The sequence below is a fragment of the Melospiza georgiana genome, chromosome 15 (assembly GCF_028018845.1).
Source record: "Melospiza georgiana isolate bMelGeo1 chromosome 15, bMelGeo1.pri, whole genome shotgun sequence".
In the NCBI taxonomy this organism is placed as follows: Eukaryota; Metazoa; Chordata; class Aves; order Passeriformes; family Passerellidae; genus Melospiza; species Melospiza georgiana.
Window position 1 is genome coordinate 10,763,373 of NC_080444.1, and position 140,932 is coordinate 10,904,304.

The 140,932-nt window shown below is 46.7% G+C and overlaps 4 protein-coding genes across 5 annotated transcripts in view; 3 read left to right on the top strand and 1 right to left on the bottom strand.

Moving 5' to 3' along the window:
- The first annotated feature begins 7,862 nt into the window (after nt 1–7,862).
- Nucleotides 7,863–52,308, top strand: PDLIM4 (PDZ and LIM domain 4). Its single transcript, XM_058034702.1, has 7 exons — nt 7,863–8,015; nt 21,033–21,184; nt 29,499–29,583; nt 40,544–40,722; nt 44,742–44,899; nt 48,557–48,677; nt 49,548–52,308. Exons 1-7 carry the CDS (start codon nt 7,923–7,925, stop codon nt 49,750–49,752), a joined length of 993 nt encoding a protein of 330 aa, XP_057890685.1. The 5' UTR covers nt 7,863–7,922; the 3' UTR covers nt 49,753–52,308.
- A 6,448-nt stretch (nt 52,309–58,756) lies between these two features.
- SLC22A4 (solute carrier family 22 member 4) lies at nt 58,757–82,996 on the top strand. Of its 2 annotated transcripts, none has more exons than XM_058034552.1 (10): nt 58,757–59,173; nt 65,158–65,261; nt 66,835–66,989; nt 70,636–70,807; nt 72,649–72,775; nt 74,709–74,809; nt 75,785–75,999; nt 76,661–76,843; nt 79,315–79,450; nt 80,592–82,996. In XM_058034552.1, the coding sequence occupies exons 1-10, from the start codon at nt 58,781–58,783 to the stop codon at nt 80,665–80,667; spliced, it is 1,662 nt and encodes a 553-aa protein (XP_057890535.1). In that variant the 5' UTR covers nt 58,757–58,780; the 3' UTR covers nt 80,668–82,996. The 2 variants fall into 2 exon arrangements, with proteins under 2 accessions (XP_057890535.1, XP_057890536.1); XM_058034553.1 differs by having other exon boundaries at nt 70,684–70,807.
- A 1,437-nt stretch (nt 82,997–84,433) lies between these two features.
- Nucleotides 84,434–110,816, top strand: LOC131089698 (organic cation/carnitine transporter 2-like). Its single transcript, XM_058034550.1, has 10 exons — nt 84,434–84,850; nt 93,965–94,068; nt 97,187–97,341; nt 98,708–98,879; nt 99,798–99,924; nt 103,631–103,731; nt 106,581–106,795; nt 108,057–108,239; nt 108,686–108,821; nt 109,363–110,816. Exons 1-10 carry the CDS (start codon nt 84,458–84,460, stop codon nt 109,448–109,450), a joined length of 1,674 nt encoding a protein of 557 aa, XP_057890533.1. The 5' UTR covers nt 84,434–84,457; the 3' UTR covers nt 109,451–110,816.
- A 29,426-nt stretch (nt 110,817–140,242) lies between these two features.
- The window catches only part of IRF1 (interferon regulatory factor 1), a 6,811-nt gene continuing 6,121 nt past the window's right edge, over nt 140,243–140,932 (bottom strand). The window contains exon 10 of the mRNA XM_058034827.1: nt 140,243–140,932. This exon is cut by the window's right edge and continues 388 nt beyond it. The gene's annotated coding sequence lies outside the window, so the exon portion shown is untranslated.

Genomic DNA, 140,932 nt, shown 5'->3' on the forward strand with positions numbered 1-140,932 from the left:
CAGAGGAAAGATGTGCTTGAACTTCTCTGAACAGGGATGTTGATTCATGCTGTCCTCTGACTGCAGCCACCACGCTCCCAGTCTCAGCCTAGAGACCATTTAAGCATCATTTCAGTCCCCAGTGTGAATGCCCTGTGACAATATCTGCCAAATCTAACCTTGCTTGAGTGAACTCAGTTCATGCAACCAGCTGAGCAGGTACAGGAGGGTGCTGAGGAACCCGAGCAGTCCCTGCATTGCCCACACAGCCCCAGCTGCAAAGGGTGAGCATCTACACCCTGAAACAGCAAACATGGGGGAAATCCAGACAGCTCAGACCTGGGGAAACAGGTATGGAGCTGTGGGCGGGTGGCTGGAGGGCCTGACAGATGAAAGGAGCAGTGATGGATGGTGTTGTAGCAACAGTCACTGCAAAGGCAGAAAAGGAAACAAAAGAAACAGGATATGGCTGTTTAAGGAGGCTGATATGTTACATTCCTGCAAGCATTTATGAATTCCTACTTATATGCTAGAACATAAATATTGGCAATTACTTTGATTTTTTTTGTCTATTCAATAAAGTCACTGCCTGTGTTCAGGGTTTGGAATTTATGCTGTTGTATTTGTGAAATCTGGGTGCACAAGTGCAAACTTCAGGAATATTAAAAGAGAAGTAAGACAAGACATACTAATTCAGAAAACCAATCTTGAATTGTTATAGAAATATTTAAAATTCTATTGTCATGTTATTTGCCTGCTTTTAGTCTCAGCTGGTGCCCAAGAGATTCTCTCCCAGAAATGGCAGGATTTGGACACCAAAGCATCTTAATTCTGGCCTGCAAGCCCTAGTAATGAGATGAAGGCTTAGTGTATTTGTTTCTTTACAGTAACCAAAAAAAATAAGGAGTAAGCAAAAGCCTATGACATCAGGAAGGAGTTTTTTCATTGTGTATTATTCAGTTTCTTCATTTCTTGCTCATGGATGATGAATGCTTAATCTTCTGTCCAGTGTGAGCACCTCCTAGCATTTCACCTCAAAGTTCAAGCACAATATTTTTCAAAAGATTCTTGGAAATCCTCCTCTGATGAACCAATGAATTCAGGAAATTGGGAGAGTTCAAACTGTTAAACATACCTCTCTCCTCCAGGATAAACACCCCCAGTAATGCACTGCATTTTCCATGTCCTTCTGGGGGATGTTCCCTTCCCTTCCCTAAGATTTGATATAAACATGCATTAGTGAGTAGAACGTCGGTGTGAGGAGATGCCCTGGGCCTCTATAGACACTTCTGAAAAAGTGTTGGAAGTGATGAAGCACAGCCTGAGTGGAGGGAGAAAGGATCTGCTCCAGGAGCTGAGCTGTGTCCTGTTCTCACACCCTGAGCTATTCTACAGCACTGCTTTGCCCTTACCATGCAGTTTACACTTTGCAGAGCACAGCCTCTCACACTGATGAGAACTGATCCCTCTGGATCCTCCCCAGGGAGTGTATGGAACACCCTCAGCACAGCAGGAATGCTTTACATGGGGTGAGACAGCAGTGATGGACTGAGCTAAATGAATTCCAGCAGAACATACTGGGTTAAGATATCACAAAACTTGTTCCCTCTTTCTTAGCCTACTGTTTGTTCCTCTGTCCCTATCAGTTTAAGGCTGAAATGAATGGGGAAACTCCTGTGAAATCCATCTACAGGAATCTTTGTGATCACTGAATCTTAATGTTGGCATCTGTGGAACTCACCCTTTCAAAAAGAGTTAGTTTGCTGTACTTATCTCTGAAGGATAAAAGGCAAACTCTCCTTGACCTGCATAAATTTGGAACATTCAGCTTAATTCTCTCCAGTTGTCTGCATTCTGGAGCTGTACAACACCCAAAAAAGGATGCTTCAATGTAAACAGAGTCAAGAGAGAGGGTGATAAATGCTGAGATCCCCAGGAAAGGCTGGGGAGCTCTTCTGTGGATAGGTACAGTCACTTGGATTCTACTGTGTGAAAGAAAAATGTGCCAAATTTGTTTGAAGAATATAGCAACAGCTGACATCTGTCATGATTTCACAAGAGAAAAACCAACAAAGTCTCAGTGTTTAGCTGCTCAGTGAAGTGACTCACATTAGACCAGAGGTTTTGACTTTGTTCTTCCAGGCACCGTTTCTGATGGGAAATCAATCAGTTTAATCCCATAATGGGAACAATTATCCTTGCAGAAACAGCAAATCGCTTGTAATCTCATCTTCTGCTTGCAATATTGTGCCAGTATTTCTTTTGATTTTCTCAACTGCCATTCCCTGGTCACAGTGGCATGGCTGTGAAGAGGTTACAGCTCTGGCAGGGTGAGAGCCAGGGTTAATCCTGCCCTTGCTGTCAGCCGGGAGGAGGTCATGCCCCTTCCAAGCAAACACACCAGCTCCTTCCATCTGCTCCTGTATTACAGGCTTGCAGCTACACAGGTGAGGTGAAAAAGACCCAGGGATCTGCTTTGGTGTGGCAGCAGTGAGTGTGGCAGGGCAGCAGGACAGTCCCCTGCCTGCTCTGTGCTGCCTGGCGTGTCACAGCATTAGTCTCAGTCTGGGGATTAAGGTGAGAGAGGTCAGGTGTGACCTAACAGGCACTTGCTCATCTGTTTGCTCTGACTTCTGAGATGGAAAGTGAGACTGAGAATAGGGTGAACATGAAACCAATTCATTTTCCAGCAAAATTGGTAAGAAGGGAATATACATATATATGTATATATATATTTTTTAAGTGGTTTGTTTGCAACTTTTTGAACGTGTTGTGACCTTTCTTTGAGCCCTGATGTCAGCCTTGTCCTTGTCCACAGCCTTCTGCAGAGCTGCCATTATCAAGGACAGGCTGCTGTTGAGCTCTGATGTGAGCTGGCCACGCTGTGTCATTGCTTCCTGGTGCTCCCCTTGGGAAATCCATCACAGGCTCTTATCTTGTGTTTAGTCTGCATTGTTAGGGAGGTAGGGACTTGTCCTTGCTGCTTAGGGGGTCACAAAACCCCAGGACATGAAGTTCTGGTAGATGACTGGTAGCCTGATGAGCAAGACTTAGAATATTGACCCATGAACATTTGCCAGAATAGAAGAATAAACTGCATTTGGTGACAGGCCCTGCTGCATTTTACTCTCTGAACGCATATAACAAAGGAATTGCCTTTGTCCCTTTTGTGACTCTGCTCCTGCTGTACAGTGTTGCAAATCAAAGCTTAATCTGACCATGCACAGTGAAGGTTCTCAGTTTTTATAGACTCATAGAATGTTTTGGGTTGGAAAAGACCTTAAAGATCATCTTGATCCAACACCCTGCCATGGGCAGGGACACCTTCCACTAGACCAGGCTGCTACAATCCCTTAAATCTCCAAAGCCCTGGGAGGCAGCTGGCTTCTTCACCTGAACGTGATTACAGAGAAAAAACTCTACTGGAGGAATGAGATTTCTTTCATTACCCTAATGGTTTCTATCACAGCTGGGTTTTTCTCTGTGGGATGCTTAGATCTGTGAGACAAACTTCTTAGAAATGATTTAGACAAACAAATGAATTAAACAGAATTCAGAATGACAGTTCCAAACACTTGGGCATCTGCCAAGGAACTTTCAAAAGCCAAAATAATAACTCAGATCTGAGAGATCCTGCAAAGCCTATAAATTAAATAATCCTTTGGAAACCTGCAACTAAAGTTGCCATAGGGTTGAGATTTGCCTGTATTTAATCCAAGTAAGGAGTTTCAAATTTAATTGTTCACAGGATGTTGAGGCTTTGGATTTTTTTATTTTTTTTTTATCTATTAAGTAAAGGAATAAACTGGAACCCTTGAGAATCTGTTGTATGTGAATCCTCTTGGGACAGGAAGGCACCAGAAAGGACTCATTCAGGCAATGGAAATGGAAATCAAGACAAAAAAATCAAGGATTACTGATTAATGTAAGAAAGGAAAAGAGATTGTACTCTGAGAAGCACTGACTACTGGGAGGGCAAATTGCACAAATGCCATGAAACATTGCTTGGAGTTTTTTATTCCCACGAGGATTTTGAACTCATGTGATCAGCATCACTTTTAGGGACCTTTTCCAATCAAAAATATGAAGAGGAGTAACCAGCATTAAAAAATAAAAATAACCATTCACAACAAACGATTTCCAAACACAAACCATGTGCTTCTGACACACAATTTTAACAGAAGTGTGGCTGTTGGTAAGGCCAACCCACAGGCTAATGGCTAGTTTGGTGCTTAAAGCTACTTTTAAATAATAGAACCACAGAATGGTTTGGATTGGAAAGGATCTTAAAACTCATTCCAGTCCCCTGCCATGGGCAGAGGCACCTTCCAACAGACCAGGTTGCTCCAAGATCTTTCCCACCTGGCCCTGAATACTTGCAGGGATGGATAACTCATGACTAACTTCAGCCACTGAAATGGTCTAAGCAGAAACAACCAGAGCCCTGATGGCAATTGGTACAAGCAAGAAAATCTCCTGACCTGAAGAAGAGCTATGAAGCCATAATGATGCTTTAAATCACCCTCATATGGACAGATGTTCAAAAACAAAGCATTGAAGGGTCATATCAGGACTCTCAGATAAACACAGACCTCTGCTAAATATTGGGAGGGTGGTAGATGGAAAACCTGAATGTTCATTCAGAATGGGGCACAAAGATCCATAGTTTACCCAGTCAGTCTGTGATAACAAAGGAAGGAAACTGAGAGTGTCACCACTCTCAGTGGTGAAGTAGAGCCTGAATGGAATAGTCAAAAACAGAAACAAAGAGATGATAAGTCACTGGGATGGAAAACTACTGGAAACAAATATCAAGGAAAATATCGGGGAGGGGAAAGATAAAGTGAACAAAGTAATGAGATTGAATTCATGAACATGTTTGACCTCCCTTTGAATAATGTGTGGTCTTGGTTAGAGCTCGATGTCGGGTTTCAGCACTCAGCTGAAGAATGAACTCATTGGCAATTCTGTATTTCAGCTGGAAGCTGAGGCTTGCTCCCACAGCAAGGTTCAGCTGCTGTTGGTCCTGTTAATTTCTCTTAATTAGTTCCAATTAGATTTTAGAAATTACCTAAAATAGAACTGAAAAATTCCCTCTGAGCAACCTGTTTTAGAGGGATGTGGCCCTATCAGTGGGGGTTGGAGCAAGCTGATCTTTAAGGTCCCACCCAACCTAAGCCATTTTGTGATTCTATGATTCTCTCAAAGACAAAACCAGAAATTTATGAGTCCACCTTAGGTGGTTGAAGTGAAAGCTGATTGGGTCCTTTGTAGACTGCAGAGTCATGTTTGCTTTGCTCAAAGAAAGCACATATGAAAAGGTGTGTGAGCAGCTGAGAGAACACGGGGTACCTGTGAACCATGGACCTCTTTAGCTAATGCTCTCGTTCCCTGCATCCTGGGGAAAAACATCTATGGCAGAGTGGTGCAAAATTAGTTCCTGATACAGTTCTGAATCCTGAGAGCTGCTCTGCATGTGAACACTTTCAATCAGGAGCAATTCAAATGCATATAGTTTTCTTCATAGTAAAACTGCTTCACAGAGTGTAGTATATTCTGGAATATAGTCTCATTTGGAATAAACACACCCACAAATTTATACCAGTTTGGCTATTTTGTTCTACTTGGGTTAAGTCTTAGATGAGGCATCAGTTCCATAAGGAGTGATCCGGGCTGAGCGTTCAAAAAGCCTTGAAGAGAAAGTGCCTCGGAGCCAGCAGTTTCCTGTCTGCTTTTGAAATGAATACTCTAATGGAGGGGATTTCTGTGTTTTGATCATCTTTTGCCTCTGCCAGCGAATTACTTGGAACCCCTGAAGCTTTGCTGCACAGCAGAACTGCCCTTCCCAGCAGGGTGCAGTTCAGAACCCACCCAGGGAATGGAGCGAGTGGCAGTGGGAAATGTTTGACTCTACAGAACCGTGGGTTTCAGTTTTTCCTCTTTTTTTCCCATAGCTCTGGTTCATTGTTGCTACTTTCCAGTAAGCTTAGTGCCCTTCACTGCAAGAATTTTTTCTTTTCCCTCTTAAGAAGAAGGAGATGACATTGCTGGCACGCTGCATTTGTGCACATTTTTAGCTCTGTCCTTCAGAGAATCCTCTTCATCACTGAACAGCGAGAGCAGGAGAGGTGGGACACAACCAGTCCAGCTCTCTGTGAGAGGAATTTTGCTGTTTGGCTGGGTGGATTTTCTAACACAAGCAAGAAACCTCACACCAGCCTACTCCCAGGCTTCTGCAAGCTGGGTGATATCATGCAGGAATAAGGAGGTATGATTCATCACCCAGACAAAGTCAGCCTGTGTAGCCTCTGTTGGTGAAGGCAGACTCTTGTGAGGAACAAAGAGCAGGGAAAGCTCTGCTGGTATTGGCTGCAGCTGGACCTCCCCTCTGCAGGCACCTTTCTAGCAGAGCAAACCAAGAGTATTGTGTTTCAGGTTTGTGACACAGAATGCAGACTGTACTCATGCTGCTATACCCAAAGCTGCAGGACACCTCAGGGTCACAGCTGTGACCCCTGTCCCAGACCAAAGCCCAGAAAATGGGCACAGCAATGAGGCAGTCACACAAACCTTCCTGTGTCACGAGCAAAGAGCATTCACAGCAAATGGCACATAAATCAAACTTGCAGAAACCAGGCAGTGGGAAGGTGCTCAATGGAACTGGACTTTTTAAACAATGAATCCTTTGTTAGGTCTTTCTTTTTCAAGTGGTAAATTCTGGTCCAGCCCTTTCCAGGAAGAAAAGGAAATTTTACAGATATTTGGAGATTTTTTTTTTCTCAGCTTCTGGGGGACATGCTTTGCAGCTCTGCTGACCACCCACCCCACCTGCAACCCACCACTCTGTGCCTGCAAACCTCCCATTAAACACTCACGGGCAGCATGGACATCTCCATGGTGCTCCAAGAGTCACTGATCCAGCTGTACCACCAGGAAACTGAGATCCTCTGCAGGGCCAGGTGCTGCTCCAGAGACCCCTGCAAGGACACAGTAATGTTGGGGTACAATGGCCATGAAGATGCTCTGAGGGCTGGAGCATCTCTGCTGTGGGGACAGACAGAAACACCAGGGAGCATTCAGCCCGGAGAAGAAAAGGCTCTGGGGACAATGAGAGCCTCTTCCAGTGCCTAAAGGGGCTCCAGGAGAGCTGGAGAGACAGACCTGGAGAGAGACAGAACAAGGGGGAATGGCTTCAAACTGACAGAGGGCAGGGGTAGGTTGGATATTAGGAAGAAATTTCTCCCTGTGAGGGCGATGAAGCCCTGGCATCTGTGGCTGCCCCATCCCTGGAAGTGTCCAAGGCCAGGTTGGATGGGACTTGAAGCAACCTGGGATAGTGGAAGGTGTCCCTGCCCACAGCAGGGGGCTGGGTTGAGATGACATTTCAGGTCCATCCCAAAATGAAACCACTCTGTGATTCTGTGATTATTTTCCTGGAAGTTTATCTTTTGCCCAAGTGACGGCCATGAGAGATTCACAAAGCGCTTTAAACCAAATCTGATTGTTTCCTTGAACTTTTTTCTCATTCGGAAGACTTATTGTAATGAATAAAACAGTCACAACCAAACGTTTAGTGACCTATTGCATCATTTTCCTTGCACTGCAGAGGATGAAACTGCAGTGAGGGGGACTTTGACCAAAACCACACCAAACTTCACTTTTACATACCGGTAGTATGCAAAGTACTTTACTACTAGTAAAGGACTCCAACTTTACCAGGGCGAGTAAACGCTCCGAACCCCACTTATGAAAGCATCCAGGGGGAAATCCGCGCTGTAGCTCCCCCAGGGCCAGTCGGAGCGGGTCCATCCCTCCTCCCCGGCCCGCCTTGAGGGCGGGGTGTGCCGGAGGCGGGCTCGCTCCGTGCGGGCGCTGGGGCTCGCTCGGTGCCGGCGCTCGGAGTTGCCGCAGTCCGCGGGCAGGGAGCGCCCGCCGCCGCCGCTATGGCGCACTCGGTGGTCCTGCGTGGCCCTTCGCCGTGGGGCTTTCGTCTGGTGGGCGGCAAAGATTTCAGCGCCCCGCTGACCATCTCCAGGGTGAGCCCGCAGGGGGAGCGGGGCGGCCGCAGGTGATGGGAGCGGGCGGGTGGTACCCGGAGCCGGGCGGGTGGCAGCGCTTGGGCTCTTTGCAACTCCAAATTATTCTATATGCACTCAAATAAGTGCTCCCCTCTGAGCTTTGCGCTGTTTCGGCTGCTTTCCCCAGTGTTACAGCGTTCTCCGTGCTTTAGTTTTTTGGATGTTAATTCATAAGGATCTGCTTTCAAAGTTTTTAGTGTTCGCAGGGTTTGGATTCGTGCCCTGGACTGAGTTCACAGGCTGTTGGGGTTTTTAAAGAAGGCATGAGTTAAGTCAGCAAGAAGTTTCTCCATGCAGGCTGCAGTGTTCTGGGGTCTATGTGGGCTGGTAATAATTACTGTGTAAGTGTACTCACACTTGTGTTTGACCTCACAAATACGTATTCTGGAAAATTCTTCGCTAAGACGCCGCAGATAGTTTGAAATAGGCTTTGTGTGTAGATACATGTGCGAACAAAGCATCCCCCGTGCGGGAAGGCTGGCGGCGCGGCGGTGTGATGGCTGTGTGATGGATGAGGTGCTGGGTGTGAGCTGGGCACGCTCCTTGGGGCGCTGATGTGTCCGTGCCCTGCTCTGCCTGCCCGGCGTGTCGGGCTCTGCAGCACTGCCCAGCACCCCTGGGCAGCTGCTGCTGTTGCTGAATTTCTGGAACAAACACTGAGTGCATTTGAAAGGAGCTGTAACTTAAAAATACTGTTGTAATGCGCACAAGCTGTTTGCCGTCTTTTAATTCATCTGCCAAAGCTGTGACAGAAAAGCAAAAACACGAATCGTGAGTTTCAGAGAAATAATTATGGAAAAGAATGTGTTTTAAAGAGGTTTAGTTTGTCTTTGAGTTCAAACATGTCTATTGCATGGCTTTGTTTCTGTTTCTACTTTGGCCTGTCCCTTTCCCAGTGCTCCAGCGAGAGCTGTTTTGGGGAGAAGCAGGAGGAGAGGGAAGGTGGGGTGGTGCAGGTGGGGCTGGCTGTGCAGCCCGGGGGAGCTGTATTCCATACAGCTGGGGGAATGTGCTGTGAGAGGGGCACTCGGCTTTTGGGGTTCAGTCTGAACCTCCTGGACATGGAGAGTTCTATTTCTCCCCTGGTAACATGGCATGTATAAAAAATCTCTTCCTGGCAATTGTAGAAATGTTCTTGTTGTGGAAGTGAACATCTGAACTCAGTGGAGGTAGCCAGTTTTCCTGTTACTTAAAAAAAAAGCCAATTGGTTTAATATTAAACAAGAAAAACCTAAGTCTGTTTCTGCCTAGATAGGTAATTGGCCAGATTTCTTGTTTGATTCAGCAAACCTGGGAGGTGTCAGGAGGATGATTCTCCTCAGGCCAGTCTTGCTGTGGATCACCAGGAGTTGTAATGCAAGAAGCAGATGTAGGGTGTTATTCCATTTGGCAGCCTTTTAAATTGGATCCTTTTAAAATTCTGTTCCCCCTGAGGAGTGGGCTGATGCTCTGATGTGCTGTACTCTAACAGCTGCTCCCAGAGGGTGGGAAACAAATCACTAGGGCGTAAATCTAGATGTAGGGTGCTCTGCTTGGGCTCTAGTCTCTAAACACAAGAAAAGACCTTACTTGCTTTGCAAACAGTACCTGAAAATGTTAAAGCTGGGTAAGAATTATCTTCTGCTGCAGCTCCTGGCTATGGGGATGTAGGAAGGGGCTGCTGGAGGGCTCCTGGGGAGCCTGGGCTTTGCTTGGTGGTGGCTCTGTGCAACCCTGCTACTGTGCAGAGCACTGATCATGGCTGTTGTGGTGCCATATTCCCTTTTATTCTGTAATTGTCCAGGAAATCTGTTCTTTCTGGCTTTAAATCTTGGCAAGGATGCTGGGGGCTTCCCATCTCCAGGAATGAGAAGCCTCCATCCCCTTTGCCCAGCCTGGCTCACGGCAGGAGACTCTTGCTAATTGTGGAGGCTTTTGGCTGACTTCTGCTTCCCTTCAAAGTGCCTTTCTTCTTTAATTTCGGTTTTATTTGTTTTATACTAAAATGCCATTAAATTACAAACATCTTTGGAAAAGCAGAAACCCTGCTGGAAGGCAGGACCACACTCTGATTCCCACATCCAACTGTGGGCCCAGGATGCCAACATGTGCTGGGTGTGCTGGTCTGCCTGAGGGGTGTGGGACTGCTGTGTCCCATTGCTTGGCCAAAGGAGGCTGAGGATCAACCTGTCACAAGGTGTTTGGGCTGTACAGCTCTGCAAGCATCCTACCTGGTTATGTTGGGAAATCAGGTGCAGTTTGGGATTTCAGGCATCCAAGGCCACCCACATTCAGCTCTGGGTGCTGGAGGCTGGAAATAATGAAAGGAGCTGCCAGGGTGAGCTGAGAAAGAGGCACAGTAGTGTCAGGCAGGGGACAAAGCTGAAGGTGGTCCACAAAAGTGTCTTGTCAAGAGATAAAGGACAGTATAGGGGTTTGCTAGCATGGAACATGACAGTGACCCTGTCCTGCTTTGGGATGGAACTTGCCTCCCTCACAAGGGTTTACTTTGGCCTTTAGCCCCTGTGAGGTGGCAGTGGCTGTGCAGGTGCTGATGGTATTCAGTCTGTCCCTTGCAGCTGTCTCTAATAGGCTCAGGACATTAAGCAATGGTCTTTTTTCCTTGAAAGCAGGTCACTTCTCTCTGTGATTTGGTAAGTCTTAAGTGACAAGGGGTAAGGATCTGATTGCTCTGCTGAGCAGCTGATGCTGAACTCTGCCCTGGAGAGGCCAGGGCTCCAGGTGGGGTGTTGTGTTCCTTGGTATTAAAGATAAATGCAAATCCAGAAGGGCATGCTTAGGGCATCTCTCTCATACAGTCACATGAAGAGTTAGGTGTGCTATAGCCACCCTTTTATCCTGTTTCTTCTTGTATATTCAGGAGGGACCCATATTAGCAGGGCTGGATTTTGCTGGACTGGTTTGGGGGCATGCAGCCCTGAGGGTGAGACTGGTGTGTTGTCAGCACAGGGCACAGTTTGTTTTATAGCCACTGTTACAGTGAGCTAACACTAGGTGTAGGACATCACATCATTAATGGTTACTCCTCCTAATGATATTTATGGGGGTAGGAAATTATCCAAAAGATCTGCTTCGAGTTGACCTTAATGACTGCATAGAGAGTGGTTTTAAGATTTAATTAAATGTCTGGTAGCTGCTTTTCCTTGGTTGAGCAGGCTAATACAGGGTGCTGTGTTTGCCCTCTGTGGGAAAGGGGGTTCCCTGTGGCTCTGACTCCAGTGACAGCATTCCTTTTGACCAGCAGCCATGGCTCAGGAACAGGAATGGGATAACTCACTTGGCTGTTCTCAGTGTTGTGCTTGTAACCACATCAGTGAGTGCTGTGGTTCTGTGTGGGATCACAGTTGATCTACCCCCTTGCCTGGGATTAAAAGATAATCAGTCATTAGCGTAACTGGAGGAGCTGAATGCATTTAATCATTTGAACTTGCTTGTCCTGCTCCTGGAGCAGCTGATGTCATCATCTGCCCAGTTCTGCCAGTGTTAATCCACGCACTTGCTGTTTTTGAAATCATAGATAAATTACTTGGCTAAACAGATAATTCACAAATGAACCAATTCCAGTATTTTTAATGAGATTTTAACACAAGTTTTCCTTTATCTGCTGGCTTCAACATAAGTTTACCTGCTGGTCTCTAGAGGAGCAGCAAAAATGCAAGTTTCAGTTTTGGCTTGGAAATGTAACACAAGAAGGATGAGAAATAATTGGTCTGCAATCCATTATCCAGGTATTGTTTGAGTTAAGGTTGACTTTTAAACTTAAGCAGCTTTCACATTTGAGCAGAGACGTGTCCTGTTAAAGGTTAGGATACTCGAGAAAGAATTCTGCTGAGGAAGGAATTCCAGTAAAAGTGGTTTTGTTGACTCTGTCAGGGCAGCCAGCAAATGCCCAAGTCTGTGCTGTGATCCTGTGTGAATGCAGAGGGAACTCAGTGGTATAATACCTGGGAGGTTTGTTCTTGTGTGGGTGGGATGGCTGAGCAGAAGGGGCTCCCCAAGGCTGGCAGTAACAGGTTTGGTTACCTCAGGAACTCCACCTGTGTTGGTGTAGACGGCAAGGATCAGAGACAGCAGCAAAAGGAACAGGAATTTTGTCTCTGTTTAAGACAAGTTAGGAGGATTTCAATTTCCTTAAGGTGGGGGGTTTTGTTTCATATAGTTCTCATGTATTTGATAGTTTACTGGATGGAAATGATGCACTCTGTTCAGAGCTCCCAAATGGACTGAAGAAGCCTCTCTGTTTGCTGAATCCCAAAGCTATGCCCCCTCCTGATTTCTGCTGACTTTTGTTGGGTTTGCTGCCTGTGTGGAGCTGAGTGATGAAAGCTGTCCCTCACTTTGTTGCATAGTAAAATTGTTACAGTATTTCAAGTGGGATGATTATTTCAAGTGGAAGGAAATACTTTTGCGAGTCAGTTTTTGTTTTTCTCATCACTCCTATAAACTCAGGGCCGAGAGGTTTGGGTGTTTAAGTGTGAAGCTGTGCTGGTACAGAACACTTAATCTGAGCTACAGATAAGAACTAACAGAAATATGTCACAAATATATTTGCTGCTGAAGTGTTTCTATCGCTGAGGCTTTGTTTAATAACTGAAAGAGAAGAATAAATGCTTGTGCTGGTTCAGGAGACAGTAGTGGTGGAACATACTGGAATGAAAACCTAATACTAATTACTGTAATTAAGCACCCTGATAATCCTGAGTGGGAAAGCAGGTGGAAAGAATGATTCATGTAGATCCATGTAGGCAAGCTCTGACCTTGGGGCAAGTTAACAAAATAAACCCAGCACACCCGTGAAAACACCAGGCCTCTGCCAGGCTGGACAAAGCAGCATAGGGTCAGTGTCCCTGGGTATTTGGGATTAGGGATTTGGGGTTTTCTTCCTTCCCCCTTCTTTTTGTTTCAAATGGTGGTGATGTCAGCTTCCCTTGAAGATTGAAAGATTGCCTGTTGGGACAGGTATTCAAAATTATTTCATAGAAGTGTGCATTTAAATCCCACTTGATAAAGTGGGTAAAGGGGATAGTTAGATAACAGGCTTAGTAGAACAGCCCTGTTGGTGCAAGAGGTATACAGGGGGAATTATGTGCAATTATTCTTTTTTTTCCTAAACTTTTTTGCTATGTAACAAAACAGATGGTTATAATCCTGGTTCCCCTGAAATTTGGTAAGTCCCTTAATTTTTATACAAATATGTCATTATGAGCTGTGTAGAATTAATGCAGACCAATGCAATTTAATTTCATTTTTGATAGCTTGAGGATGAAATACCTGTCACAGGAAATCCTAGAAGGAGCAATATAGTATTTCTAACTGAATTTGTTTTCCAGTTTCTGAGCTCTCAAAATACCTTGATTTGTGATTCTCAGATCCCCAAACACTTAGTAAAAACATTTTTTATTTTTAAGTCATCTGTAACCACAGGTTCTCAAGTGTGAAAGAAAACAGTAGCTCTCTCAAGATCTAGCAGTGTTGATAGAAAAGGTTAAAACAAACAAGTTCACAAAAAAATACTCTGCTTGATTTGTTATCAGTGCCAGATGTGTGCCAGAGCAAACCCCGTATCTCACTGAGCTTGTTCGTGTAGTGGGTTTGTACACAGCCCCTAACACCCCACTTGCCCCAGGCCCTGCTAGATAAGGCTGTGTTTGGTTTCTACTTCAGAATTTACACAAAAACTTCAAGCAAACACAGGTTTCACTATGTTACTTGAGCAACAGCAAAGATGTCAGGCCAGTGTGGCTTTTGAGGAACTTTTCCAGCCAGGAGAAGCCTAAAACAAATTCTGATTTCTCCCCATAGAGAACACAGCTGTATTAAAAAAAAAAAAATGTTCTGTTCAACAGGATTTCAGCCAATGAGTTTTCCAAACACCATCAAGATGCCTCACAGCCACACTCAATCCTTCTTGACAACCAGAGAAACTTGCATTCACACCCATTAAGCCTTAAGTAGTTTTACATATTGTGTGGATTGATAGCAGATTATGTGGCAATGACATTTTACAGCCCAAGCTTCAGAAAACAAAATATACCAGAGTAAAGAAGATTATTTTAAGTTGATATTCTTAATTATTAGATATGGGCAGTGCACAGCTAAAAGAGAAGCTGTTTTGAGCAGTTGACTCCAGGACTGGTTGATAATAACAGAGAAGATTGTCAGAGGGGAGGTTTGCAGGATGCTGACCCTGCTCTGAATGCTGTTGTCTGCCATAAGCAACAAAACACTTCAAAAACCTTTAGCATATGCAAAGGTTCTGGTCCAAAAGACCAAACCCTGCAAACTACTTGACATTGACCAATAAAGCAGCTGTTTGGCAAAGGCACAAATCTCTTCACTCTGTGATTAACACCTGAGTGTGCTGCAAGAATGAAACTTCAGGTATGCTCACCAACTGGATGAAACTTTTTATCTTGAAGAATTTTTTTTTCTCTTTGGAGATCACTGTGTGTACGCTTTCCTTTTGATGGGAAGGAAAGTGTCAGCCTGTCTTCCTGGCCAAGAGGTTTGGAAGGCAAACTCTAAGCAATTCCTCTATGTCTTCTGTACAGTGCTTAAGGCTTGTTCCTGAGAGGGGCTCGAGAAGCCCTGCTGCTTGTTGAGGGGTGTCTGAGGGGCAAAACTTCACTGGGGAGCTGGCTCCTAAAGCCCTGAAGGAGATGAAGCAATTCTGGCCATAAACACTTTCTGTGATGCTGCTCAGTCTGGTCTGTGCAGAGGTGGGGTGCCTGAGGGACTGGGGTGGTGCTCCAAGCACACCCACACCAGGGGCTCACTGGTGTCCCCAGGGCAGCTCTCCCTCCCTGGCCTTGCTCCCTAACAAGGCAAAGTAAACACAGAGCAGATTTAAATGTAGTGGCAGCTGTATTGCTGAGTGGGGCTGTTCTGTGCAGTAAAGAAACACAGAATCTTTAACTTGTCTGTGGAGGAGGGGGCTCCTGGTGGCTGTGACCATGGGGAGTGCTCCCAGAGCTGTGCTGTGTGCCCTCGGGCTGAGCAAGACAGCTGGTGTCAAGATACACCAGGTGATCCTTGTGGAGCCCTTCCTTGTTTTTCTCAATCCATGTTCTGAGCTCTGCACATGGGTTAGTGGCTGGTGCTCTAAAACACATGTCCAGTTTCACTGATTCTCAGCCTCTTCTTTGTACAGAGACCTTGTACTTTGGGCTGGGTTAGGATCTGCCCTATGAAAGTATTTCTAAATTTGGATTTGGAGCCATTAGTACTTGGGTTCAAAAGGATTTTTGACTGTCTTGCCTTTTATAATACTTGATTCTTTCCCTTCTATTGTTTTAAACTTATTTTCTCCAGTAGTTAAATGAATTCAGATTCCATGAACAGTGATCTTCATGTACTGGGCTGTGAGCTTATCTAAATAATGCCTTGATACATCAGACTTTTATATAAGCAACTAGAAAAATGCAAATGAATTGGCAAGGAATTCAAGACAGGATGCTTTGAAAAGCTGAAGAGAATCCCTGGAAAGAATGTTTAAAGGGTTTAGAGAATTTATTTTCATTAGTTAATTATTTGACTCTTGGTTCATCTTGTTTTAAAAGATGTAGCTATGTAAGATCATTCCCTTCCCCATAGCATGGAACAGACAGGCTTTGTTTAAAAGCTGAGAATTTTGTCACACTGTCTTGAAAGTCTCTCGAAGACTTTAATTGGGTCCTTTTGATCACCGTTGCAGAACAGAGAATTCCCCCAGCCTTGCCTACAACAAACTACCACTGATTTAAGAGAAAAGTGCTGTGGTCTGTGTAGGCTTGTTTGGGATTGCACCTTTTAACCCATTAAATCCTGGCTTTGTTCACTGATGGGATGCATTAGAGTACACCTTTGATAAAGTGAAGATGTGGCAGAGATAAAGCTGCCTTCATTGTGTAGGTGGGAATGGCCTGAATAGGCACCTTTTGTTGATTTGGATAAAAAATTTCTGTGAGAATAAAGATTAACCTAATCTTTCCCATGGTTGTGCTGAGGTCTTGCAGGGAGTGAGGAGCTGCATCCCTCATCCTTCAGTCCTACACAGGTGACCTCAGATGCAGGTTTTTGGGGGAAAAAGTAGAAATGAAAAGGGATTAAGTTAATATTACAAATTAACCTTTTACTAAACTATTGATTGGTTCAACTTGTGGTGTTTGCCGAGTTCTGAAGTTGGCTTGAGCAAAGCTGTTTCTGAGTGGAGCCATCCTTGTGGTGGGCAGGGCTCCCATCCCTGTGAGGGCAGGGATGCAGGCATGGGGACTTCACCCTGGTTTGAATGCTCTCCCAGCCCTGGCTCCCTTCTGTGGCCAAGCTCCAGGGCACCTGGTAGAACACTCTGTTTCAAGAGCAAACTTCTCTTGGTGCAAATAATCTTGCTTGCTAAATTAGACTGCATGGCTCCAACACCAACCAATTTAGGTTAAGCACAAGGCAGTTGCCCCAATGTACTTTATTTTAATGTCCTGTCATTGTCAGATGCCAGCACTCAGAAAATCCTGGTGATGCTCCAGTGGTCAGATAAGAGAGCTGCTGCTGCCTTTGGGACTATCCCAATCTGTTTCATAGCATCAGAGTATGCACTTGGCTGGGGAAGGGGCTGCTGGAGGGTAACTGCCTGAGAGGAGAGGTGGGTGATAATCCTGAAAAAAGCAGTGAGGAGTATAGTGTAAAAAACTTAATAAACACAGCCAATTTTTAAAAATGAGATAGAGTTCTCTGGTGGATGATTTGGCAAAAGGCATGGTGTGGAGGTGATGCTTGCAGTGCTGTCACTGAACCTTCTGTGGTGGCTGAAGAGGCAGAGGGCAGTGAAAGAAGGGCTGTCCTCTGGGAGCTCTTTCTTTAAATTCATCTTTTTTTTTTCTTCCTGGAACAATAGAGGGGGTTGAGAGAGGCACCAGTATTGGACCTCTGGTATTTTTTGAAGCACAATGCTATGTGGAGAACATGGAAAGATGTCACAAATGAGACATATCCCAAGGGGATTAGGAAGAACAATATTTTTATTAGAAAAGAGGGGAAAAGTTCTGGCTCCCTAGGGGAACAAATCCCTGCAGGACACACCCTCCACAGGCATGCTGTGTGAGGAGGGGCTGCTCTCTGGGATCTGGAGAGCCTGGAGCTGCTTACCTGGGGCAAGTGCTCTGCAAACACCCCCTTGTGCTCTGCTCTACCATAGCATTGCTGGCCAAGTGGTTTGTTTCTTTAGTCTTTTCTGTTTATAAGCTTTCTGAAGCATCTTCATTTTTTGAGAGTGAGAAGCGAGGAAGCAGCTGCTGTTTATGTGGAGGGGTTAAACTCAGAGGGTTGTTCTTTATTTAATTTTGGGAGAGCAGTGAAGCTGGCAGGCGTGCGTTCTCAGAGCGGCGACCGTGCTGTGCGTGCGCAGCTGAGAACACCCCAGAGCTTCTTTGGGCATAAAAGGAGCTGGGAAAGCACTGGTGCCAGTGACCTCCCAGCACATGAACTGCTTCTGCACATAGTTCATGCTTGGTTCCTTCCTGCTGAAAATGGAGCAGTGCTAAGGTGGTGGGTAGCACTGGGATCTGCTTAACCATCTCACGAGGAGCTCACCCAGCCCTGTAATGGTCCCTGGTGACAGATCCACTGCACTGGACCTGTTCCTGTGAATTGCTTTGATTCACTCACAGAAAACTTGGGGATATGGCCTTAAGCTGAAGTAAGAAAGATTTAGATTAGATATGAGGAAGAAATTATTTCTGTGAGCATGGTGAGGCATTGGCATAGGTTGCCCGGAGAAGCTGTGGCTGCTCCATCCCTGGAAGTGCTCAAGACCAGGTGGGATGGGGCTTGGAGCAGCCTGGGATAGTGGAAGGTGTCCCTGCCCATGGCAGGGTGTTGGAGCAAGATGATCTTTAGGGTCCCTTCCACCCCAAACCATTCTGTGGTTCTGTAAAGCATTCAGCTCTTCTGGATTGCATCCCAGGCTGTGCCTCAGAACTGCTGAGCACCAGGGATGGCACACAGGCAGGGGCTGCATGGTACTCCTGGGGCAGGAAGATACAGAGAGATGGTGTTCTCCCCTTTCTGCAGGACTGGCATGTCTGTGTTGGGCAACTTCACCCCAAGTCTGCTGTATGTGGCTTTGGGTTTATGTTTGCCTTTCAAGAGCACACAGGGCTGCAGTGACTTGGTGCAGGTTTTCTTTGCACTGTTTTTCGCTTCATAGCCTGCCTGATTACTCTCAGATTCGTGTGTGCTTCCTTGAAGTCATACACTCTGTGGTTCTGGCTCAGGGCAGATCTGAGGGCTCTCTGGAGAGAGGCACAAATGATGCCTCTGATCCAAGCTCTGCGCACTGCCAGGCTCCAATGTCATACAATCACAGAGTCCTTTGTGGGACAAGATTTTTAGGACATTGAGTCCAGCTGTTAACCCAGGACTGCTGAGGTCACCACTAAGCCATGTCCAAAGCAGGTAGAACCTCTGCACTTGGATTCAGGCACAGCACTGACCCATAACCAGACCTGTCAGGCTTTCTGTGCAGTGTTTGGTCTCAATGGCTTTGCACAGCTGTGGGTCAGGAGAACTTAGTCTACAGTATTTTAAATATTATTCACTAAAATACAAACTTTGGGCCTGACAGACATTACAGTAATGATTCCCAAGCTGTTTAGTCACTGATGCTGTATCTCAGATGAATTCTTGGAGTGCAGCTCCATTTCAAGCCCTCAGTCATCTCCACAGCAAACATAAAATGCTAATATGAAGATACTGCCAAAACAATTTGAAATAAAGCAGAAGCTTAAATTAGGAAACAGCTAAAAGTCCCATTTGTGAACAGCTTATTCTTCAAGGAAGCTACAACGTGGTTAAGATCAGTACAGGGGGGAAAATCCATCAGACATTTAGACAGCACTGAATAGACAAGAACAAAATACAGCTGTCCTGGGTCAAGCTGAAGGTCTAAAAGCCTGCTGGCATCCAGAGCTGTGGGATGAACACTGGGGGAAGCAGATAACAGCAGGCAAGAGTATGGAGGTGCTTCCTTGGAGGTGCTGGTTGAGCTTTAGGTTGACTTTCTGATGAGTCTGGCAGCTTCTGTGGCTGTAATAGGACCCTAATGTCCTGTAAATGGATACAGGGGTCAGAAAGCCCCTAACAATGCCAGGGGAAAAATAATCCTGTCCTGGCTTGAAATGTCCTGTGTCAGAGCTAATGTGTGTGGAGCTGAGAGCCATCTCCTGTTGTTTGCTCTGAGCTGAGTCACAGGGCTGCCCCTGAGCAGTTGGTCTGGGCGGGTTTGGTGGAGCCAAACAGCCCAGCTGAAACTATTGGAGGGCAAATGGCAAATACTGATTTACTCTGACAATGCAACAAAAGCTGTAACTTGGGCTGCCAGTTCTGCTTAACTGTCAGAAGTGGTTTGGAGCTTGCCAAACACCTTCAGGTTTGTGTTTCTGTGGTGCAGGAGCTGTGCTCTTGCAGGGAGCAGTGCAGTGTTATACTGGGGCTGTTGTGGTAAGACTAAATCCTCTTCTAATTCCCTACAAAAACAGAACAAATTGTCCCGGGAAATGTTGAAAGCCAGGCTGGATGGGGCTTGGAGCAACCTGGGTGGAATGTGCTCTGTGTTGGAACAAGGTGATCTTTAATCCTGCAAGCCATTGCAGGGTTGTATGAAATCAAGATGAAAGCTGGGATGTACATGTGCATGCCCCCTTTCTGAAAAAACCATCTATTTAATGATGAGGTGTGGTTGGGGGCTTCTGGGCACTGGGGAACTGCCCCACTTGGTCTTACTGCCTGAATAACTACACCAGGTCTGCATGGTTGCTGTCGTGCACTGCTGCAAGCCAAGGGCAGGTGGTGGGTACAGCAGTGCTCCTGTTGTCTGGGTTTCTCAAGCAGGGTGGGGCAGAGACCCAGCACCTAAGACAGGGAATTCCATTTGTGTAAATCAAGAGTAAACAGAACCAAAGCACGAGCTCGCTTTAGTGCAGTGACACATGAAGAACCAAAAGTCAGGCATGCCGTAACTTCTCAGTTGATAAAATGTGTTTGGTTAGCAGATGCTGTGAATAAACTGAAGAGGAAATTAGGGGGAAAGCACATAGCATAGAGTTTAACCAGACATGTTTACCTGTTCTGAATATGCCTTGCGTCATTCTCTATTACTGCAAAATTAAAACCACATTTAGAATGATGTAAATGAAATGGTAATTTCTCAAGAACCTCTTTTATGGGCAATAGGATTGGTCTTGTTGCTGACCACAGACTGTACCTGGACCTGTCATTAGTTCCTCAGGAAAGAAGTTAGAAGTTTTATAAGGTTCTGGCACTCTGACAAAACCAGAAGGAAAGAATTGTGGAGGCTTAAAGAGCTGTGTGATATTTATAGAATAAAATCATGGAATCGTTTAGGATGGAAATGATCTTAAAGATCCTCAGTTCCAGCTGTTACCTCACCACTGCCAAGGCTACCACTAAACCATGTTCCCAAGTGCCATATCTGCTGAATCCCTCTGGGGCTGTGACCACGCAGGGCTAGAAAGAGAGAAGTCATTTGGATGTCAGTGCAGAAGAAGTGATGTCAAACATAACCTCTCCCCCAGCCAGGGGGATGGTGGTTAACCAGAGGAGGGTTTCATGTGCTGCTTAGGGACAGACTCTTGCAGCATCATGAAAGGCCTGCAAGCCAAAGGAGTGTGAAGCATCTCTCTGGAAAGAGCATATTGCATTTATTTCAAGCAGGAGACAAAATGTGAAGAGGGGACCTGGTCACACAGTGGCTGGAGTTGACTGAAATTCCTTATTTCAAAGAGTGTTGTTATAGGGCATGGCCCTTGGAGACCTGAGAGCTCTGACATCCAACCCCAGGTAGGTGCTGTTGGTGAAGAGAAAACACATAATCTCTAGAAATATCTTTCCCTTTACCTGCATCTTACTCCAAGAAACTGGACTTCTTTTAAAAAACCCCAGCATTCTTTTAAGTAACCTAGTAACCTTTTTTTTTTCCCCCAGATTAACCCTGGCAGTAAAGCAGCCATGGCAGACCTGTGCCCAGGAGACATTATTCTGGCAATTAACGGAGAGAACACAGACAACATGACACATCTAGAAGCTCAAAACAAGATCAAAGCCTGTGTGGACCAGCTGCTGCTCTCTGTGAACAGGTTGGTTCTCTCTGGTGTGCTCCTGTGTCAGTTTTGCTCAGAGGGCTTTTGGCTGGCCCTGGAGCAGAAGAACTCTCAGGCTGGGTTCTTGGAGCATCCCCATGGCCTGGGTAATTGTTCTGTGTTTTCAAAAACAGTAAAACAAAATTATTTATAATGGTTCAGTGGTAGAAAAAGTGGGTTCAGCTCATTTTTACATGTGGATTATCATTTGTACCTTGTAAGGCTTTTCCATGCTGTGGCCTGAGTTGAGTCTTTGTGGTTGTGTCAACTCAAGCAAGAGTAGCATGGGAATCAAAATGTCCTTTGGGCAAACCCTTCTGCTTCATTAACATTCACCCATCATTTTAAGCATCTGTTCAATAAAAAAACATTTGAAGGTCCTGCCAGATTTGCTTTTTAGGGTATTTCAAAGCAAAACGAAGGCATGAGTTTGGTATTGGGTTTTTGTTTTTGTTTTGTTTTTTTTTTTATAGTTGGGATGTTTTGTGTGTGTGTGTTGTAGGTTTTTGTTTGGTTGGTTTCATTTTCTTGGTCTTTTTTTGGATTTCTATTGGAATTAATTTTATAGCAAAATCACAAATTACCCAAGCAAAATGAGCACTCCTTATAAGGTTCACAAATGGCTAATAGTATCTGGCATAAGTTAAAATAAGTGAATATAGTTTTCCACTTCAGATTAAAGAGGCATTTCCTGATATAAAGAGCTATCATTTACTGTTTATACTTTTCTTGGAAAACCATGTAGCTCTGACTGGATGCCTGGGCAGTGGGGAAGGAGCGCTGCCATAAATGGAGCAAACCCTCAGTGATTCCTCATGGTTCCTCAGACAGGCATCTCTGAGCTGCCTGGCTAAAGCAGAGTCCCCTGAGCTCAGCTCATGGTGTACAGACGATGTGGCTTCAGTATTACAAAAGAAAGAAGATAAGAAAAGCAAGCAAAACCCCTTCAGACAGGTGGAGTTTCCCATAGCCAAGGAGGGCAGTAGTTCTGTTTTCTGTCTGGAGCAGTTTTAGGGAGACAGGTGATTTTCTACCCCCAGGAGGACCTGTGCCCAGGGCAGGACCAGAGTTCCCTTCCTGACTGCCTGCAGGCTACTGGAGCTCTCCTTGGATGAGGTGAAAATCCTTGTGTAGTGACAGGAGGTTTTGGTGAGCCACCACTGCTGTGGTGGTCTGGCAGCAGAGCAGCTTCACTGGGAGTTAGACCACATTTTCCTGAAAGCAGCTTTCACCTGCAGCATGGAGGTGTTTATTCTCACAGATGAGTGTTTCTGCTGTGTGAACTGATGGACTGAATTCCCACCTTTACATTTTAGCCCCTGATATCAACTGATGTTTGTTTTTTGGCTCGGACTGGACCCTTGAATATCTCTGTGTGGGTGCATCTCCTCTCCTGGGTGGTGATTCCTGCCCAGGGCAGAGGTTGTGGTCACAGAGGTCACAGCAGTGTTGGTGTGTGCCTTGCTGGGGTTAGGGATCATCTGTCTGCTTGCTTTCCCTTCCCATGCTCATTCATGACCTCAGGGTGACCTGGAAGATGCTGTGTGGAGGATCTGTGGCTTCAGGTTGTTTTTCCCAACTGCACCTAGCAAGGTGTGGATATTTTTAGCAGTGAGACCTTGTGGTGTGTCCAGAGGAGGTGAATTTTCTAGCAGATGTTGCTGGTGGTCGCCCACAGCCTTTCAGTGGTGCAGGGTTTGTGGGTGACATGATTGGCCTTTGCTAAGCAGTAGGATTGCAATGGTTTTGTCAGGCCTTAAAGTCTTTATAAGCACAGATTTTAAAGACTTTTGTGTCTCATAGGTTCTACAAGGCAGGAACAGATGGTGAAGTGAGAAGCTGTTCAGCTTGGGGTGGCTCCTCTTGGAGGTAACACTGCTTGGTGGCTTCTCCAAGGGCAGAACTCACCTTGGCTGTGCCCAGAGATGTCCATGAGAGTGGCATTTCTCTTGACAGGAAAAACTGAGTAGTTTGGTTTTTTTCTGCAGTAGGGACAGCAGCTCCAGTGGTGAGCTTTAGATCTATTTTTAGTTTGGCCCAAAGTGGGTGCACAGTGACTTGGTTCTGTTGCCCAGCTGTTAGTCATTGCTGGAAGCACATCTGGCATTCCCTCCTAGTGTGAGTAGATCCCTGCTCCAGGATCTGCCTCCTGGAACGTGGGGTGACCTGGTACTGCCCAGGGAGCCGTGTCCTGGGCCAATAATGAGGGGTTTTGTTGGTTTGTCTGCATGTCCAGCCACTGCTGTTTGTCACAGCTGTGGATCAACACCCTGGACCCTGCTCTGAGGCTGAGGTTCAACAAAGCTCTGCCTGTGGTGGTGTGGGTTAGTATCTTTTCCTTTGGGCTGAGGTTGCTCTTCAAACATCTTTTCTGTATGCTGCCTTCAACAAAATACAGTTTGCAAGCCAACACAAAAGATTTATTTTTAAATGTGTTTGTCTGAAATACATTTGCAATTAGAAGCCTGTTTGTTGCATGTCTTTAGTGAGGAGCTGTTTTGTCAAAGCAGGATTCCTCCAGCCAGGCATGAGGGAAGGGGAGGGCAGGGAGCTGTGCAGTTCTTCCATCCCCATGGTGCCCTCTGGACTGCTTTATTCCATGCCCTTTCTCCATCAACCCTTGACATTTTGTGTTACTGAGCCAGAGAACAAGATGGGTTTTGTTTTCAGTCTCTGGTCAGTAAATGCCCTTAGACATAGGAACTTCAGTAGGAAAACATAGGAACTTCAGTAGGAAAGTCAGAATGTGGGGAGAACAAGAAAGGGGAGTCACTGAGTGGCCTGACCAGACCAAGTGTCATGCATCAAATAAAGGCAGCCATAAAATGGGGTTGGAGCTGTGTTTTGCTGAAATCACTGCTTGAAAGTACCTTGGGTGTGGGATGGGAGACCTCATGGCATTGCTGTTCCTGCTGACACAGACTACCAGGAAACCCTTGGCAGCACTGTCCAGACCTGCCCATCTGTGCCAGAGGGCCAGGGCGAGCCCCACAGCTTTTTGTGAACCTTTTGTCATCTGCCAGGGAGGATGAAGGCTTGTGCTGCAGCTTTCCTGAAGAAACTGGCCCTGTGCCCACACTGGGAAAACTGCTGGCAAGGGGGTGTCACAGGTTTTTGAGCATGCTGGGCTCCATGGCTCTCCTGTGCCCCTGGAGCCCACAGTCAGTGTTGGTGTCTGTGAAGCTGCCCCTGCTCTCAGGCTGGACTAGCAGATATTTCCTTTTTTCAAAATCTTTGTCATTTGTCAAGGACAAATCTCTTGAGGGGGTTTTGCTTCCTTCTTCATACCCTCCATTTTCTGCCTCCTTTTCTTGGCCAGAGCCCTGACGTCCCTGAAGTCAGTGGGTGTTTTGTCCCTGGATCTTTTGGATCCTGCTTTTCCCCAACATGTTCAAGTCTGTCTTTGGGCAGTGAAAGGCAAAGCAGCACAGTGGCCTTACTGTTCTGAAACAAAGTGGTTGAAAATCCTCATTGGTTTACGAAAGGAGTTGATTTATGTAACTGATGCCTATGTGGGCACTGATGTAAGATGTGAGGAATTACTTGGTGTGGGCACTCCTGGAACAAGGGCTGGATGTTCAGGCTGTGGTTAATGGCTCCAGAATGGGAGGCTAGGAGTTCACATGGTGAGGCTGTGGGGAAGGCAGTGATGGTGCTGATAAAGATTCAGCAGGATGGTTCAGGCTGCTCTGGTGATAAATTAGGCAGCTGTTCCATCATCTTCTTCCCAGCTGTTGAATCTCAAGCCAAGGTAGCACGAGCTGTACTTTGCCTGCCTTAGTGCAGGAAGGGTCAGGCCAGTTACGTGGCAGCTGGTTGGAGAAAGATCCGGGGTGTTGAGCAGCACCATGAAGTATTACTCACAAACACCTGGTATAAAACTTGTTCTTTTTACTCACTGTGAAGTTGCTTCCAAGTTACACAACAAATTCCTTAAGAGGCAAGTTAGTGTGTTGTGCCAGGGGAGGTTTCAATTGGCTGTTAGGGAAAATTTCTTTGCTGAAAGGATTTTCAAGCCCAGGAACCTCATATCCCTGGAGTGATTTAAAAGACATGTGCATGTGGCACTTGGGGACATGGTTTCGTGGTGGGCTTGGCAATGCTCAGGTAGCAGTGGGGCTTGATGGTCTAAGAGGCTTTTTCAACTTTCACACTTTTATGATTTCCAGTCCAATTCCAGCCCTTTGGTTTGGTGACAGCCCTGGGGCTATTGTGCACAGGGCCAGGTGGGTGCTGGACAACTGGGAGCATCTGCTTGGCCCCAGGTGCAGCCAAGAACCCCAGGGTAGTTGAGATGAATTTATTTCCTGACTGTGGTGTCAAAGAATAAATCCTTAAAGATTCAGCTTTGATTCCTTCTATCGAAACTAAATCCTGGAAGCAGTTTGTTCCCCCTTGGTTTGGTGTGTATGCCACTGCTGAGTCTGCTTGGAGAATTGACTAAGATTATCTGTTCCTGCTCTGTGTAAAAAGAAGGAGTTTCTCTGACAGTTTCTGTGTAAGACAGCCCAGTAATGAATCTGCTGGACATGTAGCCCCAAAAGGACTTGGAACCTCACGTAGTTGATGTTCCTCCCATCTCCCCCAGTTGCTGGGGATTTTATTGGGGTCTGTTAGCTGTAAGCAGCACAGGCAAGCTGCTGGAAGATGGGAAGGATGACAATGTATGTTCTCAAGTTTCCAGTAAAAGTACAACTGAAAAAGTGAATCACAGCTTCCCCTCTGGAGCTCCTTGAAGACTATTAGAGAGGAAACCCGGCAGCTTTCCAGAGCAATACACAATGGTTTCAGCTGAGAGGAATGAAGGAGGAGAAATCCTGCAGCTCCTTCACAATGACTGAAGGAGTTGTGTCCTTTGGGGTGCTGAGCAGAGCTCAGCTCCTGTGCTGCTCAGCTGCCCTGCAGAGGATGGATCCAACACCCCACAGTTATTGGGGGAGGTTCACAAGCCTGGGAAGTTTGAGGCATCAGCTGTAGCTGCTTCTAGACTGAGTTCAGCTTCTGGAAGGCTGATGGCCATATCAGTGGTAACAATCAGCTGTGAGCACAGTGATGTGCCATAGTGGGAGGTGAAGAGCAGTCAGGAGGTGGGCAGGACCCTGGAGCCACCCCCAAAGAAAGGGGATGAAAATAGCAATGTGATTATTCTGGTGTTTTGTGGCTGCATGGTGACAGCAGTGACCTGGATCCAGGTTGGCACTTCCCCAGGTGATAAATGTTAGTTTTTAGGGGATGGAGAAATGAGAAATTTGGTAAGACACAGGAATTCTTGCAACTTAAAAGCAGCTTGACAAACTTGAGAGTGAGGCTTGCAGATCACTACCAGGTGAAAAAACATTCTAGTAAAATATGTGAGCATATGCAAGTAATCTTTTGAGAATGACTGAGACTCTTAGAAAGCAAATGGTGGGATAAAAGGTGTCTGCAACTTTGGTTTTTTTTTAGTGATGTCCTGTTTATGGGTCCATTTCCTACCAAGCCCTGTGTGGAAGGCCTTGCACGAACCTAGGTCAAGTTATTTTTCTTGGGATTGTCCTGGATGCCATTAAGAGAGCAGAGTGGTGTAAGTGCAGGGTAATGATTTCCACATAACTGCCTTTAATCCCTTATAGCACATCTGAGAACACTTTTCCTGTCCTTGAACTGTAAATTAAACAACTTGGAACATTTGAGTGATGCCTGATCTGTTGCCTGTGACGTATGAGAAATGTGTTGGGATTTTGCTGTTGCCTAAACACAAAGCTCTGACTGTTGGTAGGGTGAACCTGCTCCTGGGGTGGGGATCTCTGCTGGCCCCCAAGTCCCCACTGCTCTGGGGCTTGTTCTGGGGGTACAGGGGACCCCCCTACTGCTGGTCCTGTGAGCATGGAATGGATGTTCCTGGCAGCTGGGGTTGGGGTGTGAGCTCCAAGCATCAGCCCCTCCTGCAGTAGCTGTCTGTAGCGTTGTTCTCTCAGGCAGAGTAATCTCTTAATTATTTGGATTATTTCAGATTACTTGGTATTTTGCTGTTCCCAGGGAAAAGAGGGAGGTCTCTCTGTGTAAGCATAAATGCTCATTAAATTTCCAACTTGACTTTCTTTTTGGTGAGGCTGGTGGTTCTCCCATTCGCCTTAGCTTTGCCTTTCAAAGTGCCAGGTGGAGCCCAGATTGTGCTGTATCAGCTTGTTTCAGTGTAGCTCAGGTGGAAGCTGGGGCTGATGTGAGCCTGGCTTTGTTCACACTGTTGCTGGAAGCTGTCAGAGCTGGTCTCAGTTATACCAAGAACTTGTCACTCTGCAGAACTGATAGTGAAACCTTGAGTTTAATCATTAAAGCATTAACCATGAATGGGCTTCTCCATGTAAACCGAAGTCTGTCATGTCTGTCAGTAAGTGTAAACATACCCATCATGCCTTTTGGAAAGCACAGGTTTATTTGTTTTCTGCTCAGACAGTGTGATCTCTGTCAGGGATATGGGGAGCTGGGTGTACTGGCAGTGCTGGTGACCAAATGCCATAACTCCACACAGAATGAATTTACTGCTATTGCTCTTATCTTCTGCAATCAGAATCACTTGCTGAAGCTGTGTTCTTATTTACTGGCAGGTTGAAGTCTTTGGGGATGCTTTAAGCTGTGCTTGGCATGTGGGCTCCAGAGCTGAGAGGGGGAAGTCGTCATGGACCCTCCTCAGGGCACCGTGAGCTCCCCTCAGGCTTGCTCAGTGCAGGGGAAAGCACAGAAATAATAATGGTGATCCCTGCCAATGCAATTAGGCATCTCCATTGTTCTGGGCCTCCAAATTTGATTTTCAATGTGGAAGCAATGTACACAGCACCAGATCATGGCAAACAGCAAGTGGGGATTGCTGGGAATGCTGATGTTCCTGGGAGAAACAGTTTCCTTTGTCCCAGTTGGACAGACTAATTTATAAGTGAATTGTCCCAGCCTAAAATCAAATAATAACACTAAAGATAAATTACCAGAACAAGATACCTAGCCATGAGAGTAATCACTCCCTGTTGAAAAAGCTGTAATAGCAGTAGTGAGGAAAAAAAGCTGAAATCCTCAGGGGCTGGATCCAAAGTGTGTTCAAGTCAGTGGGAGTCCCTGCATTTGGTAGGTTTTGGGTAGATTTGTAAAGGCAGCTTTGTATGTTGACCTGTGTAGCTGCAAAATACCAAAGGTAAAAATCTCCTCGAGAATTCCTGGGTTAAAATCATGCTCCTTATTTTTCAAACTTGGACTCTGCAGATAATTTAACTGAAAGCAAACATGGTATGTGGCAGGGGTGAGAGTCCACAAAGGATGCTTGGATGCATCTGTGCCCATGGAACAACAGCTATTTTTGTGAAGTGGTGCATGTACAGAGTGTGATGGTAAATAGAACAGTTTCCATGTTGAAAGCTTTATCTTGAACTTACTCAAGTTTCCATCTTCCAGCTTAACCTTCTTGCATCCTGAGAAGTCTGGATGTACCTGCTGGACCTTGCCCAGGCCCCTGGGACTCCCTCATACCCTCAGTGCTGGAGATCACATTCCAGCTGTGTCCCCAGATGCCTTTGTGGGGAAAAAATGATCAGGCACATGGAAAATCTTTGGACAGTGACAGTATTCTGCTCTGCCTTGGCAGGACTGAAGATGCATTTGGGAATGGAAACTGTATTTTTAGGGCTTTTTCTGTCTGGCAACTGTTGAAAGGGTCAGGATGATTCATACAGGGTGGTGAAAGCCTTCTCCCTGAAAGGTGTTTATGGAATTCCTGATGTGGTCTAGTACACAGGCCTGCCAGGGGTTGCATGTATATATGTGTATATATATATATATATCTATACACATGTGTAATCAGAATATTTTCTGGATTCAGGGCCAGAATAAAGGGACAAAGCCAGGAATGTGCAAAACAGGAGCCACCAAGAGCCTGTGTTCTGATTTCTTCAACCAAAATAAGTTTGTCTCTTTAACCTCAAACTAAGACAGAACCTTGTAGTTCAAGGATGGTTTTGAGCTTTAATAGAATGAAACTCATCTTCTCTATTTATCATTGTAATGTTTCTGAGGATAATTTTGCACAATTGCAAATATAATATAAACCTGCCAAGGAATTAATAGATGATTATATATATATATATATATATATATTTGGCTTTTTCTTTTATTGGCTCATTGTTTTGTTTTTTTTTTAATTTGTTTAATTGCTTTTTTGTTTTGTTTAAGGAGCCTGTTTCTTTCTTTGGGATTTTCATGGGTTTTGTTTGTTTGAGGGGGAGCACTTTGATTTGGGCTTTCTCAAAAGCAATTCAAGTAGAGTTTACCTTATTTCCCACTGCAGATCTGAAGGGAAGACCTGGTCCCCCCCTGTCCTGGAAGATGGCAAGGCTCAAGCATACCGGATCAACATCGAGCCAGACCCACAGGTATGGCAGCTGCAGCCCTGCCCCACTCTGCTGCTCTCCCAGCTTGCTTTGGGGGAGAGGACATCCATGTCTAGAGGCTGGAAAGCCCTGTGCTCTGCCTGTGCTCCTTCCAGAAGTGAAGGAGTTTCCATGTGTGATGTTGAAGTTCTCTACAGGTCTGTCTGTGCTTTTCTTGGGCTGGTTCCATGGTGAGCCAGATCCTGAGCAGATCTGGCACAATCCCATCTGTGTCATTGCCTTCCAGCCAGGCCAGGCTTTGCTGGATCAGCCTGCTGGGGACACAGGATGGCTGGGCAGCACGTGGAGGGTGGCATCCAGCACTGACCCTGTGAGGCTGTGACCAAGCTCAGAGTCAGTGTTGTTTTGGATGGAGCTCTTGGGAGTCCTCTGACTGTCCAGTGCCTGCCCTTCCCAGGGTACAGCATGTCCAGGGTCTGTCTGCATCTGCCTCAGCTGGTGTGCCTCTACCTTGGCTGCTTCCAACATCTGCTGCGCCCTCCCAATCCCGTGACAGTGATTCACCTCCCATGATGGTGGCTTTGTTTTTTTTTTTTTGTTTTTTTTGTTTTTTTTTTTTTTTTGGAATGTTCTCATCTTTTGTGTTGTTTTGGGTTTTTTCTCTCACTCCTTCTCTCTGTTTTGCAGCTTCTCTCTTTCCTCTGTCCTCAGCTCTGTTCTCTGGAGCCTTCTACCTGTATCCTGCCCTGCCTTACTACCCTGTCTCCTGCAGCAGCCAAGTGGTGGATGGAGCTGAGCAGGTCTTCCCATCTTTTCTGCCCATTTCTGATGGCTTGTTAGCAAGGTCAGAGGTGACTCTCATTCTTCTCCTTTGGCTTCTTGATAGAAAGAGGAATGGGGTTTCTCTTCTCCCTCTCTTCTTATAAGGTACCAGATTGTCAATTTTTGCACGTGCTGGTCCATGTTGTGGAGATATCTGGGGAACAAGGAGGAGACCAGGAGGATAGATGGGCAGAGGGCAGCTCCTGCTGTCTGGTTCCCCTTGAATGTGTGCTGGGCTGGTGCACATGCTGCCAGCCTTCCCAGGGCACTGAGGTCATGGATGGCAGGGCAGGAGCCCACTGAGGCTTCTCACTGCTGTAGGTTGGCCACCCCTCCCAGGGCAGGGCAGAGGCCCTGCAGCCTTCAGAACATCAGAGTCTGTCAGTTCAGGATGACAGAATCCCTTGTGCTTGCCCCCAAAGCATGTGAGCTCCCTTTGGCTGATGCTGAGTGTTCAAATACTGCTCAGATGGCTGTCTCCTCCACAGAGGTGGTTTATGTCATATGCTTTTCCATGCTTTTTCTCCAGCCCTTATAAAATGCCTGTGTGCAGGGTCTGCTGGTTTAGCTCAGCTTTCCAGAGAGGCTTTTAGAGTGTCCTGATAAGGGCTCCAGGGTGCCCCCTCAGCCCTCCCTTGGCTCACTTCAGAAGAGCTACAAGGGTGGAAGAGAGGGAATGATGCTATAAGGAGCGAAGTCTCCTTCAGTGAGGAATGGGGAGAAAGTCCTGGCAGCAGAGAGCTCACTGAGTGATCAGGATGAGGGTGAGATCCCCCAAACCCCATAAGAAATGGACCAGAGTGTGAGGCTATTGGGTCTGTTGGCCATTCCAGCGATGAAGAGTTTGTAGATATTCTGCATTTCTGCCCAGGACAGCGGCACAGCACACCAGCAGCAATGGCAGAGCTGCCTGGTACCACACACCAGCAGCACACGGGGCTGTTTGTCTTTCCTTCCCTGACTCACAGCACTGGCTGATGTGTGAGCTTGGGCCCTGCATTCTGGCCATGTTTGCTTCATTTATCAATTACAGCCATCTTTTCTGACAGATACTTTTTCTTACTAGGCTCTTTACCTATGAATAATATTAAATGAGGAACAAATGTGCAGCAGTTCCACTGCCAGATACAACTTCCTGAGGTTTAATGCAGATTGGATTTGAATCTGACTATTAATATATGTTACATATGGATCTTTTTAAAAATTAGACACTTTTATAGAATATAATGAAGGGGATAGGGATGGACTATTCTGAATCCAGACCTACACTGAATATATATAAATCTGGGGAGTAGGTGTGCAAGGCAGATGTGTTTGTGGTAGGGCACTGAGAGAGGTGTGTGAACAAGGGTACACAACTACAGGCAGCAGATTCCTGCTCTTGCTCTTTTTTTTTTTTTTTTTTGCCTATATCCATGTGTTGTCTTCCTTAGTGGCTTTTTGGGTTTCCCAGAGAGGAGGTGAAGGTGGTTCCCTGCACACCTCCACGTTGCTGTGCTTGCAGCCAAGGTGTGTTGGTTGACTCTTCCCCCCAAACTGCCTCCAGTGTGGTTCATGCTGGCAGCCTGGAGCACATGCCAGCAGCTGTGCACATCTTATCAGTGTTATCACTGATGTCCTCTGACCTGTGTGAGGCTGAGGGTCACCATCAGCCCCCAAAGAGAGCCAATCTTTGCTGCAGGTGCCAATCCCCTGGGAGCAGAGCTCACAGGCAGGGCTGGGGTCCCTGTGGAGCAGTGCCAGGTGACCCAGGGCTGTCCTGTGCTGTGTTCATTCAGCCCCTCTGGCAAAGGCACGTACGAGATTGTGAGAAGGAAAAATCTCATTGTAAAGTAATAACTTGGCTCAGTATGTGCAACCTTTAGGTGCACTTCCTTGCATCTGGAAAAAAGCAATATGCTTTGAAACACAGGGAAAAATTTATACTGGAATTCTGCCCTCAAATCACAAAAAGAGTTTGGGGGTTTGTCCCTGAAAAAGGTTTTGAGATTTTTACCCCAAGTGGCCTTTGCAGTAATAGGGAGCACATATCCTTTCTTCTTCCAGGTTTTGCTCTGTATGCTTTTTCATCATACTGGACAAAGATCTGTTGAAAATCTTGACTTATGACTACAGTAACTCTTGACTGAAACATGTGAGCATAAGCAGAATGCCTCAGTCTGAATGATTTGTAGGAAAATCTGTATTTCTGTTATTACAATTTAGGTTTTTAGGTGTAATCTTTGTCTTGAAGGCAGTGAAATTTGTAGTTACCTTCTGTGCAAGAGAACTTGGAAGGTGTGGAGTAGCTGGTGAGTTTTCCTCTCCCCTTTTTCTAAATCTGTTGTGGTTTCTCAGTTGAGCTTTCTGGTAAACCCCTACTCAGAGTCCAAGAATGTGATCAATCCTCCTTATTAAAACTTTGGTTATTGCCATGACTGTGGGAAATAGCTGCCCTCAAACTGTAGAAGCAGGAACTGGAGAGCTGCTTTTTCACAATTAGCAGGAACAGCACTGAACAAGATGAGTGAGTCACTTTGGGGAAATATTATTTTTAAAAGCAGACTTTGGTTATCAGTTGGTTTTGCTAGATGAGTCTGTCCTTAGCAGGAAGGACCTACAGAGGAGGCCACAAATGCAGTGATGCTCAGACTTGCAACCTAAAGAAGGGCTTGCCTGTCTGTTGGACCCAGAGATGGGTGGAGGTGGGACCTACAGGGATGCTGGGCACAGCTCAGAGCTTTCCATTTTCAAGATTTCCATCACTCAGACATGACATCACTGCTGACACGTTGGGATCCCCAGTCTCACTTGGCCTGGTGTTGGTGTCCCTGTGGGCACTGGTCCCAGCCACTCCTCCCCAGCAGACAGGGGGAGTGGTGGCACCCATCCATCAGTTTCTGGAGATCCCATTGTTATTGGCTTCCTGTAGCATGGGCTTGCTAGTCAAAATATTGCCATGCAGTGCTAATAAAAAGAGAGGATGTTTATTTTGTTGTACATTCCCAAACTCCAGAATTGGCAGCTCTTTGGCCCAGGGGGGCTGGAAATGTGGGCTCTGGGCTTTGGGGACTCTGTCAGTGCTAATTGACAATAGATCAAGTGTGTGGGTGGGAGAATAATTGCAGCAGAAATTAAATTGGCAGCACGTAGCCAGAGCTGGAATAGGATGCAAGTCCTCCCAAACCTGGATGCTTGGCTGAAATCACTCCATGGGATGAAAGGCTGGGTTTCCTCTGGCAGTGCAGACAGCAGAGGCACTTCCCACAGTTATCCAGGGGAGCAGCCTCCTGGTGCTACTGAGCTAGCAGAGCAGCCCCATGTCATTCTCAGGGGATAGATGAGGGAGGTGCAGCAGCACTCTTGCTCCTCTCTTGTGCTCTGTCCTGAGCTTTCCCATCCTGACCCCCTGACAGGGAGGGTGAGCTCTGGGCAGTGAAGAAGAGCCACAGCCCCAGGGGAGCTGCACAGGAACAATGAGGAGGCTGTTTCTGCTCATCATTTACCAGTTATTTTTCCTATGTGTTACTCTGTTCTTGACACCAAGGTCTCAGTCCACAGAAATTTGTTGTTAGTTTGCTCTGACTAAAATCAGGTGCAAGGTGTGTGGCTTGCTGTGTGAAAATGCCAGCCAGAATGGGATGAAGAGGAATTGGGATAAATTTTTGCATCTATTGTAACTGTTTGAGCTGCCTAATCCAGGCAGTGCTGGGTGTGAGCTAGGCCAGTGGAAATGTGAACACACCTTTGTTTGCTCTTGTCAGAGGGGCTCAGGTGTGTGTGGTTGCAAGGCTGAGGACCTGCCACCTCTCATTGCACATGGCATCCACGCAGCATGGGCTCTGCAGCATCATTCCTGGGAGCTTTTCATACTTGCCCTGACTTCACAAATAGTATCACTGCTGATCCTGCTTGCTCCTAACTACATAAATGAAATCACATGTGGGCTTCAGGGCAGTCTGAGCCTCTGGTGCCCCAGCTCTGGGCACCCAGGGACAGCAGTGGTGTCTCATGGTAGAGCAGGGAGGGTAGTTGGCTGCTATCCTGTACCTTAGAACTGATTTTAACACCTTTAAAATGTATTAAATATGCTCATATTTACTTTTTTCTAGATTATATATAATTTATTTTTTTACTAGATGTGAATGTCTCCTTATTTAATTAACTGAGTAATAGATTTAAGTTAACTTTAATTAGATGGAGTGTTGTTTTAAGTTTTCTGTGGGTTGCTGCCAAGCAGGAAACTTCTATGTACTTCTTTGCAAAAGCCTGGCATGAGCCATGCTGAGTTCTGTGAGCTGGGGGTTAAAGCCTCCTGGCTGGAGAGATGGAATTTCCTTTCTCAGGCAGACTGACCATCCTTCCTCCCCTGCTCTTGGGGCAGGATGGGCCATGCTTGCTTCTGGGAAAGCTCCTGCTGTGACCCCCAGTCCCAGCCAGCAGGGACACCAACCAGCACTCTCCTGAGGAAGGAGGGAAAATGTCTGCTTTGGGGAAAACAAAGGATGAGCTCATGCCCTGGCACAAACCCGGCTCCCTTCCATGGGAACTTGCAGCTCGTTGTTTGAGGACTGATTCAATAGCAGAAACATGCTGAATGCTGACAGCCACTGTGGGTGCATCAGCTCTGGGTGCTCAGGCAGCATTTCACACCCAGATATTGGGGTTTTACACTACAAAAAACACTAATCTAATTTACTGGGTGAAAAGGTTACACACACATAGCATGTGCACTTGTGTTTTCTTTTGGCTGTTTTATAATATTGCATCATTTGAAAGCAAAGGAGTTTTCTGAGTACCATTGTAACATCTTGAAGCTGTAACCTTTTATGTGAAATTCTCTGTGTGTGTCATAGGTAAATTAGCATCTTTAAGTGAGTTTTGATAGTCCTGATATATGAAAGAGGCAAAAACAATATTAGGATAAAGGAGGGAAAAAATGGGAATGGAAACTTCAAAATAGTGTTTTCTTCTGTCCAGGTAACTTGAATAATTTGTTCTCATCGAAGGTACATAGGAATTATCCTGAAATGATAACAGTGAGGGTTGGTTTGGGACAAAACAAAATGCTGTTGGATTAAGTGCTAACACAGACATATACTGTGTTATTTACTTGATAACATCAGTTTCAGTGATGACTGCATTAACACAGCTAAGGAAACTGCTGTTGTGTACTCAGAAGTGCCAGGTGTTTGGAAGCACAGGTGTAGCTCAGTGGTTCTGTTCTTGTCCATCAGGAAAAACAGCTTATCCCCTTTCACTTTTCATTCTGTCTCACTAAAGAGGAATTAACTGCTCTTGGAGGCCACTTGAGTGGAGAGAGCCATCCCCAGTGGCACAAAGAGGGATGCTCACTGTGGTCCCTCAGGGTGATCAGGCTGAAGCAGCTGCTTCCATCCCCTAAAGCAGCTCATGCCACAGAGGGCTGGGAAAGGCTGAGACATGTTTTTGAATCTACCTGAATTTATATTTTATATTAATGAGGAAAAACAAAAGGGTGGGACAATCCAAAATGAAACAATATATCATCCTGTTGCTTTTGCTGTGTTTTCTGGTGTACCTTATCCTGGCTTTTACAGAAGGAAGTGTTCAGATAAGCCATGCTGGTGAAGTAGGCACCTTTTGGTTTTAAGCATGTAATATTTTTGTAGCCTGAAGCTTAGCTTGTTGCCAGTGAAATTTTTAGTTTCAATTAGCTGCTGATAATGATTATGGAAAGAAAATCATAGCGTGTGATATGGTAACACCTGAAAATGCAACAATTCCCCAACTCAGAGAGAGGAGAGTGACAGTAAGCTGGAAAACATATCAGGGCATAGTCCGTCAGTGTTAAGCTCACCAGGTTTGTCCTGTAAGGCAAACACCAGATTGTGAGTAAAGTGATTCAATGGAAACACAGACTGAAATGGGAGCAGCAGCATCTTCCCTGGGAGAAAGGAGGCAGACAGGAGGGCGGTGGACACTTGCTGTGATGGTTCCAGGGTTTTTTTCCATCTGTAGTGGATATTATTTTCTGTCAGTGGGGAAGTTAATCTGGGCATCAGTCCAACACCTGCACTGAGCAATGCCCTCCTGTTCCTGAGCTTGGAAGGTGACCCTGAGCACCTGGATCTAGGACAGTCCTCTCTAGGGTTTAGGCTGTTGTTCAGCCTAGCTCTAGTGAGGTGGTCACCTGGCAGGAGCTTGCTGCTGCTGGGCAAAGGAGGAAATTTCAAGGCTCTTCTACCAAGACATTCATACAGAGTTCTCCTCTGTCTGCTGGGTAAATGCCCCTCACACACTTGATGTTAGAAATGTGCTCTCTGCACTGTGCGGGCAAAATAAATGCAAACACATTTTAATCTTGGCAGTCTTAGGTAACTTTTTTCCATTGCTGAGGATTTTTAAGAGACTGCTGGGGAGCCAGGTAGGTTAAAGCCCTGGCATTACAGCTCGAGTCTCTCCTGAGCTCTTTAATTTGCACGAGGGTGCAGCTTCTCCCTGGAGCTGTGGGAGGAAACATCAATAGGAGCCTTGCTGATGGCCATCCATCCACATGGCTGCTCCAAGGTGGAGAAATGTTACTGCTCTGTGTGTGAGAGATTTGTCCCTGGGTTAAATGTGGGCTATGCCTTGTGCTATGCAGAATCACAGAATGGTTTGGGTTGAAAGGGGCCTTAAAGCTCATCTAGTTCCACACCCCTTCCATGCCCAGGGACACCTTCCCCTATCCCAGGTTGCTCCAAGCCCCATCCAATCTGGCCTTGAACACTTCCAGGGATGAGGCAGCCACAGCTTCCCTGGGCAGCCTGTGCCAGGGCCTCACCACCCTCACAGGGAAGAATTTCTCCCTAAAATCCCCTCTAAACCTGCCCTCTGTCAGTGTGAAACCATTCCCCCTTGTCCTGTCACTACATGCCCTTGTGCAGTACAGCCTGTCCTGGGAATATGGGCAGGCTGGGGCTCCAGCTTGAGTTGTGTTTCATGTGAACATTGTCTGCAGCCTTTTTTCAAAAAGAACGTCTGATTTTAAGAATTTGGTCTCTTAATTAGAGAGATCTGAAAAACTAATTTGGTATTTAGGTGACAGCTGTGAAAGGAGTGTAGTGAGAAGGATGTGATGGATAAGGCTTTCCTTCAGACTGTGGTATACATTTGTTAGGATCCAGTTTAAACCCAGAAAAGTGAGGAAAGCTGAGTCTCTGTGTATAAACCACAAAGAACTTTGAAGGTTCAAAATATACCCAAAAACTAGATTAAAACCAAATGAGGCACCATATTGGTGCCAAAAAATGGATGTATTTTTTATTTAATAGTAAAAGAGGCAAAGAGAAAGAAAGAGAAAAGAAAGAGAGAAAAAGAAGGGGGGGGGGGGGGAGAGAGAGAGAGAGAGAGAGAGACAGGGGTTAGGTGGAACCATCACCCATCCAACAATGGGGTCCCAACAATGTCTTGTCTCATTTTGTCTGGTCTGTGGTGGTGTGGGTCCCACATCACACTGCTGCACGCTAAAGAGTGCAGGATTCCATGGATAAATAGGACATTTTGCAATATGCATTACAAAAACAGACAAGCATGAAAAAACAAATTGGGAGTTTCTGGTTTGTAAGCTGAAAGATTTCTCCTTGAGAGTTCACAGGCCAGCTCTTAAGAAGAGTTTGCAAGCACAGTTTAAGAAAGGCCATAAAAAGCAGGAAGAAAATCCAGCAAAAAAAGCAAATTAGGCCTCAAAAGGGGGAAATCTGAACTGATCTTGAATTTGACAACTGGAAAGAAATCCATCTGGTTCTGGGTTTCTGAGGGTGAATGTGTGAATGTTTTGCACTCAGACCTTGCAGAGGTCTCACTGCCTTTGAGAGGAAGAGGAGACTGAGCTCTGGCCTGGGAGCAGCATTTTGTGGTGCAGGAGGAGCCTCTTGATCCCTTTGGATGCTGCTGGGTCACCTGTGGCTTTATACCATGGCTGAGCAAAGGTGAGCTGCCACCACCATGAGCATCCTCCTCCCACAGGGACAGGGAGCTGGTGGCACTGCCAGGCAGTGCAGGAAGGCTCTGTTTCCTCCCCTCCATCAAGGGCCTCCTTTTGGAGAGTGCCCAAGCAATAAGTTTTAGCTTTATAGCAACATTTGGTCCTGATGTACAAATTGCTGAGCTTAACAGGGACGAAGGGGCAACGCTTTACAAACTGCTCTGGATTTAAGCAAGTCCATGGAGATGATGGTCTGGAGGAGGTTTCCATTCTGGAAACAGCTGCCAGTTCCATGGTCTGGATGGCACCAGTGTACATGTGAGGTCAGAGGAGAGGACCCAGCCCTCTCCTGCAGCCACCCTGGACTGAGTGTGAATCTGGCCCAGATAATTAAAGGTGATGGCTTTCTCAAAGCATTGCTGTCAGTGCTTCCACCCATATGGGCCATTGCTTTTATCCCAAAAAAATGTTTATGATCCTTCTTTTCCTCTCTGCAGCATAGTTGAGTGTTTTCTTTATTTCCCTTGAAATAATAATCAAAATCTGGGAATTGGGAACACATAGCCTGCTTGTGTGTGTATATATATGGTTGGGTTTTTTCAAGACTATAAATTGGGGAACAGTTAAAATTATATTATTCCTGGCAGCAAAATTCCTTTTTTTAATAGACAATTTGAAGTTATTATGTTGGAAGCAGTTTTCCCCACGTGTTTGTGCATGTGTGGTGTGGAGGGAACTGTGCCAAGAGGGCTCCAGGCAGCTTCTGAGGCAGGGGGAGTTGCTGGGAGCTTGCTGAAGGCTGCAGGCTTTCAGCTGATGGTAGGAAAAAAACCTCGAAGACACCATCTTGCAGTTCTTAAGTAAGCTTGGTTGTATCAATGGACATTTTGCCTTAGGAAGAACTGAAGAATTGGACTTTCAAGCTCCTTTTCTAGCGGGATCTGGTTATTACTTCTCTTAGCTGTTGGTTTTTACAAGGTTTGTGAGTGCCAGTGTGTTCTCCTGTGCACTAGGGATAGACAGTTGTTTCTAATTCGTATTTATTGGATTATTTTAGTCAAAAATAAGCTTTGTATCAGAGCCTCACGATATACACTTCATTATTTGCTCACAGGATGGTGTTTTATTTCCCTGCTTGGCTTTTTATCAGCTTCAATCTACTGAAAAGCTGGTGGAAGGCAGCTGTGTTGGGGAGCTGCCCTAGAACAAATTAAACCAGGTTAAATAGATTCCTGCCTCTTACACATCATCTATGTCTTTCATCAGCCCAGGCATGTTTGTGACTCAGATGGCTGGAAATAGCAGCCAACGTGTGTCCATGGGCTGTGTCCAGCTTCCTGCTGCTTTTCCCAGTTGCTGGGGTTAGCTCCTCTCCCCATAGTGAGTTTTTGCAGGCAAAGCCTGGCTCAGGTGACATTAGCAGTAGGTATTGCTTGGTTTATGGGTGTGGATGGGACTGACTAATAGCACACCCGTGTATGTGGAATTCCATGTGTGTGGAATAACACATAGGTAATGTTTGACATCGGTAAAATGGTAAAATAATGTGGAAAATTTGTCATTTAATGGCATCTGAGTTCCTGACTTGAGGTCATATGACAAAAATATTTCCACAGTTTACCTTGGGACTTAAAAAGCAAATGGAAATATGAATATCAAGCTAAACCCTTGACTGATGTGTTTCTCACACTGTAAATGACTAATCTTATTTGGGGAGAAAACCTTCCTAAATGAACGTGGATCTGTGTGGACAAGGGTGGCTGCAAGTGAAAATCCCAGGACTGATCCCTTGGCCTCGGGGGTTGCCCATCCTGCCTGTGGAGCTGCCTAGCCTGGGTTTATCCTGTTTGGCTGATAGAAATGGAAGAGATGGCCCTGAAGTCAGGAGCACAGCAGGTGTGCTCAGAGTGATGGAACGTGGAATAAGAAGTAGACTCACAGCCTTTCTTTTAAAGAAACAGCACATATGCTTTTACATATATAATAAATGCAGGAGAAATAAATGCAGAATATTTGGCAGTGGCTCACCATGGAGAAACAGCAAATTCATTTGGTTGGGGACCAAGGGGAGCTGTGTAGATTCAGCACAATTTAACTGCAGGTCAAGGCTGAATTTTCCTTTTCCTGCTGCACATCTCTGTTTTCCACAGCACGCACAAAATGTTATTACTGCAAACTGCATGTCCAAACACAGCCCCTCCATGTGTATCACACACTATAAATCTCATGTTTTCTGCTTTCTTTCTCTTCCAGGACAGTGGCCCTGCCCAGAGCAGGAGGTCCATGTCCCATGGAGCTGGGGGCAGCCCTGTGGACAGCAAGCAGATGCTGAACATGCAGCATCACCAACCAACCCGGCTGTACACGAACAACAGCTCTGAGTCAGCCCTTCCAGGCCAGCTGAGTGGACTCCACATCACTCCTGCACACAGGTAGGAGCAGGGCAGGGCTTGGCTCTGCATCTGCTGCTGCTCCTGCTAACTAAGGTTCAGGGAGTGCACAGAAGCTGCTGTGCTCCTGAGGTCATGGAATCCTAGACTCACTTCAGTTGGAAACACCTTCAAGATCATCCTCTCTAACCATTGACTTAACTCTGCCAAGTCCATCAGGATGCTGGGCTGGTCAAATGTAGGTGGGAGGAGAAAAGAAACTAGCCAAATAAACAAAACAAAGCAAAAATAAAAAGGCTTGGAGATGGCAATTTCTGAACAAAATAGCCACATTTACATAGGTAGCAACTGCAACATTAAATTGAAGCTTGTGAAGCAATGCTCAGGTTTGCATCTTGGTGAAGGTGCTCACTCTCCAGATCTCTGTTAAGATCCTTCTTTTGCTGATGTGAGTAGGCAGATTAGTGTCCCCTAGGTACAGTCCCCCAGCTGGGATTAATGCCAAGGAAGACAAGAGGAGGACAGGTTTAAATTGGATATTAGCAAAAATTTCTTCACCAACAAGGTTGTCAAGCCTTGGCACAGGCTGCCTGGGGCAATGGTGGAGTCACCATACTTGGAGGGACTTAACAGACATGTGGGTGTTTCTCCTGGGGACATGGTTTAGTAGTGGCCTTGGTAGTACTGGGGGAATGGTTTGGCTTGATGATCTTAGAGGACTTTTCTTACCTAAACAATTCCATGGCTCTGTGAGTGTCACAGACAATAATATTTTGTTTATACTTTGTTTTTTCAAAGTGTATCTCCAAGGCAGGATGGAGGGTGCTGTGCTCCTAGGAGTGGGGATCACCTTGCCACAGACCTAGGAGCCAATACTTGCCCTGGAAGCTGGAGATACTGGCTGAAAGGATGAACTCCAGTAACTGGGATGTTTATAAGTGTAGGATCTGCTCAGTGCAGCTGTCCGGGAGGCTGAGAAATAAATAATGCTCCTAGGAAAGAAAAGGCTTTTGTGTAGCCAAGAATGGTTTGGGTGAATAACTCAGACTTTGAGACAAGCCAGGTTGTGGACTGAGATGCTTTCACATGGCTTATGAGGATCTGATTTATGTTCTTCCAAACTGGCAAAATATCCTGCAAGAAAGTAATGTCTGTATCGCAAAAAGAGTTTCTTTTCAGCTTGGGAACTCTGTGTCTGCATGAATCTGCATTTCAGTGATGCAGCAAGCCAGCTCATTCCCTGTGCTGCTCTGGGAGAGTTATTGAAGTTGGAAAGAGGAGAACTGCACAAAAAATAGAGGACAAAATCTGGTATTTTCTTCAAATGAGCCTAAAGCAAGGACATTCACTTGGGTCTTTGAGTAGAATTGGGGCAGGAGTGCATTTTCTTTGTATTGCAGTACATTTTCTTTGATGAGGCTGGGCTGGTGTCATGATTTGACCCTGGCCAAATGCCAGGCACCACTAAAATCACTTGCTTACCCTCTCTTGCTTTCAGCTGGGTAGAGGAGAGGGAAAAAGAAATAACAAACGGCTCATGAGTTGAGATGAGGACTGGGAGAAAACACTCTAAGGGCAAAACAGGTTCAAATTTATAGGTAAGAAGTAAATTGATTATTAACAGAGTAAAAGGAGGCTAATGAGAAGTAAAATAAGCCTTTAAAACACCTATTCCCCGGCCCCAGCCCTCCTTTCCCAGTGACAGCACAGGACAAAACAGGGTGTGGGGGTTTTGGCCAGCTCATCACCTGAGATTTTTCTGTTCTCTCAGGGAGAGAAGTCTGTTCTCTGCTATGCTGCGAGTCCTTCCCATGGGGCAAACAAGTGTTCCCAAAACTGTAGTGGCCTGGGTCACTCATCCACAGGGTGCAGTCCTAAGGATAGGCTGCTCTAGTTTGGCAGCGAGGCCCCTCTCTGTGTCTCTGCAAGCAGGAGCCCTCTCTCCATTCGGGTCTCCCACTGGATCTCAGCTTTCTCTGCCATCCTCCCACTCTGCCGTGAGCACTTTTTCCATGGGCTGTGAGTGGATCTCTACACCCCTGTGCACTTCCTGCATTACAGGGGGACAGTCTGTTTCATCACAGCCTTTACCAGAGCTTGCAAAGGAATTTTGGCACCAACACCTGGAGCACCTCCTCTCCCTCTTTGTTTTTCCACTGACCTTGGTGCCGCCATGTTGTTTTCCCTCACATGTCCTCATTTCTTCCTCTTCTCTGACTAGAAGAAAAGCTGCTGCTCGTAGATACCATTGCCAACAAGTTCCACTAATTCAAAAATTCTTGTAGGATCCCACAGAACTGAGAGGTCGATTTTGTCTAGGTTCTGTGTGAGGGAGTCTCTGGCCTTGTTTTCACCACAGGCCAGGCCCTGCCGCCATGTTTCCAGCAGTGGCGGCCGCGGCCCCGGCGCTGTTTAATGTCTGCAGGGCACGGGGAAGGAGAAGCCACTGGTGCCCCTTTGCCTCCCTGCCCACAGCGTGGCTGGGCAGGCATGGCTGGGCAGGCAGGGCAAGGCTCACCGCAGGCCATGCCAAGATGGTGGCAGCCATGGCCCTGTATTGCCACAAGCCGGGCCAGGAATGGACCCCCATTGCAGTGCCTCGCTATCCCTGGAAAGTCTGCCCCTGCATCGTTTTGATTTTCTACTTAAATATGTCATCACTGAGGCATTACCAACCTCTCTAATTGGGCCAGCAGCATGTCCAGCTTCAGAGCCATCAGAGATTGGCTCTGTCAGACATGGTGGAAGCTTCCAGCAGCTTCTCACAGACGCTACCCTTGTGGGGCCCCTCCCTGCTGCTACCAACAAACCAGGTTGTGCCAAATTAACACAGCTGGCCAAAACCTGCCCTTTGCCATTGACAATGTGTGAATTGACGTAGGAGTGAGCTGTAGCAGGGTAGAGAAGCACTGGGAACACACCTGCAGGGTTTGGACTGGTTGGGAGTCACAGGGATGGGTCCATGGCTCTGCACCACCCAGGCTGGTCCTCACCTCCCACAGGGAGCAGAGTTGCTGGAGAGTCACTACCAGAATATGGAGCTGTAGCCATTCTCTGAAAGTGACTTTTGCTGGAGGTTTTTTTCTCCTTCCTTCTTTCTTTCTTAGAAAGTGAATGTTATTTCTTTTGTTTATTTGTTTAAGCAGACATGAGTATAACACTGGTGGAGAAAATGATCCAGATGATAGCTAAAGTATGTGAAGCTGATGGAGTTCAGGGCTCTTGCTGTTTTTACTGGTTTTATAATGACCTTGATGACCTGCTCTATAAAAAGGAAGAGGAGCCCCTTCCCCTGGAGCTGTGCTGTGTGTTGGGGCCTCTGGAGCACAACAGCACTTGGATTCAGCTTTTCTCAGCAGGACGTTTAAGCATATACCTGAAATATATTTGATTCCAGACCATGCTTTTCATTTTTTGATGTTTTGGACTGAAATAATGGTTTAAATTGCTATTTGTTGTCTGTGCATCCCAAACGCTCCTCATACAGAGAGGAGCAGCTCCAGGCTGAAGGCAGGAGGTGGGGGTTACAGGGCAGCCCCAGTGTCCCCCTCCCTGGTGAGGTGGTTTTCTCAGTTAAGCTGTGCTCTGTGTTTGTGATGTACCTACAGTAACACCAGCTTCACAGGAAGCACTTGTGGGTGGTGAGGGATTTTGCTGTCCTGCCTGGCACATGCTCTCCAGATGCCCTTACAAGGGGTGGGTGCATGCTCTGACCCTACACAGTTAATGAAATGCATGTTTTTTTCCCATTTTATCAATAAATTCCATGGGTAGCAAAGCAATTTACAGCATTTGCAAGCAGCTGCCTTCTTTCCTGAAGGCATCTGGTAACTGGGCCAGCCCTTGCTGTGTTGCTCAATGGGAGCCCAACAGGGAACAAGTTTAACCTCCTTGGTTCAACAACTGTTCCTGTGCCAGACATACCTCCAGGCAGGGAAACACATGAAAACAGAGGTGCTTAATTGAATCTGTGGGAATGTGGAGATTTCAGTACCTCCCTGATGAGCTGACAGTAGCTGTTTCTGTTTGACTTGAGCCTTTCTTTCTTTGCTTTAAACCAGCATTGACCCCGTGAAGTCTCTCCCACGGAACAGAAATGGGATTGATGTGGAGTCCGATGTCTACAAGATGCTCCAGGATTATGAAAAGCCCGTTTCAGAGCCAAAGCAGTCTGGATCCTTCCGGTACTTGCAGGGCATGTTGGAGGCCAGTGAGAATGGTAAGGGGGTTGGCACCCAAGCACCCTCCTGTGAGGAGACCCACTGGGATGGCAGGCTTCAAATCAGTGTTTCACATACTCCTGTTTACCAGATTTTGTGGCTGACTTGAGCACCATGTGAAAGCTGGATTTGTAAGCAGCGTGGCAGCTGTTTTCTGAGATGGTTTATGAGATGTGATGGCCCTAAGCAGTTGTGTAAGATCACTGTTGGAGAACCTGGTCTGGTTAAGTAAATGGCATTTGCATAAGGACGTGGGATGGTCCTCAGCAAGGCAGGGATAGAGATCAGGAGCTCTTGGCTCACTTCTCAGGTCTGTCACAGCTTCCTGCCCATGTTGTTAACACATTAAATAATAAGATCCCAAATCTATACATTTCAGCTTCTTTTTTATTTTATTTGCCTTTCACCGTCAAGTCTATTGGGGCTTTTATGTTCAAATTTTTAGGCTTTGCTTTACAGTCTTACAGGGCAAGACCCCTCTTTCTGTTTCCTTCCAAGGGCCCCATACTGCAATCATGTGAATCCAGGAACATATCTTTTATGAGAAAATACCAACTGCTGTAAATCTCATTATGGAGCCGTGAGAGGTAGTGAGTTGGGCTGTTGCATTTCAGTTTGTTTGTGTCAAATGTTGGAGAAGTCTGTTCTTTGACTAGAAGGATGTTGATTCTTGCTTCACAAGAAGCACAATTGCAGGTAACTTCTGATCATCATGGAATTCCACCAGTATTGGTTTTCTCAGTGGGACTGAGCCATAGTTGCAAAGCATGAGATAGAATCAACCTCAGAAGCACTGGGTATATTATTGTATTTTATATTAGTAATACAGCCCCTGGATTGGCAGTATTAAAGCCCTTGGATGGATGTTAAATACAAGCCTCAGTTGGACCTTCAGGTCCTTCAAGACCTCCAGGAGCAAGGACAAATCTGCTTCTTCTCCAGTCACCTTGTTAGGAAGAAGTAAATGGGAAGTGACTGTGTTAATCCCAATTAGTAATGCTGCTGCCTTCCTCCCTTCTCTGTCCCAGGGAAAGGGAACAAAATTCAAGCTTTGCTGGTTTGCTCCTGCCTCCCCCTGCATCCTGCAGCACTGGGCTGGCAGAAACCCAGTGCTAAGAGGAAGGGAGAAAGAAAAGGCTGGGGAACAAAGAGGTGCCAGGACAAATCCCCACATCCTGAGACTGTGCAGCCAGTCCTGGATATGTGTTCATCAGCATTCTCTGGCTCTAACCTATCACCAGTGCAACACTGTGTGTTGGACTGCAGCCTGACAGGCTGCTTTTGGTACCAGCCAGTATGGGACAGGCTGGAGCAGTCACTGTCACCTGGGTTCCACCATTCTCCCTCTCAGTAGTGTGGAGGGGATGTGTGACTGCCTGCTGGCACAGCCTCACTTATGCCTTGGTCACTCCAACTCTGTTTATTTCACAAGGGATGAGAAATTAGGTGAAAAGCATCTCTGCTTGGCATGAAGCTCTGTGATGTTCCAGCACGTTTTCAATCCTAAGTGTTCCTGCTGGGTTTGTTTTACAGCTGCCACCCCTGCTCCTTTATCCTTAAGCCTAAAATTACACATTTTGACCTGAGCCTGCTCTGCATTGTCCTTTTAAAGTCAAGCTCTCCTCTCCCAAGGAGCTGAGTGTCTTGGACAACAATCTGTTTTATATAGAATGTATTCCTACTGGAAGCATTTTAGCCCTATCCCACACCCTTAGGGAGCAGTGCCCACCCTCATATACACCCATAACCCAGAAAGGACAAAAAACTCCAGCCATAACATGGATGGCATGGTGGGGGCTGTGGAGTTAAAGCATTTTACTGCCTTGCTGAAGACCATAAATCACCATGAGACTGGGCTGGTAAATAGAAGGAAATGATACACAGTTCAAGAAGATGGGAAGCAGCTTTCTCTGCAGGGTTCATTTTGCTGTAAAATCCCTTTTTTTTTTTTTTTCCCTTCTTTCCTTTTTTAAGCAGCTTATGCAAGCACTCTGCATGAGAGGCAGTGACAGCTTAACTGTTAAATGTTGGCAGATGAGCCTGTCTAGTCCAAGCATGCTGTGTCTCATGCTGGGAGAAGCCAACAGCTTGAGCAGTTGCTTCAGTTTATTTCCAGCAAGGCAGCGGAAGGATTCACCAAGGGGCTTGGCTGGAGCCAGCCAAGTACTCCTCTGGTGGAGTAGCCCTGCTCTGCTCTTGGGCAGTCACTCCTGCATGTATGAAAGCTCTTTCATAGAGCATTCATGCTCTTTCATAGAGCATTGCCCAACACTGTGCTGTGTTTTGGGGAGGTGGGGTCTGGTGGGAAGTTGGTCCTTTTGGTTTTACCCCCTCAGCTGGCACTGCTGGCAGCGTTGGCCTCTGTGTCAGAGCCATGGCTGGAGAGGGGGGCTGTGGTGGGAAGGTGCCTGTGCACCCCAGGGGATGAGTCAGGGGTGCACCCTCCTTCCCATCTGGGCCCAGGACAATAAACACTCCTGGAGAGCAGGGGTCTCTTTTCTGAGTAATGCCCTTCAGAATGTATCTGTGGTGTGACCCTGCCTCAGGGCTGTGAGCAACCAGCAGTGATGATGCATCAGGCTCCAGGTACTCAAAATTCCCTTTAGGAAAGGCAGAGATGCTTCTGGAGCCATGGGAGGCACTTACACTGGATTTTGCTCTGAAGCTGCCAAAACTGGCACAGAGTATGTGCAGGTACCTAGGTCAGAAAGTGCTTGTGGCCTACTGAGACCTTCTGGGCATCAGGACTTGAAGCCCATGTTTACAATGGACCCTGGACTGAAACACCTTGGAAGCTCAGGGAGTGTGGCATATTAGAACTCTGGAGAAGACTTGTTCATCCAAGAGCTCCTCTGCTGCTTTTCCAAACTGTGAGCCAGGTGGTCCTTCTTCATGAGCCTTTCCTTTCTATGACCTTAGGCAATCACAGAGGAACCATGGATCAATATATGCCAAACAGACCCCAGTCAGTTGTCAGCTGTGGAAAACCATGCAGTCAATACTGGAAGATTTTAAGTACCCCGGGAGTTGGCAACAAGCATGTTGGTGTTGTCCAGAATTGGAGGGCAGATGGTAGAGGGTCTGTAGGGAGTGGGAGCAGCAACACTGAAAATTCTGCTATGATATTTTTCATATGCACAAAATCTTCATTGCTTCCTTTCCTGTTGCTGGACCTTCATTAAAGGAGGTCTGATGCCTCAGAAGACCTTATCTTCTATCACAGTATTTTGATTTATATTATTTGAACTTAAATGTGTGCTCTAGGAAGAAAAGTGCACATGATTCTATTATTGTTAGGTTCAATTTGCCTCATTCTCTGAAATTCTTTCATGGATGGAACTTTTTTTTTGGTGGGGGGATGGGGAGGAGTGACTTTTCTGAGCTCTTCACTTTATGATTTTGAACTAAGTACTATTATAGTCAAATTAACTTCTCATCTCTAGATCACAGCTGCTCTGCATTTTGACAAGGTCTATGTCTGTTGACCTGGTGCTGTCCTGGAACTTCCAAGGAAGTTGCAGGTTCTATTATGACATGCAGGCTCCATCTGACTCTGTAAGGGAAAAGGAAAAAAAAAGGAAGAAGAAGAAAGAAGAGGGGAAAAAACAGCTCTGAGAGGCTAAGTTTTTAATCTGTGTCTTTATAATTCTTGGCAGGTGAAAAACTCGACAAACTGAGCAACCCCCGGAACATCAAGTCCCCGGTGCCAAAGCTTGGTGGCCCCATGTCTGGGCTGCAGATGCTCCCCGAGTGCACCCGCTGCAGGAATGGCATTGTGTAAGTGTGCTGCCTCACCAGGGCCCCTGTGCAGTGGGGACAGTGACACTGGGACGTGGCTGGGTTGGGTCCTGCCAGGCACGTGGGTTAGAATTTATAGCAGAATACCTTGAATCCCTTTCTGGCTTTTTCTAACCATATCTAAACCTGAGCAATGCAGTTTGGATTGCCCCTTTTAAGGGAATCTCGCAAGGGATGATTTATGGGATGGTTTGTGCCCTGCTTATCATAGTAGCTGCCCAGGGACTATGAATAGCACCACAGCACCAAGCACTCCTTCACTGCCTTACAAGGGCTGTGGGAGAAACACCTTGAGTGTTGAGAAGACAGCTGGTTTGTTTGTTTCTTGAAGAGTTACTCTCTGACAGATGGATGTTTGTTTCAGATAGTATAGGTGGTTTTATGCTTTGTTGGTTGTAATTTGTGACCTGTTGTAATTTATGTTCTGCTGTAATTTACATCCTGCTCAAGCCAAATTTGCTGGCTGAGTGTGAGCTGTGCCTGCAGTGGTATTGTTGCTGGAGCTGTGAGTGAGGGTCTGTTCCACAAGTCATAGCATCTGCAAGTGCTCAGCCCCAGTCCTTGCAGATGATTTTCAGATCCAGGCTGAGTGTAGATATTCAGGGCTCTGTTTTGCACCAAGCTGTGGAGCAGTGCTGCTGGGTGTGGAGCACCCTGCCTGCAGAAGCACAGTGAAGCCACACCTGGAGTGAGGTGGCAGCTTTGGGTGGGCTGAGAACCCCTGATAACACCCTTACATGTCCCTGCACGCTGCTTTCCTCCACTTTACTGTTTCACTTGAGGCAGCAGGAAAAGCTGTTCATGCTCCTCGTTCCTCCGCCTCACTCGAGCTCTCCGGATCTCTCGCAGGGGCACCATCGTCAAGGCTCGGGACAAGCTCTACCACCCCGAGTGCTTCATGTGTGACGACTGTGGCCTCAACCTGAAGCAGAGGGGGTATTTCTTCATCGAGGAGCAGCTGTACTGCGAGACACACGCCAAGGAGAGGGTTAAGCCCCCCGAAGGATATGACGTGGTGGCTGTTTATCCAAACGCCAAAGTTGAACTCGTCTAAGGCTGGGCTGTGCTCTGGAGAGGTGGGGTGGCCCACCCACGTCCTCCTGCCAGCTGCAAGCACTGGGGCTGTAATCAACCCCCATGACCAAAGCCCAAGTTCAAATGCCTTTTCCTAGATAAAACCGTTTACACTTGGGATCTCCGGGGAATGGTGTTGAAAGCATTCAAACAGGTTTTGCCCTTCTTTTTGACACTCTGCTTTTTGCTGTGTTGGGTTATTAGTCTGTGCTGTAATCTTATCCAAGATCTGTGTAAATATTGATTAATTCTCTACTCTCTTTCATATAAAACCTGTATTCCTTTTTTTTTTCCTTTTTTTTTTGTGCCCTCCTTCTACTGAAGATGTTTTAGAAGATGTTTTAAAAGCTCAAAGAAAATAAGGCACTTTAACAAAAGAAGCTGTCTCTTATGTCCTGACCCTAATCTCCTGTCCTGTGGCTGCCCAGTGATTAAAAACCAACCCCTGAGAGTCAGGACAATACCAGTGGGTGCCTCACTCAGCTGCATCCCAGCAGATGTGCCAAGGAAGGGTGGTCTCCTAAAACAGTAATTACAGTGAGACTCTCTGGACCAGGGCAGTGCAGTTTGAGGCTGCCAAGGACTGATTCAAGTTCCCAAGAGATCTCCACACTGAGTGTGTCATGAGGCCTTTTTCTTCCTCCTTCTACTCCTAATTCCATTATTCTGTTATCTAATGACTCAAGCACACCTTGAAGGGACACTGCAGCAGTCTGGAGCACCCTTTGATTATCCCCACCTCCTACATTTCTGCCCACAGCTGCCTTTGCTTTGGCCATTGTGACTATTCCCCAATTTTTGCTGTAATTTTACAGTCCTTTATTTCTAAATCCTCGGATTGCTGCTATCTGGGTCTGCCTCCCAGCAGAGAGGGGGTGATAAAATCCCTCCAGGCACTTAGGGAATAACCAGAGCTTGGGTGAGCCCCAGGTCCCAGGGCAGCAGGATTGTGTTTATACCCATCTCCTAAGGCTGTGCTTTCAGCCAGGTCCATCATCCACTTTATTTGACAGGGAAAAGATTTAGTGGCTCTTGAAATGTTTCTTTGTTAGAGAAATGTGGTTTTTTTTCATGTTAGAGGAAGGAGAGAGGGAGCTGACTTGCTCAGCTGCTGGGTACTGCTGTGCAAAGTGATGGGAGCTGTGTCTTTGGTACCACAAGGTTATTTCTGCTTTGCAACAGCCTCAGTCTTCTTCCTCCTTATTTTGAGAGAGAAAGGATGTGGGGGAGAAAAATAAATGCTTGTGCTTGCTTTCCTTCCATGGAAAAGGAAAATAAGAAATGGAGTGATGGGCAAAGCACCCCTTTCTCTCCTGGCTCTCCATAAGAGGGGAAATTGGGGATTGGCACAGGATTGGGAGCATGATCCTAGATGAGCAGGTAATTTCTTCCTACAGGTTCTGCACCCCAGAAGGGATTTTAGGGTGTTACTGGTCTTCATCTAGACCTCTTCATGCAGTGCTTTACAGAGACACAGCAGCTCCTGCCCCATGTCCTGCAGCCTCCTAGCAGCCTGGGCCCCCTCCAGCTGGGTACCACAGGGATGCTGGCTCTGTGCATTCCTGCTAGCAGGGGGACATCCAGAGGACATTCTCCTCCTTCTGCCATCAGGAATTTTTAATTATTAAAGTACAAGAAATGTGGAAATTTTATCACAGTTCTGAACCATGTTTTTCTTGTATTTGCATGGCCTTGCTTGGTCAGTTGGACCCTCTGAAGGGGGGAATGTTTGGGACAAGTGTAAAGGAGGAGGTGGTAATCAGGTGGGAAGTATTACTGCCCTGGCTTGCAGGGCTCTGCTTGGAGCTCCTTGGAGTGCCCTTGTCAGAAACATTTATTCTGAATTCCTCTGTTATCCTTATACATTGCTGGTTTGAGCTCTGGTGCCTGTAGCTTGAGAGTTCAAGCTTCACCAAAATCCAGGACTGAATACTTCCAGCTGCATGATGGAAGACTCCCAACATGAATGGCACAGGATGCCCTTCCCTGTTTCCAGGCAGGCAGTTGGAGCTGCCAGTGGTGCTGTTTGTCACTCCCTGAGGCTCTTGTCCCCATTTGACTCTACCTGCATGGTGGCCATGTCCTGCAGGATGCCAGGAATCTGCAGCCCTGATACAGGGAGCACCAAGAAGTTCATAAGTGGGTTCATTGCTCTCATTTTAAACACCTAGCTGAGCAGGCTGCTGCCAGGGCACCCTTGGTGGTCTTGCTTGGCTGCCACACCAGTGGAATGCTGGGCATGGAGCTGTTCATCTAATGATCCCAAGTTCCCTCAAATCAATATTCCCACATGGCATCTCATGATACCCTTTCTTAGGAGTAATCCATTCACCTGATCCCCCTGCAGAGCTTGGAGCTGCCTCACACAGGCCCATCTCAGGGCACATGGTTTCCTGGCTTCAGGCCACCCTGTTCCTGTTGTGAGGCTTGCAGGAGCAGCCACAAGTGTCACCTTCTCTGTCACCAGATAATGCTGTTAAACTCTGTAAAATGTGGGGAGGGTACTGTTTGTATGAAACAAAAAATAAAATTGTATTATGGGTTTTGTCTCACATCACTTGGCCTTTGCCTGGTCTGTATGTGTGGGGGTCCCCTGGCATCCAGGTGAGAAGGACACTGGATAAACTTCAAAAAGCATCTTGGAGATACAAATTGCATCTCCATGCCATTGCAAATGTGAATTGCTTTCCACATTTCATTGAGACCTTGTTTGAGGTTTGGTCTATGTTTTGGGGGAGTTGGTGTGAGGTTTTTTTAACTTGGGATCCCTTCCTGGGATCCTACATCCTATCAGGTGTGGAGGTGGGAAAGGCCACTGTGTCTCTGTGTGATCCCCCACTGGTGCCTGGCTCCTCTCCACCAGTGGGACCCAGCTCACCTTGTCATGGTTCAGAGCTTTGCTCCCTCTACTCCTGCACAAGGCTGAAGAATCAGTGGTTTTGGTGATGTTTAATCAGCCACAGTGACACTCCAAGGGATCCTTCTCCCACCCGATGTCCCAGGCTGTCACCAGACTGGAATCCACAGTTCTGCAGTGCTGGGGTGTTGCTGCTGTCACTGCTGGAGTGAGCTGGGCCTTCCCAAGGAGAGGTTACTGCTGGCCCTTGGAGTACAGAAGCCCACTGGGTGGTGGGAGTGTGGGGGAGTGGGAGGGGAGGGCAGGCTGGGATTAGCAGCTGTGTCAGAGGGATGTTTGCTTCTGTAGCTCAGTCTCTGTGGGTCTGACTTTAACAGTTGATTGGGATTCAAACCACTGGTGTATGGGAAAGTCAGAAGGGGTGTGAGGTAAGTGCCTCCAATATTTAACCTAAAAGGTTTGATTTGGCAACTGTTCACATATGGAAATTGTTGTCTGTATGTGCCTAAAACATTTAAAAGACAAAACCTCTGAGGCTCTGCATGTGGCAGAAAAAGTTTCCATAGGGGAAAGAAAAAGTTTCCAGTGTGGGTCTGTGTGACTCTATGTCTAATTTGTACACATATTCAAATAATTAATATGGTTATGACTCTCCAATTAGTGGTTTTCTATTCACCCTTGAACACACACACATGTGTTGGATGTATTTCTGTGGTTTAGCCTCCACCATCCCCAGCCCTTCTCCCCTGGGCATTGATCCTGGGGGGCTTCAGCCCCTTGGGGTGATCCCCACTGTGAGACTGAGGGGTACAGAGGGCCTGGGCAGCCCTGGGCCCCCCCAGACCCTCTGCTGCCCACACAGCTACTCTGACCAGCCCAACACTGAGAGCCTCCTCTCTTCTTCAGGAAAGAAGAGGCACAAGCTCCACCGTGATGAAGCACAGCATTTATTAACTAAATGAGGTGGGACCAGGGCCAGACTGATGCAAGTTTTAATTGTTTAACTTTTTCCATGTATCATTAAAGTTTCTTACTTAGCCAGGCATTATTTCCACCACCACACCCCGCTCTGCTGCAGCTTTTGTTTGGAGTTGTTTAACTTTGCTTTTGTTACTACTGGTCTGCCCCCGGGACTGAAAAAATCTCAGCTTGTCCATTTATCTGAGGATAAATGTTCTGTGCCATAGGAGGGGGATTGAGGGGAAGAAGCTCTTTGGAAAAGTTCCCTCTCTTCCCTTTCTCATGTATAAAAGAAGCTATTTTCATTACTTTAGGGAGGAAAAAAATCTTCCCTTTACACATATAGTAAAACCCAGAAAACTGCTCCTGATTCTAGAGAAACTTATCTGCAAGTTGTTTGTTTCTCCCCAGCAAACACTCTCAGAGCTCTTCCAGCTAGGACCAGCTTCTCCCCCAGGACATTTAAATATTCTGAATTTTTAGGTAGTCCTAAAGCAGTTGCTCGTGCAGGGAGCCCAGTGGGGAGGGCCTGGGCTGGGCCAGAACTGATTTCAGGGCTGTTCAGGTGCACAGGGCCACACTTTACTCTGCAAAGGTTCTGCTCAAGCCTGGTTCAGGCTTTTGCCTTTATTAATAACTACTTTATTAATAACTTTCTGAAGAAGCACCTTAGTCCTGCACTCCCAAACCTGAAGGGTTGCAGGAGGCCAGTGATGAGTGTGTCTTCCCCAAATTGATGGACCCTGAGGAGATGCAAAGTTGCTGGCACTGTGGGACCGTGGGTTGGGAGGGCTTGGGCTCACCAGTGGGACATGGACACCACCACTGGAAAATCCAGCTGGAGGGGCTCTCCAGAGACCACTTACACCTTGCTCCTGTCCGCAGGCAGCACCAGCCACCATGACCCTCCCAAGAGGTGTCCAACCTGTCCTTGGAATGGACAATCCCGGCTCCCCAGGCAGCATGGCCCAGGGGTTTTCCCCACATCTGGGGGAGTGCAGGGGATGTAAAGGAGGGCGTTGGATACACGATGTGCAGAGGAATGTATGGGATCTGTAGGGGAAATGGTGGTAAATGGGTGTGCCTGTGGGGGCAGATGGGCTGCAGCGGGCTGTAAAGGATGTGGGGAGGGGATGAGGGGCAGAGGAGCTGTCTGGCTGCAGGGCCATGGGACAAGGCAGAGCTCCATCCCTGCGCTGTGCTGTCTCCTGCTCCATCTAGTGATGAAAACCGAAATATCCAGCGGCTTCCAGCAGGCTGGGACAAGAGCCCGCTCTGTGAGGAGTCCCGGCACGGTGAGGAAGTTCCTGAGCGAGAACATCCAAATCCACCCAGAGGGCAGCACTTCGGGAAACGTCCGGCAATGATCTCTCCGGGAGAGGTCGTTTCACGCCGCAGTGATGGGCTTGAGCATCTCCTCTCTTCTCTGGCGGTTCCTTGCTCCGATGCAGCCCTGACCCACATCACTGACTCTGACCCGAAGGCTGGGGGCCAGGGAAGCAGGATGTGCTCCTGCTGCACAGGAAGCAAGTGCTGGTCCTCGCCAGGGCCAAAGCAATGTCCCTTCCCCTGCTGGAGTGACATTGCACCAGGCAAAATTCCTGAAGTCCTTGCTGCCTGGTGGATAGCCTTGAGAAAGCTGACTGCCCTTGAGAAGGTGGGCTCTGGGAGGGTTTATACCAAATCCTCACACACCTGCTAAAGACAGGCATCCTCACTCCATCTCTTTTACAGGATTCCTACCACAAATAAGATGAAAAATCATTCACACCATATGTTTGTCTGCTGGGCCCTGCTTAGGAGGAGAGAAGTTCATTCACCACTACCAGGAGCTGGGAAGTGATGGCCATAATGCCCCTGAGAGCTCCAAGTCCCACAGGCTGGATTCAAGTGAGCCTCAGGCAACTTTTGGCACTGCTGCAAGGGGTACCTGCACTGAACTGCTGGGAGAGCAGAAAGGCTGAGATGAGCCAAGAGCCTTTTTAAAGGCTGCCAAAGATGACTTTTCCCAAGTCCTCTTGGTCCAGTGGGATGTGACCCTGATGGATGGGATCCCCAGCTCCAGCATGGGCAGCAGGTAGGCAGGAGGGCTTTGGCCAGAGCAGGGCTGTGCCACACTCCAGCAGGGTGGCACAGGAGCTCCAGCATGTGGCATAGAGCCCCTCAGAGGAGACACTGCAGCTCACAAAATGGGCCTTGATTTGCCCTGTTGATAAGCAAATTTCCATGTGATCCCAGTGCTAGGCAATCCGCAGAACTCTAAATTATCCTGTGCTTTCTTAATTCCCATCTCTCCAGATGGCTACTGGGAAAGTGGCACAGCTGTCCCACCACAGCAGAGGGTCCCTTCAAAGGGGCTTTTGCCCTGGCAGAAAGAGCAGAGCTGCTGTGGGCAGCACCACCCCACTCTGGAGCAGAGCAGGAGCTCTGATGCCAGCAGTGGGACACTGGGTAAGGGTAATGTGACTGCACGAGCAGGAGCTGGGCTCCTCCACAGCTGGGGGCAGCTGTGGCATCCAGCAGCCATTGGAGCAGCTTCCTGCCTCCACAAGAACCAAGTGCCTGCACTAGAGGTGGTGTCTCAGCCATTCAAAGATTTGTTTCATCTCCCCCTATAACAAAGTACTCCTCCTTTTCTCGGCTGGCTCCTTGGCATATGGGTTCAATTTAAAGGATTTAAATCTGAGCTCATTTCCCACACACTGCTCTTTACCTAATAGCTGAAAGTGTGTTTTATAGGGCTGTGGTAAAATCACAGAATTGTTTTGGTGAAAAAAGCCTCCAGCACTACCAAAGCCCCCATCACTAAACCATGCCACCAAGTGCCATATCTTCATGCCTGTTAAATCCCTCTGCGGATGGTGACTACACCACTACCAGTGTCACGAACAAATTTTCTCTAATATCCAACCTAAACCTCCCCTGCTACAACTTGAGGCCATTTCCTCTCTCCTATTCTTGTTCCTTGGGAGAAGAGACCAACCTCCAGCTCACCAACTCCTCTTTTCAGGGAGTTGTAGAGAGCACGAAGGTCCCCACTGAGCCTCCCATACTCCAGAGCCCCTCCTGCTCCCTCAGCTGCTCCTCATCAGAATTGTGCTCCAGCTCCTTTCCCAGCTCTGTTGTCCTTCTCTGGACACATGCACTGACCTCTTTAAGAAGGGTCATTTGCAAGAACCAGGACTAGTCCTTCCCCTACAGTGAATTTGCTCCACAACAGTCCAAGCCATTCACTGGCCACTGTTTCATGTAGTTTTCATAATCTCCGTGCTTGGTTTAAAGCATCCCTGATGTTGGATCACAAGTGGGTTTTGCAAGCTGGGGAACACCCAGCAAAAGCTCTGGTCTATGGTGATTGCAGCAAGAGCTTGTGGTGCTGTGGCAGAGCTGGCTAGAACACAAGGGATTTCTATTACTGCTAATTTATGCAGGTTCACAGTATAAGAGAAAACCCTGTGGTGTTCTCATGTCATACACATGCAATTTTAATATGCTAAGCATGCATCTGCAAACCAGATAAACCTAAGCACATCATCTACCACTTACTGAGTCTGTGTCTACCACTTTTGATATGCAAAGTTTGCAGCCTAACCACAGTTATTTCTGAGCTCTGCGAATTAGTCCTCTGTAATAAATTACTGTTGACTGAATAATGACTAAGATTGCATTAACATTAATGCTTAAGACAATACACTCCACATCCCTAATTTCCTCACGGGAGCAGGCATGCATTGCATTTTACTGTGGTTCTTGCACAGCCTCGGGGCAGGGCAGGTGGAGGGCTGCTGCCTGGGAGCCCCTGATCCGTCCCAGCTGGCCCCCACCCTGCTCTTATCACTGGGGACAGCTTAGACTGCTCAGTAGCCCAGGCCTGGCACGAGGATGTCCTCTCTAAACAGGAGATATCTGAAGCTTCCCATGACATGAATTCTTCGCCCACATCCAAAGCAGCAGCAGCAGATCGCTGCCTGGCAGATAAATGTTGCCAAGAGCTTCTCCTCCCCAGGCAGCGCGGCTTCCACTCCGTGCTTCCTTCCCACACTCCCCCTCGCCCTCTGTGATCTCTGCTGGAGCGATGCTTCCCAGCCTGCCCTCGCACATCGCGCAGGGGCATCCTCGCCTGGGCTCAGCCCGAGCCGGGCACCCTGCTCACAGCTCCAGGGAGCTGCACTGGCCGAGCAGGGCAAGCACTGGGCTCGTTTCAGACAGCACCGCGTTTCTGAGGGCTCCCTGAGTCATTTCAGGAGATGACAGCGTTGTTCGGATTTCTGAAATGGCTCTGACAGCTATCCACGTATGGGACTGTGGGCAAAGCCAGAGTCACGTGTGGAGCAGGAATAGTAAATGGATCGGAGACGGGAATATTAAAAGCTCCTCTCTCGGGGCCAGAGCTGCTGCAGGCTCCTTGAGCAGACACTGCTGACCTTGTCTGTTGCCGAGAGTAAACACTGCTGGGAAAAGGCACTGGGATGCATTAGGGACGGGATTTCAGGGGCTGTGAGAACGTTCGATTCCTAAAGCGCTGTCTGGTCCTTGTTTTTCCTCTGTGCCAGTGTGGAGGAGGGCTCCCATTACTGACGTCGCTACCTTTGGTGGGATGAGTGGGGCAGAGAGACCCCGCCGGCCCGGCAGCTCCCAGCTGATGGCTCCTGTTCCAGCCGCCCGTCCATTAACGGTGCTGGTGATGCCCGGCTGTGCTCCGCTCCCGCGGGGGTGGCACGATGCTGTGCCTCCATCTTGCAGCACCAATACAGGGGACAGCCTGTTTTGGCTCCCCGACTGGAGGGATTCGGGGCTCGGCGGAATCATCGCCGCGCTCTCACCAGGCGCTGATCTCGCACCGGCAGCAGCTGCCGAGACAGCAACCCGGTCCCGCCGTGCCGGTACCGGCACCACCCGCTCCGCTCCGGCTGCGGCTGCCCAGGCAAATAAATGGAAAAAACCCGGACACGCCTCCTAGGGAAAGCTCCGGAGCCGGCGGCGGAGCAGAAGCGGTGCCCGGGGATGCCGCCGCGGGGAGGCGGGGTCGGCAGGGCCCGGGCCCGGCCGAGCCCCCCCGGTGCCCTCCGGCCGGGCCGGGACGCACCGCCCCGCGGGGGCCGGGCCGGGCCGGGCCGGGCTGGGCGGGGCTGCCCGCGCCGCCTCCGCGGAGCGCGGCTCCGGGGGAGACCCGCGGAGCTCCGCGCTCGTCATGCGCGACTACGATGCGGCCACCGCCTTCCTGGGCGAATGGGGCCGCTTCCAGCGCCTCGTCTTCTTTCTGCTCAGCGCCAGCATCATTCCCAATGGCTTCAACGGGATGTCGGTCGTGTTCCTGGCCGGCACGCCCGAGCACCGGTGCGTCGTGCCCCGCGGGGCCAACCTGAGCGGCGAGTGGCGCAACGCCAGCATCCCGCTGGAGCTGCGGGACGGGCAGGAGGTGCCGAGCCGCTGCCGCCGCTACCGCCTGGCCGCGCTCGCCAACTTCTCGGCGCTGGGGCTGCGACCCGGCTCCGACGTGGAGCTGGAGGCGCTGGAGCAGGAGCCGTGCCTGGACGGCTGGGAGTACAGCCGCGATGTCTATCGCTCCACCATCATCACCGAGGTGCGGTGACACCCCTACCCCGGGCCGTGCTGGGGCCGGGGCCTGTCATTCTGCCCGGGGGATGGCGAAGTGGGAGCAGGAACCATCGGGTGAAGTGCCTGTGGGAAGGGGTCTGGGTGGGCACGATGCTGCGAGGGGCGGGAGGGATGAGAGAGGTAAAGGCTGAGGAAAGAGCTGCGCGCCCTCGCCGTTCCAGCTGTGCTTGCCAGCTGGTTTTACTCTGGGACAGGTTTGTGTGGAGAGGGAGGCAGAGGCTGAAAATTGAAGCCCGGTAGTTTCCTCCTGCCGCACGCTGACCATCCCGGTAGTTTTCTGTGTGATGGAATGGCCCCATGTCCTCGGTGCAGCGTTGAATGGGGACACGGATAGGTTCAGATGAGCACACCCCAGCTGTCCGGGGCTGGAGCAGAGCGGACCCGCGCTGCCCCGCTCCCTGCAGTGCCGGTGTTCCGTGGCGGTCAGCGCTGGGACCGGCGGGCGGCAGGTGCCGCGGTCACTCGTGCGGGAGCCTGGCCTGGCTGTCCCCTCGGCTTGTCAGGCTCTGTCTGCAGTGGCATCATCTGTGCACAGTGTCACGGGGGAGCATCAGTGGTGCCGGGCAATGTGAGCACTTGTTTGTGTCCTCCGGCCGTGCCAGGGTGTGGAGGCAGAGCCGCGCTGTTCCGTAACGCTGGCACGGAGCGGGGAGCTCCGTTGGAGGAGGGAGATGATTCCTCTGAAGCTGCAGGAGCGCTGCTGCTGTTCCCGTTGTGTAAGGGGTTTCAGGGAAGAACAGGCTCGCCCTCGTGGCAGGCGGTGGCAGCAGGCAGGATCCGCGATCCTTCAGCCCAGGGCCACCCTCCTCATCCTCGGGAGCGTGACAGGGAAAGGGTGGGGATCCCTCCTCACGGGTCCCTGTGACTCAGCAGCAACATCTGCCACCAAAATAGCATCGGAGGATGGCACAGCCAGGAAAGGTTCTGGAGCTGAGGCGAGGAGTCTGTGCCCTGAGGACACAGGAGGAGGGTCTGTGCCAGGGGTGGGCAGGCATAGGCTCAGCCATGTGCCTGGCATGTGGGCAGGAGGTGTCAGCCTCCTGTCACCTGCTCAAAGGGGCGCCACTGGCGCATGTGACACTTGCCATTGTGCTGGCACTGGTACTGTCTCTGGAGATCCCTCACACTATCAGATCAATGCAGGGATTTGTGGGAGGTTTGCCCAGCTCCTGGCCATGGGCAAACCTGGCTGCTGCCCACATGCCTGGCTGGCACAGCTGCTGCCCACATAACCCACAGGCTGGCACGGCTGCCAGGCAGGTGCCTGGTGGCCACCACTGGCACAGACAATGCCACTCTCACTGCCAGAGGGAGGTCAGTTTATCCTGCTGTCTCTATGAACTTGTTATCTCTGTTTTAGAGTCAGTGCGTCCTCTGGGAGAGGCAGTAAATGAAGCAAAAGGAGGAGAAATGTGATTCTTCTTAATGAACAGTAAATCATTTATGTTGGAAGATGCCAGACAAGAGCATTCTGTGCAGTATTCGGATGGGACATAGCTGTGGGGTTTGCCTGGGGGCCTGGGGTGTGCCAGAGAGGCAATAGCACATTCAGAGATGGAAACCAAGTGCCAGGTTCCCATCTGTAAGCCAGATGGAAAAGGATACTTGCTTTGTTTCAAAATTGTCATGGACGTTTGGAAAAAATGCAGAATTTGGTTTCAAAACAAGGAAAACAGGCACTGATTAAATGCTGGAAAGAGGCAGTTTAGACAAATTTGAGATGCTTATTTTTGTACCCAACATTTTTCTCTGTATTAGGAAAGACAAGCCAGGACAGGCCACCAGAAAGAGCTTAGTGAAGAAATAGCTTCAGAACTCAATTAAAGAACAGAACTTGATGGTACAGGATTAAGTGCTGGAGCCTTCATTTGATTCATTCAGTTGCATTTAATCCTGTTATTAAATGCTGCTTGAAGGCAAGTGGGAGATGCCAGCTCAGCACCTGGGTTACTTGGTCTGTGAGGACATGCTAAACCCTGGGACCAGAGAATCCCAGACTGAGACATTTTGGTGGTGTTAAAATGGAGATGATGGGGAAAAGTGAAGGTGATCTTTGGGACAGGCTGATGTAGGAAAGGGGCTGTAAGAGTATTGGTAAGTGGAAATGTGAGTCATTGTGGGGTCCAGAGTGATCCCTTGGCTGAGCTGAAGGGGCTGCAGGGTTTCCTTTTCCTATTGCAGGCTCCTGGGGTCTGTTACATTGCTATTCTTTTCTGGAACTAATGTGCTTCTCTTTTACTTCCAGATAATGATGTTCAGATCACACATGAATTAGAGGCTCAAGGACAAGCACTGATTCTGCCCTTCAGAGTAGGCATTAGGATCCAGTCAGTTCCCTTGAGGCAGGCTGTCACCAGCACTGCTCTCTGGCGACCCCCTGAGCTGCCTCCAGCACTGGGGCATGGCATGTATCCCAGACACCACTTTGGAGCCCCTGCAAGGGGCAGAGGGAGTGCCAGAGGCTCTGCTGGGGCTACTGCTCTGTCACCTGGGTCATCCTGCTCAGTCCCTGTCCCAGCCCTGGCCCTGATGTTAGTGATGGCAGAAACCAGAAGCCTTTGGGACTGGCAGAGGCAAGAGACTGGGTAGAAATTGCTGTGGTTTGAAGGCATCTGAAGGTCTTTTCTGTTCTGTTCTGGTTTTTTTCCATCAGTGGAGAGCAGCCCTGCCCACCCTGGAAGCCCACCCTGTGCTCAGGTGTGGAGGTGCTGGTGCTTGTCACTTGTGCACTGAGCAGAGCTGGTGTCATTGCTGGACCTGGTACCCAGGGAGCAGGATGGGGCCATCTGTGAATAATTAACACTTCTCGAGTTATTCATGGTCAGCTTTACTCTTGGAAACAAGTTCAGATTTTCCCTGCTTTGCAGCCCCACCCATTTACACAAGGCTCCACTAGTGTTTTCTCCTCTGATGTGAATGGGCTGTACTCAGGGGGTTAATTAGTGATTTCTGATTGGCACGGGGGCACTTGGGGCAGTCAGGGCACCTTCTCCAGCAATTTCAGTTTTTCAGAAAGCTCCTCCATCTACAGTGTTCCTGGCAGCAGCACTTAGCAGAATTGGCTCTTGCAGTACCTGGGAGCTTGTCAGAGAGGGCTGTAGGGATTTGATGGGAATAAAATGATTTAATAACAGTGTTCTTGAACAGCTCTTATTCCTAGCATTCAGAGGCCTTGCCTGGAATCTTACATGAACTTTGCTCCCCAGTTTGCTTTACTAGGGACATTACAGAATTACTTATTTTCTGGTTAATGTATAATTAGCCCAGTAGAGACATTTTGGAAGTTGTAGCCGTAGGCAGTTTTGCTGTGGCTGGGCTGGAGCTCCTGTAGCTACGGAGTGCTTGGTGCTGTCTGTGAAGGATGCAGCTCTGAGGAAGGGGTAAAACAAGCTACATTTCACCTTTCCCTACACACTGAAGCACAGCTGAGACCTTACCATGTTTATATGTGTTTCATCACTGTGCATGAGCCTCAGTCAGAGTGAGTCCCTATGGGGATGGGAAGCTGGAATTTGGGAGATGAGGTGTAGCTGTAGGGTAGGGCTGTATTGCTCAGGTACCATGTGATATTGGAGCTAAAATAGGTGCATTGTTCACTCAGCAGCTTCAAGTATACTTAAAGTCAGATGGATTTGATGTGTTTGTGTGTTTTCTGGCCAAATGCAGTGAGTTCCTGTAAACAGTAACCCCTCTTTGGACAGCCAGCTGCTGTGTGCTTTTTATACATCCCCCCAAGTCTGGAAGACTTGACCCTGTACAGTGAATTTTGCTGGGTATATAATGGGGAAAAGTGGAGCAAACACCTGGATAGGAGGCATTTGGCACCAAGGAAGTAATGCAGCTTCATGGGCAAGTTATTATTTAGCTGGGTTTATTTTACAGCCAAAGTGCCTTTGGCACCATGGAGACATTTTGAAAACATTGATCCTTAACCTCGAGCAACTCAAGTCTGAAGGTCCAGGAGCAGGTGCTGTGCTGGTGGCCCAGAGCAAGGTGCTCAGTACAGATAATTGACAATAGTTTGTATGAGCTGCAGGTTCTGCCATGCTGTCACTCAACAGCTTTCCCTGAGAGGGGCAAGGAAGGTGCAGCAGGATGAGGTGAAAGACCTCTGCAGTGCACTTTGAATGCCATGGTTTTTGTTGCTGAATTTTGCTTTGTTTTAAATACTGGACTTGATTTCTAGTGACTTTCTTTACAGAAATCTGTTTCCTTTCACAGGTGAAGCAGATCCCTGCATCTGTTTTTCACATTTTCCTTGAATGTACCAGAGCCCCCTGACCCACATGCTAACCTCCACCTACTCAAAACACAGTGCAGATAAGTGCAGGTGTGTGCCCAGACAGGCCCACCCATCACCACTTCTCCCTTCCCAACAGGGACAAGAAAATACCTTACAGAAAATTCTGCCACAGGGTTCTCTTTGTTCTTAATCAGATCAAGGTCTTGGAGGCACATTTTAGTCCACAGGCCTCCTTGTTCCTGCATTGAAGACCTGTGTGTTTCTCAGGAAGAGGTATGGGCTGTGTATTTAACCTCAACTTCTTTTTTTGTTGTGTAGCTGGTGTTACTTTGCAGGCTGGGCAAAGGGCAGAGGAACTTGACTCCCCTCTGCTGGCAGTGTACTTCTTTCTGGCTGAAAATAGACATTAATTGCATCTCTTGCCTAAATTATAGTCCAAAGCCAACTGCATCAAAGCACACCACCTTCCCCCTTGTTCTGGGGTTTTCCTGCCTGTTCTGCAGCAGCTGTGAAGCTCACCCACCAATGCACTGTGGTTTGTTTTTGGCAGGGCTGTGGTGCCATCAGACAGCACCTGGGTGTCTCTCTAACACAAGGGCTGCTCCTTGTTGCCTGCAGTTGAGTGAGGAGGCTGAGCAGCTCTGATGGCAGGTTTCTGCTCCATCACAAAGCCTTTGCCTGTGCTTGGCCCATCCATTCTCTGAGCAAAGGGTGGCTGCTGGTGCAGGCAATGCCCCTGCTCTCTGATAGCATGACTGATTATTAAAATGATGCCATGCTTTAATCTGTGATCTACTAGCTTACCATTGTGTTGAATGATCTGATCTGAGAGTGACATGTTTGAAGCCTCTCCCTAAGTGCTCCTGGCAGACATGCCTTAGCCAGGAGATTAGTCACCAGCAAGGGAGCAAGCCTTGGCAGAGACATGCTCAGCTCTAACTTCAGTGGACAGAGGCTCATGATGCCATTTTTATTTTTTTGAAACCTTGTCTGAGGTTATGAGTAGTTTTAGGTGGAAGTTTCCACACTGGCTCCTGTCCTAAGTCTGCAACCACAGCCAGCTGCAGTCATGAGGCTGTGAGTGATGGGTGGCAAGTCAATGGTGCAGCTGGTGGGGTGGAACAGAATTTGGTAACACATCAGTGCAAGAAAAGAGATTTCATTCTGTGTGTCTTCTTACACATGATTTGTCAGACCCAGAAGTTATAGAGATGCAGCTGGTGTTGTGCTGGCAGAGGTAAACTGGGAGCTGTCCTTAGCTGGGGTGGTTCTTTACCCTTCTCCATTGCTCTGTTTCACTGGTGGAAGCATCTTGGACCATGGGGAGCCAGCTCCAGGGGTCTGGTGGGCACATGATGGGAGGATTGTACTGGAAGCAGGTCCAGGACAGCCCCTGAGCTGCACACGTGGGCTCCCATCAGGTTTGGCATTGCTGGCCAGAGGCAATGGGGCAGTGTCAGACAGCTGCTGATGCTCTCATGGAGTTGCCTGGGGAGAAAATCACTTTCCTTTCTTTTTCCTGTGCTTTAAGCAGGGTGTTCCAGCAGTGACCTTGGCCAAGAAAACAGGGCTGGTGATGGGTGGAAGTGTGGGAAACAGAATTCCATTGCATGGAGATATGTGTGTCTCCAGCCAGCAGCCCCTGTGCTGGATGAGGCTCAGCACAGCACTGGGGCTGTGTCTGAGCACAGAACTTTCTCTTGTAGTGGAACCTGGTGTGTGAGGACGACTGGAAAGCCCCACTGACCACCTCCCTCTTCTTTGTGGGGGTCCTCATCGGCTCCTTCATCTCGGGGCAGCTCTCGGACAGGTAATGCCATGGGCAGGGCACACCTGGGGCATTTGTTTTGAGAAACAAAGGGAGTGAAATGTCCAGTGCTCTGAGTTCTGATCTGAATTAGGTTACTGGCCTGGCTTCTTCAAAAATCCCATCCTGGTCTCTCCCAGGTGAAGGATTTCTCCCTCTTGGGCATTTCAGAGCCCAGGGACTGATCTCCACAAGGAGCCCATGTGGCTGCTTTGCAGATTGATGCAGTGGGTTTCCCTTCCCATTTGTTTCTTTATCCAGTCTTTTTAGTAGTTTAGAGATGCTGGTTTTGTTGCACATTAACTGATGATCCCTTCCTAGAGCTGCGAGATAGGAATTTGCCCTTTGAATGGAATCTCTGCATAGGAGAGATGGTTTGGTGGAAACAGAGTAAGGACATGTGAGAGGAAGGAAAAAAGTTAACCTGAAAGTGATAGCAGTTGTCATAGCATCTCACTAGATATAAATGTAAAAAAGTAATTACAGGCATTTGATAATTGTCTCAGCAGTGTGGAGGTTTTGGCCTTGCAAGTATTGAATGCAGAATATACATTTCCTGTGCAAACCTCTGCTCCATTCAGCCCTGTGTCCATAGCCATATGATGAGATCTCTGGTCCTGCTCTGACTGCTCTCAGGAAATGAGGATGTCATAAGGTAGCAGTGTTCCTCTGGGTGCTTAGTGGAGGGGTTTCAAAACTCACTGAGAGTCTTAATCCTAAAGCCTCCAGCATTAAATTCCATGTGATCTGAATTTAATCTCCTGACTCCTGCCCCAGTGCAGAAGTCAGTTGGTGTTACTGTTTGAAAGGGAGATGAGATAATCACTAAATCCCAGTGGTGCCATTTCCCAGTGGGAGCATTTGAGGAAGTGTGTGTGCCCTGGTGGCAGCACAGCCACTGAGAGCCTGGCTCATGCCTTCCCACATGAGCTTCCTTGGATTATTTGGGGCTTTTGTCAGTAAAGAGTTGTGATCTAAGCCTGTCCCTAAGCGATTTCCCCATGCCTGCCACCCTTTCCAAGTGAGGGGTTGCTGCAGGCAGCCTGTGCAGCATCTGTGCCCACAGGTATGAAAACCTGAGCTTGTCCTGCCTCTCCAGGACCACAGGCCACATAATCCTAATGCAGAGAAACAGGTGAGACAAAGGGGGCAGTGTGTCTGGCAACTCAGACCAGAACCAGCTGACAAAGCTATCTAGCACACTCAAAGCATAATGGTGTTGCAAAGTATAGGTGCCAGTAGCCTAAAATCCATCATTTCCTCACTTTCAGGTGTGTGGCTTGCAGTTTGCATGGGTCTCCCCATTGTACTGTTGCCTGGTCTCCTTAATCTCTGTCTCGTGGCTTTCTGAAGTTTCTGCTCATAGCTTTTCTTCTCTATTTGTCTTGTGGGTCTTGGAAATTTTAATATTTTTTAGTGCATATGAAAATAATAAAATTCTTTAAGATGAACAGAACTTCAGCTTGTGCTAAGATGCCAAACTTGAGATTGGATGTTTGCTCTCCCATGTGCCCTCATGCATAGCCCCCACCATAAATCCAAGCTGTTTCACTAATAATCTTTTTCTTTACCAAAGGTTTGGAAGGAAGAATATCCTTTTTTTGACAATGGCTGTGCAGACTGGCTTCAGCTTCCTGCAGATCTTTTCCACCAGCTGGGAGATGTTCACAGTGCTCTTTCTCATTGTGGGGATGGGACAGATCTCTAACTACGTGGTGGCCTTCATTTTGGGTATGAATATATTTGCATTAGATTCAATGTTTGCTTAATGTACTGTTACTTTTTTTCCCTATGAACCTGGATTATTTAATTAGACAGTGGTAAATCTGCACTGGTAAAATTCCTACTTTAGGCCAGAACGATTGGTTTTTTGCTCTGTGATTCTTCAAGCCTATATTTTCTGTAGGTTTAGAGAAAAAGAAGAGAGCAGGAAGAATCTAAATAAGCATCCATTTCATTCCTCTTTGGAGAAAATATTCAAAGCAGTGTCCAGGGTTTAGCAGCAGCAGGTCTGAGATACAGAAGGCATTTGGGTTCATCCCTGCCTCCCTCTGCACCCTTTGCAGAGAGGTCAGTGCATACCTGAGGGCAGAGCCTTGGAGCAAACCAGCAATTTCCAGGTACCATGAGTGTCAGGGGGACCAGAGCAGAGGAGCTGGCTGCTGCCAAAGCCCCATTAGCCATAAAGTCATTGATCTCAATGTTGAGATCAGTGATAAAGACCTAAATTTTGGAAGATTTTTTGCTTTCTTTACTATGGAGAGTGTAGGAATAAAGACCCAGCAGCTGCATGGCCTGGGGACCCTGCAGGGAACAAGGGACCCCATTGGAAGGGGACCCCACAGAGGCTCCCACTGGACACGGGGGTTTCAGGAAAGGCAACAGCATGGGCAGATTATGGGGATGAGTGATGCAGGTCTCAGAGGGGAAACTGAGATTTGCTGTCTTTAAAGTCTGTATAAATATATATTTATGGCTGGTTTTAAACCCCTGGTATCAACATTACAATTTGTAGATTGTAATGTGAGCTAGATTAAAATTGTACATTACTAGTTAATGCTGGTCTTTCCTACCCCATGAGGTTTAATGGGGGAAAAAACAGTTGAGAAGAGCATAGAGTGAAGTCAGTGCTATGAACAGGATACAACACTGTGTCCCCAAGCAGCCAGGAGTCACTGCTGCCTGTGGCACAGGGAGGAGGGTTAAGGTCAGGCTGTCAGCAGGGAGATCCCTTGTTACCATCACCATTGTAACTGTTCCTGCCACTGCTGTCACAATTGCCACTGTCCTGGTAGTTTAATCCTTGTGTGGAGCTGATGGAGCAGGAGCAAATGCCTGCCATGGGAAGGCTGGGAGGTACAGCACTGGGTAAAGCTGAAAATCCTTGTGGAAACACATGGGTGTTGTGTAGCACAGAGGTGCAGGTTCTGATCAGGCAGGAATTTGTCTGCCAGCTCCACTGGGAGTGTGGGACACAACTGGACATGGATTGGGATGCTGTCTCAGTGCTCAGCAGAAACAAAGCTGGAAGGGAGGGCCAGGAACGCCCCAGTGGGCAAATGTTCCTTCTGTTGAGAGAGGGGACTGGGTTTCCCTGGTGCCATTAGGCTTGTTTAATGGGTTAGCTGTCATTTGCTGGCCCATCCCCACTGGGCTGTCTCTTCTGCCATCCCTCCTCGGTAGAGTTGCCACAGCAGCTGTGGCTGCCAGGGAGCAGAGGGGCACATTCAGCTGTGGTTCCCAGGGAGCAGAGGGGCACATTCAGCTGTGGTTCCCAGGGAGCAGAGGGGCACATTCAGCTGTGGCTGCCAGGGAGCAGAGGCAGATTCCTGGAGCACTTGGCAGCAGTGCTGCCACTCCCCAGCAGCCTTGAGGCTGGTTCTAAGGGCAGAGTTAATCTAAACTAACTTAGACTTTAGCTCCTTCATTTAAGTGAGCCATCAGCTGCCTGTCATGGGTAAGGAGGGAGGTACAGAGGGTGGTCCTTCCCACCCTACACTCCACAGCCAGCTGTTCCCATAAGCACTGTGACTTCTGCCTGCGGCAAGGCAGACCCAGGAGCTTCCAGGAAGCTGCACATGATAGAGGTACTGAATAGGAGATTATACCCATAAAAAAAAAGTACCTCCTTTAGAAAGCCCATCCTGACTACAGGATGTGCTGGAGATGCTCCCCTTGTTTCAGGCAGGGCTGAGCTGTGCCTGGCAGGGCAGCAGTGACACCAGCACCTACAAAGGCCCCATTGACCCTGGCTGTGCTGCAGCCCTGGCACCCTCCATCCCTGAGTGCAGTGGGTCTTTTCCCAAGTTCAGCACAGTTTCTCTTGTCACTCAAACTCTCAGCATCCAAACCTCTGTTGCCTCCCCATGTGCAGCTCAGACCCTGTTTCAGCATCCTTAGCCACCCAGGCTCATGCAGCCCTTTGCACTGTTGCCCACCTTTGTGGAAATAGCTCCCCCTGAGCTGCTGGTGAACTTCTGTAGTCAATGTTAGGGTGTTTTCAACCATGCTGTGCAATTTCTCTCATAGATTTAGTCTCAGTTGTTCTCTGTGCTCAAAACTGTTGTGTTCAGGTTCTGGGGCTGTAAAACACTGCAGAGGTTTGTGAAAGCATGTTGGTATTGTCCAAGAACTGTTACTGCATGGCTAGGAGAATGAGGGAAGAGGAAAGGCAGGAGAGACATCATCTTGTACTGTCTTTGAATTGACACAAATTGTAATGTAACATTTAACAGGCTTAAAACAGTGTTTCAAGTATCAGACCTCTCCCAAGAAAGCCTCTCTAAACAATAGCAAGTCAAGAGGAAGATGGTATAAATCCCCACACTTTCTTTTTGGCCCAGCAAATTCTTATTTTCATGTTTTTTTACTGTGACTTTATTCAGTTACTCCAGGTTTCTGAAATGAGAATTCGTTTAACTATCAAATAGGAGGGTTTTCCAGTCTTGGGTATTTTTTTCCATTTTCTCTGCAATAATAAGTGTTGGAATTCTTGTCATGATACACAGCCCAAGTACACTCTCCACACTTTGTGACCCTCAGTTCACTCAGTGTCATTTGTGTTTTAATTAAGTCCAGATCAAACTGTGGCAGTCATGGCCCTTGCAGCGCTCCTGATGTGAAGGAGAGCTCTGCACACCAGGGCCTGAGAGCTCAAGGAGAAGTGAGGTGGACTTGATGGCTTCACTGCATTCTGCTAAGGAGTGGCTGGGTGTTTTATAATAAAAGAATTGAGGTGCTGTGGAAGGCTTAGAACTGTCTGAGTTATCATGACTCGATATGAGGTTGCTGCATGGTGCAATGGCTGTAGGATGCTTTCCCTGACTGCTGCTTGGCTACTGGAACAGTAACATTACTAGAGGATGGCATCTTCCCTGGTTCTGTCCTTTAGCCCCTGATATGCCCATCCAACATTCCAACCTTCCTTCTGTTCCCAAAAATAGGTGGGAAATTTGTTTCCACCTCACCTGACTGTAAATTCACATCCTTCCATCCCATGCCAGTCTGCTGTGCTCAGACCTTTGCTCTTTCAGAAGTGCCCAGCAGTGAATTAATCTTAAATTCAGATGGGTTAAGTGGAGGAGCAGGATGAGTACGTGGGGAAGGCTCCTGGAAGTCTGCCAGCCATCCCCCATGCCTGTCCTTATCTGTATCTGCCAATGCATTAATCAAAGCAAACAGAAGTAGCTTCTTTATCTGAAGGTTCCCAATACTTCCAGCAGCATTTCTGTATAGGCATGTCTGTGCTGTGCTGCTCTTTTCTAAGATTGTTTAGCTTATTTTTTTGTTGTTGTTGTTTGTAAATGCAATAAAGTATTAAGTCATGCTTGAAACCAAAGAGTTAAAATGCTAATCCAACCTCCCTTGTTTTAAACAGGCACAGAAATTCTTGGCAAATCAGTTCGTATTCTCTTCTCTACATTAGGAGTTTGCATATTTTTTGCAATTGGCTACATGTTGCTGCCACTGTTTGCTTACTTCATCAGAGACTGGCGGATGCTGCTGCTGGCGCTCACTGTCCCGGGGCTGTTCTGCATCCCGCTCTGGTGGTGAGTCCGTGCCGGGGCCACGCTCCCGCTCCCCGCCCGGTGCCCGCTGTGCTGCTCAGGGAGGAGGGGCGCTCTCCTATTCACCGGGTCACAAGGCTCTGCCTCGAGGGGATATTTTTTGTTTGAGGTTTCTTGCCAATTTTAAGTCGAGTAACTACCTAGAGAACCCCGTTGGTGCTGTGTACTCGAAGCCTTGCTCTTTTTGGCTGGACAAGCATGGAAGAAGGGCAGATAGCAGTGTTGGTTTGCTGCCTTTCTAAAGGGACAGGTGTTTAAAAATAGGAAAGGAAAAGCAACACATCACTCACACTCTTAAGTTAAGAATAATTCACAACAGGAAGAGTCCTTTCATATTATTCAGGGAACTCCTTTCTTTTTCCTATCTTGAAAAAGTTATATCTGTAAGTGAGCAATTAGGACCTTTATAACAATTGAGTGATTTACACCCACACTTCTATAGTCTAAAACACCTCCTGCATGTCCCAGTCTTGTTAGAAGTATCTGCTGATGGTTTGTTGGTTAGTTGGGTTTTTTTTTAAACCTCAGTCTTCAAACCAAACCTTTAAAATGGTTTTCAGCTCCACCTCTGCTGTCATTGGATTTTAAAGACAGTCTGATTCTGTTTAAGGGTCAGTTTGCTTATTTCACTTGAAGTGTTCCAAATTCCTTCATCACAGCAGCATTTCCCTCTGTGCCAAGCAGCTGTTCTCTGGGGAGGCTGGTTCTGGGTGGGAGCCTCTCAGATGTCTGCTGTAAAACAGGCACTGTGAGGCACAGGAAAATTGTCCCCAAGGCACAGCTTCAGAGTCCTGCTTTGAAATCTATGGGCTGGGAATTCCCAGGCCTTTTAAAAGCTTACACTTAAAAGTGCCAAAAAACTTCCTCTGATGGCACTTTGGGGCCTGTGTGGGGGTAGATGAGGATCAAGGTGCCCTGGCAAAGCTCTGCCAAGGCAGGTTGGTATTAGCTGGCATTTTGGCATGTGGACCCACTGCTTCCACAGGCTATGTGATTTACAAGTCCCTCTGCTCTGTATAGTTCTTGCTCCTTCACTCATTTCCCTTCCAAATTCTCCAAAAGGTTCCCTGAATTATCTCTGCAGTCTCAAGATCCTCAGCTTTCCCAGTAAGTAAAGCAGTGGAGCAGCTCATCTTACAGAAAGTCCCATTAATGATTATTGATCAGATATTATTGACCTGGCTTTGAGTCAGTCTTTGGGGCTCATCAGAAAAGGAGTGCCTGACCTGCTTTTTTCCAAGGAGAGGAAAAAGTGCTGCTGACTAAAGGGAGCAAGATAGCATCTGTTAATACCAAAGGACTTAGTTAAGGAAAGTTAAAGTTTTCTGTCCTGTGCTTGGTGTTAATTCATTCAACGTGTGCCTGTAATTGATTAGAGAATGTCATCAACTCTGCAAGGGGACACTGCCCCTGCCCTGTGCCTGGGAGAATCTGCCTCAGAGCTGTGGCAACATGGTGAGGTTTGTATATAAGAACCTTCAAATACACACTGTGCATATTTAAAGCATTTCCACATCGTGTGCAGTTTCCTAAGAATATTTTTTATTCACACTGGCTAAGCTGCTCCCATCCTTTTTGTCTATCTGGTGACACCTGGTGGACATCAATTATTCCTTAAAAAAAAAACCATTGAGGACAAAGCATCTACTTTAGCATGGCAATAGGTCCCATGTATTTGAATTACACTGCCCACACGCTTCTGTGCTGGCTGTCTCCTGCTGCAAGCAATCTGTGAGATCTGAGTGTAACTCCTATAAATATGTTATTTATAACTTGTTACTTGTGGGGAAACATTGAATCATTTCTTCTGAAACTTATTACAGGATCATTCCTGAGTCTCCTCGGTGGCTGATCTCCCAGGGAAGATATAAGGAGGCAGAAGCTATTATCCAAAAGGCTGCAAAAATGAATGGCATTCCAGCCCCAGCTGTGCTTTTTGACACTGCAGAGGTATGTTCCACACATCCTGGTGCTTTACCTCGCTGGCACTTCCCTGTTTGGCTGGTTGACTTGTTGGGAAATGCCAGCAGATCTCTTGGGCTGGCAGTGGCTGCTGGCCTGTGGTAAGTGCTGGGTTAGCAAAGTGATCAAAGAGATCAAAGTGAGAACCCAGAGGGAGGTTTTATTTGTTTGCTTTTCACAGTAAAACTCTCCTCCTCAGCAGTTGTTTATTGTGGTTTTCAAAGCAAGGGTGACCCGGATTGCTTCGTCCTTTGGGCACTGCAAAAACCCAAGGAGAATGTGTTGTGCCCATTTCAGTTTGGTGCTTTTTTAGCAGTTTGCAGTTTAGCAAGAGCCCTTTGCAGGGGTCTGAGTGCATGACCCTGAACCAGCACCCACATGAGCTGGGTCTGTGTGGAGCCTGAGGGGCTCCTCAGGTTGCCCAAGCCAGCCAAAGCACCTGAGTGCTACAAGGGGACTTGAAAACCATGATGTGAGTGAAGACAGGGAAGAAAATCAAGCTCTTCTTCAAAACTGGTTTTTCTTTATTTCATATCTATTGGTTAAAAGAAGAAAGTCTGGTGAAAGCTGGCAGCCCAGCAGCAGGGAGCAGCACAGCCACAGTGGGATGGTTGGTTCCTGTGCTCATCTCTCCCTCTGCTGGCTCTGCCCTCACTGGAGCTCCTCACAGAGGTTTTTCTTGTGCAAAGACTCCTCCAGCCCTGCGTCAGCAATGACCCTGTGTCTGTAGGTCAGATCTTCCTCTGCTGCCTTATACTGCCACCTTCCTTTTGTGGCAGAGAGAGCAGGAAGCAAAGCACCGTGTGCTCCTCTGCAATGGCTACAGGACAAAGATGCTGCGAGTTACCCCTCCCCTGGGCAGGATCCATCACTTGACTGTCACACTTATATTTCGGCTGAAGATTTCTTTCCCAAGTGGAAGTTTTCGTGTAAATTGAAGCGTGTGTTCCCATTATGTGAAGCTCATTCTACACCAGCCATGGAAAAGCACTTCTCTTACTTCACAGCCAGGCCTCAGATGTCTTTCAAACTGGGGATGACTTTTTTGGATTGAAGCATGTTATCATTCCTGCATACTTTTATAAACCAAGGAGACACTCATCTGCTTAATGGAAATTTTGTGTGCCAAAGTGTCTGTCAAAAAAAGCCTGAGGAAGATGTCTGCATGCTAAGTCTCATGTTGGAAGTATTTTTCAAACATTAATAGAAAGACACTCCTGGGAAACCATCATCTATTCCTAGGAAAGGGTATCTCCTGGATAGTCCTGTAGGGAGAAGCAGGGTGGTTTGTTCTTTGGGCCTGGGGGAAGCCTGGCCACAGGTTCTGGCCTCACCCTAGCAAGGGCAAAGTGTGCAGGCAGAATGGCACCCTAATGCCATCCAGAAGATTCCTGCTTCAAGCCTCAAACTAGATCCTCTATCTCCAGTCTGAGGTGGTGGATGCTGCTGTGATGTGCCCTGGCCACCTCACCAACCTTTCTCATCTGTTTCTCTCCCTGCCAGGGTGCTGGCAGGCAGCAAGAACTGGCTGATTTCCTACATTAATTTCCCATCACTTATGAAGGTTTGAGAGAGTTGAATGGACAGTGCAGAGAATGGACAGAACAATGCCTCTGGTACTGAGGTTACTTCTGGAAGTACCACGTGAGATCCTTAAGGAAACGTTAACTCATCTGCCTGCTCAGCTGATTCTCCTTTCTAATTAATCTTCATGGTGCAGTGGAAACTCCCATGAGTACAGCTGGGTGCAAGGACAAGCTCCACTAAGGACTGTGCTCCCTGGTGCAGAAGTGGCCCTTGGGCTGACCACTTATCCCCTGATAGCCATAACTCCGTAACTGCCTGGACTGTGGGTAGCAGAGGTTGTTATGCTCTTAGGTGTGTGGGAATTTTTTTGGTTTTGTTTTCCTTTTTCCTTCAGATGCAGGATTCGAAGCCCCAGCAGCAGCAGAAGGCTATCCTTCTGGACCTATTTCGAACCCGAAACATTGCAACTATTACTATTATGTCATTACTTTTGTGGTAAGGAAATGTGTATTCCTAAAGTACCCAGGCAATAGAACAGTTCCTGATTTGAGGGCATGTGCCACGGGTTTAGATAATAAGTCTGAGCCTCAGAGTCGAGCTCCAGTGGTCTGGAGCTGGTACATGGCCCTCAGTGTCTTCACAACCACACTGCATTAATACACCAGAATATGGAGACAGTAGCCTTGACTCAGATGTAAAATAGTTAGAAAACTATATGTAACAACTTCTGTATTTTTACGTACATTGTTTGTTTTGTTTTTTTTTTAAATGCTCCCGATCTCTGTAACCTCTATTTGAAGATAAATATTTTTCTTGAAGCAAAGGCAGCAACTCAGTAACATAACAAGAGCCAGACCCATGGCCAGCATTTTTGTTCTGTTCTGTATTGTGCCCATCTCAGTGAGATCCTGGTCCCTGCCTGGGCAGCCATGAGAAATGAGGACCTAATAATGCTGTATAGACAAACCAGAACTCTTTCTGTCCATATTCACTCCAGCAGAAAGGAACTGGCTAGCACATTTGGTAAGGCACTCCTGAGATCTGAAACATGAACATCCAGCTCTCTGTGAAGATTAAATAAGATATAACAGAACTGCTGAGGGTGGGAGATCCTGACACTAGCTGCAAGTAGGAATGTAGTTGGCTTGGGAAGCTTGCAAGCGTGTCATTGCGTTGTTGAGTCCATTGCAGTGAAAAGCCTCTGTGAACAACTTCCACAAAGCTTTTTACTTGGTGTAGTGTATGCAGGAAGGACAGAGAAATCTGAGGTATCTTCAAGCTGCTGTGGATATGATCACTGAATGGGATGACAGAGTTAGAAAGAGGGGGTTGCCACTGAGACTTTTTTAAGCCACAATGCCTGTGGCGGTGCTTTGCGGTATCCTATTTTTGTAACGACATCTGAGGCAACACTGGAGGCATTCAGAGACTGCTGTTTCTGGAATAATTTGTTTTTATTGCTTTTCTCAGGTTTTTCACATCAATTGGTTACTTTGGCCTGTCCCTCAGCACTCCAGACTGGCATGGGAATGCCTATGTCAACTGTTTCCTCTCAGCTGTTATTGAAGTTCCAGCGTATGTGATCGCCTGGCTTCTCCTCCGCTCCCTCCCACGGCGCTACTCCTTATCTGGCACCTTGTTTTTAGGGGGAAGTGTTGTCCTCTTCATTCAGCTGGTTCCTGCAGGTACAAAATAACATGTGACTTAAGTATATGAAACATTCAAAATATGTTATGATACTGTGTAACAGTACTGCAAAATTACTGGAAACCAGGATCAAATTTAGAATTCGAGGTCAAGTTTATGCTGATCCCTTGCAGCCTTAGGTTGTTTGTTTTGCATTTGTATATGCTGAGTCACACTCAACTCTCATTTATTGTGTCAAATTACTGAGCTTTATATAGTTCAGGGGGAACCAAGTTCTAAAATGAAAGCTGAAAGTGTACTGTGATTTATCTGGTTGTGCTTCCAGGCTACAAAAATCTGCATCCGGATTTCCCTGTGTGTAAATCTCCACAGGATTTTGTGAAAAAGGGGTGGGTTCAAGCTTGTAGTTTATTGCTGTGTAATCCAGAGTTTTGTTCCATTTCAAGAATGCTGTTTTACTTGAAGACAACCAAAATCTGAAAAATACAAAGTAACCTGAGCATCTACATTATGCTTAGTGGGGAGTTTGGAGTCATCTAGGAATGGAATTAATACTTGGTATAATTAAAATAACCTAAAGCGCCCAATTTGTGACTTTTTGGAAAAACACAGTAATACAGTCTTTTAGATGTAGAAGTAATACAGGTAATAAGCACAGGGTGTTGTTTATTCACCTTGATTTTATATTTTCTCCTCCAGACCTTAATGTCCTGTCTGTTGGACTGGTGATGCTTGGGAAGTTTGGCATCACAGCTGCGTTTTCAATGCTTTATGTCTACAACGTGGAGCTGTACCCCACGCTGGTGCGGAACATGGCAGTGGGAGCCACCTCCACGGCCTCCAGGCTGGGCAGCATCATCGCTCCTTACTTCGTTTACCTGGGTGAGATCTCCTTCTTCCTGCCTTGCACCACACAACTGCCACAACAGGGAAGTTGTCTGGGCTTCTGCAGTGCAGGCTCAGCTTGAAGTGCCTTCACTTGTTGGCTTTCCAGTTCTTTCTCTCAGCTTGGGTGTGAGTTCACACATGGTAGAAATTAAGCGGAGGTCCCTGGGCCTCACAGAAGGATCAGGCACTTCATTCCTTTAGGGACCATTCGTGTATCCCTGAAGCTCCAATGCAATGATGAAGTTTATAAGCTGTGCAAGCAGAGTGGCTGAAATGATAATCACATCTTGGGATGCCACATAGTTTCCCAGGAGAGTGTGACAAGAAGTGGTCTTGCAAGTAAGGAAACGTTGCAGTAGGAAATTCATTGCATGGCACTGTCCATGTGCATCCTGAGATGGGTATGTTGGCAGGTGGTAATCCAAACATTCCCAGGATTTGTGCTCTCTAAAGTAAAACATGGAAAAAATACAGGTTAAGTGGCATGAAAGTGTGTTTACTTGAAGTGGGTTTTTAAAATTTTTTTTAAATTTTCTAAGCCAGCCATCTCAGCATTCATTCATTTTGCTTTTTCCTATTGCTCAATATTTCTGTAAGCAGAATTATTAATTTCCTCATAGGCTTTTTTTGACACTCAATGCCATCACATTCTGAGTGCTGCTCATATATTAACTGACAAATATTTTTTTGTTTGGTTTGGTTTTTTGTTTAATACATAAAATACATGTTACTCATGTTGCAGACAGGAAAGAGTGATAGAGGTTAGGGGACTAAGGGTGAAAGTGAATACCTTCTGTTCAGTCTGGGGTGCTCAATCTCCTCTTTCTTTCATTCACACATGATTTATTTCCTTCTGCCATTACTGGACCCATGTCAAGCTCTCTCTGCCCCTAATGAGTGTTGCTTCCTGCTGAGATCTTTGATACAACATGAGCTTGACTTTTCTGGCTTTGACACAACATTGCTGGTGTACTGCTGAGGGGTTCCTGCTGGTTCTCTGTGGCAGGAAAGTGGAGAGGAGATTACTATCTGTAACTAATCAGTGTTGACTCACCTCTGCATTCCAGTGTAACTGGAACACACTGTACCAAAAATGATGAAAATACCTTGTCTTGGTTTCATGCTTGTACAGTGCAAATGTGAAGTGAAAGGGTCAGCACGACTGTGATTCTCCTTAAGGTCTTCAGTCTCCATTGCAGCACTAAGAGAGAAATGTAGACAAAATATCATTTTTACTGGGGTTTTTTGTTTTGTTTGTTTGTTTTTTTTTTGGTTTGGGTTTTTTTTTTTTTTTTTTTTTTTTTTTTTTTTTTTTTTTTTTTTGTGGATTTGTGGGTCGTTTTCTCCCAGGTATCCATGGGGTCAATCTTTAAAAAAATCTTGTTCCAGGCATCAAAATAGTTTCTTAAACTTTAAGAGGTTTGAGGAGAAACTTGTCAGCTGCTGCTATTTGCTACAGCTAAATTAGGACCTTGCCATTCATCCAGCTGAAAAACACAGAGGAGATCAGATCACAAACTTCAGCTCTGTGAGACATACCCAGAGGTCCTCTCTGGGTTTATTCCATACATTATAAAGCATATTGCTCTATCCTAGCTATAAAATAAAGCTTTCAAGTCCAGTTTGGTACTTTCTCTATCTTCAATACTTTAACTCCTAGCTAATCCCTTTTCTGAAAGACCTTTTCATTGCTGTGCTGTTGTGACTTGAGGATCTTGCATCCTGCCTAAACAGTTGTGTGCCAGCTTGAGGCTGCTGGCAGAGGCTGCTGCATTCATGTCCAAAATAATTTTCTGAGTAGACTAAGGTCAGAGCCTCATGTGTGTCTTGGAAAGCCTGATGTTCTCTCCCTTTGCAGCAAGGAAGGCTTTAAAGCAGTTCCCCAATAATGAGCTCTTAGTCTGGAACTGACCTGTTCAGCTGACTTGGTCCCTTCCCTTCTTTTGCATCAGCCCAGCAGGGTGTATGATCTCAGGCAGTGATTAGTGCTTCACTGCTTACAAGCAATTTTATTCCCTCATGTTGTATTATTTAACAGAGGATTTGGTTCTTGATGACAGTGTGGTACTGAAGGCTCCAGCAGAGCTATTGCCTTGCAAAGATGTTGATTATTCCAGTTGAAAATATATTAAAAAAAGCAGTTGAAAATATAAAAATATAAAAAGCCAATCAAACAAAAAAAATTACCTAAACTTTTGGCTGCTACACAAGTGTGGGGGTTGGCATAAAATTATGGTAGCTGTGGCCATCCAAGAGCATGTTCTGAAGCTTTAAAATTGAAAAGTCCCTTTGCTGGCAGGTAATAGATGTAATTCAGCTTTGGATTCACCTTTGATATTGATGAATCTTTCAGCTAATTATTCCAATTAATTCTGCATTACAGCAATGTCTGGAATATAAATTTTACATGTGGGTTTGTCAGTTGTGGACACTGAGTACTGTTGGAATGTTGTGTATTCTGCCAGGTGCCTATGACAGATTCCTACCCTACATCCTGATGGGGAGCCTGACTGTGCTGATTGGGATCCTGACCCTATTTCTCCCAGAGAGCTTTGGCAATCCACTGCCTGAGAGGTTTGAGCAGATGCTGAAGGTGAAATGGTAAGGCAGCTTTCATTCAGCCCACACTTCACAGGGGGTTAGAATAAAGTCCCTTTTCACAATCAGAGAACATGTTTTTTCAGGTCCACTGCAAAACTTCAAAGCTCTCAAAGTGCCCTTCAGATTGTTTTCGTTGGGGTTGTTAATTTGACAGACAATGACATCATACAATTTCTCCAGAATGTCTAAACCTGAGAGCTGATGTGTGCTGGCAAAGCAAGGCTGACCTTCACAGCACCTTGAGGCTGTTGCTTCAGATGTCCAGACATTTTCCACCCTATTTACTCTCTTAAACTCTTTATTTAAACTATTCCTTGAACTATTTATTTAGTAGGATTATATGCATTATGAGACCCTTCATTCTTCCAGTGTAAGTTCTTTGGGTACTATTCTAAATTAAATGCAGGATTTCAGCATTCTAGTCTCTTCCTGGGCAGCCAGAGGCAGGCCAGAACAGCTTTTCCTCTGGTTTATGATTTAGCTGTAAGCAATGACAGTTCTCTTGTGCCACCAACATTGTTATTTAGGGTACCCCAAGCAAATATTAACACTGAAATCTATGCACATCCACCACAGTGTGAGAAAAATTCTTAGAGCAGCAGAGGGAAACTGAATTAACTAAAGAGCAGCTGCATAGCCACCATTCAGCTCAGTGAAAATTGGTATTGGAACAGAATTTGCTCCTATAAGCAATAACAGCTTGAAAAAGCTATCTAATTCCTGGTCAGCATAAGGAGCTGTCATTATGCTTTCAGAAAAAGAAAAGTTGCTGGGTCTTTCCTTGAGAAAGGACATGTTGCTCTTTATCACAATTACTACTTAGATGTCTCACATGAGGCTTTTCAGCTTTGCAATTGACAAACTGTAGCTAGAAATCCTAGAGTCAAACCAGATGCCCCTTGGAGGTTTCTTGGATGAACAGCCTGAAGTAACTGAGTTATAGTTGCTGAATGATGTTCAAGTTCCAAGCACTGTTTGCTGCACTGCTGCTGCCATCCAGCAAGGAACACTGTACAAAACATCATATTTCATCTTGTGTTTATACTAGCAGTGTAACATGGGTATTGTAGTCGTGCTTGTAGGAGAGGGAAGTGTCTGATCATACCCTGGAGAATGTGCTCAGTCTTTTACTTGCTTTCAGTTTCAGAAATGAGCAACAGACCACTGGCATAAGGAGTTCCAAGGAGAGTCCTAAAAGTCTGATAACACCTTTGTGAAGAAAGACACACCCCTCAGAGGGGCTGAAAGAAGAACAAAATCGTCTCAAAATGCATTTGCTGCCAGAGGAAAATGAACAAAACCCAACTGCACCATAGTTGTTATCCCGTGTGCTGCTCTCCCTAGATTACATGGTATACTGACCAGATGCTGTCTGCTCCTGCAGGACCATTATTCTGTCATTCAGTGTCCTGTTCCCTGCTGTTTGTCAGCAGACACAGTCCCCATTGAGAAATGGGGGCCTGTCTGTGCTGAACACAAGTCAAGGAGTAAGCTGGAAGTGAGCCTTAGAAATAACACAGCAGTGACTCCAGGCAGTCAGGTACTCGATAAAAGCTGCTGAAAGGGGAAAAAAAAATAGCAAACCTAATGCTGGGGTTTCTTCTCACTTTGTGTGTTGACTGGAGGAAGGGGAGCTGGGTGTCTGCCTTTCAAAACTGAAAGAAACATCCTGGCCTCCTTTGAAATCTGTGACCAAAGCCCATAGACTAAGTGGAGTCAAAATTCATTTGTAGCAGAGCAGACACAGACTTCCCTGTAAGGACATGGGTTGTAAACATGCCATCAGTGGCTTTAGGTGTCACTTGCTTTTCCCAGGACCTGGGATCCCCCTGTTCCTGTAGAAGCTGCTGCTCTTTCATAAAGCCTGAGCCCACCCAAAACCCTCAGCTTTGTGAATCTTCAGTGTCTTTGGGGAAAGGGGAAAATCTTGAGCACTGAGAAAGGACTGTAATTTGCTGACTTTCTGGTGGGTCACACCCACTTTCAACAGAAAAGTAAGCTGTAGCAAATCCATGATCCTGTCCCAACGTGCCATGCATTATAGCTTTCAGGTTTTTCACGGCATGTGGGCATAAGCAGCTTTTTAGCTCTCTTGGGGTGTTGTTTTTTCTTTTTCCTGAAGTATTTAATTTCTTCTTTGAATATATACCACTTTGTTCTGCATTGCAAAACCTTTGTAGAATTTACAAACTTAAAGGCAATTTGATGCTCACAAAAGTCTGATTTTTCATACTGGATATGTTCACCTGCAGCTATTAAAAATTCAAAAGGACTAATTTGGGACCACAGAGATTTTTATTTAAAAAAAAACCCAAACACCAACAAACAGTATTTGGTTTTCAAATCCTACAGATTATATATGTTTGGGGTTTTTTGGTTTTTTTTTAAGTTTGGCAAAACTAGACTGGATGAAGATAAATGTCGAGTTCAGAGTTGTGCTTCTACTGTTTTATGAACACTACATTGTTTGAAGAGTGTAATTCCTCTTATTTTGGTATTTATTGGCTGTATGTGCACTTCTTGGTCACTTAAAGTCTGTCAGACCTGGCAGAGTGATTTTTATTCTCTATAAATAACAATTAGCCCTGATTCACCTTCTGTAAGGGCTAACAAAAGCACAGTGTCTCATCTCTAATGCATGAGTTCAGGGTAGGTTGTCTTGTGCTGGCTCTTGGCACAAGAATGAGGCTCTCCCTGAAGTTCAAGCACAAATTTTAAGCTTTATAACAAGTGCAAGGAACTTGTGCAATTAACTCAAGCTGCTTTTGGGAGTTAAAATACTATTTTTAATTTCCTGCAGTTATGCTTTTGCCATAAATGTAACATGGCATAAGAGAACCTGTGACTCCTGATCCTCTCATCCCTTCTCAATCAATTTCTCTAATAACAGCAGTATTTAATCTTGCTTTTACTTTTACAGAGTTAATCTAAAGATGTACTGTTTAGATGTAACTGAATTTCTCAAGAAAGTATTTTTATCAGCATAGGACAGGTTTGAGGACTTGAGTTAAATATAGGTGGTCATATTTTTATGAAGATTGTTATTTTGAGACTTATTTTATGTGATTGTAGGTTTGGATATTTCTAAAAGGTAAATATTTTTGTACTCTTGAACCTTTCAGTATCTTAAAACCTGTTTTTCCTTTTTTAAATAAGAAAAAGTGCAGTGTTTTTTAAAATACCATGTTTTAACCAGTCTCATTTTTCTTACTTAAACCATTGATTTCGAGCTAGCGTCACACTTTAGTATTTTTTGCAGTAGATTTAATAATCTTTCAGGGGAGTGGAATGTCCTTCTTAAAATTATGTGATGTTGTTATAAGGCCTTATGGAGTCTGAGCACAGTGGAAATGAGGGAATCCCAGCTGGATTGTTCTCACTGACACAGGGATCATCACCCTGTGCCTCATCTGTAACCTCTGTCACCTTCACTGGGGTCTCTCTGTGCAACCTGGGATCCTCAGCTGACTTGCTGGATCTGCTAATGAGTATGTAAAGCTGTAGTAATTGTCAGTCATTGCCCTCGGTCTTCATTGCAATAAAAATGTGCACTGACATTGTTTCAACCTGCTTTGTGTGTGGATTCTTGTGAGCAAGTCTCTGAACTTTATTTTAAATAAATAAGTAATAAAATGTATTTAGTGTGGATCAGGCATGGAAAAAAATTCCTGAAATAAGCTCTTTCACCAATTAAGTTCTTCCACACAGGATACTTATGATGATGTGGTTTTACTGCCTTTCAGGTGCAAGTCCCTGGGAGCTGACCCTGGCCAGGCTCAAGGATGTTTTTGTGATTTAACTCCTATTATGTCATTAATTTTACTACCTTTGAGATTTTTCACAGCTGTGTGATTCCAGCCTGGGATAAAAGATCATTGTAAATACAAGTGTTCAAAAAATGGAGGTACACTATTTTTTAAAATCAGTTAGGGGTGGAGAAAAATATCAGCCATAAAAAGCCACTTGAAAATGTGAATTAGCCTTATAAAGAGCAGGACCAAATTTGTGCAGTGATCAGTTCAAAAGCTGAATTGTATATCTATGGGACTCTGTGAACTTCCTGCAGTACCACGAGGTACTGAGCTGGGATGTGGGGCCTAGGATTAGAATATTATTTATTATTTATTAAATTTATTATTTGTTAAGCATGTAGTGTGCATTGCCTGAGAAAAAAAGTGTCAGGGTCAGGAAAGCTTTTTTCCAGCTTTAGCCGAGCCTGCTGAAGGGACAACGGCAGCTGTGGGAAGGTGCTAGAGTGACACAAGGAACTCTAACTCCTGAACTTGCAGCACCTGCCCTGCTTTGGTGAGCGGAACACTCCCGAAGGCTCCTGGCTCATACATGGCACTGACCCCAATGAGGTTTAATGGCAGAGCCCCAGGCAGGTTCACAGTGAGCCTTGGGGGCTGCAGCAGCCCGGCCACAGCCCGGTCACAGCCCGGTCACCCTTGGGTGGGAAGGGGCTGCCCGGAGGCGCTGAGTGCGGGTCCCTGGAGGTGTTTAAGGGACGACGGGACGGGCTGTTCGGTCATAGGTTGGACGCGACGATCTGCGGGATCCTTTCCCACCTCATTGACTAGGATTCATCTCCACCCTGGTTTTTGAATTCTTTGGGCAGTAAATGCCAGATCCGACGCCTGTATTAATGGCCGTTCCTGACCACAAGTCAGGAAGGGCAGGGGACCTGTCCTGCAGCCCTGGGCCGGGCGGGAGCTGGAAGGCCGCCCCAGGCCCAGAGCCGAGGCCGGGAGCAGCGGGCAGGGTGCGGGGCCGCCGTGTGTGGCACGGCCGCCGCAGAGCAGCGCTCGGCCCGCCTGAGGCGGCCCCGCCTGCCCCGGCCCGGCCCGGCCGAGCCCCCGCCGCGCCTCCGGGCGGAGCGCCCCGGGCCCGCCTCATCGGGCCGGCCCCACCCCCAGGCCGGCCCATGGCGCGGGGCTGCGCGGCCGAGCCGCTTCCTGCCCCCGCCACACCGAGCCGCGGGACCGCCGGCCGCAGCTCGGCCGCGCCATGCGCGACTACGACGCGGCCACCGCCTTCCTGGGCGAATGGGGCCGCTTCCAGCGCCTCGTCTTCTTTCTGCTCAGCGCCAGCATCATTCCCAATGGCTTCAACGGCCTCTCCATCGTGTTCCTGGCCGGCACGCCCGAGCACCGGTGCGTCGTGCCCCGCGGGGCCAACCTGAGCGGCGAGTGGCGCAACGCCAGCATCCCGCTGGAGCTGCGGGACGGGCAGGAGGTGCCGAGCCGCTGCCGCCGCTACCGCCTGGCCGCGCTCGCCAACTTCTCGGCGCTGGGGCTGCGACCCGGCTCCGACGTGGAGCTGGAGGCGCTGGAGCAGGAGCCGTGCCTGGACGGCTGGGAGTACAGCCGCGATGTCTATCGCTCCACCATCGTCACCGAGGTGCGCGGGAGCGGGAGGGGAATCCCGGGCAGCCCCGGGGTGCCGCGGAGAGCCGCGGGGTTATCGCAGTGCCCGTGCAGATCCGCCGCGTTCTGGGCTCTCTGTCGGCACATTGATGTGCTGCTAAAGCCATGCCGAGTTTATTTTGAGGTCTTCTGTTCACTTTCATTGCATAAGAACGAGGAAGGAAACTTTTATAGTGAGGGTGGTGAGACACTGGAACAGGTTGTCCAGGGATGTTGTGGATCCTCAATGTTCATGGGCCAGGTTGGGATAAGGCCTTGAGCAACCTGGTCTGGTGGGAGATGTCCCTGTCTATATCAGGGACTAGATGATCTTTATAAGGTCCATTCCAATCCCTTAACATTGTTTGTTTCTATAATGAGCTTCCAAGTGCAGTCTGTTTCCTTACCAGCGAAACTGATCACACTGTGCAAATGCTTCTTGGTTCATCAGGTACCTGTGCAAGGGGCTGGAGCAGGGTTAGCACTGGGTTCAGCTTGCTTGGTGTGACAGAGATGTCTCTTTGAACATCAACAGTGTTTGTTTTCTTTCATTAAAACAATAAAGGCGGTAGAACTCACGAAATCACAGGGTGGTTTGTGTTGGAAGGGGCCTTAAGGAACATCCAGTTCCAACCCCCTGAGATGGGCAGGAATACCTTCCATTACACCAGGTAGTTCCAAGCCCTGTTCATCCTTGCCTTGAGCACTGGTAGGGATGGGGCATTCATAGCTCCTCTGGACAGCCTGTGCCAATGTGTCACCACTCTCACTGGTTGGATTCACCCTGAGTTGTGCAAGATACACGGGTGGGGAGGCCTGGTTTAAAGCTTTATTCAAAGGACCCTGAACTTTGCTGTGTGCCCACAGTGCCTCTGCTGTGTCCCTGTGCTCACGTGCTGGGACAGGTCATGTTTGTGTTTGTGCAGGTGTACACTGCCTGAGTCAGGTCTGGGGTGTGGGCAGCCTACCAAAGGTGAAGCTGTGCTGATTGTCACTGCTTTCACAAGATAGCTGTCCAGACGGGCAGGTTGACTTCAGAAGCAAGGAAATGGATTTTGATAAGTACTTTTGAGGAATACTTGAATTTCAATACAAGCATAGGCCTTTTTCAGAAGGCTTACAAAGTTTGAACAGTCCCATTGCCTGGACATGAGTTTCATGGAGCTGGAGCTCCATAAAAAATCTGCCATGATTTCTTGTTTTGCAAACTGGGTTGTGATCAGTGTTTGGGTAGTGATGGGTGTGGGTGCTAAATGTCCATAAGCTGATCTGGGCACAGAGGAAAGGTGGCTTGGGGAGCACGGGAGAGGAGCCATGGCAGCACAAGGGAGGATTAGAAATGGGAACACAGGAGTTGTAGGAAACTCAGTCAAGGTTTGAATGATTCTGACAAGTGCAAGGCATTGCCTCATCTGAAGAGTTGCTGTCTTACTGCAGAGGAAAGCTGCTGGGAATGTCTCAGCTCCAGTGCTGGCTGGGTGCTCTCAGGGCAGTGTGAGGCTGTTGGCATCTTCGTGGGCAGGCTTTTCACAGGGGGCACATGGGTGCTGTTTGAGTGCTGTGCTGAGATGGTGATCCTGGCTTAGATGTGCTGCCTTGTCTTTAGAGCTTCGCTCAGCTTTGGCTTGATGTTAATTAAAATGTCTTGAGCTATTGGAGTATTGTCCAGGAGTTTTACAATCTATAAGACAAGGGAGCTGCTCACATAGTGCTGAGACTCCCCAGGGCTGGCTCCTGGTCTGTGTGACTTGGCAGATGTCCCATGTCCGTGGGAGGCAATGTTTGTCTGCCCAGGCATCATGCACTGAGGCAGTATTTTTTTTTTCTCCTCTAATATTAATGCTTCTAAACGAGTTTTGCAAGAGCTGTGGCCTTTCACACACTTACAGGTTTTCAGTGTTTAACTTGTTTAATTTCTTGGCTTGGTGGTACTGCTTTCATGATTAACTAATCTTGTGTTTAGTTGCATATCTAACTTGTTGAATAATCATGAGGACCTTTGTCCCAGATTTCCATGGCTGACACTGGGAGGGGGAAGGGGGATTTTTTTTTTTAAGAAAGGTTTTTGCTGAATCTCTCATGACTTTAGAGAAACCTTGTTTACGGTTCTGCTTTTCAACAGAGACTTAAAACATTCATTTCTCTCCCACTTAAAGAGAGACTTTCATTTCTCACAGACTAGCAACAGAAGGTTGTTATTAGCCAGTCTGCAGTATTTAACCAGCTCTGGTGTAACAAAATCTCTTTCTGTCTTTTACTTTTTGAAATGCTGTAGCTCAGGGCATAAGAAGGGCTTTATTTTGGCTCAAGAAACCAGCTGTGTCATTCTAATTCCTCCATAAGTCCTGGAAAAAATGAATGTAGGAGTAGTAAAAGTTCATACATGGTAGTAAAAGGACTAAACCAGGAGTAATTAAGGGAAAAGATTAACTTCTGCCAGTCATGGCTGTTATGGGACTATACCAGGAGTAGAACTGAGCAGTGGAGTTAAGGGCATGAGTGCACTAGAAATATGATATAATGAGGTGTTAGATGATACATCAGTCAGAACATTTTAGTTCACACAAGAGTAATTCTTAAACAGTGAACCTTAAACAGATGCTGAATTTTGAATACACTTATTCATCCTCAGCTTCCAAAAAGGTGTTGTAATTGTTCATCAGTTTGAAATCAGTGCAGGTGGTGTATGCCAGATTTGCATGCTTTGTGTCTGTTTTGCTATTGGCAAACTTTAGGGCCTGTTGGCTTTTGCAGGGGAAGGATGCCCATGGTGGGACTTGCCAGGTGTCTGGAGGCTGGTCAGGTGCAGGGCTGCTGCTCCTTCCTGTGTGGCTCTTCAGAGAGAAAGTTCTGGCAGAGGTGAGGGCCCAGAGGTTTCCATTCTGCACCCCCAGGGATCCAATGCCCTGCTGTGCTGTCACACCACAGTCCCTGCAGGTGAGCGGGTTATGCCAGGGCTCCAGGGAGCAAGGGGAGGCTGCAGCAGTGACATGTGCAGGACACAAATGGGCTCTGGGGCACAGCTGCTCATCCAGAGGTTTCTGCTGGAAGGCAGAGGGGTGTGTTGTTTCACTTTGCCAAAATAAAAACACAGGCTTGTGCTAGACATTGTAATTTATACAGTCATGGAATCATAGAATGGTTTGGGTGGGGAGGTGTGGGATCTCAGCACCTCAGGACTGATGTGCAGAGTGACCGAGACCACCCTTGGGGGGCTCGGGAGTCCTGGAATGTTGCCAGAAGTGTCTGGTGGCTGGACTTTGATCCTACACAGGAGACGACACCTGTATGAGGATGGGAGGATCTCACTGGGTGAATGGTGGAGGGATAAGTTAATTAGTGTGAAACACAGGGTTTAGGATTTCTGTACAGGGGGGTCTAAAGAAGTAAGATGGAGGAATTGGGGTGTGTCCTGTCCTTCTTCTTCTTCTTGGCCTCCATCTTCTGTGGTGATGTTGGCACTTTGGGATTGGTTATTACTAAAAGTGCACTGGTTAATAAGGGTAGAAGGTATTGGGGAAAAATGATAAATATTGTATATGTAATTTCGAGTATAAAGATAAGTGACCGCCCCAGGGGCGCTCAGTGTGCTCATGGCTGGCTGCTGTGCAGACCTCTGTCGGGCCAAGAGAAAATCTTTTAGATAAACAATTAATAAACACTGGAGACCGAGAAAAGATCTGAAGCCTCTCCTCGTCCTTTGAAGCGCGGGCTGCCCAAGGCTATCCCCGAGCCTTTCCAGGTCACCTAAACAGCCGAGAAACCGACAGGGAGGGACCTCAAAGATCATCATCTTGCACCCCTGCTGGCATGGGCAGGGACAGCTTCCTCTAGAGCAGGCTGTTGCAGGAGTGGGGCCGACAGATGAATTGTAAATCAGCCCTGTGTCATCCAGGTTCAGCTCTCACCCAACTCTTCATTAATGTTAGCCACCTCCATTATTTATCATCTTTTAAAACAGGTGCTTCTTTTTTGTTGTTGTAGGTTAATATCTGCTTATCACTGTGGCTGAAGTTTCATACTCATGACTTTGCAGCCCCAGGAGCTGAAAAAGCTGTTTGCAGCTTTGCAAAAGTTTAGTATTACTAGTCTTGTCAGAAGAAGGAAAAGAAAGTCTGGGTTTCATTTAATAAGTAAATACAAATATCTGACAGATAAACAAAGATGTTTGTAAAATGCTGGGTTTTTCAAGGTGTGATTTAAAAAGCACATCATGCAGTAGTGTTTGAAATTGTACAAAGTACAGCTGTTTCTGAGATCACAACATAAAGTAAGATTAATATTGTTAAAGAATAATAGGCCTGCAGTTGATATTGTTAAATGGAAACAGTGCTCTTTTAGAGGCACTGTGGGCAGTTAGTAAAGGTAAAATTCCCTTCATGTCGCCTTTACTTTTAAATTCAAACTCACCTCAGGTGATGGCAGTGCCCTGTTTCCTTTTTCTACAGTCATCTCAAAAATGTGATGTAGGGAATAGTTCCATTTCTGCACCGGGATTGTAAAATATTTGGCAATTTCCTTCCTGTTCTATGCAAACTTTATTGCTGCAAAAATGTAAAACGGCTAGAGGAGGAAAAATTAAGCAGAATGTGTATTTTGTAGACACAGACTTCTGTTTGCTGTAGATAATAAGTTTTAATGTAACATCTAGACCTTTTAAGTATTTGGAATATACAAATGTGTTTTTAGAGGAAAGGGTGTTTAATAACACTCACAGCTTTCAAGTAAGCAGAGAATACTTGTATGGATATAAACAAAATCAGATTCAGCATCAAAGGTTGTCAGTACTTGGTTGTGTGACTTCAATCTTTTGAAGATTGAAGACTCAATCTTCAAAACTGAGATTTTTTGAAGAACTTGCCTCTACTTGCTGAGAGAAGCAAGTGGAAGGAGGGAATACAGGGTACTGGGCCAGCTTCAAAAAGTCTTGATTTTTATAAAGAAAATATTAATACATGGAACTAGCCACTTAATTTTTCAATTACACATGTTGCATAATTGGTAGGTGTTATCATTGTGCACATTCTGGGCAAGCCAGGAAAAGAGTTTTAAAAAATAAAGGAATGTGATGACACAGTATCTTGTAGCTGTAAAAATTGTTTTGTCTATAAGGCTTTTCCTTGTAGGACAGAGGTCAGATGATGCTCTTGAAGGTTTGTATTTGTCACAGTCCAGCTTTGTTTAGGGTTCTTGTAGTGGCACTAGGGAAGGGCCTTGAGTTTATGGGAGGGAGGAGATCTGATGGAGTAATTTATAGAGTTTTTATTCTTCTCAGTTCTCTCACTGGCCTTGCCTTTCTAGCAAGGGACTTGGAGACATGGTTCCGGGCAGCTGGCATGTAAGAGATCAAGCAGAACTTGGAAAATGCTCTCCTAGAAAGGTGTGTGAGTGATGGCTGTAAGTGCCTGGGACTGTTTGATACTCGAGCCCCAAACCTGGGCTTGAGAAGCAACAGCTTCAGTCCCTCTCCTTTTTGCTCCCCCTGCTTTCTGACCCAAGCTGTCCTCATCCCTGGCCCTCTCCATAGCCTGTCCTCTTTCCCCATCCCCTGTTCCCAGCTGTCCTCTCCAGCACTGGCATCAGCCAGGGATCTGCTTACAGAGGTGCCTGAGCACAGCTCAGCTCCAGCACACAAGTGAGCATTGTGCTGGCTGTCAGGCTGCTGGCAGACATCACCCCAGCCTGAGGAATGGCCTGGGAAGTAGAAAAATCACACAATATCTGTAAGATGAGTAAGAAGACAAGTTTAAACTGCAAACAGAGGATGTCCTAAAGTTATAACAAAATAGATCAGGGTTTAAACTGCAACAGAGGATGTCCTAAAGTTATAACAAAATAGGTCAGGAATGCTCTGTTCTGTTGGGTACCAGTGATGAGCAGCTCAATGCTTCACAATCAGCAACTGCTCTTTGAATACAGAGTGGAAATGTTTTTCTTGTGCTTGAAGCCCAGATACCTTGCCAAGGTTAATCTTATCTTGTCCAGTGGGGCAAAGGCTGTCACAGCTAGCAGGCTAGTTCAAAAGAACTAGATGCTAGCTTCTAAGAAGTGAACATAGCACATGGTTTTAGAGCACTAGGTCACGGTGTGCTGTGTCCAAACAGCACTGCCAGCAGCAGGGGTTGATTAGTAACTACTCCTGGGTCACTTGCTCTTTGCCATGCTGATCTAGCAGGGTTGCTTTGGTGACTTCCTCTTGGACAATGTGCAGTTGAGGGAAGGGTATGGTTGCAAAATGATCTGGAAGGATGATGCCATCATCACTGACAAGCAGTATGATAGACCTTTTAGGTGTGTCATTAATGAGTTGAAGACTTTGACATTTATTTACTGGGGCAAAGGGTAACAGACCTTAAAATCCCTTTGTTCTAATTATTATGTTTCTGTGGAGTCTGTAAATAACTGGTATTGTACAACCAGGGTAGTTCTACTTTGGAAATTTGATGTTGAAGTTCACTTTGATGCCTGGTTCAAAGTGATCTTCAGCATGGCAGCTCCTCACTGTGCTTTACAGGGAGGCCAGAAAAACAAGCTGGTAATCATTGCCACATTTGAATGCCCAGTATGTTTCCACCTGCCAGTGCAAGAAGGTTTTGGCAGAGCTGTGCTAAACATTTTAATACCGTGAACTTTTCCAAGAAAGGTCTCCACCTCAGTGATCTGAAGGAAGTGTTTGTTGTAGGACACAAACGTGCCAGTGTCTGGAAATCCAAGTGTTGTTCAAGCCTTGTGCCAAAGTGCAGGGTGTAGGACAGATGAAAGGAGGTGGTGGACTCACAGGCACAGGGTGATCAGCTGGAAAGTAATGATCTATTTAGTAATGACAGACTGATGACCAAGACAGGTTTTAGTTCTGTTATTGAGGATGTCTGGCTGCAGTAGTTGATGCAAAGATAGCTTCTTGTGAGTAGGCAAGTCTTTAGAACAGCAGGCTTTGTATTTGTGGTGTTTGTTTCTCTGGTAGGTGTTGTCATATAAAGGCATATACTAACCACTGAGACCTTTGGTCTGTATAAATTATAAATTTGATAACAATCATTTGCTAGTATTTCCCAGTTGCCAGGTGTGTTTTACTGAAGCTTCCTAGCTGGCTTAGCCTCTGTGGTCATGACAGACTCAAGATTTCTTTAATCTATAATGAAGTATAGCTTTTGTTGAATAATAGAGATTTAACTATGAATGTTAATTATAGTTCATAATCTAAATGATGTGGATAACTATAGTAAGTTCAATTCCTTACCATGAGTGGGATACATTTGTTAACACACTGGAAAGCCACAGTTCTGGAAGGAACTTCTGTAGTGATGCCTGATTGATGGTGGTGGTGGGATGTGCTGGAGCACTGCCTGGAGTGCTGGTACCTGAGCTCCAGGTGCTGTGAGGCTGGAAAGGCCTGAGGAGGAAATGTTGAGGGTTATGAAATCTGATAGAAAGAGAGATTTTTCAGACATAAAATCATAAACAGGTTTATCAATGGAGGGGTTGTGAAATGACCAGAATACAGTTGCAAAAAAGGTGCATATTGACCTTAAAAATAATACTTATGATGACTGTCTTATAAATATAAGGTAATGTAAGGGCTGGCAGCTAGAGTTAGACAGCTGATGAGAGTGTAGCCTGTGTGAATGACCATAATTTATCTCTGGAACAATTCCCAGTTCTAATTCAAAACTAGATGCTATTCCATGAAATAAGCGATGGCTCAGTTGCATTTTGACACAGGAATCTGACAATGAAAGGTCATTGCTGGTGTTGCTCATTCTGTGCATAGTTTTAAGTGATGCTCCAGCCTTAAAACATGGGCAGGATGTGGTTCTGGTGTGACTGTTAACAGGCTGAGGGCTGTGAGATTGCTGGAGTCAACAGGAGCATTCCCTGTGTGGGAGCTGGAGCACACAGCAACTGCTGTGTGTTTGTCATGAGCAGATCAAAGCATGGAAGGGTGTTCCCTTCAATGAATTGAAAAAAATAGACTCAGTTATTTGTAACTGGGGGACAAAGGGGATTAATTATTCAGGTCAGGGTGAATATTTTCATTCTGACCTTTTTAATACAGATTAAAACCTAAAATTTTCCACTGCTAAAACACCAGAAGAGGCCTTGAAGGAGCTGTTTGAATAACTACGCTCAGGAGGGTTTGGTCTCGCATCTGTTGCCTCCCAGTTCCTGCCCTGCAGGGCTGCAGCTCCTGCCCTCTGGCAGCAGGCACTGGGAGAGCTCTGGGAAACTGGCTTTATGTCCTCCAGTCAGAACATAGCTGTGAAGGAGGGGATGAGGGATCCCTGCTGGGTTTTGTCCTTTCTTCTAATATTTACACATTTTTTCTTCCAGAAAACCAAAATAGAACTAAGAGTCTTTTAATAATAGTTGTTCATGTAGATGGAAAAATAACACAAGTGCTGTTTCAAAAACATCTGACTGAACTGGGTAGGATCTTGAAAAATATTAAAGACTTTATTTAAAAAATATTTCCTTTTATTCCTCATTTTTGTTTTAATCTTGGAAATCTTTGTTTGTTTGGTATATATTTCAATTTGTATTTCAAAGATTCTAATTGAGGTTAGTTAGATTCCCAGGGAAGAATGAGCAGTCTCCTGTCTCTCCAAACCATATTAAAATGTAATAAAAGGCCTTTTCCTTCCTATATTGTTGTTTCTATGGTTCAATTTTTCTTAAATTAGGAATGTGAATTTTTAATGGGAAACATTACTATATGTAGAGAAATCAAATTTAGAAACTATTTAGAAGGTCATGCTGTGACAAGCCAAGGGGGAATGGCTTCACACTGACAGAGGACAGGGTTATATTGGATATTAGGAGGAAACTCTTCCTGTGAGGGTGGTGGGGCCCTGGCACAGGGTGCCCAGAGGAGCTGTGGCTGCCCCATCCCTGGAAGTGTTCAAGGCTGGATGGGCCTTGGAGCAGCCTGCAACAATGGAAGGTGTCCTTGGCCATGGCAGGGGGTTGGAATGAGATAGTCCTTAAGGCCCCTTAGAGCCCAAACTATTCTGTAATTCTGTTCTCAGTCCTTCCAAAGCCAGCTCAGCAGAGTTTAGGAGGGAGGGAAAATCCTGTTTATTAAAGACTTTCCAATTCTCTCTCCCTGCAGTGGAATCTCGTATGTGACAACGACTGGAAGGGACCCCTGAGCACCTCCCTGTTCTTTGTGGGTGTCCTGCTGGGATCTTTCATCTCAGGACAGCTCTCAGACAAGTAAAGTATATACACCAGAGCTGCTGGCTCTTTGATGCTCATTTGTAGGCATTTCTTGTACATCAGCTTTCCTACTAGTGTCCTTCTGCAACTGCTAACATGTCTGTTCTGTGACTGTCTAACCTGAGTGTACACAGAGTGGGTAGAGAAATGTGCTGAGCTACAACAGAATGTTACAAAGATTGTTAGTAAGTGTTGTCTACATCTGCTTGTTCTTGCAACAAAGTCACTCTACAGCAAACTGGTATTTTGTGACAGAAAACAGGTGTTGGAGATGAGTTTTGTCTGGAAAAATCTGATCAATGACATTCTCTTCTATTTACTTTGAACTACGTTCTGAGGGATCCCTGACACTTGTTTTCTTCTTCTTTTTTTTTTTTTTTTTTTTTTTTTTTAGTTTAAATTGGGATTTTTCTTTTTATAAACTATAGCTGCTTTTTCTCATTGTCAAATACAGCAATTAAGTCAATGATCTGTATTTGTGGAAGCATAAATGCTGTTCAGCTGTACTCCAGAGAAGCAAGACTTTCTTGTTGATCAGTACAAACATAGGAAAAAAGGAAGACACCATTAATTTCTGTGGTGATGCCAACAGTTGTTTGTATTTTGTAAAGCTCAGTTTTTCTGATTCTCTCCCTGGGATTTGCTGTGCATTGTGTGCAGTCTTTCTTATTCCCTGAGAACAATATGTGGTTCTCTAATTTGCTGGTACTTGCAGAGTTTCTGTTTCACTGAAACATAATCTCCATGCCACAAATCTGGCATCATTTAGAGCCTTTTCATAGCTGCCTATCAGGATGGACCAATCTCAAGCTTAGAAAGAATGATCTTTTAAAATTAACCAGGCCTCCTGTACTTCTCTCCAAAGCTATATGCTATGTTTTTTGTCCAAAAAAATCCCTAGGCAGGCCAGTGTTTGCTCTCTCTGTGATCCTGCCTCCCAGTCCTGCTCTTTCCCCCTGCACAGCCAGCAGGCTGCTGGCCTCCACACCCCCATCAGTGCAGCCTTGTTTGAGGGCCAGCAGTGTCCCTTTGTCACCTCCTCAGCCTTCTCTGTTAGGAAGTCACCACTAATGAGCTCCAGAAGCCTCCTGGGTTGTGTCCTCCCAGCATGTCCTAGAGTGTTCAAAGCCCTCATGGTGGGCAGTGCCTTTGGACATGAGGAGGTTTCCTGTGGTGCTCTGCAGCAGGTCCTGTTTGCTTTTTTCTCAGCAGGTGGCTGCAGCAGGCACCCAGCACCCTTGTCCTCCCTGCAAATCCCAACCCATGAACTCAGCTGGCTTGTCACTCATCCCCAGGCCCAGATCCATGCCCTCCCACGTGAGGGGTGATTCCCCTCTTCCCTGAGTTTCTCACCACTTCTTCCTGGTGCTGCTGCTTCAGCAGGTTCAGGTGCTTCCCTCCAAAGAGCTCCTTGTCTGCTACAAGGATTCTGTCTCCCATGGTCACTACCCAGCAGGGGAAGCAGGAACTGTTCTGGTGCCAGAATCCATGAGCTTCCTACTTCACACTCCTGGCAGTCTCCTGCAGCTCCTTCCCCTGGTGGCACAGATCCTCACCAGGTGCAGGTGAGGAGCCCGACCATCCATCCATCCATCCATCCATCCATCCATCCATCCATCCCTGCAGTCCATCCCTGCAGTCCATCCATCCGTCCCTGCAGTCCGTCCATCCATCCATCCATCCATCCATCCATCCATCCATCCATCCATCCATCCATCCATCCATCCATCCCTGCAGTCCATCCATCCCTGCAGTCCATCCCTGCAGCCCATCCCTGCAGTCCATCCATCCGTCCCTGCAGTCCATCCATCCATCCATCCATCCATCCATCCATCCATCCATCCCTGCAGTCCATCCATCCATCCATCCCTGCAGTCCGTCCGTCCATCCATCCATCCATCCATCCATCCATCCATCCATCCATCCATCCCTGCAGTCCATCCGTCCCTGCAGTCCATCCATCCCTGCAGCCCATCCCTGCAGTCCGTTCATCCATCCATCCGTCCCTGCAGTCCGTCCATCCATCCATCCATCCATCCATCCATCCATCCATCCATCCATCCATCCATCCATCCATCCATCCATCCATCCATCCATCCATCCCTGCAGTCCATCCATCCATCCATCCCTGCAGTCCATCCATCCCTGCAGCCCATCCCTGCAGTCCATCCATCCCTGCAGTCCATCCATCCCTGCAGTCCATCCATCCCTGCAGTCCATCCCTGCAGTCCATCCAGTCACTTGTAGCCACCGAGGGACACCAAGCTCAGGGTCAGGAGCTTCCTCTGTCCATGAGGAGGATGGTCCAGCAAAGCTGCCTGCAGCGAGCCTCAGACATGAAGCTTGACACAATATTTGGGGGTTTCAAGTAACAGTTCTTTGTGTAATGCCCCTGACACCAGCTGTAGACCTGCAGGTCAGTGTGGACTTTCAAGCTGTGAAACCTGCACTCAGCACACCCTGTCCCAGCAGTGTGGGGCTTGCCTGGGCCAGGACAGCAGCAGCCACTCTTACAGCAGCTTGACAGGTTGAGTTTAGTTTAATTTCTTTTCTTCTTGGTTTTTGGGGTTTTGTTAGTACTTCATCAGGAGATCTTCTGGAATCCCTTAATTTTGTTCCAAAGGGAATGAAGATTGTGGTACGGGATCACTGACTGCCAATAGCATCTTCCAAATCTGAGTTTCACCTCTCTTCCAGAAGCATACCTCTCTTCCTTTCTTCTTTTCCTTTTTTTTACCTGTTGAGCTGTCAGGGGCCATGTGCTCCTTGGAGGAAGAGAAGCATTGGATACTCTTGCACTTAAAGTAACTTGTTCCTGATGATTTGTTTCCAGTCAGTAAGAGAGGAATAGTGTTCCAGCACATGCTTGAAGATGACTTAACTAGCAGCCCTTAGGATATAATTTCTCTTTGCCAGTGATGTTTTTAATGTGTTTAGAATAGTTGTGCCTGTATTACATTTCCTGAACCTCTGCTTTTTGCAGAAGTTTTGTATCTCCTTAACTATGCATATAAGTAATTTTATTTTTCTGTTTCTGTAGATTTCGTTCATGATGTTGTTTAATCATATTTTTTTTTCCCCCCTTCTCTTTCTTTTTTTAATCTGTCCATGGAAGGTTTGGCAGGAAGAATGTGCTGTTTGCAACTCTGGCAATGCAGACTGGCTTCAGTTTCATACAGGTCTTCTCTACCAGCTGGGAGATGTTTTCAGTGTTGTTTGTGCTGGTTGGCATGGGACAGATATCTAACTACGTGGCAGCATTTGTTCTTGGTATGAAAGTCCTGCTAGTCACTGCATGTGTCCTTTCATCTTGTGCTTTTCCTGCTCCTTTTCAGTACTGACTTAGGGTAGATTTGTTTTGCCAAGCAACACTGTTAAGAGTGTGGCCTCACCATGCATGAATAACTTCTCTTCTCCTTGGAAGCTTCCAGCTGATAGAGGTGCAATTTGAATTGTTTCTATGGTTTACCATCCTAAAAGAGGCAAAACCCCAGAAACTATTTGAAATAAAGTCCATCTTCTAATGGGAGACATAATACATGTGAGACATGATTTCTTGGGGATTGGAGCTAGATGATCTTTAAGGTCCCTTCCAACCCAAACCATTCCATGATTCTATGGTTTTTCTGGGATTTCTGATGTCCATTTCTAGCCTAAATACCTGTTTCATTTAAAAGTTGCAAAAGAACCAAGATAGGTAGAGTAAATTTTATAAATTCTTTAAACAGCCTATAGTAAAAATTTAAATGTCGTCATGACTTTTGCTTTGTATACTTTCAAGCTAACTAAGACCATATTTAATTATGGGGATATGAATTATCTCATGAATCTGAGATTTAAAAAAAAAATTAAAATTCATTTACCATGACTTTACTGTCCAAAGTACCAAATGGTGGCAAGAAATTATTTCTGAGCCAGGGAAGGCCAGTTCAGGGGTAAAAGCAGTGCTTAGATAAGCTCACTGCACATAGCCTGCTGCAACTGCTGGCATCTTCTTTGATTTCCATGGAAACAAGAAAGATTGTATTTTTCTTCTCTATCTCTTGATTTGAAGGTCCCAAAACATTTCAGAGGAGGGCACTGACCCCTGTTCATGCATTTAATTCCCCTGGCAGTAGTGTGGTCTTTGTAACCAACACGAATTCCATATGTCTACCCCAAAAGACAGTGAGGATTTTGGCTTTTAGATAGTCTAAATAGTCATTTAGAAGGTGATACAGGTTGGGAACTTAGTTTAGGGACCTTTGAATTATTCTTTAAAGAAGCTGGTCGCTCTTCATAAGCTGGAGAGGATTCTGGACATCAAGGTACATTTAACTGTTGAGAATGTCAGGTGATTTCAGCTCCTGAGGTAAAACGTAAGATTCTAAAATGATAAAATTACAGAAATATGAGCTACATATTGAGCTACAGAAATGCTATGTGGCCCAGTTCTCATTCTTTTACACATATAATTACCTCCATTGGTGCAGGATCACAGCATGAAGCAGCTCTGTGGTGCCTCCAGCTAGACAGCAGAGTGCTACACCCTGCAACTCTACAGTGCATTTCAAAGCCAATTGCTAGGGGTATTTTTATTAAGTGGCTTGGTTGTTATTAAGTGAAAACCTAATAATGCCTCTGCTGTTTTGAACAGGCACAGAAATCCTTGGCAAGTCAGTCAGAGTGCTGTTCTGCACCCTGGGTGTGTGCATCTTTTATGCCTTTGGTTACATGCTGCTGCCCCTGTTCGCGTTCTTCCTCCGGGACTGGCGGATGCTGCTGCTGGCGCTCACCCTGCCCGGCCTGCTCTGCATCCCACTCTGGTGGTGAGTACAGCTCACTCACAAGGCTTTAGTCTCTAGAAGGTCCTGTCTGCAGGTTTTTAAGATGATGAAGTTAATGAAATTCAGGAATGGGTAGGTGAAGGATGGATGTTGTGTCCTTTACTCTCCCAGTTGTTTAGCTGTCGGTCTGTGGGGTTGTATGTGATCTGACTGATGCCTGAAAAACCTGCTCTTCATGTTCTCTAGGCTTCTGTAAAATTAAATCTTGCTCATACTTCTGCACCAACTGAAATCCACAGGCTTTTAAGTATAGGTGTGAACTAAGGGCAGAAGGAAAAAGCAGATGTTCTGGGCATTGGTAGGGTGACACAGATATGACAAACTACAAAACAATACTTGCACAGCTGTGGCACTTCCGTGTTTTCTTCTGTAGTTGTTAAAATGCTACATATGAGTGGCATGTAAAGCTGAAATAGTCCACGTGGTGGTGGTGTTGCTTCACTTACAGTAGCAGCTGTGTTTGTGCTTCCATCTCTGTTTCTGTGCAATCGAATGACTGGGGAATTCTGCTCTCTGATTTTCCTTTCTGTCACAGAATTTACAGTTACTAATTTTATATGTGTTAGCATCTATGGATATTTTTCTTAACCTACAGCGTGCTGCCTGTGTGCTCAAATTTCTGAATTTCTTAAATTAATCCCATACTTGGATTGTTTGGATTGCTCTTTTTTCTGAGTCACTGCTAATTCCTTCAGCACTTGTGAAATCCATAAGGGCATATTAGTCTGGTCTTGTTCCTTACACTAGTCTGCTCTTGTAAATCTGATTTCTGTTGTCACTGCACTAATTCCTGCAAGATGTGGCATGTTTAGAGATCTTCCTGCCTGGAACAATGTGTTGGTCCCTTCAGCAGCTCTTTCTATGGAAATGCAGGCTTGTTATTGTGAATCTTCTCTGCAGGATCATTCCAGAGTCTCCACGGTGGTTGATCTCCATGGGGAGGTTTCAGGAGGCAGAAGACATCATCCGAAAAGCTGCGAAAACCAATGGCATTACAGCCCCTGATGTAATATTTGACCCTAGTGAGGTAAGACTTGTTTAGCAGTCCAGTTGTTTGTGGACTTTATGTAAAGCAATTAATTCCATACAGATGAATGGAGTTATGCCTGCACTGCGTTCTGTGCTTCTCAAGTGGGTGAAAGATCATTGTTTTCTGCTGAAAAGCACAATTCTCTTTCCCTTCATTGCAAAGCCTTTGTGGTGCCATTCCCACAGGAAGGCCAACATGCATTCTAATGCAAGCATCTTTTTCATCCAGTTTACAGCTGCCTTTTTTCCTTTTAAACTCTGTTTTTCAGGGGAGGATAATGAATTTGCGGTGCCTATTGCTCAGTCATCTACATATTTGCACCAAACAGATTCTGTGTTAATTCAGTCTGTAATATAACTCTGTATAACACAGGGCTAATCCTGGCCAATGACATTGGAAACACTGTAATTCTAGTTCATACTCAACTTCTGTCACAGAATTTACAGTTACTAATTTAATATGTTTTAGCCTCTAAAGATAGGTTTCTTAATCTACAGTGTGCTGCTTGTGTGTTCACATTTATGAATTTCTTAAATTAATCCCATACTTGGAATGTTTGGATTGCCCTTTTTTCTGAGTCACTGCTAATTCCTTCAGCACTTCTGAAATCCATAAGAGCATATTAGGATTTTAATCCACATTAGGGAAAGCAACACTTGAGCCCCTTTCAGGTGAAGTAGCGACAGATATCTTTCCCATCTCTTTCTTCCTACGTGCTCCTGTTTTCTCTGGAAATCTTCCCTTTGTCTGAGCTGAAGGGTGCCTTTAAGGTGTAGAAGCAGTTCCATAGACATTCAAACTTGACCTCAGAAAGTCAAGACAGACAAACTGTTTGTATATTCCAGGGGAATGGGCACCTGACAGAATCTGTCTGGGTAGTTGCAGGCTGACAATTGACAGTCCTTTAAGTGACAATACATATCATGAATATAATGAGTATAATGTACTCATTTGCTTTACAATGCCTCTGTTCTGCTAAGGCGAATGGGAAGCCATTAAGCTGTAGGTGTTTGCTACTGAGATTAAAACAGCTTCCCTTGTGTTGAAGTCAGCTGGGTACTGACAAAGCTGTTTGTGCAGATTTATTAGGAGATGGTAGGGCAAACATCCTGGTCTTACTGGAACAGAGTAAGAATGTCAAGAAAACACTTATTCTGATACCTTTTCCTCTGGATCTTTGTTAGAATACATATTTTCCTTTTTCTTCTTCTTCTTTCTCATGCTGTGGCCATGAAAACTCATCTATTGCCAGCAATGCAGTGGGAGAATAGAAAATAAACTCTGGCTCCAACATCTGCCTAAGATCACTGTTCCTGGAATCTTCTCTCTTGTTCTTGGAAAGAAACACTGATGAGTTTGCTGTCTCTGAATGGCGTTGGATAGTGAAGGAGCAGAAGGCAGGGGCAAAAATAGGGATTTTATTCCAGGAAATGCTGGACAAGGAGAAATGCGTTGCAGCAGGGTGGGCTGGAGAATGTGGTGTGCGCTTACAGACATGAGCACATCAGCTTTCAAAAACATACTAACTTTCTGACCATCAAAGGAAAATGATCTTGATGAACATGGAGAATTCCTGTCCATCTCTTTCCTTTCTAAGGTAAAAGTAATATTGTGGCCAAAAGATCTGCGCAGAACTCCTCTGCATCAGTGGTGTGTTTACATTGTTCTTGTGTCTGCTATCTGGAGAGCTGGAAAGCAGAAGGCTTAGAGCCTCTTGAGGGTTTAGGAAGCATGTTTATGCTGCAGAGAGGTTCTCAGAAATCTGGCTGGCCCCTTGCCTTCCTCATTTGGAATGTGTGTTTGGGATGGAGGAGCCACCCGAGCTTATGGCTGGAGAGTCCCTCCAGCCTGTGCAGCTGCAGAGCTGCAACTGCAGAGTTTTGACTCCAGAGATTTCAAGCCAGTTGAGGTCCAGCAGGTGATGAATCACAAACCAGCTGTGGAGCACAAATGGGGTCTGGTTGGTTAAGAAGGGATAGAAATGTTTGGATGATAAATTTAATTTCAAACCATCATTTTGTTTTCCCTGTCCTTCTCTCATAGCTTCTTGTTTGAGCCTGTCCTGGTAAAGATTATGTTGTCTGCTTATCCAGCTCTTGAAAGGCAAGGACCCTATTTCTCATCAACTGACTAATTGACTGCATGTTTCTCTTCCTGGTTTTGTTTTATGGTTTGCTTGTTTCTTCTTTTTTTTTTTTCCTTGTTTCTTGGCAACAAGTAGTAGCATGTGGAAAGATCATGTGATTTATGAGAAAGGGCTGTGAGCTGTGGAGTGACTACAGTTTGTGTGATGTAAGTTTGGCTTCAGGCACAGAGAAAGTTAACAAAGGTAAAGGACTGTTTGGCTTTTGTAGAAAATGGGATCGATGAAAGCAAATACACAGAAATTTGGTGTGTACCAGACTGCTATTTCATTATCCAGATCTTCAGAACTGACTGTCACTTGGAAAAAATATTCATGTTACTGCAGAGGTTTGAGAAACTCCAAGTTGCTTTATCAGAGCTGATAGTTTTAATCAATGGATTTTGTCCTCTTAAATCACCTTTTCTATATTTTGAAAAATCTTTTTCTTGGTCCCCCTCTTTAGGAGTCTAAATAAAGTCCTAATAAAAAAAATAATTCTTTTTTACTGTCTTACCAAGCACAGAACTTGTTCTCATACTTTGTGGATGAATACCCTTGCATTGTTTACATGGAAGTGGTTTTATGTTGAGAGGCTGGAAAGTTTAATGGGGAAAGAAGAAGATTGTTGTCTTTTTGTTTACATTCTTAGAAGATAATCTCAAAAACAGACTTGACAATGATGGGCACTCTTAGCTCATTAGTCAATTTGTCTTGGTTTAAATACATTACTCTTAGGTCCAGCTTGAGAAGTCATTGGCTAACTCTGCCCTGCTGCAGTTTATTGAAGCAAATCCTGTTAATTGTTGCTGTGTCTGCAATGGACAGTTTATCACTTTGTTTTCCTGATATTTGAAGACTATGCTGTGTCTTTCCAGATGTCCTTGGTCTTCTGACCCTTAGGCTAAAGAAACCCTCTACTTTTTATCAAACGTGTCACCATCCTTCTTACTCTATTCTAGTCTGAGTGCAGTTGATTCTCCAGGTGCAGTGCTCAAAACTGGATGTAAGAACCCTTCCAGCAGTGACATATAAATAGTGAATTAATACTGTTGCTTTATAATTCAAGTAACAAAAAGCAGTTGATTTGTGAAGCCTCAGATAAAGAAAATTATTACTATAGACCCATAGAATGTGCTGAGCTGAGCCCACACAGATCGTCAAGTCCAACTCCTGGCCCTGCACAGGACGTCCCAAGAGTCACACCTGAGAGTGCCTGAGAGCATTGTCCAAGTGCTTCCTGGGCTCTGTCAGCCTTGGTGCTGTGACCATTTCCTGGAGAGCTGTTCCTGTGCCCAGCCACCCACTTTCTGATAAACATTCCCTGACTCAGCTTTGTGCAGTTTCCTTGAGTCCTGTCACTGGTCACAAGAGTTAAGAGTCTCAGTCTAACTTTTAAGTCACTTTAAATTAGAGAAGAGCTTCTGCTTTCACAAATTTGGCTCTCACATGTGTTTTGTTACAAACCTCTTTCAGTAGATCAAAAGACTGAGGTATAAGTTGGTGGTAGGACTTAGTTTCATAATCATTATTTCTGCAGGAAGTTAAAGTTCCCATGTTTTGTTGTTTGCTCTCTTACAGCTACAAGATGTGAATTCCCAGAAGCAACAGACATACACCATTTTGGATCTAATGAGAACTCGAAATATCCTAACTATCACAATTATGTCAGTGCTTCTTTGGTAAGCAAGTGTGATTCAGAAGTATGTAACTTTAAATACTAAGGTGTTCTGAAGAGATACAGACAAAACCAGTTCAAAAATCAATGACTAGCTGGCTGAAACATCAAAATTCTGGTGACATAGGGTCTTCATTTTGGTGACAGTGTAGAAACACATCTGGGTTGGTGTTCCTTTGTGAACAGTCAGGCTCATCCTGAACTGAGCAAGAATCCAAACAGCTGGCAGTGGATGTGTGGGAATGCTGCCTGATCCTGGGCCTTGGGGAATGCTCTTCTGACTGTAGCAAAGTCTTTTTAGAGGAATGAGTCATACCCTACCCCCAGTCAGAGAACTTCTGCCCAGGGATCTGAACGTGATGCCTGAATAAGGGGAGACTCTTTCCATTTGTTTTGTATTGGCTCTTAAAGGGATAATGCTGCCTTTTAAGTTCTCATCTGAGATTTCTCTATATTTTCCTGATATCTGCTTTGAAGATGACCAAGCTGTCATCTTCAGCTTGGTTTTCACTGGCTGAAGCCATGCTTTATGCTCAGTTTGATTAAATGGTGGTTATTTTCCTTACCAGAAATCTTACTAAGCTGTAAACAGAGAGGGTAACTGAAAACCTGCCAGAGGCTGTACAAGTGAGGTTTAATTAGTGCATGTACCTAATGACCAAACCAAAAAGGCCCCTTAAGTGCTTGGGAGCCAACTAAGTTTATATGCTGTCTTCTTGAGCAATGTTCCTGTTCCTTAGGTGGCACAGCCTCAGAGTTCAGTCCACTGACCTGCCAGCACATACAAGATGATGTGGCATCTTAGGGCAAAGGATGAATTGGCTTATGTTTAAGCCAGATTCTCTGGCCCATAACCAAGCACAAGGCCAGGCCATAAACACACTGAGAAGGGAACTTGTGCCAAAAAAAAGCAGCTCAAAAAGAAGAGTAATGTTGGTTCCTTGCAGAAATGTCAGTAAAGTGCCTATATAATGTCTTCCTGCTCAAGTCCAGTCACTGACTCCCATGTGTGATTGGAGGTGAGACTGCCCTACTCCTCATCTGCTTGATGTGGGGCAGTAGCTCCTGGGCACAACCAGCTTTGGGTGTGTGGTTGTAGAAATCAAAGGCAAAACCTGTTGGAACAGCATTTCTGGCAGGATGAAGCAACTGAGAGAAGCACTGACATGACAGTACGTAATCCATTCTAATGGATTCAGCAACCCATACTGAAGGGCTTTTTACCACATCAAAAATCAAGTTTTATGATCGGCAAGAAGAGGCAAGGAGGTACAGTTGACTTGCACACTCTTACCTCCTCTTGCAGAAAAATATTTGGTTAAGTTGGGCAATGTTTTCACTATTCTAATTTATATGTCAGTGACCTAATCTCCTTTAATTTCCCAATATATAAAGACATAATATCTTGTGTTTCCTCACAGCACAGTTTTCCAGCCCATGGTACACTGATGGTGTATTCCATGTCATTAATGAAAAGTTCTCACCAAAAAGGGCTATAAAAGAGGATACTTGCAGGCAGCAATATGTCAGCTTTACATAGTGCTGAGTGTTTTATAATTTTGACTAAGTAACAGGCCCTTAAACTATTCCCTTTGCAGGGTTTGCACCAGGGATGAAGAAGTTTGGCTTCTTGGCACCCTAGGATGTGTAAATACCACTGAAGTTTTTCTACAAATTATATAACTATATTAAGGTTTGCCAATGTAATGAGCTGAGGGAATCTGCTACCAAAAGGGAGTTCCAGCATTACAGTTTGTATATAAAAATAACTCCAAGGAGCACGGGGTGTGAAAAACACTTCAGAACTACTTGTGAGAAGAATGGCTAAGGGCAGGGCACCACAGCAGCTGGGGGTAGTCTCATTTGTGTCACTTCATGCCCTCCCAGGCACACTAAGCAGCTTTATTTTGAGCAACTGGACCATGAAGGCTTGTCCAATATTCAGTGAGGAGGAGGAAGAGCTAATCTTTTGTCAGTGGTGCACTTGGTGCTGTACAATGGCTTTGCTCCAGGTTCTGTTGTAAGGCAGATGCTGGTGGAGATGAAGTGCCAAGTGTTCTGTGCCTCATGTTTGCACCTGGACATGTCCTCATCCACTGCCCATTATTTCCTTATTTACCACATTATACTTGTCAGTAAAGCTTAACCTTCTCTACCCAGCATCTCCCAGGACAGGACAGAGTTTGTCTCCAAGGCCAGTTGTGTATTTCTCTGTATCACATGGAAGCCAGCTGTCATCTGGCACAAAATTAGGATGGCAGTGATCCAGCCACCAGTCTCTGTCCTGATGCACTGACCAGCCCAGGCAGCCAGGCATGCCATTGTCATTTAGAATCTGCCCAGCCAGCTTGGAGCATAGCAGAGAAAATCTCAGGCTGCTTGGGGCTGCCAGGATGCCATTCTCCTCCTCTCTGACTTTACACAGAAAGCATGGAGCATAATGACCCAGAAACAATGATCTCCACCCAGAGCTCTCTGGTAAACATAATGGAAAGCTGCTGTAGGCCTAAGCAGCAGTAAAATTCAGTCGCTCAGACTTTCAGGTTAAGGCTATAAACAATAGTAAAGGCAACTACTGCATTACTGCAGTGTGAATGATCATTGCTTTCTTCCCAGGGTAATATATTTTTTCCTTTGAGTTCAAGAGCAGTCTGAAAGATCAAAAGCATCTGCATGGTTTAATTGTTGAGTTGCTGTTTCTGAGTCAGCACTTTAGCTACTTCAGAAGTGAACAAGTCTGCCAGATGCTGAATTTACCCTACACAGCCATTTCTGTGCTTGATGGAAATGTGGAAGATGTTCATGGCAACCTGAGGAAGAAGAGAGATTTGACCCTGCTATTGTTTCTTTCAGGATGATAATCTCAGTTGGCTACTTTGGACTTTCTCTTGACACACCCAACTTGCACGGGGACGTGTATGTGAACTGCTTCCTGTCAGCAGTGATCGAGGTGCCAGCCTACATCATCTCGTGGCTGCTGCTGCGCAACCTGCCCCGACGGTACTCAATGGCTGCTGCGTTATTCTTGGGAGGCTGTGTTCTTCTCTTCATTCAGCTGGTGCCTTCACGTATGGAATCATTAGTTGATCTCACATATCTATGATAGGTGAGGTGCAGGACCTTGCACGGGGCAGATGTGGAGGAAAAGTGTCCTGAGGGGACTCAATGCAGACACTCGTGTCCTGTCTTTGCCCCTTCTCCTTGGCTCTCAGTCACTGCCACAGCAGGACATTCTGACTCAGGTTGGAAGGTGGGTCATTGGCTTTGGGATCTGTTGGGATTAGAACTGTACTCCAGCTTTGCCTCTAAGCTACATCTCTGGCAGGGTGTCCTGGTAAGGTCCAGGTGTAAAACCAGGACTAGACCAACCAGAATTTGTAAATTTGGTAAGCAGAAGTTACCAAGGGGCTGCAGAACTCACTTCTCAAACAGCTGCTGTTGACTTTGGAGCTTATTTAAAGAGTTACTTTCAATGGAATCATTGTGAAAGTATTTTTGATAAGCAGATATGTTTGTACTGAATTAGTGTTGATAGTTAAAATAATGTGGAGCTACTGGGAAGGAAGGCCAAGCAACATTTATTGGATCTCAAACCATACATATCTTTAGTCCAGTTAGATTAATAGGGCTATAGAGTCATTACTGATAACAATATTGAATATAAGGGGAGGTGATGTTGCCTAGGACTCATTTAAAAATCAAAGACATACAAAATAGAATGTGCAAGAACTGCCTTGCTTATTTTATAACAGTAATATGTGTGCAGCATTCTCAGGTTTGGTGTTTTTTCCCCTGTTCTTTGAGTCAATTGGACACTGATATGATCTGTTTTGATTTCCAAATCTTAACTGTTTCAGTTAAAGTCAACTCAACTTCCTATAATTTAATTATTACAGCTAAGAGTGTTAATGGAATGAAGAATGTAACTAAGAATGTTAATGAAAAACCAGTTTTTTAGGGAACCTAAAATAAAATAATTTGTTTCAAATGTCTTACTTTGTTCACTTCATTAAAAAGGGATCTATGGCATATTTTGCAATAGCAGAGGTCTGGCCCCTGAAACCTGAGAGGATTTTAGCAGTTCTGACTCTGCTCTCCTTATTTTTCACTTGGCAGGAAGCCCTGTTCTCAAGAGAAAATGGAAACGTTGACTTCTAGTAATTTAAAAAAGAAAACATTAAAAAGAACATTGCTTATGTTTGTGGATATTTACAGGGGAAAAAGACAGCAGATATTGGAGTTAATTAGACAGGAGTTACACAAACACAAAGGAGTTAAGGGATACAGTGAATTGCAGGAGCCTAAGTCCTGACTGTGTTTGGCTTTCAGATCTCAATGTGCTGTCTATTCTGCTGGTGATGTTGGGCAAGTTTGGAATCACCTCTGCCTTCTCAATGGTTTATGTTTACACGGCTGAGCTCTACCCAACTGTAGTAAGAAACATGGGAGTTGGAGCAAGTTCCATGGCCTCCAGACTGGGCAGCATCCTCTCACCCTACTTTGTTTACCTTGGTGAGTTCCCTGGGCTGCTGGAGAGATGCTCCAGAGACTCAATTCTCTTGCCTCAATAAGGACACTCCTTACAGCTGTTTATTCCCACTCATTGAGTTCCTACAACCACAGTTATAACAACATTCACTTTGAAAGTCAGGCTGTCATGGGGGTTGATTGGTTTTGTTTCTACTGAAAGCACAAACTTACCCAGGTAAAGCCCTGAACCTTGGTACAAACATTACCACAGAACCACAGAATGGTTTGGGTTGGAAGGAACCTTATATATCATCTCATTCCACCAGACTTCCACCAGACCAAGCTGCCCCATGCCCTGTCCAGCCTGGTTTTGAACACTTCAGGGATGGGGCATCCACAGCATCTCTGGGCAATTACCAGAAACATAGAGCTGATACCGTTTTTTTTTTTTCTTTGTTTCTTTCTCTTCTTTTTTGTGTTTTACACAGGTGCCTATGATCGGTTTTTGCCTTACATCCTGATGGGGAGCCTGACTGTGCTGTCAGGAATTCTCACACTGTTCCTGCCTGAAAGCTATGGCATGCCTCTTCCTGACACCATTGATCAAATGCTGAGGGTCAAAGGGTAAGTGCCACCTGCTTTAACATCCTCTGCTCTGAGGATTGGTTTGCCTAGGTATGGTCAGAGGGAGAGGCTGGTTTTGGCAGCAAAGGCAGCACTCTGTTGAAAATACAAAAGCTTAGCTGAAGTCTTAGTCCGTCTTCCCAAGTGTAAATGTTCATGTGTACATCTCTCACTCCAAATTTATCATTTGATGACTTAATAAAAGTACATCTGAGGAATGCATTTCAAAAGTATGTTGCTTTATCAAGGTATAGGGGCATGTTGTAGGTCCTGAAAGTCTCCTAAGTGCTGGGGAAGAGCTGAACTCTTCCAGTTTAGTTCAGCTGATCTAAAAGGCACTGAGAGCATTTGGCCTTTTGCCATGGCTCTGATTGAAGATGACACATGAGCACAGATGTGCTGTAAGAAAGGGACCTTTTCACATGAAGTCAACAGGATATTAAAAATAGGAAGCTGTGTCCTTTCAGACAGGACTCTGATTTTTTTTTCTAAGTTCTCATCTGTTTTTAAAGTTATTTTATTTTTTCTTTCTTCATTCTAGGTTGGAATACAGGCCTCCATCTAGTAGCACAAGGGAATCCAAGGAGGAAGAAGAAAATCCAGAGATTTTTAAAAGCACAGCTTTTTGACGAAACTCCTATGTATTTCCTGGTGGACTGAAAGTTAAATGGACTTTTCTTCTAAAATTTATCCTAGAAAGGGCTAGTGACAACACTTTGTTTTATGTAATTTGAACCTTATTTATTAATTTAAGCACCATGTTCCCTACATTCTCTTTTTATATGAACATAAATACTTTGTAGCCTTCAGTGAGATTTTTCAGCCACGGTTGAGTTCATGCAGTAGTACCATGGAGCAGAATCTGATCAATCTTTTGTAACTTTACACATATAGTTCAGCTGAAAGATACTTGAAAATGAGTTCAAGGGCTGGCAGTGTGCCTGGATTCTTCAGTGAACCTCCTCCAAAGCTAATGCTTACATCAAGAGGTAAAAATTGCCTGGAAAAGTTGCTCATTGCTTTTGGTTCCTTGACTTCTGTTTGTGGACAGGAAACTTATTTATTATAGTGAAGGTTTATGACAACGTGCCTCTCTGTGATCTTGCTCAAATGACTTTGCATATGCTTAATTTGTTATCAAATTGAGAAAGATGCAAAGAAAGATTTTGAGCATTAATTCTAACCTGTTATGTTTTAACTCAGCATAGACTGAAAGGACTGTCTTGCACAAAGTATTTAGCACTGAAATTTTGTTCACGAAATTCACTTGATTCCAATGCTGGATTTCAACTGTACCTTCTTGGTGAAGTTGTTTACATCTGACCTTGGATGTGGCCTTTTTTCAGGCTGGATTTATTCTAAATGCAAATGGTTTCACCTGTGTGTAGAGGGAGTGGTGTTAGTTTGGCATTCTCCCTTTTCAATGTGTGGTGAAACTTTTATGTATAAATTGTTTTAATGTTTTCTGTGTAATTTGGATGATGGAAACAATTCTCCTGTCTTTGTTCTGTGTTTTCCCCACTCCTGTACACATGCACACAATTAATACATTTAGTTGTAAATTTTTATGTTAATCATGCCACTGCAGTGACCTCCTGGTGGAATGTACTGAGAACAAAACTCAGAATATATCTCTGACCCCTGATTCTCCATCTTCAAGTGTCATCTATATGATTGCTGTGAGGTCTGTACATTTTAAGTTAAGTTTCACTTAACTTATGTAATCAGCGAATTGCTTTTAAATTGTTTAAAAAACCCAACAAACCCACAAATCTTGTTGTCAGTCTGCCAAGAAACTGTTCCTTGTGTTCTGGAAGTTTGGCATTACCTGTGTTTCTTTAAATACACAATATATATGTACACAGAGTCTCATTTGTGCTATGCTGGTTACAGTGTGACAAATGTGAGTGGTGAAAGGTTTCTCTCTCATGGCACTTGTGTTTTGTTCTGTCTTGTTAAATTAAGACAATAATAATAAACAGCCTAAACCTTTGAAGCCTAAACTCTCAGGGTCCTTACTCTGCTGCAGCAGCTGGTTGGGGAAGTTTTGCATTTTCCTATGGTGTTTAAATATACAGGTGGTGTTGGCTGATTTCAGTCTTTCATTAATCAATATCCCAAATTGTGACCTTGGTAACAAACTCCAGCAATGGGACTGATGTGTACCTTGGACTGCTTGTCACAGGAAGAAAGTAGAAAATGCTCTATAGACTATAGTGGTTTGGTTTGGTTAAATTCTTCCTAACAGTGTCTTGAGCTCTAGGGTTTGCTTCACTTTTCCTGCATTTTCTCACCTCTTTATTTAGGATTTTCTTTTTTGAATGCAGCAGGGAGCTGACCAGTGTCCCCGGGTCAGAGAATGATACCAAAACCACAGTGTTATCAGCTTTTCCAAGGAAAAAATCCAAACCTTGGGGCAGGTTCAGTGTCACTCTGTTTAGTAGGTTGACAAGCCCTGAGTGGGCAGGTTTAAAATGCAGTGTGTGATTTGAGGTTACTGCCAAAACTGAGAACCTGGATTTTACAAGCCTCACTGCACGTCACAGGACAGCCTTGACATGAACAAATACGTGTCAGGGTAGTGCATGTAACAGCCAGTCCCCCTTGCCCAAAAACATGACCTGATTTGTGAGCTTTACAGCCCTTTTGAAATATTTATTGCAAGCATGAGAGTATGTTGTAAAACGTAGTACAGATATTTTTCTTTGTAAACCTCATGTTTAGGAACTGGAACACTGAGAAGCAGCTTTTTTTGGTGTGTGTTGTAGGAGAATGATCTGGTAACTGCAGGAATCTGAGGCAAAAAACATTTAGCTGCAACTTCCTTGTGATGAATTTGCCAATGTAAACATCCATGTCCCATAAGGCTCTTCCTGTAAACAGCTTCAGAAAATACTCTGAAATGTAAGATATGTGCTTGCCTGATAGATGATTTAGTCTGGAAATTCCAGTCCTAAAATGCAGTGTCCATTTAACATCTGATTTAGCTGTAATTTCTCACCCATTGTTTTATCAAAGTATGTGCCTTGAAAGAGAGACTTTTGTTCTTGAATATTTAAATATTTTGATGCTTACTAAAGTTCTTTATGAGGTCTCATGTTGTTATTGTTGGTTTGGGATTTTTTTAAAATCCAAATGGGGGGATTTCCTGGTTGTGACTAATACTACAAAACTCAATGACAATCCCTTCATGTCAAAAAACGGGTTTTTCCCTTGCTTATGTTTTTAAAAGTCTGAGTCAGAAATGTGGAATGTAATTGAAATAGAAGACTGGGTTATTTTGTACTTACTGTTTTATCCTACTCTTTTCAAGTTCAGCTCTAAGCCAAGGATCTTGTTCTAGTGGGTAACAAGCATCTCCAAAAGAAACTGAGGGAATCTTTTAATAAACCAGATACAGACAAAAGGACCTGATACAGTCATGGGTGAATCTTAGAGTGGTATCCATGCTGGCAACAGATAAGATTTGCAGCACAGAGTACCTGCAGAACAGGGAGAAAGGCCAGAACTGACCTTTGGAAGAGGAATTGTTACAGACCTGTGAGCTTGTGCTGCAGAGGAGGAAGATGAAACAGACTTTGAACTCAGACTGATCTTAACCTGGGAAATCCTGCAAGGTTTGGTGCCTAAAACCTGCATCACTGCAGCAATGCATGCTACAGTTTCCTGGTTAGGGAGGATCCCCTGTTGCCAGAGAACAATCACAGAATAGCAATGGCCTTGGGGACAAGGATCCCTTCCTTTCCTGCTCTCAGGCATGGCAGATAATCCTGTGACTTCTGTTTCTTTGCTTGGAAATGCCATTAACTCAAAAGGTACCACACCTACTTGTGATGTTCTGTGCTCCACAGTCAATAATTGTTAGAATCTCTGATCTGACAGTGAATGTAATGCTCCCATAAGCATCATTTAGTATTTCATCTTCCACAATGGGGCAGCTTTGGCTGACTTCTGACATTATTTTGTGAAAGGTTGTGAACTCCTCCCCCCTTTGCAAGTGAGCATTTGGGGTGGGTGGGTACACAGGGAGGGGGTGCATTGCCCAGGGAGTGCAACACCTATTTCAGTATTTGTAGAATAGAAGCTTAGTCCTGGCAGTTATAAATTATTTTCTTAAAGCATACAATCAGCTTAGGACCATAAAGGCTTACTTAGAAATGCTTTTGGGAGTACCTTAAACCAGCAATGGCTACAGCCTTGTACACAGAATGATATATAAATTTCTTCTAAGAGTGTAAATATTCCTAGCTGTACCTACATTGATTCTTACCCTAGTTTTTTATATAGAAATGCTTGTTATTTGTAAAATTAAGAATAAAATGTCTGGAATTATATTTTAATTTTTTTTTTTGTTTAGAAATATATCCTAGTATCTATTGAAATGCTGTTGGTATGATGTTTCATTGTTTAGCAGCCAGTCTGAGATCCCTTGGACTGTCTGTACCCTGGATCCTTGTGTAAGAGCTCTCTGTGTGCATCCAAACAGCAGCAGGCCTGCAGTGCCCAGGAGCCCAGCAAGAGGTGCCAGCAGCACTTGTGCAACCCAGATGTGCTGCCCAGGATCTGAGCAGAATGAAAGCAGAATGAAATGTCCTTTTAGAATAACCAACAGGTCAAGAGACAAGATTCTACCCCTGTACTCTGCTCTTGTGAGACCTCACCTGCCATGCTGTGTCCAGCTCTGGGATCCCCAGCATCAGAAGGACCTGGAGTGAGTCCAGAGAAGCCCTGGAGATGCTCTGAGGGCTGGAACCCCTCTGCTGTGCAGCCAGGCTGAGAGAGCTGGGGGTGCTCACCTGGAGAAGGGAAGGCTCCAGAGAGTCCTCAGGGCCCATGCCAGTGCCTAAAGGGGCTCCAGGAGAGTGGGAGAGGGGCTTTGAGGTGACAGGGTAAGGTGAAATGGCTTCAAACTGACAGTGGGCAGGATTAGATAAGAGATGGAAAAGAAATTATCAACTGGGGAGGGACAAATGACTACTAGAACAGAGTGGCTGGCCCATCTCTGGGAATATTCAAGGCCAGGCTGGATGGGTTTAGAGAAACCTCATCTAGTGGAAGGTGTCCCTGCCCATTGCAGGGGTTGGAATGAGATCAGCTTTAACATCTCTTCCCACCCAAACCAGTCTGTGGTTTCATGTAAAACCCCTAGTGCCTCTAGCAGCCTGTGCACACTGGTTTTTCTTACATTTGGGGTAATTCTTCTGAACGGATTCTGGGAGCAGCATTCCAGAAATTCTTGTGCAGAAACAAATGCTTCTGAGGAGAGAAAAAAAACCACAGCCAAACAAGAGACTGCACTGTGTAAAGCCAGCTGTTCCTGGAGGTGGATGTCATTAGCTGCAGGGAGAGTTTTTCTGTCTCACTTGCACTGTAGATCTTTGACCTCTCAGGCCAGCAAGTCTTACCTGTGTCACTTGACTCTTTGCCTGACTTCTAACAAACTACAAGTGTGCTGGCTCCTAGATCAGCTTTACTTCGAGGCAAGGTAAATAATGAGTGATAAGCAGCAACTGTCCAAGAACACCAGGTAATTGATGAAATTCCTGAAGAAAATACCTTAAAAGCCTGCAGTCACTGAGTGAGCATTCCTGGCAGCAGCTGTGCAGGAGGGGTATTGCAGACCAGCTGAGGAGGATGTTCCTTGTTCCTGCAAAGCACTTCTGAGAGTCCCAGCTTTTCCCCCCTTGGCTGTGTCGGTGCTGGATTTCTGCTAGAAGTGAGACTTCTTGAAATATCTTAATTGTGACCATCTGGAGGGTTCTTTGCCCCTGGGGTGAACCAACTTAATTTCCTTTTGATTTATTCATTAATTGTTCTTAGCCATAAGAACTCTTCAGTGCTCTGATAGCTTTATCCAAGCCACCAGAGTTCATATAGCTCCTGCTCTCAGTTGCAGAGAGGATATTTGTCAGAGGGAGCTCTCCTGTTGTGGCACTGCTGCTTTCCCATGAACAAAGTCACTCCCACCATCCCAAGTGCCTTCAAGTCAATTCCCAAGAGGTAAATGACCTTGTGGGAGCTGGGTCTGCCATATCCACAGGGACTCACAGAATCGTTCAGGTGGGAAAAGGCCTCTAAAATCATCCAGTCCAACCATTCCCCAGCCCTGCCAAGCTCACCACTAAGCCCCGTCCCCAAGTGCCACATCTACACATCTGTTAACCCCTCTGGTCCCTCCGGTGCTCGGCCTCAGTGTTTCTTCACCTGCCCTGATGCAGCTCAGGGGAAATCGCAGCCGGGCCCTGGGGAAGAGACAACCCCTCTGCGTGAGAGGCGGGCAGGGGGAGCCGCTTCTCCCGCAGCCCGGGCTCCGAGCCGCCTCCCCGGGTTTCCCCCGCGGCTCCGGGCCGGTCCCCCCGCCCCTGCTCCCCCAGACCCTTCCCCGAGGGCGGCCGGAGCCGGGGCCGCCCCTCCTTGGCCAGGAAAGGGAAAGCGAAAGCGGAGAGCGGTGTCAGTGGAGCGGGGCCGCGGCCGGAGCGGGGCTGGGGGCCATGGGGGCCCCGGCAGGTGAGCGGAGCGGGCCGGGCGGGCTGCGGGCCCCGCGGGTCGGGCAGCGGGCACTGAGGGACCGGCTGCGGCGAGCCCCTGCCCGGCCCCCGGCGCTCCCTTCTCCTCCTCATCCTCCTCCTCCGGCCGCGGGCGGGTGCGGTCTCGGAGCGGTGCCGCCCGTTCGGGGATCCCCGCCCCGCTCCGGTCCGGTCCGGTCCGGCCCTGCCGGGTCCTGCGCCCCAGGGCTGGGTCCTGCGAGCTCCCGGTGGAGCTCTGCAAGTCAGACCTTCGCATGTATTTATCTCTCGAAAGCAGCAGGATCCTGGCACGCATGTCCTAGAGCAGCTGTGGGTGCCTGTTCAAGGCCAGGTTGGATGGGGCTTGCAGCAGCTCGGTCTGGTTCCATGGCTGGGTGTGGACTGAACGAGCTTTAGGGTCCTGGTAACCCGCACCGTTCTGTGGTTCTGTGATTATTCTGTTCGGGGGTTTCTTTCGTGCAAGTGTTTCCCAAAGTGCTGGGGAGCAGCTGCCCAATGATGGCTCCGTTTTTCCCACAGCAAGGTCCTATCTTCAGGTTTTCAGTTGCTTATAAATTCTGTCGGTTGCTTACCACTCTGCCAGCTTTAGTTTGAGCTGAAAGTGTTGTGACCTGGGTGGCTTTCCTTTCTGTGTTCATTTATTTTCTTCCATCCAAGAGCGAGGCAATGACTGACCCCTGGCTCTCAGATGGCTGTAGCTCTGGTGACCTTTCCTTGGAGCATCACTGCCTGCCCAACCTCCTTCTTAACTCCAGCAAGGAATTAATATCTGGGAAGGGGGAACAGATTTTGTAAAGATCTCTTGCCCAAGTATAAGCTGATTTGCACAAATTATAATAAACTATAAATTTAATTTCTTTCTGTTCTGTCTCAAGTTGGGTATTGATTGTACAGATTGCTGGTACAGATTGCTGCTGGTGGAGCCAGAGTGTGAAGAAAAGGTCAGGAACCTGAAGGGGGTGAGGCATCAATGTGGGTTTAGCAGACACTGCTGGGATAAGGGGCTAATGTTGAGGTTGGACTGACTACACTATAAATTACAGAGGATGGAGACCAGTGAGGACAGGGTGCTTTACCCTTGCCTTGGCAGATGAAATTCAGTTTGTTCCTCTAGCAACAGCTGTGATCAATACATAAATGCAAAAGCCAATAACTGCATTGCCATTTATAACAAAAGGAAACCTGGAGGGGGGTTATTTCTAGAAGAGAGAAGCAGAAGAGGGGTTTGCAGGAGAGCAGAAGTGTGCTGGGTCTGGTAGAGAAACTGCAGGTGGATCTGATTGAAGAAACAGGCAAAGGAGATGTGAGGTTCCTCCCCTGAGTGGCAGTTTAAGCTGCTGCTAAAAGTGCTCCGTTACTTCAGAGGAGTTTGAGTCAGTCCCCTTTGCCTTACAGAGCCTTTGCTTTTATTTTAGCAAGATATGTCTACAACTTACGTTGCCCAAGCGAACCCCTCCCAGCTGAAACCGCGTCCCTGGAGAAAAGGGAACGCCTGGCGTGACTTTATTGCCTTTGTGGTTGTGGTGAGGAGCCTCAGGGCAGCCTCTCCTCTCTTTACCTCTGGCAGCTGATGGGAGGGACGCTCTTGGAGAGAAGGTGGTTTCATGGGTGAGATGTTTTGGTTCGAAGTGAACCATACTTAAGGAGATTTATACACTAGTTATACAACTTAAATGGTGTTCGACTCCTGTACAATTAACACAGTGATTAAACTGGATAAAGCCCACTTAACTGGCTTTCCCTTACAAACACCTTATTTTCCATCAGCAAATGAGCATGACTGAAGGGCTGCAAAACCAGTTTTCTGTGAGTTTTACAGGAAGGGATCGTCTTGAATACCATATTCTCATAGCAGTGTTGAATGGGTCAGAGGTGGCTGCTGACCACTGGACAAGGCTCAGGCTCCACAGATGAAACAGCTTTTGCCTTTGCACCATCTGATGGTGGAAGGTGCAGAACAAGAAGATTTGGAGGTGACAAACTTTAAACCTCTGCCTTCTTTTCTCTGGGTTTCCCATAAGAGTTGTTGAAAGGCATTTGTTATATTCTGGCCACCTAAAGCATTTACCTGGTGACCTCCATGTCCTGCAAACTGAAAAAAAAAATGTCCTTCCTGGGGACAATTGAAATACTGCTCCTTCCTGGGAAATGTGGGCTGTGAGCCTTGGAAATTCAAGATGCAAAGATGCAGAGGTCCTGGGCTCCTCCTGCCGCAGCCCTGCAGAGCCTGGATGCTGAGGGAAGGCTGCATAGTCCTACCAGCACCGGCCTGGGCAGCTGCTAATTACCTACCTGTCATTAGGGGCAGTGACACCTGCTGATGGGAGGAACTGAACTGGCCTTTCTGGAAGCATGACATTGATTTGGTGTCGGTGTGCCTTTAATTTACTCGACTGTTACTATCCGTGCCTGTCTGGCAAGGCTTTTCACAAGCCCGTGAAGAGCTGCAGGAATGTTTGTCCTCAGGAGCCCAAATGCAGCTGCCATCCTTTCTTTGTTCAGGGGTGGTGTAATACTGTCGTGGCATGAGGTTAGCGATGATGGAAGTGACTGGGGCTGATAAAGCTGAACTGGTTCTGTGCCCCTGAAGAGAAAGGTAACTGGGAGCCCCAGGGAAAAAACAGCAGGCAGACATTGTCATTCCAAAGGAGTTGTTAGCATGGAGCAATGCTCCTTTCCTGGGGGTGTTGTCAGTGCAGGATGGAGCAGCTCCCCCAGCCCTGTCTGATCTCAGGCAATGCCGTGGCTGCTGCTCCCTCGAGGGAGTTTAACTGAGCACTGGAGAAACCAGCTGTTTGTTTGTGCTGAGATAATGCAATGGGCAAGGGATAAGATACAGAAACCGACAGTGTTATCTGCTCAACCCTTGGAGTTCAGCCTCTGGGAGGAGCCAGAATGGGTGCAGAGGAGGACAGCCCTGCTCGATTTCTCCTCTTCACTACCATACACCAATTTTCTCATCCTGATACTTTTCTCTCCCTTAGAGGAAAGAAAAGGCACAGCCAAAAGCCTTCTTAGAGGAGGTCGGTAAGCATGGCAGCAGCCATTCCATTCTGAAGGTTGCTTTTCTGAAGCAATAAACAGCATTGCATAAAATAGCTGATGCTTCCCATGCAGCTGTTGCATCATCTTTCTCTGGGCAATAAAATTGTAGTTTGGGACAGCTTGGTGATAACAAGCATCAATATGGGAGGTCCCTTGGCACAGGAAGGAGCTGGCTCCAGCAGAGCTTTAATTTATACCAAATACTCAGTGTAAATAAAAGCAGCTTGTGCTGGGCAGTGACTGTCCCCTCGCTGGGAACTGGTGAGGCCACACCCCAAACCCTGGCTTCAGTTTTGGGCCCCTTGTGACAAGAGAGATATTGAGGGGCTGAAGTGTGTCCAGAGAAGGGCAGCAGAGTTTGGGAAGGGTCCGGAGCACTGGACTGATGAGAGCAGCTGTGGGCGCCCAGCCTGGACAAAAGGAGGCTCAGGGGAGACCTTGTCACCCTCCAGCACTCCCTGGCAGCATCAGGAGCCACGTGGGGATCGGTCTCTGCTCACAGATAATGTGACAGAGCAAGAGGAAAGAGCCTCGAACTTGTTGGGCTTTGGGTTGGATATGAGGAGGAAAGTCTTCCCCAGAAGGGCTGTCAGGCCCCTGCCCACATCCCTGGCACACACAGCACAGGGAGCAGCCTGCTCACAGTGTGGGGCCAAGCTGCTGCTTCGGGCACTGACACCCCGGGTGAGTGTCACAGCTGGGAAATTACTCTGATTTTTGCACGTGGGTGTGAGTGGTGCGCCGTCCCTTCTCTCTCTGAACTACCCTCTTTCCTGGTTGGGTGTAGCCTCGAGGAGATGCAGAGGAGTCCTGGTTTCACCCTGGTGGGGAGGAGCTTTGCCGCTGCTGCACAGCTCTCCCTGTGGCTTCCTCTGCAGGAAGCACTCAAAATGACCCACAAGGTTTCCGACTTTCCTCCTTTCTTTTGAGAGAAAAACATTCCCTAAGTGCTTTTCCTCCTGTTCAGCAAATTACTTAAATTGTTGGTTCTTAGCCCATTTTAAATGAGGTTTTGAGTTCTGCCCTGGATACAGCATTCAGTGCCTGCTCCAGCAAAACCAGGCTCGTGACCTTGGTTGCAGGAATTGCATGATTAGCTCAGAGTTGGTTTGTTGTTTGAGGAGAATGGAGAGTGCTGTCTCCCAGCATAAGCAGAATTGAGGCAATTTTAGGAAGAAAGAAATATATCCATTTGTTGAAGTACATCTTCCTCTGTAATTTATTTTGTCTGTTTTCCTTTGTTTACAACTAAGTACTTACACGGAGAAAGGGACAAAAAAGACTATGTGAATGCTCACTGATAGGATATTTCTCTTATAGTCATCAAACATGCTTGATAATGTCTGTTCTTTTGCCTTGGAAACATCATGGGAAAAAGAAAAAAAATCCCTGGTGGCAAACACTATTTTTTAGGCAAGTAATAGAGGTGGAATATAGATATGGACTGGGGGTTGTGTGTGTAGCTGTTGCTCACTCTACACTGTGGGCTGTAGAATCCTGGTCCTGGGTGTCCCTGTCAAGGCAGAGGTGCCCTGTCCCCTTCTCCCAGTGCCTTGCTTTCCATGAGAGGGCATTTGGGCTGGGCTGGAGCATCCAGCTCTCATCCAGCTGTGTCTTTTCACTGGAGACACAGAGCCAGCCTTGCTAGGCCACCTTGTAAATTCACTCAGACTCAGGGCTGGATGGCTTGGCAGCCTTGCAGCTGTGTTTCTGCCCCTGGGCATGTCTGGGATGGGTTCTGCCTTCCCAGTGTGCTGTACTGGCCCCACCATGGAGCCAGACTGGTGCTGCTGGGGCAGGTTGGGTGCTGGTGTCAGCTGGGCTGGGCTGGTGACTCTGGGGCTATTTTGAGCCCAGAGAAGGTGAGCCTAAGAGCTTGACTGTATTATGGCCTCAGGCAGGAAGGATTGTAGCTCTCAAGTGAGTTTTTTGTTTGTTAGGGCTTGTAATGTTGACATATTTGATGTGGACCTATTTTTAAAAGTGTCAGGTTTCCTCCTGGCACTGGTGTGTCCAAGGACAGATTGCATTGCAGTGCAGAGACAGCCCTGAGGACCTGGGTCTGTGTTAGCAGAAGCTTTCCTTTGTTTGTGTTGTGTTCTTGGAGGGCACACCCTGCTAAGGAAAGAAAAGACAAAGATTACAAAAATAGGAGCAGTATTCTGCAGTGTTGCCTTTAGTGCTGGTTTGAAGCTGATCAGCAAATGTAAATTTGGAGAGGCTCTTCTGACAATGGCCTGGAGTGACAGGACAAGGGGGAAAAGGGCTTTAAACTGGGATAGGGCAGGGTTATATTGGATTTTGGGAAAAAATTCTTCCTTGAAAGGGCAGTGAGGCACTGGCACAGGCTGCTCAGAAAGGTTTGGAAGTTCTCAAGGCTTGGCTGGATGGGGCTTGGAGCAGCCTGGTCTGGAGGAAGGGTTGGTACAAGATGAGCTTTAGGATCCCTTCCAGCCCAAACCATTCTGTGTTTGTGGCACTTTGGTGACGATGAAAGCACAGAGAGCTGGCAGGAGGCAGGCAGGGTGACAAAGCTGGGTCACTGGGTCACTGCTGCTGGGTCTTTCCTGCTCCCCTGACCTGGCTGTTGCTGCTGCTGCACCTTGACGTGTGTCATCACATTCTGTAAAGTTCCAGTGTACCTTGGCAAACCTGGCAGTAAGGGAAGGAGAGATAACTCAGTGCATGCAGGTGCTGGAGGTGTCTGTGTGTGCCACAGCAGGCCAGCAGAGCCCCACACTGTCACTGTCACAGCTGTGCTGGGCACCCCTGGCCACAGATTCTGCATTAAGCAAGAAAGAGACACCCTGGGAATCAACCCTGTATTCTGGAGGAACAAACCCAAGCACCAGGATCAGGGTTACTGTGCTGAGGAGTGTCCATGATCTCTTTAAAGCTGCCAGGGTGGCGAGCCGTGTGAAGGGTCACTGTGCCATAAATAGGGAATTATGATGTGCTGTGTGAACCATGAGTCATCAGAATAGAAAATATTGCTTCCTGTTGATCAGGGTGAGGTAGCAGAGAGACGTGCAGAGCTGAGGGGTGAACAGGATGGGGGGGATGGGGACACTGTTTTGGTGTGGTCTGGGTGAAGAAACAACTCAGCCCAAGAGGTTGTATACTCATGTGCCAGAAAATGGCAAAGCTAAAGTATTTTGCTGCTCACAGAAGGCTGCAGCGGTGTTTAACCCACTGAAAGTTAAAAATATCACAAAGGGAGTTCTCCTGAAATGAAAATAATGGCTACAAGTGAAGAGTTTTATCAAAAACTCAGGTTTTTCCTAAAAATCCCCCAGACTGGCAGAAAAGTTTTGGCTTTTTCTTGTGCTTACTCAGGGAAGTGGGCAGACTGCTTCATTGCTGATTAGTTGCAGCCTAAAAGCAATCATAATTTTGGCTTCTGGACTACATACAAAAAAACCTACTCTGATATCCAGGTATTATAAAATAAATTCACAAAAATTTAAACCATATTGCTAAATGAATTCTGTTCTTAAAGCACGATAAGTTGCTAATGGTGATGTATTTGATTTAATGGTGATGATTTAACAAACCTGGCTGGCACTTTGGGTTTGCAGTGCAGGTACCTAGCAGAATGCTGCCTTCCTCTGGGGAAGCACCCAAATCCATGCCCTTTTAGCTCTGGAGGGGCTGAGTTTGCTGTACAGAGAGTTTTTGATGGGGTTTTTGTAAATACATTGGGTCCAGCCTGCTCCACCCACCTGGGAACTGGCACTGGTCAGAAGAGCTGCTGCAAGTGGCCCAGGCAGATAGGAATGATGCCAAGGCCAAATGCCTTCTGGTTGATCCAGGAGGGGTAAAAATATTGAGTTCAGGATAGAGGGAAAAATCTCATAACAGAAAATGTTCCTAAAGCAGCCATTTCTCCAAACAGCATTTAAATTGCACAGAGCACGCTGGGACTACACACCTTCCTTGTCACATACAGACTGTCCCTCTCACTTATAGACTGTCCTTGTCACATACAGACTGTCCTTGTCACATATAGACTGTCTTTGTCACATATAGACTGTCCTCCTCACAGGATATATGTGAGAAGGAAGGTGCCTTGTCCCAGTATGCTCTGCACAATTTAAATGCTGTTAAGAGAAATGGCTGTGCTAGAAATGTTTTCTGTCATGAGATTTACTTTTCTGTGAGCTGCTTGGGCTCAGTGACAGTGAAGCTGTGTGAGTGATCGCGCTGTGAATATCAGGTTTCTCAGGGAAGAGGGAAGCTTAGCAAATGCCTTGTCCCCTGGCAGATCTTTCAGTCTGAACTGAGCTGGAAATGCTTTGCTTTAGCCATGGACTCTGCCACTTTGACTGTGCTGATGCTGTATGTGTAGTTGAGAAGGGAAGTGTGGGTCACTAGTGTGTTTTGTCTAGTTTACAGACTGCAAAAGGACTGTGAAGGCCAGCACTGGCTTTTTGTTGAAGGACATTTTTTTGTGAGCAGCTGCTGGATGTTTTGAAGGGGTTTGGGATGTGTGAAAGTGAGAGGGTAGCATGGTACATGGAGCTTGATGTACCATGCATATTTCCATGGAGGTGGATGCAGTTCAGAGGGTGTGAGTTACATGTTGAGCAGCTGATGGCACAGAAAAGGTTCTAAAAGGAAGAGGCTGTGCTGCAATTGCCTTTTCTTTTGCAGCTGATAAACTGCTCAGCCAAGAAGGAAAGGATTCCTCTTCCTGCCCTGCTCCATGCAGGATCCTGTTCTGTCAGTGCCCAAGAGCCAGGGCCTGCAGCAGAGCTGCTCCAAGAGCTGCTCCCACAGCAATGGGGTCAGGCTGGGCTTTGTCCTGGGCACTGTCAGCGCTCACCAAAGCAACCACACGATGGTGGTGTCGGCTCTCAGAAGGAGGAAACACACACAGCCCAGCTCGAAAGCACTCCCCCAGGACACACCAAGTCAGAAACATCCCTGCTCTCTAATCAGCCGTGTCAGGACAGAAATGTTTGGCTGATCTTCCCCTTCCAAGTGCTTACTCTTCTTTGCATCACATTCAAAGGACAACACAACTCCTTTAGCCAACAAAGCTTTTCACTCTTGAAGAGTGAAACTTCTAACAAACTTGGAAACATCTGGCAAAAACAGAGCTCACAGAAGTGCCCTCTGAAAAAGCTCTTGCTGCCTACAATTTCACCTGCACCCATCAAGCTAGCAGCACACCCTGCTATCAGCACTTTCCTTCCCAGCTCTAGGTACCATCCTCAGCCTTCAGTCTCAGAGTCAGGATCCAGATGGAACAGGACTGGGGACAGCTCACACACTAAAGCTAACAGGACAGAAAGCTCAACAGCCTGGTGTTTGCATTCCCACTGACAGTTCAACAGCTCTAACCTGGACAACTGCCTATTGGGAAAAGCCTTTAAATTCACTAGGCTCACCCAAAGTGTGCATCCAAACTTGCTTGCTTTGCCAAAGAGAGGAACTAGAAGCTCATCTCAAGAGAAATGGCATCCCCTCCTCCAAAATGCAAAACTTCCAGTGACTGATCCCATACAAAAGTGCCAGAACACTGTTACTGGGCATTACCTGCCCAGGGCACTAGATCAGCTGCACACCAAGCCTCAGCATAGCTGCTTAACTTGTCCAAAGGAAATGTGCTTCCAGAATTTCAAGAAGGTCACCTCTGAGAAGTGCCAAACTGAATCTTTCAGGAGACCACCTTCCAAAGATGGATACCATCTCCATTATTGTACACATTGAGGCAGTTCTTTCACACCAAATATGCCAGGACAGAAATTGCTGCTGCTGCTGTTGACCTGCACAACACAGCTTTTATCTGCACCTCCAACACTTGGGTTACATGCTTTCCTTCCCATGAAAAGGCATGGCCATTCTCGTTCAGGAACTTAGCAAGCAGAAGTTGCATACCATGTCTCCAGTATTGAACATGTCCAACAATGGCTCCTGCACAGAAGGGGCCAGGACAGAAATGTCTTGCTGGACTGTACCTTCCCATGGTGCCTTGACATCTGCCCTGCCAACCCTGGCCCCAAGGAAAGGCACTCCAAGTCTCTTGACTTTGCCTTGCCTCCAGTACCTTGCCTAGTTTTCCCAGCCTACCCTGGCTTTGCTTGCCTTGCCTGTGTCAGTCTTGCCTCGCCCTCCCCAGAGCTCCCTGGCCTTGCTAAGCCTTGCCTACCACTCCTTGCCTTGCCTTCCATGCAGGCAAGGCCCTGCAAACCAAGTGCAGGCAATTGTGGCTGAGTCAAGGTGCAGGTGGGCAAGGTCAGAGCAGTGAAAGCAAATGGAGTGGTGGGAAAGAGCAGAAGTTGTAGGCAAGGCTGGGCACAGGAAGGCAAGCCCAGTGAAGGATAAGGCAGGCAGAAACAGGAAGGGCAAGGCAAGGCCCTGGAGGAGAGCAGTAGCCAGGGCAAGGGTGAGGCATGGGCATACATGCAAGCCTAGGGAGGGTTTGTAGGGCAAGGCAAGGAACTCTTGGGGTTGCCAAGGCAAGGCAAATGAGATGTGCCTTCAGGAACTGCTGGTGCACGAAAACAGCCAGGCACAGAGTGCTCTGTCTGGCCTTGATCCCACATGGGCCATCTCTGATCTGCGCCTAAAGCCCTTGGGCCACCTGCTTTCCTGTGTATGCAAAAGAACTGTCATTCTGATCCCGGAGCCCAAGGGCAAAATCTAGATTGCCTGTCCACAATTTAACACATGCAAGCACTGATGCCCCACAAAAAATGCCCAGAAAGGTGGATCTGGCTGCATGGGACCTCCCCATGGCTTCTTCTGACGTGCTTCTGAAACACTGGGGTTGTGTGATCAGCCCTGGGAATCCTCAGGGCAGGACAGGGCTGGGACATGCCTGGAGAAATGGGATCCTGAGCTCCAGGTGAGGGAGGGCTGAGCAAGGAACAGAAGGCAAGGCAGGGGTTCAAAGGCAAGGCAAGACAATCAGTGCTTTGCAGGGAAACAAAGAGGGAGGCAAGGCAATGGAGTCTTAGAAGGAGAAGGAAATGAAAGGGTTGACCTGGACAAACGGGAAGTCAGGTGGGGGATGGGGGAGCAAGTCAATCCAAACAGTGGAGGGAAGGAAGACTGAGGGAGGGATACAGACTGCACAGCAAGGCAGAGAGTACAGGAAGGGACAGGGAAGGCAAGGAAATGCAGACAAGGTGTAGGCCTGGAGGTGAGGCCCTGGAGGAAAGCAGTAGCAGGTCAAGGGTGGGGAATGGGCATGCAAGGGCATGCAAAGCAATGGAGGATCAGCAGGGCAAGGCAAGGAAACTGCTGGGGTGCCAAGGCAAGGCAAGTGACAGCTACATTCAATGATTGCTGGTACACAGAAGCAGCCAGGACAGACTGCTCTGTCCAGCCTTGATCTCGCATGGGCCATCTCTAATCTGCACTTAAAACACTTGGGCTACCTGCTCTCCTATGTATGAAAAGAACTGTCATTCTGGTCCTGGAGCAAAGGGCAAAATGTGAATTTTGTGTCCAAAATTCAAGACATGCAAGGACAGGTGCCAGAACAAAGCTGCCAGGACAGATGGGTGTGCTTGCACATGACCTCCTCTGGGCTCCCTCTCACAGGCTCTTGAAACACTGGAGGTGTGTGAAGGTCTGGAGAGTCCTGGGAGGAGCAGGCAGGGAATGGCACGTTGAAGGAATTCCACAAAAAGAGGGGTGTGGAATTCCAGGGGTGGGTAGGTGAGCAAGTCAATGCAAGGAACTGGATTGGAAGGGAGGGCAAAGGAAAGATGTGGATGGGTCAGGAAAGTGCAGAAAAGGAATGGTCAAGAATGATGAGGAAGTGCAAGGCTGGGTAGGAAGGGCAAGGCAATGTAAAGGGAGATGGGCAACACAGTGAATGTCTTAGGGGAAAAGTCCATGCACAGCAAGGCCAAGAGAAAAGGGGTAGAGAAGTCAAGGTGGGGAAGGGTGAGTGCAGCTGAGAAATAAAGTGCATGGCTCCAATGTGTGTGTGTGTGAAGTTTGAAGGATGTAAAGGAAGAAAGCTGTCATTTGCAGAGTGAATGGATATTTTGAATGTAAGTGGCAATGTCCAAGCAACCTTTCCCTCCTGGCACACTTGTGTGTGTGAGATGTAGCCAGAAACTTCTCCGTTTAGATTCAGATGCAAGCAGGACACAGAATGTGACAGTGTGAATGACTGAACAGGAAAGCACAGAACAACAGCATGTGTCAGCAGCAGCAGTTTGTGCCAGAAGGAGATGGACACGTGGGACTCCAGCAGTATGGCAATGCACTCAGCTGAGAGGCAAATGCCTCAGTGCCTGCTCTGAAAATGAAAGGCTGCAAGGGAAAGGCAAGGGGCCAGGTCAGTGAGAGCTTTCTGTCCTGGCACACTGAGCTGTTTGAAGGTGAGCTGCTGTTCTGTGTCACTGAGGACTCTGCCACACTGAGAGGATGTGCTTGTCCATGCAGCTGAGAAGGAAAGCCAGAATCACCTGTAGGAGTGGCAGAGTTCGGAGGCTGCAAGGGGAAGGTGTAGGCTTTTGGCTGTGGTGCTTGTTGTAAGGAAGCAGCTGCTGATGCATTAGAAATTGGATTTTTTATGAATTATGAAAATAAATCTCATTTTCCCATAGGCACAAGTGCATGAATGTATATGTTGTATCTTAATTATCTGGTTTTCTGGGGCTGTTAGATTTTTTTAAGGAGGTTTAAATCAGGGATCCGTTCTCACGCCAGGGTTTGGGTCTTCACTTAACTATCTCCATATAGGTTTATTATCCTAAAAATAGAGTATTATACCCTAGTCAGATATTATCTAGACATTATTTGGCTGATGCACTGAAAATTAAATTGTGTTTTAAAGGAATTTAAATAAAACGTGTTTTGGAAAAGGAGAACACCTATTTTAGTATTTGAGTGTCTTCAAAGATGTTGGCAGGAGTAATTTCTTCTTTGCACATGTAAAACACTGGTTCAGTTATGCCATTATGACATACACTCCTTTCAAGGATATAGCTCACATATGCTCTTTTCAAGCTGAGTGTTATACTGGGATACAGCAAAAGTCAAATTTAAGATAGTAAACTGGAAGAAACCCATTTTGTAGTGCATAAAATGCACTTCTGGAATTTTCAGTTCTTCTTTTCTGCAGTGTTACAAATACCATTATAAAAGGTACTTATAAAAGGCATAATGGCTATGAGCTAAAAAAAAAAAAACAACTCTAAGAAGAAAAAACAAAACCAACCAAAACCCCTGTGGCTGTGGTATGTTCATTTCATGTTTGTGGTTAATATTTCCCAGGCTGCTTCAAGGTGAGGGTAAGTTCAGTCATCACCAGTCTGCTGATGTTTCTAAATTACTCTGATAAAAGACTGTGAAAAATGAACCTGTGGTGAATTGCATCATCCTTGTTGTGTGTGTTCAGATGAGGACACAACACAGAGCCCTCACGTTCAGGTCATGCTCAGCACCCCACAGTGGGGGCAATCCCATGGGTTCTGCTGTGATTTACCCCAATGTCCCTGCATTTCCAGCTGTGCTGCTTTCCTCCTCTGCACTGCAAATCTTGCATCAGCTCATGGTTGTGGAGACACCAGGTTTCTCTTCAGTGGAAGGTAAAAGCTGCTCTGGGGGGAAGCCCCCAGCCCCTGAGCACAGGACCCCCAGCAGCTGCCAGTGCTCAGTGAATGGGAATGAAGGGGAGACACTGAAGTGTTCCAGGCCAGGCTGGATGGGGCTGTGGATCAGCCTGCTCCAGTGGGAGGTGTCCCTGCCCTTGGGGGGCTTTGGAATGAGATGGGCTTTGAGATCTCTTCCAGCCCAAACCGATTTGTGCTGCTATGAAGCAGCTGCCAGGTGAAAATGTGAGTTAGGAATTGGTACTGAGGAAACACTTGCAATAAAACAGCCTCTCCAAACATGTCTTTAAATGAAGTTCATCACAGCAATTAACTGTAGGAAGAAGTGGGGAGTACCTGCTTGGCAGAACTGTTAGAAATTGAACCAAGCCTGGTCTCTGTGGGTGTAGCTGGGGTTGCTGGCTGTTGTGGTGCTGGAGTATATTTAAGTGGTTTATTTATATGTAAATATGAGAAAGAAGAAACATAAACCCTCCTGGGTATTTGGCTATTCTAAAATAAACCCACACAACCACGTATTTTGAGGGAGGTAATGCAGATGCTACAACCAAATCAAACAGGAGTACCCCTGCTGGCAGCCTGCTGGTTTTGCTTGGGTGGAAAAATTCTCTCTTAAATAAGAAGTGCCTCATAAATCAGTCTCCACATGATGATGTTTCCATCAGCCCCATGCCCTGGGCAATCTGTGGTCTGGCTCCAACCTCCCACTTTCCCACCCATTAGGAAGCAGGAGTGACTGTGCATGAAAGGAGATGCCTGGATGTGAAACCAGCTGAGAAATATCCCAGTCACTTCTCTTTTCCCATCAGATACTGCTTCAGTTCCTGTTTCCTAATGCTGCCTCTTTCACGGTCTCCAAGCCCTCTCCCTAGTTTCTTGTCAAGGATTCCTGAACCTTGGACAAAGCCATGCCTGAGCTATTTTAAATGAATCTTTGAGGTTCCTATTGCATCTTGTCTTCAAAAGGGTGCTTATTATCCTTTCTACATAACTTTTCCCTTTTTTATGACTACAAGCAATACAAGCTAGAGTAAGACATTTGCACCATGCTATCTGTAGGGCTCTGGCCACAGTTCTTAAAGGGCTTTTCCACCCTAAATGATGATCCTGTGGGAGTGGAGGGTGTGTGGTACATGGCTCCTGAACACTCAGCCAGTCCCACAGCAGCCTGATCACGAGCAGCTGTCCACAACAGCCCCAAGCACCTCTGCAGCTATCATTTTCAGAGCTGTACGGAAAAGGAAATAAATAGGAAGTAAAGCTGCTGTAAAGCTGCTGTAATGCATTTTTTGCATGCTTCAGTGTGGTGCTGTTTACTTTGTGGAAGTTTTTATTATTTCCATTTGCATTTGAGTGTTGTAAGCAGCAGCTGCAGCTCTTCAGCTGAGCTCAGCGCTGGGGTTTTCCATGGTGCAATTGACCCGGGGCACTCCTCAGTGGCTGCATCCTGCCAGCACCAGGGCTTTGCAGTGATGTTATTTAGCACAGGGGGGAGGGAAAGGAGCCAATAGATCCATTTATCTGGAAGCAGGAGCCTCCCAAGGGCAGCAGAGCCAGGCTGGGAGCTGGCAGCACAACAGCTCCTCTCTGCAAAGGTATTCTGATATAATTTGAATTTTTTATTGCTTATTACCCAAGCATAGAAGTGGTGGAGAGATACCAGAAGTGCAGTTCTGACAGTGGAGATGCACTGGTTTGCCAATATCCTGGGGCTGGAGAGAAGACCCCAAACTAATTTACTGGGACACTGGGGAAGAATTAAGGGCAGGTAAATCTGGACTCTGTAGCTTTAATAACTCTTGGTCAAGCAATTCCATCTAAGGAAGTTTGGATCTTGTTTGAACTGCAAGTAGCTTAAAGCTGCTGCAGCCGTCCTTGGATTTAATTCTGTTTTACCCTCTGAAGATCAGTAAAACAGGGGTTTCCATGCACTGGGTGCTATGGGTTGGCATGAATCAAAATAATTTAGGAGCAGTACTGAGTGCTCTGAAAAGCAGAGGAAAACAAGGAAAGCATTCTGGTGGAGCTGCCTGCACAAATGTGTCTCTGGCACAGTAAGTGTTGCATTTTCAAAATGAAACTTTTTGTTTTGGTTGGGTTTATTTTTTGGTTTTTGTTCATTCATAGTGGAAGCCAAATTCTACTGATTCTCAACTTTCCTTTTCTACTTTTTGTTTCTTCCCTATTTCCAGCTTTCCCTGTCTCTCACTGCACATATTCTTTTTTTTTTCTGTGCTTATTTTTCCTGTTCCTGTGTTCCAATGGAGCACGAGAAGGCAATGTTTGCCATGTGTGAATAGGAATATCATGCAAAAAAAGAGGAACTTCCAAGGCACCATCTTCCTAACTCATCTGTGCCAATTACCCTCCACTCGTACACTCGTATATTTTTCAGTAGAAAATGAGGAATTGTCTACTGTGGCTTATTCTAGCAATAATGACCATTAAAATTGCCATCACAGAACTTTTTCACATTTTACAGAGGGCAAGGGGCCTCTTGGGCTTTAGCTCTTGCATCTAGATCGTTTGAGAAAATAAATTCCTGAGAAATTGAAAGCACTTGTGATCCCAGCTGTGAGAAATCAGAGCCCAGAGCAGGCTGGGCTTCTCAGGGCTCTGCAGGAGCAATGGCTGTGCTCATCTCAGTGTCCCAATGGAGCCAGAAACAGGGCAGCAGAGGGACCTCTGCATCCTCCTGCAGCCTGTGAAGGTAATTCCCTCCTTCTGGTTCAGTCAGAGCTTTTGGTACATTATTTCTGCTTTGGGGGAGGAGTATTTGTTAGTGATGTTTCATCTTTCCTTGGATAATAAGTTTAGAATCCTTGGTGGTTTTTGGTTTTAAGGCAGATATTAAGCCAGCCAGCACTTTAGTGTACAGAATGCCACAGCTGGTGTGGAAGGCTTAGGTAGAAATGCCATGTACATTCTGTTGGATTCACCTCTGCCTTTGAGCTGGTAGGGGTGGATTCACCTGGGGGCTTTGTGCTGTTGAACTTGTGCAGTGAAGAAATGAGCAATGAGTGAGGGGACAGACACTGACAGCAGTGTTCCTGTGTCTGGCAGGAGTGAAAGAACAGGAGGCTAACCATAAACCTTAACTGAAACATCAAAATCAACCAGGAACAGCTCCTCTGTAAGTGTGGTCTGAAGCTGGCTGCTGATTAAAGAAAGATGATTAACAGGTGGTAAATCAGTGCTCTAAGCAGGAGAGGGAAAGCAGAGAGCTTCTGGTGGAGTGCACCACCTGCAATGTTCTGGTTTCTGTATGAAGAACATGGCAGAATTAGTCTTGTAAGATAATTTGTAGGGGAAGGGACCTCAGGAGGGCTGTACTCCAGCATCCAACCTGTGGTCAGCTGCTAGGTCAGACCAAGTTGCCCTGAGCTGTTTCCAATCTGGGAAACCTCCCATGAGCTGTCCCACTCTTTGGCTGACCTTGCAGGAAGAAACATCACCTAATATCATGGATAAACTTGTTATTTTGGCTTTTGCCCCTTGTCCCCCTTCTCTTTTGTGTCGTTACCATGCACCCTGGGCAGAGCCTGGGTCTGCTCTCCCACTAAGCCCCTGGCAGGAGAGTGTTGTGAGCCCCCAAAACCTCTCCTTCTGCAGCAGAACAACTCCTGTCTCAGCCAGGGCTCAGTGCCCTGGTTGTGCTGGAGGCTTCAGGCTTTTGGGGCTTTTTTCTCCATTTTGTCAGTGCTTTTCTTGTATTGGAAGAACACAAAACTGGGCACACTGTTCTAGTGTGGTCTGCTGTGTTCTGGGTAGAGTGGAGAATCCCTTCCTCCCATTTTTGGGGTGTGCTTCTCTTGGTGTACCTCCATGTGGAGGCCTAAAGAGAAAAGGCTGTGTGAGCTGCAGGGCCAAGCAGGAGCTGACTTGGTGGCCACAGACCACACTGGCTGCTGGCACTTTTGTGCTGAATAGCAATCATTATCATCTACAACCCTAAGCTTACCCTCCTCAACTTCTACCTATACACTATAATAACTGCAACTGTCTTCCTCAGCCTAAACTCAATCAAAGTCCTAAAGCTATCTACCCTAATAACTACATGGACCAGAATCCCATTGGAACTGGTGGGATAGTCAAAGGGTGCCTGGAGGGATAAAAACAAAAATAAATGCTTCTGCAGAGATCAGCCTGCTATGAGCCCATGAGATACAGCTGAGTCATTTCCCATTGGTGAGATGGGAGGTGGAAGGAATGGATAAATCCATGGATAAATGGGGGAAAGGAAGCATGTTCTTGGTTCTTCAGACATGGCCTTACCTGGTGCCCACAGATACTTCTGGCAGTGCTGCAGCAGCCTGTGAGCACTGCAGAAACTCTTGGCTAGAAAGTCCTTTAGGCTAAACTTAGACTGGCCACACAAACATTTTTGCTGCTGCCTCCCCAAGAAGACAGCGAGTTTTCATCGCAGAATCACAAGCAGCCACACGGGACACACCCTGATTTATGCATTAGTACCAGGAAAGGCTGCACTCTGTTTGTCGCTCAGCAGACGGTGACGGTTGCCCCAGCATGTGAAATATTTCATGCCTGACACCTCAGTTCAGGAAATGGTGGTTTGCTCAGCAGAGGTGCAAGAGGCTGCAAGTTGTTATCAAGTGTAGCACGAGCCTTTCTCATAGTTTTTCTCAGTTTTCTGAGTTTATTTTCCAGAGCAGAAAGCCATGTCGGGCTCTCCATGGCACACAGTGGGGTACCCCAGCCGGCACTCCTGAGCTTGGGGTGCCTGCAGCAGGGGACGAGTCCTGAGCACCAAATTCTTGAGTGTTTTATTGAGTTTTATCACTGTAGCAAGTTCATTTTCCTGTAGAGCTGGGCTCACATCCTGCAGATCTCAGTGGCTGAGGTTCCTATTCCCCAAATGCAAGGTGCCTGAGGTTTGCTGAACCGCAGCAAGTTCATTGTGAAACTCTGCCACAAAGGTGGCTCAGCTGCCCTGGGTTGCTCTGTGAAGGGGTTGAAGATGAGCCCTTGCAGGCCCTGTGCTGGTGGTAGGAGTGGGTCTGTGCTGAGGGGTGCTGTGCCCATGGGGTGTGGGAGGGCAGCTGTGGGTTCCCACACATCCTCTGCTGGGAGGAGAGCCCATGCTGAGGGCAGCATCACACTCACCCCTCCCCAGCTCCTGCTCTGAAAGCAAAAAGAAACAAACTGGAGCACCAGCATCTTCCTCCTTGTCTTTCCAAAGGCCGTGTGAACCGGTCATGGTGATGAGTGGCTTCTTCCAGCCAAGGCAGTGGGAGGTGGGAGTGCAGCCCCTGCCACCCCAGTGGCTCCCAATGCTCCTGCTGATTCCTCCTCATTTCTAAAACAGGGAAACCTCTGTACCAGCATGGGTCCTCAGCCTTCAAACGTGGCTTAGGGAGCAAGTTGTTCCTCTAAGCAAGAAGGACCTTCCCCAGGGCAGTTAGCTGTTTCCTCTGAAATACAGGAATTTTGTCTCTCCTTGGAGAGCCATGCAATCTGTTTATGTAGCACAGCATTGGTGCTCCAGCCTTGGCACTGGGAATGTTCAAATACCAGCCATGTGCAGCTCCCCTGACCCCTGCCTCCATCCTACTGTGGGTCTGTAGCTACAGAATCCCAGAATCATTTAGGCTGGAAAACCCTCTGAGCTCATGGAGTCCAACCATTCCCCCAGCACCAAACTGTGTCCCCAGGTGTCACATCCACATGTCTTTTACACCCCTCCAGGGATGATGACTCCAATGGTGCTGCCCTGGGCACACCATTCCAGGGCTTGGCAGCATTTTCCATGTAGAAATTGTTCCTCATGTCCAATCTAAACCTCCCCTGGCACAGCTTGAGGCCATTTCCTGTTGTCCTGTCACTGACTGCCTGGGAGCAGAGGCTGATCCCCTCCTGGGACCCTCCTGCCAGGGAGCTGTAGAGAGCAATGAGGATCTGTCCCGAGCCTCCCTTTCTCCAGAACATTTTAGTCCCTGCAGAAGCTGTCAGAGCAGAGTCATTCCTGACCCTGGAGACACCACCTTGGCACGACACCCACCAAGCCTGGCTGTACCCCTTGGCACTCACTCCTTGGTGCAAGGAGATGTCACTCTGCTGTGGAACGCAGAAAAAATGTTATTTCAAGGCTTCCTCATACCTGTGAGCAGATCAAGGGCTGTTCCCCTCTTAAATAACCCATGAATGCTCGTGTTACCTAAAGGTGTGTGCATTGTAATCAAACACCTTGGTGAGCTGCTTCTCTCAGCATGCTGATGAGGTAGAATGTTTGTTACCTGTTTAATGTGAGTAAAATACTGGGGGGAAGTGAGCTGAGCTCTTCATTAGGGATGGGACTGAGGGGCTCAGCCTGTGCTTCCAGCAAAGCTCCTCATGTTCCTCTGTGGGAAGCCTTGGGGGTTACAGAAGCATGGGGTGAGACAGGCAAGGCAGGAGAAATCCCAGTAATGCTCCTCCAAAGCTGATGGTGAAGGATTGTCCTGGGTAGGAATAAAACAGAGAATTATTATTTCTATGTGAAATATAGATGTCTAACATAATTCACTTGCTGATTTTAAATATTGCTACAAGTAATCCATGTCATATCCCTCCAGAATTGTTAAAAATATCCTAAGAACCACGCTGTTCCACAAGGCTGGAACAGGCTAGCACAGTTCCCACTCTGCTCCCTGCCTTCTTCAACAATAAAAATGGTGAAAACAAAGCTGGTACCTGTCTGGACTTGTCTTCCCAGTTAATTTCTGCTGCCTGAACACTGTTGGTGAAATCTTTGTAATATTAAGCTGACGAAAGAACAAACTCAGTGAAACATATTCTTGCAATGGAGATATTGAAACTGGGGATATTTAGTGGATATGCTGTGCTTCACCTGGCTCTTGTTATTTAATAGCTGATATGTGTAATGCTTGTGCTCAATTCAATTTGAACCAGGGCCAGTATTCTTATGCTGTTTGCTGTCCTTCATTCCCTGTGTTATCAATGCCAAACCACCCATGCTTTGAAAGGAGCAAAACCTCCAGCTATTTTCTGGTTGCCCAGAGTTCCTCAGCCCCTTCTCCTTCCTCCTCCCTTTGAGAACCTGCCTTTTGCCACTCCCTTGTTTTTGTGTTTTCAGCCATTGATCCATTCAAACAGAACAAAGTCCTTCCCTCTGCCTGTGGCTGGCAGGCAGCTGTTTGTGCTCAGGCTGTTGTGCAGTGCTGCTGAAGCTGAATTCCCCTGGAAGGTCCCCAGAAGATGCTGGACACATCTTGGCTTGCCCCAGCTTTGATGCTGTGAGCACCGTGTGCTGTGTGATGGACACAAGCACAACAGGCAGGAGTCCTTGGCTGAAGTGTGACACCATTACTGCAGGACAGGTGCTGAGCTCATCTGTGTCACTGAGCACCCAGCCTGTCCCCACAGCTCAGCCAACATGTTCTGCTGCTCTTCTGGCCCAGGGGCTGTGCCCTGGCAGCCTGGTGGGCGCCAGCTCAGCCTTTGCTCCCTGCTGGAGCTGGGGGACCCTGGTGAGCTCTGGGCTGTGACAGCTTCTCACCCCCCAGCCCACCTGACACCTCAGGCTGGCTGGGGCTGACTGCAGGCCCTTCAAAGGCTCCTGGTGAAGTTTCTGTATGAATCATGAGCAAAATGAAGGGAGGGGATCATTCTGAAGCTAAAAAGGCTGAGGAGAGCTGCACTGTTTGTGTCAGCTGTCAGAAAGCAAGGAGAGAGGCTGGCTTTGCTGCCCTGTTTTCTCTGCAGATCAGATCCCTTATTCCTGGGTATCTCCTGCTGTCCCCCAGTGCCTGTTTCACCCATGTGTTTGTGTTAGATTCACAGCCTCACACAGCAGAACAGATGGTAGCTGCCTTGGTGCTGATGCAGACAGACCCTGGTAGCTTCTGGCACGGAGGTTTTGGTGGGATGGGTCACTGATCTGCTCCTTGCCCAGAGCCTGGCCCTGCTCATCCCTGAGCCCTGCGGCTCCTGGGCACCCCACCTTCCTGTCACGCTGTGAGCTGGCACTGCCCTTCCACCATGGCCAGCAAGGCACTCAGTGGGTTGGGAATGTTCATGCCTGGCAGCCCTGAGTCCCTCATCCTGTCTGTGACATCTCTGCTCATATCCAGCTGGGGACCAAATCCAACAGGATGAGCAGATTTTCTAGGTTTTAGGCAATTTATGACTTCTGCTGGCTTGGGTTGATGTGCCTTTGAGAGTCCAGCATGGCAGTGTGTGCCATGCTCTTGTTGGAACTTTGGAAGGGGCCATGGGAAGTTTTCCCATTTTCCAGCTCCTCCTTTTTGTGGGGAAGCTGTGCCAGGACAGAGTGCATGGCAGGGAACCACGCTGGCTGCATTCACATCCTGACCTTATCAGGACAGATGAGACCAAAGGTTAGTGGGGAATGACATTAGTGAAAGTACCTGGGGTTACTTTGGTTCCACTATGCTGCTTTTCTTGTTGCTTTTATTACTGCCTTGGGGGGTTTTGCACATAGAAGGGCTGGAGAGGAACAGAGATGAGTTAACCATGAAAGAAATATTGAAGAGGATAGAAAAATGTGGGAGAAAAAAACAACTGAAGTGCAGCACTGTGGTGGGAGAGGGTGCAGGCAGTGGACTGAAGCAACTGGTGAAAGGGAAAACACAAGTTAGATACAGCTGGTCCATGAAAATGTGACTTTCCTCCCTATCTCCCTTTCTAGGAAAGATGTTTCCCCCTCTAAGCTCTAACACTAACTTTTCTACAGATAACATTTCTTTTCTTCTCTGAGAGAGGCTTTTGCCCTGAGGAAGTTTCTGTCTTTATCATGTTGTGTTTTTACAAACATGGGGGAAATTGGGCCCTTGTGGAACTGGAGAGGAGGAATGATCCTCAATAGAGAGAAGTGTTTGTAGTCCAAGACATTTGGCTGCTTTCTAAGCAATAGTTTGCCTTTGCACCACAAATAAATATCCCACTGTATTTGCAGCTATAAATTCATAGCTGTGGCACTGCTGTCTATGCCAGGTGTGATATTGTAAATCATGTGACTACCTGGAAATGTGTGTGATTATCAGGATCCAGTCATCTCAGCAAATAAAGGTGAAAGGATAAGAGCAGGATGACTTTCTGCTGCCTGGAAGGCAAAGTCTAGGTGAGGTGAGGTGCCACTCTCTGGGCAGCCAAGAGCCAGAGGCTTCCCCAGGCACAGTGAGTGCTGAGCCACTCACTGAGAACCCATTTGGACAAAAACTGGGGGCAAATCAACAACTCCTTGTGTACAGATCTCAGGTTTTCCTTGGGGAAAGCTTCAGTTGCCAGATGTGTGGGATCCTGCCTCTGCAGCCCTGAAACCCCTGCTGGCACGAGGCAGCAGCTGCTTCCAGCTGAGTGCAGGATGCTGCAGGGCAGGGTCTGTGCTTGGGCTGCTGCAGGGCCTCCCTGCATACAGCATGTGGGATTATATCTGACACTACTTCGGGAAGTTTTGTCCTGCTGATGGCCTAAGGCTCCAAAGCTAAATAAAGGGATTTTTTAGTTTGTTTTTGAATGGTTTCAAAGCTCACAAATGAGCTGCAGCCAGTGATGGTGTAAGGGTGGGGTAGGTGATGGAAACCCTTTCAAGCCTGCAGCAGTAGCTCCTAAATTCACGTCCTAAATGCCCAGTGATTACACAACGACTCCTTTTTGTTTTCCACCTCAGAGAAGTTATCTTTATTTTTGCAACAGCTGCACTGCCTGTAGATCTTTCTCTCTGTCATGCAAGGTTCATGGCACAAGAACCTTCTTGCCCTTTGAGCCCTGCCCATAGGCTCCCTTTATTGCTCTGGCTGGGTTTGAAAGGGCTGAGCAGCTCTCCCCAGGGACCTGCTCTGCTGTGATGTGAACCCTTCCCAGGTGAATTTAACTGTGTGCATAGGGCAGGTGAAAACAGCTCTTATTCCAACAAAATAAGAGTTGGGTTTATGAAGAGTTTACTGGGTTTGTGAAGAGCTCGATTAGGATAGGCAAGGTCAGAGAAATCCAGAGTCAGGGTTTAAAACTGTTTCTGTCACACGGCCTGTGCAGGGGGTCGATGCTAAAGAGCTGATGATGCTCCTGTGTGTACAGGTGGCCTGAAAGTCTCTTTAGTTGGTTCTGCAAGTCCCACCTGCCCTGGAGGTGATGGAGGAGCAGTCAGGCACCAGCTCAGCACAGCAGCCCCAAGTCTCCCACTCCTGAGCTGGAGGGCACCACTGTGTTTTCTTCCCCTCCCAAAGAGTTCAAAACAACAAGACTGACAATGTATATCTGGGGTGGAATTTATCCATCCAGATGCTTCAATAGCTGAATAACTACCAAATTCTGTCCTGGGACTTCACCACTTTCACTGGCAAAATACCCAACATGCAGTCAGACATGCAGGCCCCTTGGCAGGCAACAAGGGAAAGCATTTCCAACATCCTGGTAAAATAGTCTTGGGGCATGTCTCTGGTCCCTGGCTGTGAAGCACTTGCTACTGCTTTCTTCTGTTCCCAAAACTTTCTCTAACCTTTTATCTGTGAACATTTCAATGCTGGGGTGTTTTGTTTTTTTTTTTTTTCATGGAGAAGCATATTTGTGAAAAGCATGCCCCTTTTAATGCATGAACGGGTGAATCAATCTCTACCTTATTTTTAGCAATGCTTGCATCATAGAAAGTTTCCCATCTCTCTCCTGCCCCCTCCCCCACGTGTGGTAAACTTGCAAGGGCTCTCAAACCTGATTTCCCCCTCGTGCTGCTGGTGCTGAGCTGGGCTCCTGTCCCAGGGCTGGAGGTGGCTCTGGGCCTGCAGCCCCACGTTCTTTCCCTGCTAGGATCTGCTGCTGCTGCAGCTGGCCAGGACACAAATCTGGTCATGGAATCATGGAATCATCAAATGCTTTGGGCTGGAAGGGACCCTAAAGATCATTTTTCTCCAACCTGCCATGGCCAAGGACACCTTTCATTATCCCAGGCTGCTCCAAGCCCCTCTCAGCCTGGCCTTGAGCACTCCCAGGGATGGGGCAGCCACAGCTGCCCTGGACAGCCTGTGCCAGGGCCTCAGCACGCTCCAGGGCCAGGAATTCCTTACCAGGGTCTATTCAGTCCAACCCTACCCTGTGTCAGTCTGTAGCCATGTCCCTTGTCCTGTCACTGCCTGCCCAGGTTAAAAGTTGCTCTCTGTCTCTTTTATAAGCTCACTTTAAACACTGGAAGGCTGAGACTCTGGTGGGTGATTGCTTTGCTCATGCACAAAATGTTCCTGCTCTAGACCTGCAGGATTTTAGGTGTGTGTGATTTGAGGCAGCCCAGGGGCTCAGGGATTCCCAACACAGGGACCTTCAGGCAGGGAGTGTGGCAGCTCTGGGGGACAGCACGGTCCCAGCCACCCTCCCAGGCTCCTGCAGGGCCTGCCTGAGCTCACCAGGAGCTGCTCTGTGCCCAAGGTGCCTCCTGGGCTGCCAGGGAGGGCTGGTTAATGATTCACATGACAAGGGACCTCCCCAGGCTGCCCCTGCACCTCACTGGGCTGGATTTGAGACCCATGACCTGGCACTCAGTTTTCCCTCTTCCCTCAGTGAGCTCTCATCTGTCCCTGCCCTGCAGGTCAGTGCAGCAAAGCCTGTGCCAAGGCAGTAGGAAATGTCCTCTTTGTTCCAGCCCCTTGGGCTGGGTCTTCCTCTCCTGCAGCCCAATATTCTCCTTGGCTCAGGCCCAGAAAATGAAGTTATTTCCCCAGAGCCAGCAGAGCAGAGGGGGTTTCCAGGCAGTCAGTGCCTGTGGCTCTCACACACTGCCTCAGCCTCACTTGTATCAAGGCACACGTGATGCAATGATGTTAGACCCTTACAGCATGAAATACAGCAAATGAATCAAATATTCAGGGGAAAACCAGCTTGCTTTCCCCTTGCCTTCTGAATTGTGCCTGTGCTCTCTTTTTAGGCAGACCTGAGGTCTTTAACTAGGCCTTCACTGCTGCTCTGGTACCAAAGCCAGTGGTTCTGCTGATAGAACATCCACAGCAGGACTTGCTGTGCAGGACTTTTCAGCACAGCCTTGCTCTGAGTCAGGTCTGAGCTGCAGATGATGGCAAGCACAAACCAACCACCAGCACCAGGGCTCCCCTTCCCTGCCACGTGGGATTCCACCCACCAGCTGCACTTGGAAGAGGCTGGGGGGGTAGAGCCAACTAAATTCTTTGTGCTTTCATGAGTCATGAAAAAACCCCTCCAACTGTCTCAACAGTGCATCTGTTTGGGTGTTTTCAAGGAAGCTGGAATGCATCCTCAGAGCTCTTCCATGAGAAAAAGTAAACATGTCATATATAAAACATTTTATTAAACAACATTTTATACAACACTTTATATACAAAAATAAAATGTACATGAAAAATAATCTTTTCCAGCTTAGTGATTTGATTCCTATCTATTACACACACACACACACATTAGAACCTCTTCCATCCAGCACTTGCCTGCATATGCTGATCCAGAGGATCTGTGGGATGTTACAGCTTGTGTGCAGCACTGGAGGAATCCCCACAGAGTGCCAGAAGGAATCTACAAAAGGCATGGTAACAATAAAGAGCTCTGCCCCTATCAGTGCAAAATTGTTCCATGCAGCAGCTCTTGAACTCCTCTGGGGAAAGGGATTGGGCATGTCTATGGAGAGAGCATCCTAGGAGTGCACCTGGGGAATGGATAGGTGGAAGCAAAGCCTAAACTGAATCTTCACATTTTAGTGGTCTATTTACAGAGTTGAAGGGTCTGAAAGATGAACTATGTGATGGAGTAAATCAAAGAAGAGATGGCCCATTAGCCTAATTTTTCTCCAGAAGTGTAATGACAGTTAAGCTCAACGTCACCAGTGTTGCACAGGTAAGCAGCAATCAAAACTAACAGTCAGAGACTTGTCTGCAGTGTCTCCTGTAAGCACTCTGTGGGTAAAGTGCTCATCCCAGCACACAGGGGGAGGATGGTAACCTGCTCCCCGGGCCTGTGGCACCCCACC

Coding starts and splice junctions, on each gene's coding strand:
- PDLIM4 (XM_058034702.1), top strand. CDS start 7,923: ATGGCGCACTCGGTGGTCCTGCGTGGCCCTTCGCCGTGGGGCTTTCGT. Junction 8,016..21,032: donor CCCCGCTGACCATCTCCAGG/GTGAGCCCGCAG, acceptor TTTTTCCCCCAG/ATTAACCCTGGCAGTAAAGC. Junction 29,584..40,543: donor ACATCGAGCCAGACCCACAG/GTATGGCAGCTG, acceptor TTTCTCTTCCAG/GACAGTGGCCCTGCCCAGAG.
- SLC22A4 (XM_058034552.1), top strand. CDS start 58,781: ATGCGCGACTACGATGCGGCCACCGCCTTCCTGGGCGAATGGGGCCGC. Junction 74,810..75,784: donor ATTATGTCATTACTTTTGTG/GTAAGGAAATGT, acceptor TGCTTTTCTCAG/GTTTTTCACATCAATTGGTT. Junction 79,451..80,591: donor CAGATGCTGAAGGTGAAATG/GTAAGGCAGCTT, acceptor ACTTGCTTTCAG/TTTCAGAAATGAGCAACAGA.
- LOC131089698 (XM_058034550.1), top strand. CDS start 84,458: ATGCGCGACTACGACGCGGCCACCGCCTTCCTGGGCGAATGGGGCCGC. Junction 98,880..99,797: donor CTCTGCATCCCACTCTGGTG/GTGAGTACAGCT, acceptor TCTTCTCTGCAG/GATCATTCCAGAGTCTCCAC. Junction 103,732..106,580: donor ATTATGTCAGTGCTTCTTTG/GTAAGCAAGTGT, acceptor TGTTTCTTTCAG/GATGATAATCTCAGTTGGCT.